This window comes from Salvelinus fontinalis, chromosome 6 (genome assembly GCF_029448725.1).
Source record: "Salvelinus fontinalis isolate EN_2023a chromosome 6, ASM2944872v1, whole genome shotgun sequence".
NCBI lineage: Eukaryota > Metazoa > Chordata > Actinopteri > Salmoniformes > Salmonidae > Salvelinus > Salvelinus fontinalis.
Window position 1 is genome coordinate 16,956,232 of NC_074670.1, and position 102,242 is coordinate 17,058,473.

Below are 102,242 nucleotides of genomic sequence, written 5' to 3' on the forward strand. Positions count from 1 at the left end.
ATCTGATGAAGATCATCAAAGGTGTAACGATAGTCTATATCGTCCTCCTCATCGGACGAGGAGAGGCGAGAAGGATCGGATCAATATGCAGAGTGGTTGGTTTCCATGGTAATTTAATAACACAAAAACAAATATGCGATACAAAAATAACAAAATGAAACTACCGTGACAGTCCCGTGTGGCAAAACACTAACAAGGAACAAACACCCACCAAACACATGTGAAACCCCGGCTGCCTAAGTATGATTCTCAATCAGGGACAACGATTGACAGCTGCCTCTGATTGAGAATCATACCAGGCCAAACACACAAAACCCCAACATAGAAAACAACACATAGACAACCCACCCAACTCACGCCCTGACCATACTAAATAAATACAAAACAAGGGAAAACAGGTCAGGAACGTGACAAAAGGTTAGTGATTAATTTTAGCTATATTTCTGCTTTTGTGACTGCTATCTTTGGCTGGAAAAATGGCTGTGCTTATTGTGGTTTGGTGTGACCTAACATAATCGTTTGTGGTGCTTTCGCTGAAAAGCATATTTGAAATCGGACACTTTGGTGGGATTAACAACAAGATTACCTTTGAAATGGTATAAAACGCATGTATGTCTGAGGAATTTTAATTATGAGATTTCTGTTTTTTGAATTTGGCGCCCTGCACTTTCACTGGCTGTTGTCATATCCCGTTAGCGGGATTGCAGCCATAAGTTTTAAATGCTCATTCATGCGCACACAGTTTTAGGATGGGTCTAATTAATACCGGGAAACATGGTATGGTGTGCGCCAAGTTTATAAATCTCTATCTGTAAATCTTTTAAATGATGTGTGGTTTAATGTAGTGAGGTTTGAAATTATGGATGTACAGTACCAGTCAAAAGTTTGGACACACCTACTCATTCAAAGGTTTTTCTTTATTTTTACTATTTTTCTACATTGTAGAATAATAGTGAAGACATCAACTATGAAATAACACATATGGAATCATTTAGTAACCGAAACAGTGTTAAACAAATCAAAATATATTTCATATTTGAGATTCTTCAAAGTAGCCACCCTTAGCCTTGTTGACAGCTTTGCACATTCTTGGCATTCTCTCAACCAGCTTCATGAGGTAGTCACCTGGAACGCATTTCAATTAACAGGTGTGCCTTGTTAAAAGTGAATTTGTGGAATTTCTTTCCTTCTTAGTGTGTTTGAGCCAATCAGTTGTGTTGTGAGAAGGCAGGTATACAAAAGATTGCCCTGTTTGGTAAAATACCAAGTCCATATTATGGCAAGAACAGCTCAAATAAGCAAAGAAAAATGACAGTCCATCAATGCTTCAAGAGCTTTGAAAGTTTCTTCAAGTGCTGTCGCAAAAACCATCAAGCGCTATGATGAAGTTGGCTCTCATGAGGACCGCCACAGGAAAGGAAGACCAAGAGTTACCTCTGCTGCAGAGGATAAGTTCAGTAGAGTTAACTGCACCTCAGATTGCAACCCAAATAAATGCTTCACAGAGTTTAACAGACACATCACAACATCAACTGTTCAGAGGAGACTGCATGAATCAGGCCTTCATGGTCGAATTGCTGCAAAGAAACCACTAGTAAAGAACAACAATAATAAGAAGAGACTTGCTTGGGCCAAGAAACACGAGCAATGGACATTAGAGCGGTGGAAATCTATCCACATTTGCACATTTGTGGCCTGCTGGAGGTCATTTTGCAGGGCTCTGGCAGTGCACCTCCTTGCACAAAGGCGGAGGTAGCGGTCCTGCTGCTGGGTTGTTGCCCTCCTACGGCCTCCTCCACGTCTCCTGATGTACTGGCCTGTCTCGTGGTAGCGCCTCCATGCTCTGGACACTACGCTGACAGATACAGCAAACCGTTTTGTCACAGCTCGCATTGATGTGCCATCCTGGATGAACTGCACTACCTGAGCCACTTGTGTGGGTTGTAGACTCCGTCTCATGCTACCACTAGAGTGAAAGCACCGCCAGAATTCAAAAATGACCAAAACATCAGCCAGGAAGCATAGGAACTGAGAAGTGGTCTGTGGTCACCACCTGCAGAACCATTCCTTTATTGGGGGTGTCTTGCTAATTGCCTATAATTTCCACCTTTTGTCTATTCCATTTGCACAACAGCATGTGAAATTTGTTGTCAATCAGTGTTGCTTCCTAATTGGACAGTTTGATTTCACAGAAGTGTGATTGACTTGGAGTTACATTGTGTTGTTTAAGTGTTCCCTTTATTTTTTTTAGCAGTGTATTTAGAATTCAAGGCACACTTAACCAGCATGGCTACCACAGCATTCTGTAGCAATACACCATCCCATCTGGTTTGCGCTTAGTGGGACTGTCATTTGTTTTTCAACAGGACAATGACCCAACACACCTCCAGGCTGTGTAAGGGCTATTTGACAAAGGAGGAAAGTGATGGAGGGCTGCATCAGATTACCTCCCCTCCAAAATCACCCAACCTCAACCCAATTGAGATGGTTTGGGATGAGTTGGACCGCAGAGTGAAGAAAAAGCAGCCAACAAGTGCTCAGCATATGTGGGAACTTCTTCAAGACTGTTGGAAAAGCATTCCAGGTGCAGCTGGTTGAGAATTTCAAGCGTTTGCAAAGCTGTCATCAAAGCAAAGGGTGGCTACTTTAAAGAATCTAAAATATATTTTGATTTGTTTAACACTTTTTTGGTTAATACATAATTCCACATGTGTTATTTCATAGTTTTGATGTCTTCACTATTATGTAGAAAATAGTTTTAAAAAATAAAGAAGAACCCTTGAATAAATAGGTGTCCAAACTTTTCACTGGTACTGTTTGTCCATTTTAAAGGGATTACAATTCATGAAATGTTGATGATGGTAGCATGATAAACTAAAGCAAATATACATTTTAATTAACTTTCTTACCTTTTTTTACCTTTTTTATACTCATTTAACCAAAATACACCAATATCTCATAATTGATAAGTAGATGCAAAAATGTCATTTTAGCCTGTGGTGCCTGACCTTAAAAGGATACTTCAGGATTTTGGCAACAAAGTCCTTTATCTACTTCCCCAGAGTCAGACTAACTAGCATAAGCACAACTGCTAATTAGCGTCAGCGATATGACTGGAAGTCTGTGGTAACAGCTATCATGCTTGTAGCGCTAACACTAGTTAGCATCGGGCTCGCGAAGCTCGCTCTAACTTCCTTCATACTGGATGCAAAGACAAAAATGGTATCCATGAGCTCATCTGACTCTGGGGAAGTAGATAAAGAAATACTTTGGGATGTTGGCAATGAAGCCCTTTAAGTGCAATATATTACCAATCTAGGGTTAGGGTTAAGGTAAGTTAGTACATTGCACTTACAGTTGAAATCTTAACTTTAACCCTAACCGTAAACCTATTTGAAATAAAACAGAAAAGTGTCCACATTATAACCTTTCCATCAAACAGAATGAACTTCATGTTCCCCCATGTCTGATAGGAATAGACAGATCAGCACATTTCACCTGAATCTGTTGGAGATCTGTTGACTTCAGCATTAGAGAGAGGCCAATACACCTGTCTCCCAGATCTCATGGTGGCATCAGATAGGATCTGACCTGAGGGCCTCTTACACAACCACCAACACATGTCCATTTCACCTGATCATCAAATTAAGATCCAATATCTGTATATAAATGACAAAACTAGAGACTTAAAGTAAAAAAGAAAAACTCCTCTCAGTCTCAACCCCTTGTTCTTGTTCTGCAAAATAGTTCCAAGGTTTTCATGTGTAGGGGAGACCGGAGTTGGTTGTCGCACTTATTAATCTCATGTATATTTCTCAGCACCAGTATATCTTACAAGACTCTTTTCAATATTAGGATAAAGACTAAGATCTTGTGTTAAAATGAGGGCCGTTTTTACCCTTTTTAACTCCAACTTGGAGTTATAAATCATCAAACACACTGTCCACTTGTGTCAACCAGCCCAATCGTGGGGTTGGTTGCCACAATGTTCGCAAGTAACTTATTCCTTTTGTATCAGGAAATGAAGAAAAATAACAAACAGTCTTAGAAATAGCTAAGCCTTTCTTTGATCGAACAAAATACAGCATTTTATGAAGAATGACAATAACATATGACATTTTTTGTAAATTTGTGTATGTATGCGTGCATGTGTGTGTATGCATGTATGTGCGTGTGTGTGTGTGACAGGGAAAATATGTGTGTCAGAGAGAGGCAATACTAATGCTAGTTAAGATATTACTTACCACATGGCTTGACCTAGGAATTGGTTTGAAACATAGCTCTCCCTTTTCTCTGTTCAACAAACATAATTATTTATGGGTACTCCCATAATTCAAGCATTTACAAAGAAAATAACAATATGTATTATTTTTTTACTTTCATCTATGAAAAACACATATATTCCCCTCACCTCAATGTTTTGTCATGCTAACACGAATTGGCCAGTTGTGACAACCAACCCGTGAGACAACCAACCCCTGGTCTCCCCTACTGAGCCAGTCCGAAACCACACACACACACACACACACACACACACACACACACACACACACACACACACACACACACACACACACACACACACACACACACACACACACACACACACACACACACACACACACACACACACACACACACACACACACACACACACACACTGCAATGGAACCTTGTTATTGTGCCTAAATAAAGGCATTATGACAATTGGAACCACTGGTCTATATGGCAGCACCCCGGTGTCTCACTGCAAGGCGCTGTAAATAGCTATTATCAAGACAACACAAGATGACTGGCTCAGTCAGAACTATTACCCAGGTCTGTCTGATATAAACCTGCATTGAAACCCTTTAACACGCTGTGGGTAACCAACATGTTACTCATGACCTATACATGGTACACAAACACCTGAATACACACACCAAACCATGGCATTTAGAAAGTGTTTTGGGTGTCTGGGTTGTTATGTATAATAGATGGACATCAAATATGTGGACATAAAAATACTGTATGACATTCAGTTTAGAATATGTGCTTTACTGTATAAGAGGTTTGGTTGGTAAGAAACCAAATGTACCATCTTTTTGTTAAAAGGAAAAACATACTCTGTCATAGATGGGTTAGCAGACAATGTCACGAAAACGATGTGCATGCTTCAATGGGGCAGAAGTCCGTGTTTTGTGGTGATTCTGGATGGCCAGATACCTAGCAACAATGACAAATTGAAATGGTTATATCATAACACTAGATATTTTAACATCAAAGTTAAGAAACTGCTCATCTCAACCTTGATTCAGTGTCATTTTGATTATGCTGTCGTATTATACTTAGATAACTGTTTGTTCACCCATAGCTTTTTCGCTGGTTAGCTGACGTTAGCTGTCTGGCTAGCGAGAGAAGGTAATCTCGATATAATTCGCTAGTCTTAGATATTTTAAATTGATTATTGTTGGCCCGCCTATGTCCTTTCAACTTGCTGCACACTAGCTGGGGAGACAACCCTACCAAACGGCCCAAAGTAGCCAATGCTATGGCAATATCTACACCTACTTGGTGTAATCTCCAGGTTTGCATAAATATTCAAATGCAGAAGAATATTATAGCTGTTATATGGATGGATGCAGCTCACGAGTCCTCGGTACAGCTCAAAACACCCATCATTCATGTTTTGAGCCCCACATTTTTAGCAAAAAATAAATACAAATAAATGTTTTCTTTTTGGGGGCTTGTGGGTGCATGTTATTTTGGCATTAATACGTGTCAAATATTTTATTTTTACCTTTATTTAACCAGGTAGGCCAGTTGAGAACAAGCTTTCATTTACAACTGCGACCTGGCCAAGATAAAGCAAAGCAGTGTGACACAGACAACAACACAGAGTTAGTTTGCAAATAATGTAAAAAATGATAATAATTAATAAAGCTGCATACAAACATTGTCTCTTTTTTGTTTTCTTGAGTAAGGCAGCTCCAAAATGCAGGTGTTCCAGCCTAGCTCAGTGCTTTCTGTGGTGGTGGGGCAAGCCTGCAGAATATACGGAGCGTTGCACCGTGATTGGCTCAGTGTTCTGTCACTCATGGGAACACTACGTCTAAGGGTAGACTTAGAAAATTCTAGCCTCTTGGGTGCTGCCATTGAGTTACATTAGAAGTGCCCATCCAAGAAGGCTCAAGGTAATTGGCTACAGATAAAATGACATCAAATCACGTTATATGTACAGTAGCTTTGATTGGACTGATCATGTCAACATCATACTTTCACAATCTTAGCTAGCAGTCATCATCATGAATCAATTTGACAATCTACTGGCAAATCCTTTTTAATCCTTGTTATAGGAAGAGAAATAATGAAGAGAAATTATAGATAAAACGTATCGGTGCTCATCGGCCATTGGACATAAACATTACACAACAAGTTGGAAATCTCAAATTCAACAATGATTGGTTTGGAAGGAATCAGTGACAGTGGCTGCATGGTCCCAAATCTGGGCTTAAAGGGCTCTTTTCCAAGTTTAAAATTATAAACATTCAACATCGGTTCAAACATTCAACATCTGTTCAAAAAATACGTTTTGAACAGTCATCCAACTCGGAATTGTAAATCCGGCCTCTTTCTAGAGCTATGACCTGAAGATCAATGACGTCATCATAATTCAACCTTGTTTTTTTTCCAAGTTCACAGTTGTTTTGAAAGCACCATAAATCCAGAGAATGGCAGACTTTGATGACAAATTTGCCCACGAAGGACCGCCGCGCCACCTTCCTGTTGAAGTGAGCACAGCACACCAAGGTGAATCCAAAAATATATTGTACGCTGCTGCATAAATGATGTAATATGCCAGGGAGATATGTATACTGTAGCTATTGAAAGTAATACTAAATGTATGTTGTGTAAGGAGCTGTTAGTAGCTCATGTTCCTCACCCTAACAATTTGGTCGATTTACCTCTCTTAATTTCGCCTGCTGTTCTGACTTGGTGGTGCACATGTAGCCTATAACCTGTTTTATAGAAATGTATTCATCGAATTTGAAAGAGCTTTCATTTTCTGCTTATATGCCCCATATATTTATCCTACGGTTCTGACTTGGTGTACAGGGAGAACACTATAAGAACGGCCCATGTTCTGAATTCTGTCGCTGTACGTTTCAAAAGTGCTAAACAAATAGTTATACTGACTACGTCCGTCTTAGCCCACTCATTAATCTCTTAATAGAAATTACAGATTGCCTCTTATCCGCTTGTTGTCCTCTTATGCCATAGTTTGTACATCTCAATTGTCATTAGAAACCACATTTGTTTAAGCCAGTCAGCCGTATCAGCTATGTTTTTTAAAAAGGCAGTAAATGAGGCTGAATGAACTGTTTCGCTGCCAGACAAGGCTCCGCTGATAGCCAGGTGTAACAGTGGTAAGATGTTGGGACAGCTTTTGTGGGCACCGTTTGTCACCGTTATAGTGCAATTAATGTATTGTTTAGTGTTGTGTTGTGTAGTGGCTTTTCTGGCATGCATCTCACTTTACATTTGTTTTATCCCACCAAGATTTACATGCTAAAATAGCCACTGCAATAACTCAAGCCATGCAACTCTTGCTGTCTTTGTCCCATTCTATTCAATCAGCGTGACTCTTCTGCATTGTAACCAGTAGTGGAAAAAGTAATCAATCGTCAAACTTGAGTAAAAGTCAAAATACCTTTATAGAAAATTACTCAAGTAAAAGTGAAAGTCACCTAGTAAAATAGTACTTGAGAAAAAGTCTACAAGTATTTTGTTTTAAATATACTTAAGTATCAAAAGTTAAAGTATAAATCATTTCAAATTCCTTATATGCAAACCAGACGGCATCATTTTTTTTTAAAAGCATGTGTTTTTAGTGAGTCCGCCAGATCAGAGGCAGGGATGTTCTCTTGATAAGTGAGAGAATTGGACAATTTTTCTGTCCTGCTAAGCATTCAAAATGTAACGAGTACTTTTGGATGTCAGGGAAAATGTATGGAGTAAAAATTACATTATTTTCTTTAGGAATGTGGTTAAGTAAAAGTAAAAGTTGTCAAAAATATAAATAGTTAAGTAAAGTACAGACACCCCCAAGAATGACTTAAGTAGTACTTTAAAGTATTTTTACTTAACACCACTGATTGTAACGGTGTATTGTCGATTATTCACTACTTGTTCTAATTCCTATTTTACATCAAATGCTCTCAGCCCTCAGATAAGGTTGTTTCACTCTACAGTATATTTATGTTTTCTCGATTCTGTCATATTCCTGGTTCCCTATGGTTAATTTGTGGTGGTTAATGTTTGGCTGATCGGGGGGGTTTTGTATTTATTTTTTTACCCACCTACACTAAACAACTTTTTACTATTAAAATGTTTCTTTATCATTCAAAGTATTTTAGAATATAAAATATATTTTGGGGGGCATGTAGGCATGTTTTATTTTATTTGTTTATTTTTTATTTAACCTTTATTTAACTAGGTTAGTCATTTAAGAACAAATTTAAAACCATTGACAGCCATTACAAATAACTATCACACAATAGGGAAGTGGGAGCTAAAGGTTCATGTTGAACGACAACAAAGACTTTATTGAAGAATCCCTACTGTTGACCAATCACCAATGAAAGGGCGTAAACTTCGGCTCCGGACTTCAGCTTGCCTTCAGACATTTTTTGGTGTGCCCGAACAGCTGAAAAAAACCTCACCAAAGTCCAAAACGACCAAAAACATCACAAAATGTCGCCATTATTTACAGTACCAGTCAAAAGTTTGGATACACCTACTCATTCGTGTTTTTCTTTATTTTTACTATTTTCTACATTGTAGAAACACTTGACATCAAAACGATGAAATAACACATATGGAACCATGGAACCAATATACTGTTAAACATATCAAAATATATTTTAAATTTGAGATTCTTCAAAGTAGCCACCCTAGCGGTAAGTCCTTGCCGTTAGTAGCCTATAATCAGTTGGAATACCAGGTCCGCATCTTACATCATGCTTCCCTGTTTTCAAAAACTGAATCTGCTTTATTTAGGATGCTTAACTTCACTAGGGTAGGGGGCAGCATTGGGAATTTTGGATGAAAAGTGTGCCCAAATTAAACTGCCTGCTACTAAGCCATAAAAGCTAGAATATGCATGTAATTAGTGGATTTGGATAGAAAAAACTCTGAAGTTTCTAAAACTGTGTGAATGATGTCTGTGAGTATAACAGAACTCATATGGCAGGCAAAAACCTGAGAAAAAATCCAACCAGGAAGTGGGAAATCTGAGTTTTGTAGTTTTTCAACTCATTGCCTATGGAATACACAGTGTCTATGGGGTCATATTGCACTTCCCGGGGCTTCCACTAGATGTCAACAATCTTTAGAACCTTGTTTGAGGCTTCTACTGTGAAGTGGGGGCAAATGAGAGGGGATTGAGTCAGAGGTCTGCCAGAGAGGCATGAGCTGACCACGCGCGTTCACGTGATAGTTAGCTTGCGTTCCATTGCAATTCTAAAGACAAAGGAATTCTCCGGTTGGAACATTATTGAAGATTTATGTTAAAAACATCCTAAAGATTGATTCTATACATCGTTTCACATTTTTCTACAGACTGTAACGGAACTTTTTGACTTTTTGTCTGCACCTAGTGATCGCGCCTCATGAATTTTGATTACTGGACTAAACCCGCAAACAAAAAGGAGCTATTTGGACATAAATGATGGACATTATCGAACGAAACAAACATTTATTGTGGAACTGGGATTCCTGGGAGTGCATTCTAATGAAGATCATCAAAGGTAAGTGAATATTTATAATGCTATTTCTGACTTCTGTTGACTACACAACATGGCGGATATCTGTTTGGGTTGTTTTGGTCTCTGAGCGCTGTACTCAGATTATTGCATGGTGTGCTTTTTCCGTAAAGTTTTTGGGAACTCTGACACAGCGGTTGCATTAAGGAGAAGTGGATCTAAAATTCCATGCATAACAGTTGTATCTTTTAGCAATGTTTATTATGAGTATTTCTGTAAATTGATGTGGCTCTCTGCAAAATCACTGGATGTTTTGGAACTACTGAACATAACGCGCCAATGTAAACTCAGATTTTTGGATATAAATATGAACTTTATCGAACAAAACATACATGTATTGTGTAAAATGAAGTCCTATGAGTGTCATCTGATGAAGATCATCAAAGGTTAGTGATTCATTTAATCTCTATTTCTGCTTTTTGTGACTCCTCTCTTTGGCTGGAAAAATGGCTGTGTTTTTCTGTGACTTGGCTCTGACCTAACATAATCTTTTGGTGTGCGTCATAAAGCCTTTTTGAAATCGGACACTGTTGCTGGATTTACAACAAGTGTATCTTTTAAATGGTGTAAAATACTTGTATGTTTGAGGAATTTTAATTATGGGATTTCTGCTGTTTTGAATTTGGCGTCCTGCAGTTTCACTGGCTGTTGACGAGGTGGGACGCTAGCATCCCACATACCCTAGTGAGGTTAAGACAGAAGCTTAAACTATATTAAACAAAACAAATTATTTGAACAACAGCACAGAAAGTGTGGTTTCAAATAAAACTGTTTTCTAAGTAGTGTGCCTACAACAAGATTCAACCTCATACCCTCACATCTATGAATGTTCCATAGTTCCCTACTCTACGTGCTAAGCTACCGATCAGGTGCAAGTACGGTGTCCAGAAGAAGTCAGTGTTTGAAAGCAGCTCGGAATCAACGAAAGAGCCCAAACCACCGAGAAATCAGTGGGATCTCGCATTTTGCGAGGTTTGAAAAAACACGTGACCAAACAAAGCTTCGGGTGTCTTTGATGAAGTACTTCTGATAAAGTGATACAAGCATCGGCACACCGCTTTGAAGGTAGCTGCTTAGCGATTTTGATGCATGCCTCAGAGCTCCAGTTTTAAACGTAACATCACTACTAACCAGTACCACCCATGACTATGTTTGCTAGTGACCGAGACGTGGTTGTTGCATTAAATCATTTTCAGTTCTGTGGCCTTCACCAAGTGAGATTCTAAGTGAATATGTTGTCATTGTTGAAGAAAATACATTACCTATTTCAAAAGGCCTTATTTTGAGGGCCTAGTTTTACCTTAATACAGTGGCCTGAAATTCACTTTATGCTGACTTGCAAAGTGATGTGTAATTCCTATTGAAATCCAGCCAGAGTGGTGATATACAACAATTGGAATATTTTAGTCACCCACAGCCTGCATTCAGAATGACTGCCAGTGCTAGGGTTGGGAAGACTAAGATATGAGACTGCCTTAAACATCTAAACTGAAACAACCCTTTCAGTAACGGGTGCAATAAGTCCAAGTAACAGATTGGAATAGTTTAGAAAAAATGTATGTTATTTATATTTGAGTAGCATAAGATGAATTAATCAATCAATGTACATAAAAAACATACATTTTGAAAAAAACGTTTTTTTTTTTAATGTATGGAAACCTGACACATCTGCAGGTTTCCATACATTTCAAGAACCTTTTAGAATTCTGAAGAACTGTAGATGCCATGTCAAGAACCGCACACTTAACTCAAAGGTTCTTTATAGGGCAAGAGTTCTCCAAGGAACCTTAAGAGCTAAAGAAGAACCATTTAAGAACCTGTATGTTTTTCAGTGTAGATTGAACTAGATCACAGCCAGTCAAAAGTAGTTTCCATAGACCTGACAGGTAAGGTGTCTATACGATCATACAGCTGAAACAGCAAATATATGTCCAGGTAGACAAGCTCAACTCAATATGAGGTTTTTGATTACACACCAGTATTGAGACATTTGAAAGGTAGATGACTTTCGAACCGGTTATCTGAACGGTTCACTGAGAATAAAGACCAAAAAGTGTTGACTGTCATGATGTTGACATTTTTTACATGGGGGTGATGCAGGGGCTGAAAATCAGCCATGGGGGAGATCTATGGACCATGGACCAGACTCAGGACATCTGCCAGGTAAACTGAGTGTGACGGTCAAGCGCAAGGCCAGAGCAGTCTTTAGCGTTCAAAACGTTTTAGCAAAATGTCAAGCAGCCTTGGTATACTGCAGTAAATGATTCCAATACAAGTATGGATCTTCCCTAAAGATAATGCTCAAGTTATGACTACTACTCCTTTCCACCATTTGGCCCCTCCCTCTCTCCTCCCTCCTCTCTCTGACATCTATCCTACTCTTGACCTCCTCCCCTCCTCTTGACCTCCTCTCCATATATAAAGATCACCACCTGTGAATCCCATAGTACCTGACTGTCAATTAGGAGTAAAGGACTAACCGTTTTCTTCTGTAAAAGGTAAGTGGGTCACTCCACCAATTCAGTGCCTTTTGAGAAGTATAACTTGATTTAAAAAAAGTGATTTTGCAAAATGTTAACATTCTGTCATAATAGTTTTTTTTGCCATTTCAAGTGATAAAATAAAAAATACTATAAAAAGTGCCAAATAAAGTAACAGGGTTGACGATTTCATCTTAAATCAGCCATGAATCCCCTTGTAACAGGCAGAATTGAAGCTTGTTGTTTGCAACAGGGAGTGGCAATTGAATACAAGCTTCACAATAAAAGTGTAATTGTTAAAAAAATTCTAGCCTGTCTATCTATGGGTAATAGTGTTGGTGTGTTGAGCTTGACCCGCTTAGTATTCCACCACAAAACAACATAAAATGGCCAAAAAGAGTAGAACCAGCTCACCTGCTTTTACACTATGATTTGACTATTAGATGTTAAATGCTTCTTTAGAAAAAAATATTTTAAAAGGAACAGTTTACCCATTTTGAATTGAGAGTTCAGTTCACACAACAGGGTTGACCTTAAAATGAGGGACAATCATTTTCAAAAATGACTTTGGCGAAAACTTAAGAGAAATGTTTGGGTTAAGTGGGTAGCAATCTTCCTAGAAGTCACATAGGGTGCACAGAGGGACATGTCAAAATACTGAATTTGGGCACTTTAGCAAGTCTTTATTCATCAAAAAAATCTGATATATTGAATTCTCCATATGGTATGAATTAAAGTGATAAGAGAAGGAGAGAATGGTCTTTCTAAGGCTGTGTCCCAGATGGCACCCTATTCCCTGTTAAAGAGCACCACTTTAGATCAGGGCCATAGGGCTCTGATCAGGAGTCGTGTATTACATAGGCTATGGGGTGACATTTGGGACACAATCTTGGATATGTGAGCGGTTGTTTTCTCGAAGTGTATCAGTTAATTTCGTGTGTTGCTCAGTTGGTAGGACATGGCGCTTGCAACGTCAGGGTTGCTGTGGGTTTGATTCCCACGGGGGGAATTCAGTACAAAATGTACGCACTGACTACTTTAATTCGCTCTGGATAAGAGCGTCTGCTAAAACCAATAAAATGTAACAAATATTTTTTAAATGTCAAGGGCACTTCATTTAATATATCAGGGTCTTAAAATGCAATATTGGTGCACAATTTCTACTTGAAATATCGAAGGGATGCAAAAGGCACTCTTTTTGTGGAACAATAAGTGTTAACCTTTTACATTTTACAGAACTGTTTAGAATAGGACAGAATAGAGAAAAACTACGTTATTGTGGACATCTTCCTTTGCCTGGATTAATGGGGAATATGGACCTCTGATTCAGGTTCTGGTCTGTGGAATGGTGCAGACCTGAATGATCTGTCAGTTAGTTTGCTGACAGATCACACATTCTAGATTTGATTTGAGTCCCTAGTACATAAGGAGAAGGATGTATTTCTTTCTGAGTTAAATCTGATGGTAGAACATCTCTGTTTCTGACACTCAATTTCTCTCACACACATGCACCTCTCTCTCCTTCCAGCCATTTCAAATTGACTAACCATATGAGAGGATGGCCCCGCCCTTGGCAAGATCTGCTCCAGGTGAGCTCAACCATTGGTGGAGCCAGCTTAGGTTCCGCCTCCAGAACAGGAAGGGGTGGAAAGAGATGCTGGATGAAACTTTTTTGCTGCAGAACAAAAGGTGAGTTTCCTATTGGTAAAAAATAACAGCGACTGTCAGGTATTGGTTGATATTATATTATTACAAGTGGGAAACTCTGAAAATACTAATTGTAACCTGGAAGCAACGAGTTGTGTGTTCACATGCTTTGAACGCTGATTGGCTAAACCCAAACCGGCTGCGCGCGTGCGCCATCGCGCATAAATGTATTTTGTCCCCCCACACCAAACGCAATCACGACACGCAGGTTCAAATTTCAAAACAAACTCTGAACCAATTATATTAATTTGGGGACAGGTCGAATAGCATTAAACATTTATGGCAATTTAGCTAGCTAGCCTGCACTTTCTAGCTAATTTGTCCTATTTAGCTAGCTTGCTGTTGCTAGCTAATTTGTCCAGGAATATAAACATTGAGTTGTTATTTTATCTGAAATGCAATCTACTCCACCAATTAATCCACACATAAAACGGTCAACCGAATAGTTTCTAGTCATCTCTCCTTCCAGGCCTTTTCTTCTCTTGACTTTATAAAGTCGTGGCCAAAAGTTTTGAGAATGACACAAATATTAATTGTCACAAAGTTTGCTTCTTCAGTATCTTTAGGTATTTTTGTCAGATGTTACTATGGAATACTGAAGTACAAGCATTTACAAGCATTTCATAAGTGTCAAAGGCTTTTATTGATAATTACATGAAGTTGATGCAAAGAGTCAATATTTGCCGTTTTGACCCTTCTTTTTCAAGACCTTTGCAATCCGCTCCGGCATGCTGTCAATTAACTTCTGGGCCACATCCTGACTGATGGCAGCCCATTCTTCCATAATCGAAGCTTGGAGTTTGTCAGAATTTGTGGGTTTTTGTTTGTCCACCCGCCTCTTGAGGATTGACCACAAGTTCTCAATGGGATTAAGGTCTGGGGAGTTTCCTGGCCATGGACCCAAAATATCAATGTTTTGTTCCCCGAGCACTTAGTTATCACTTTTGTCTTGTGGCAAGGTGCTCCATCAGGCTGGAAAAGGCATTGTTCGTCACCAAACTGTTCCTGGATGGTTGGGAGAAGTTGCTCTCGGAGGATGTGTTGGTATCATTCTTTATTCATGGCTGAGTTCTTAGGGAAAATTGTGAGTGAGCCCACTCCCTTGACTGAGAAGCAACCCCACACAAGAATGGTCTCAGGATGCTTTACTGTTGGCATGACACAGGACTGATGGTAATGCTCACCTTGTCTTCTCCGGACAAGCTTTTTTCCGGATACCCCAAACAATCGGAAAGGGGATTCATCAGAGAAAATGACTTTACCCCAGTCCTCAGCAGTTCAATCCCTGTACCCTTTGCAGAATATGAGTCTGTCCCTGATTTTTTTTTCCTGGAGAGAAGTGGCTTCTTTGCTGCCCTTCTTGACACCAGGCCATCCTCCAAAAGTCTTTGCCTCACTGTGCGTGCAGATGCACTCACACCTGCCTGCGGCCATTCCTGAGCAAGCGCTGTACTGGTGGTGCCCCGATCCCGCAGCTGAATCAACTTTAGGAGACGGTCCTGGCGCTTGCTGGACTTTCTTGGGCGCCCTGAAGCCTTCTTCACAACAATTGAACTGCTCTCCTTGAAGTTCTTGATGATCCGATAAATGGTTGATTTAGGTGCAATCTTACTGGCAGCAATATTCTTGCCTGTGAAGCCCTTTTTGTGCAAAACAATGATGGCGGCACATGTTTCCTTGCAGGTAACCATGATTGACAGAGGAAGAACAATGATTCCAAGCACCACCCTCCTTTTGAAGCTTCCAGTCTGTTATTTGAACTCAATCAGCATGACAGCGTGATCTCCAGCCTTGTCCTCGTCAACACTCACACCTGTGTTAACGACAGAATCACTGACATGATGTCAGCTGGTCCTTTTGTGGCAAGGCTGAAATGCAGTGGAAATGTTTTTGGGGGATTCAGTTCATTTGCATGGCAAAGAGGGACTTTGAAATTATTTGAAATTCATCTGATCACTCTTCTGTCAGGTTTTGGCCAGGACTGTTCAGGTTTTGGTCACTAGATGTCCCCATTGCACCTTTTTTGAACCTTTTGTTTTTTTCTTGCTCTTATTATTGTTTGCACCTGTAGGTCGTTCCCTTGTTTGGTATTTAAACCCTGTGTGTTCCTCAGTTCTTTGCTCAGTGTTTGTACGTTAGCACCCAGCCCTGCTGTTAACTTTTTCTCTTGTTGGAGTTTCCAGAGATTCTCTGGTATTGTTCTTGTTTATTTTGGATTAGTCTTTTGAGGTTTGTTTTTTTCCCTTGCTGTTCTTACCACTTTGTGGATTTTCTTTGTATTTTTGAAGATATCTATTTTTGTCTCTTGGCTTTTGTTTTGGACGTTGTGGATTTATATTTTTGCCGGAAGATCTTTCCTTTGATTAAACCACCGTCTCTAGTACTGCTGTGTCTGCCTCATCTTCTGGGTTCTGCCGATTTATTAGTGACTTTCTCACACCGGGTCCTGACATCTTCATAACATTATGGAGTATATGCAAATTGCCATCATACAAACTGAGGCAGCAGACTTTGTGAAAATTAATATTTGTGTCATTCTCAAAACTTTTGGCCACGACTGTATTGCGATTGGCAACTTTCATAAATTATGTTACCGTCACCAACCTATTTCGTCTTTCAGTCACCTACGTGGGTATACCCAATGAGGAGATGGCATGTGGGTACCTGCTTCTATAAACCAATGAGGTGATGGGAGAGGCAGGACTTGCAGCGCGAACTGCGTCACAAATAGAACTGACTTCTATTTTAGCCCATGGCAATGCAGACGCTCGATGGTGCGCGCAAGCAGTGTGTGGGTGCAATAATTGAATAATATAGATTTCTAAATTTATTTTGCAACACTCGCACACGCAATGCGAGCGGTGTAGTCAGCCTGTAATGGCAAACAAGCTGCGTCAACCATAAACTAAAAGTACAGCCATCATGCTCATAAACAAATTGTAGTGATCCAAAACCATATTAATTCTTGCAGATCAGAGGGATGCTAGCGTCCCATCTCGACAACTTCCGGTGAAATTGCAGAGCGCGATATTCAAATTACAGAAAAAGTAATATTTAACATTCATGAAAATACAAGTGTCATACATCAGTTAAAAGCTTAACTTGTTAATCCAGCCGCTGTGTCAGATTTCAAAAAGGCTTTACGACGAAAGCACGCCATGCGATTATCTGAGGACAGCGCCCAGCACACAAAAGCATTAAAAACATTTTCCAACCAGGCACATGCGCCACAAAAGTCAGAAATAGCGATAAAATAAATCACTTACCTTTGAAGATCTTCTGTTGGCACTCCAAAAGGTCCCAGCTACATCACAGATGGTCATTTTGTTCGATAAAGTCCGTCTTTATACCCTCAAAAACTCAGTTTAGCTGCCGCGCTTCATTCAATAATCCACCGGTTTCCCTCCTTCAAAATGCATACACAATGAATCCCAAACGTTACCAATAAACTTCTCCAAACAAGTCAAACAATATTTATAATCAAACCTCGGGTACCCTAATACATAAATAAACGATCAAATTTAAGACGGAGAATCGTTATTGTTATTACCGGAGATAAACAACAAAGTATACGCATTCACCAGAACACGTAACAAACACTACAGCCAAAATGGGAGCAACTTAGAAAAACTACAAATTCTAGCAAATTTTTCCAAAAACAAGCCTGAAATTCTTTCTAAAGACTGTTGACATCTAGTGGAAGCCCTAGGAACTACAATCTGGGAGGTATTCCCTTCATTTTAAAAATGACAGCCATAGGAATCAATCTTGGGCTGAAAATGTATTTTTTCTGGATGGTTTGACCCCGGGTTTTCGTCTGCCATATCAGTTCTGTTATACTCACAGACATTAATTTAACAGTTTTAGAAACTATAGAGTGTTTTCTATGCAAATCGACCAATTATATGCATATCCTAGCTTCTGGGCCTGAGTAATAGGCAGTTTACTTTGGTCATGCTTGTCATCCAAACGTCAAAATACTGCCCCCTAGCCCAAAGAGGTTATTAATCGTTTGTATTTTTTTTATTATGTTTTGTTGTTGCACTTAACTGCCAAAAATACTGCTATCGAGGTAATTTCCTTAGTATCCCACTTGGCAAATCAACGTTGTTTCCACTTCATTTCAACCCAAGAAATCTATGTGATCTATTTTGAATCAACATGGAAAACTTATTGGATTTGGAAAAAGTCATCAACATAAGGGCATTTTAACCTAAATCCAATGACAAGGCCACATTTTTTGTTGATTTCCTGTTGAATTCACAATAGCTGACAACACAACCAAATGTAAATCAAAATTAGACGTTGAACTGATGTCTGTGCTCAGTGGAATGTGACATCAGAGCTCAGCATGTGGGAGAAGTCTGCGCTCAGAGATGATAGACAGTTTCCCACTAGTAATTACCAGCTGGAGGAGCATTCAAGTGGATTTTTCCCAGTCATATGCTGATAATTACGACATGTTATGAATGCAGGATTTGAATTCAAACTTGCAAACACACTCTCTCTCCCATAGGACAAATGGCGTCCCTCTCTTTTTTGCCGCCAAAGAGAACAGTGCAGGTTGCATTAAGAAACTTCTGGACAGTGCATCCACTAACATCTTTGAGAGAGGTGCTCTGGGGGAGACCGCGCTGCATGTGGCAGTTATGAATGATAACATGGAAGCTGCTTTAGCTCTGATGGACGGAGCACCTGAACTCATCAATGAGCCCATGACCTCTGACCTCTTCCTTGGTACATAAACTCTCACACACAATGAACAAATACACTATGATATCATAAAACTCACACAGATATTTAATCACACAATCATATATTCTCTCTCTCTTACTCGCTCTCAATCAGGCATGACACCTCTCCACATTGCCGTGGTGAATCAGAACTTTAACCTGGTCCGCAGTCTGATTGGTCGAGGGGCGGATGTGGCCACGCCCAGAGTCACAGGCCTGTACTTCAGGAAGAGAAGAGGAGGGCTGCTCTACTATGGTAAGATGATTGTTTGTGGTCTGTAAGGAGTAGAGCAATGCATTTTGGGAAATGTGGTTATTTGATTCCGTGGGCTTCACTTTAGGTGAGCACATTCTGGCATTTGCGGCCTGTGTGGGGAATCAGGACATCATCTCCATGGTGATCAACGCAGGAGCCAGCACCAGGGCCCAGGACTCCATTGGTATGAAACATTCCTCTTTCTTCTCCTCGTTCTGCCCCTCCCCTCTCTATTCTCCCTTTTTCAGCAGTTTAATATCTCCCTCTCTCCCCCCTAGGTAACACAGTGCTCCACATCCTGGTCCTGCAGCCCAATAAGACTATAGCATGCCTGACGTTGGATCTGCTGTTGGCACGTGACGTTGAGCTGGACCAGGCTGTGCCACTGGACATGGTGCCCAACTACCATGGCTTAACGCCCTTCAAACTGGCTGCCAAAGAGGGCAACCTTGTGGTGAGCATGGATAGAGGGATAGAAAGTAAAAAATAAAAATAAAACAACATCTGTCCCTTCCAGGCATTCCAGCACCTGGTCAATCGGAGGCGAATCAACCAGTGGAACCTGGGACCCTTGACCTCTAACCTCTATGACCTCACAGAGATCGACTCCTTGGTCGCTGACGACGACTGCTCTGTGCTTGAGCTCATCGTGGGCAGCCAGAGGAGAGAGGTACAGTACAGTACACAAACATGATACATTGTAATATACAGTACAGGGAAACTGATGATGATCTCCTACTTCAGGCAAGGAGGATACTGGAAGTGACTCCTGTTAGGCAATTGGTCAGTCTCAAGTGGAACCTCTATGGAAAACACTACTTTAGGTAACAACACATACAGTGGATCATGTTCTGATGTTGTGTTTGAGATGCTGTCATTTGTTTATGTTTAATGTTGTAATGTTATTATTGTGTTGTGTACAGGTTGTTGCTGCTGCTGTACCTCCTGTACATTGGGACCTTCACACTGTGTTGTGTGTATCGCCCTCTAAAGGATGCTCCAGAGAATTACACTGTATCTGACATGGACAAAACCATCCGCGTGCAGAAAACTCTGAAGGTGGGGGAGACATGAAGGCATCTTCATATGACAGCCTGTGTGCAAACCTCAATCAGAGGTGTTCATATGAACCCTTTGTGATCCACGTGCCCTGTTCTCTGTCCCTGTCCCTGTAGGAGAGTTATGTGACCTATGGGGACCACTTGCGTCTGGCAGGAGAGATGATCAGTGTCCTGGGTGCCCTGGTTATGCTGCTACTGGAGGTAAAACATACATCACTCAATAGTTTTACATGTCACTTATATTTACACGGTAGATTAGATCACATTATTGGCTGTCAATATAATCTGTGTTATTCCCAATCCCTAAGATCCCAGATATGCTGAGAGTGGGGGCCAAGCATTACTTTGGACAGACGGCCCTGGGGGGGCCCTTCCATGTCATTCTGTAAGTCAACCTTGGTGCCTATGTAGCATGTATTACCTACCTAGTGATGTTGTTGCGTTTTGTCATGTCTATGTAGCATTTATAACTTGTGTAACAACCTATGTTTCCTCCCCAGTATTGCCTATGCGTTCCTGGTGGTGCTGCTGTGTGTGTTCAGGGTCAGTGGGGTGCAGGGGGAGACAGTTGTCATGGCTGTGTGTCTGGTGCTTGGCTGGAGCAACGTCATGTTCTTTGCCCGAGGCTTTCAGATGCTGGGGCCTTACGTCATCATGATACAGAAGGTATGTAAGGGAAGCAGACACACACATGTGCATGCACGCACACACACACAAACAAGCATTGGCGTGACGTTACTGTAGAACGTATGTTTTTTCTGTTTTGATTCCCATATTAAACTGTTGTGGTGTTTTGTCTCATTTCCTCCTAGATTATATTTGGAGACCTGACCAGGTTCATGTGGCTGAGCTTCATCGTGCTCATAGGGTTTTCCACCTGTAAGTACATTCTGTAAAAGAGACACTCAAAAACCATATTAATAGTACAAATGTATTAAACCAAATATAATTACTATTTTTATTTGCTGGTTATCCTCCCTCCCTCCCAGCCCTGTGGATGGTGTACATGACTCAGGACCCAGACTCTCTACCTGCGTACCGCTCCTTCCCCATCACTCTGTTCTCCCAGTTTGAGCTAAGTGTGGGTCTGATAGACCTGCCAGTGGACCACACCATCACAACGCCCCCTATTGTCCATGTGCTGCACTGCACCTGCTCTGTGGTCTCCTACATACTGCTGCTCAACCTACTCACAGCCATGATGAGTGATACACAATGGAGAGTTGCCCAGGAGAGGGACGAGCTCTGGAGGACACAGGTGTGCCACACACACACACACACAAATTTTGATACACACTCAGGCACACACACATAGTCTCTCCTACATCAAATCAAATGTTTACATACTCCATAAAAATAGCTTACAACCATGATGAAAGTGTATACAGCATCCCAATCAGTGCCATTCTAATGATCCTTATGTCCTTTGTCCCTGCTCACTGTGTGTAGGTGGTGGCCACTACCCTGATGTTGGAGAGGAGGTTGCCCCGCTGCCTGTGGCCCCGGCTGGGGGTGTGTGGACTGCTCTACGGCCTGGGGGAGCGGTGGTACCTCCGGTAAGACAACAACACTTCATCTAACTGGCCTATTACTGTACTCTCTGTCTTAGGTGTGGTGGTGTTAACAGTGTTTCCCCATCCCTTCATATTTTATTTATTTCACCTTTATTTAACCAGGTAGGCAAATTGAGAACACGTTCTCATTTACAATTGCGACCTGGCCAAGATAAAGCAAAGCAGTTCGACACATACAACAGGCATATACATATACATATATACATATACATATACAGGCTTTATATTATAATGACTCTTAATGTCTCCATTGCAGGGTTGAAGATCGCAACGACCCACTGGTGCAAAAGATGCGTCGCTACATCCAAGCCTTCTCTAAGGATGAGGACCAGAGCAAGGAGCGGGAGGAGACGGAGAACACTGACATGTCAAAAGGACCTGGAAGCCCTCTGATCAGACCCAAACACAGGGGTGAGATAGATGGAAACAGGAAGTCCCTGGCATGCTGGCAGATGATTCGCCACAGTGCTCTGGGTTTAGATGTGGAACAGGAAGAGCCTGAGGATGACCAGGAAATAAGATAGATCTGAGGTTTAAGACAGCAAAACAGATCATTATATTGTTATTATATAGTATACGTGTGATGCAAGCATGAATGCAGAGGCGTCATACCCATACGGGGCACACACACATTTTGACACACACATGCAAACACACTCAGGCACACACATATAGTCTCTCCTACATACTCCATAAAAATAGCTTAAAACCATGATGAAAGTGTATACAGCATCCCAATCAGTGCCCCCTCCCCCATATTCTTCCTAGTAAGTGGTTCCTTCCTAGGTGAACCACTGAGCAAAGATATGTGTGAAGACAGTATCATGAGTGAAGGAGGAGAGAGTGTCGAGTGACACACAGCGTTTCATCTGATTTTAGCTGCCAGTGATGGGCAGGACTGTTTGTAAATTAATTTGATCAAGCTATGTTGATTCCTTCTTGATGAATAAATAAAACAAGCATTAATGAAGTGCACCTTCAGAGGGGATGCTGATGATACTGACGAAGGCTCAAATGTTTGTCTATCTACCCACCCTTGAATGAAATAAATACTCAAAATTAACCTTGAATCTCTTTTTTGAGTGCGGACCAGCTAAACAATTTAAGAATTCTATTACGTTTTGCTACCGGAACCTATTCTGAGTGCCGTGGTCACAATAGGTTTCTCTGTCATACTAGCCACCTAGCAATTTTACAACGTTTGTTTTAGCTAGCCAGGTAGATGGGTTCCCAATCTCACAACCTCGTAACTGGCTACCTTGTCATTTCAGGCTATCTATTAAGTTAGAATGGCTTGTCTAACTGTCAGAGGATGCCATCTTTTCTAACAAGTCAGTTCATCAAATGTCTGCTCTGCTAGAGCTGCCCAGTCAATTGCAAGTGGTGTTTTTGTGAAGTGGGAACGTCTACGAGCAACAATGGCTCAGCTGCGAAGTGGTAGGCCACACAAGCTCACAGAACAGGACCGCTGAGTGCTGAAGCACGTAGCGTGTAAAAATCGTCTGTCCTCGCTTGCAACACTCACTACCGAGTTCCAAACGGCTTCTGGAAGCAACATCATCACAATAACTGTTTGTCGGGAGCATCCTGAAATGGGTTTCCATGGCCAAGCAGCCACACACAAGCCTAAGATCACCATACACAATGACAAACATCAGCTGGACTGGTGTAAAGCTCGCTGCCATTGGACTCTGGAGAAGTGGAAGCGCGTTTTCTGGAGTGATGAATTACGCGTCACCATCTGGCAGTCCGATTGACGAATATGGGTTTAGCGGATGCCAGGAGAATGCTACTTGCTCAAATGCAAAGTGCCAACTGTAAAGTTTGGTGGAGGATCAATAATGGTCTGTGGCTGTTTTTCATGGTTCGGGCTAGGCCCCTTAGTTCCAGCGAAGGGAAATCTTAATGTTACAGCATACAATGACATTCTAGATGATTCTGTGCTTCCAACTTTATGGCAACAATTTGGGGAAGGCCCTTTCCTGTTTCAGCATGACAATGTCCCGTGCACAAAGCGAGGTTCATACATAAATGTTTTGTCGAGATCGGTGTGGAAGAACTTGACTGGCCTGCACAGAACCCTGACCTCAACCCCATCGAACACCTTTGGGATGAATTGGAATGCCGACTGTGAGCCAGGCCTAATTGCCCAACATCAGTGCACGACCTCACTAAAGCTCTTGTGGCTGAATGGAAGTCCCTGCAGCAATGTTCCGGCTAGTGGAAAACCTTCCCAGAAGAGTGGAGACTGTTATAGCAGCAAAGGGGGGACCAACTCTATATTAATGCCCCTGATTTTGGAATGAGATGTTCGACGAGCAGGTGACCACATATTTTTGGTCATGTAGTGTACCAGTATAGCAGTTGTGATAAACTCCTAATGCATAAAAGTTCTTAAAGAATCAATGTGCATCATTAATTAAAATGACAATTGAACAGGTAAAGAGGCATAATAATTATGGCTCCAGATTGCAGGAAAGTGTCACGGCCGTTTAAAGGAGTGGACCAAGGCGCAGCGTTTTGAGCGTACATACTTCTTTATTTAACGATGTCACCAACAAAAACAATAAATATCCAAACGACACGTGCCGACAACGTAGTGCATCCAGGCAACTAAACATGGACAACTACCCACAAAACCAACATGGAAAATGGCAACCTAAATAGGCTCCCCAATCAGAGACAACGATAAACAGCTGTCTCTGATTGGGAACCCATTCAGGCCACCATAAACCTACATACCCCTAGACAATACAAAATCCCCATAGATAACCAAAAACCCTAGACAAGACAAAAAACCTAGACAATACAAAAACTAAACAAACCACACTTTTCACACCCTGACCTATCCAAATAATAAAGAAAGCAAATATAACTAAAGTCAGGGCGTGACAGTACCCCCCCAAAGGTGCGGTCTCCTGGCCGCAAACCTAAACCTATATGGGAGGGTCTGGGTGGGCATTTCACCGCGGTGGCGGCTCTGGTGCGGGACGTGGACCCGCACCCCCTCGCAGGGGGCCCCGGACAGGAGGGCGACTCTGGCAGCGCCGGACAGGAGGGTGACTCCGGCAGCGCCGGACAGGAGGGCGACACCGGCAGCGCCGGACAGGAGGGCGACTCCGGCAGCGCCGGACAGGAGGGCGACTCCGGCAGCGCCGGACAGGAGGGCGACTCCGGCAGCGCCGGGCCGGAGGGCGACACCGGCAGCTCCGGGCCGGAGGGCGTTGCTGGAGGGTCCGGACTGGAGGAAGACTCTGGAGGGAGGAGACGCAGAGACAGCGTGGTGCGTGGGGCTGCCACAGGGCCCACCAGGCTGGGGAGACCTACAGGCCTGGTGCGCAGAGGAGGCACCGGATGAACCGGGCTGTGGGGGAGCACTGGAGCTCTGGTGCGCAGCCTTGGCACCACTCCTCCAGGCTGAATGCCCACTTTAGCACGGCCCCTCCAGAGTGCAGGCACAGGTCGAACCGGGCTGTGGGGGAGCACTGGAGATCTGGTTCTCAACGCTCGCACCTCTCCATTAAGCTCAATGCCCACTTTCGCCCGGCACGGGCGAAGCGCAGGCATAGGATGAACTGAACCCAGGCAGCACCCCAAGACACAGTACGCAGAGCCGGCGCAGGATACTGTTAGTGGAATTAAATAATTCCTCTAATGTACTCATTAATTAAATTCAATCTGTCTATTTATAAGAATTTGTAAGATACTTATTAACATAAAATAGACAGGATACAGTCTTATTAAAATTAGATAATAGGGTTTATTCTCGGAGCACGCTGCCATTTGATCATAAACACAGGTTTATATACAAGATATGACGTCATAGGTTACAGAATTAAGTCTCATTGTCCTGAAAAATAGAAAACAGGTTCAAAAGTTCATTCCAACTTCACAGGGCACTCATATGACACACCATATAATCATTTATCCTGAAGGCTCACTATAATTTATTACCACTTTAGCAGACAACTCAAGTTAATGGAAGACCTAAAAAGTTTATCTAAACACCTTTAGGGCTAAGTTGGGTCAGTTCAACCATAGTTTAACGACCCTTTCTGCTTATTTTATGACCCACAACACAAATCTCTTTTCACCAGGCATGCAGAGTTCAATTTGTTATAGTTTTATCTAAAGCTAGAATTTGTTTTAACTATTTATTAACAAAATTCCTAACAGATACCCTGGGCCGAAACGGCGCACTGGAGACCAAACACGCTGAGCTGGCACATTCCGCCCTGACTGGATGCCCATTCTCGCATGGCACTTGCGGGGGGCTGACCTATAGCGCTCCGTGCTATGAGCGCGCACTGGCGACACCGTGCGCTTCACCGCATAACACAGTGCCTGACCAGTACCACGCTGTTTCCGGTAAGCACGGGGAGTTGGCTCAGGTCTATCGCCTGACTCCGCCAATCTCCCCGTGTGCCCCCCGGACAGATTCCGCCTCTCGTGCCTGCTGCGCTGCCTTGCCTCATATCGCTGCCTCTAGCTCTTCCTTCTGGCGGCAATATTCCCCAGCCTGTCTCCAGGGTCCCTGTCCGTCCAATATCTCCTCCCAAGTCCAGGAGTCCTGAACCATCTGCTCCTCGATACCACGCTGCTTGGTCATTTGGTGGTGGGTAGTTCTGTCACAGCCGTTTAAAAGAGTGGAACAAGGCACAGCGTTTTGAGCGTACATACTTCTTTATTTAACGATGTCACCAACAAAATAATAAATATCCAGACGACACGTGCCGCCAACGTAGTGCATCTAGGCAACTAAACATGGACAACTACCCACAAAACCAACATGGAAAATGGCAACCTAAATAGGCTCCCCAATCAGAGACAACGATAAACAGCTGTCTCTGATTGGGAACCCATTCAGTCCACCATAAACCTACATATCCCTAGACAATACAAAATCCCTATAGATAACCAAAAACCCTAGACAAGACAAAAACCCTAGACAATACAAAACTAAACAAACCACCCTTGTCACACCCTGACCTATCCAAATAATAAAGAAAGCAAATATAACTAAAGTCAGGGTGTGACAGAAAGAGCTGTTTCAGATGTAAAAAAAAAAAAAAAAAAAGATACATTCTCCGACTTCCGGAGGGGGGTTGACCCCCGCCCCCCTGCATCCTCGCGTACTTCTTGCCCCTTCTAAAATAATGGGTGCATGTACAGTACCAGTCAAAAGTTTGGACACACCTACTCATTCAAGGGTTTTTCTTTATTTTTACTATTTTCTACACTGTATAATAATAGTGAAGACATCACAAATATGAAATAACACATATGGAATCACGTAGTAAACAAAAAAAGTGTTAAACAAATCAAAGTATCTGTTTGAAATTATTATTTGAAATTACTCAAAGTATTCCCCCTTTGCCTTGATGACAGCTTTGCACACTCTTGGCATTCTCTCAACCAGCTTCATGTGTTAGTCACCTGGAAAGCATTTCAATTAACAGGTGTGCCTTGTTAAAAATGTATTTGTGGAATTTCTTTCCTTCTTAATGTGTATGAGACAATCAGTTGTGTTGTGACAAGATAGGGGTGGTAAACAGAAGATAGACTTATTTGGTAAAAGACAGAGTCCATATTATGGCAAGAACAGCTCAAATGAGCAAAGAGAAACGACAATCCATCATTAGTTTAAGACATGAAGGTTAGTCAATCCGGAAAATTTCAAGAACTTTGAAAGCTTCTTCAAATGCAATCGCAAAAACCATCATGCACTATGATGAAACTGCCTCTCATGAGGACCGCCACAAGAAAGGAAGACCAAGAGTTATCTCTGCTGAAGAGAATAAGTTAGTTAGAGTTACCAGCCACAGAAATTGCAGCCCAAATAAATGCTTCACAGAGTTCAAGTAACAGACACATCTCAACATCAACTGTTCAGAGGAGACTGCCTGAATCAGGCCTCGATGGTCGAATTGCTGCCAAGAAATCACCACTAAAGGACACCAATAAGAAGAAGAGACTTGCTTTGGCCAAGAAAAACTAACAATGGACATTAGACCGGAAGAAATCTGTCCTTGATCTGATGAGTCCAAATTTGAGATTATTGGTTTCAACCGCCGTGTCTTTGTGAAACGCAGAGTAGGTAAATGGATGAACTCCGCATGTGTGGTTCCCACCGTGAAGCATGGAGGAGGAGGTGTGATGGTGTGGGGGCTCTTTGCTGGTGACACAGTCTGTGATTTATTTAGAATTCAAAGAACACTTAACCAGCATGGCTACCACAGCATTCTGCAGCGATATGCCATTCCATCTGGTTTGCGCTTAGTGGGACTATCATTTGTTTTTCAACTGGACAATGACCCAACACACCTCCAGGCTGTGTGAGGGATATTTGACCAAGAAGGAGAGTGATGGAGTGCTGCATCAGATGACCTGGCCTCCACAATCACCCGACCTTAATGCAATTGAGATGGTTTGGGATGAGTTGGACCGCAGAGTGAAGGAAAAGCAGCCAACAAGTGCTCAGCATATGTCAAATCAAATCAAATGTATTTGTCACATACACATGGTTAGCAGATGTTAAAGCGAGTGCAGCGAAATGCTTGTGCTGCTAGTTCCGACCATGCAGTAATATCTAACAAGTACTATAACCTAACAATTTCACAACAACTACCTTATACACACAAGTGTAAAGGAATGAATAAGAATATGTACATAAAAATATATGAATAAGCGATGGCCAAACAGCATAGGCAAGATGCAGTAGATGGTATAGAGTACAGTATATACATATGAGATGAGTATTGTAAGGTATGTAAACATTATATAAAGTGGCATTGTTTAAAGTGGCTAGTGATACATTTATTACATCAATTTTTCATTATTAAAGTAGCTAGAGATGAGTCAGTATGTTGGCAGCAGCCACTCAATGTTAGTGATGGCTGTTTAACAGTCTGATGGCCTTGAGATAGAAGCTGTTTTTCAGTCTCTCGGTCCCCGCTTTGATGCACCTGTACTGACCTCGCCTTCTGGATGATAGGGGGGTGAACAGGCAGTGGCTCGGGTGGTTGTTGTCCTTGATGATCTTTTTGGCCTTTCTGTGACATCGGGGGGTGTAGGTGTCCTGGAGGGCAGGTAATTTGCCCCCGGGGGATGCGTTGTGCAGACCTCACTACCCTCTGGAGAGCCTTACGGTTGTGGGCGGAGCAGTTGCCGTACCAGGCGGTGATGCAGCCCGACAGGATGCTCTCGATTGTGCATCTGTAAAAGTTTGTGAGTGTTTTTGGTGACAAGCCGAATTTCTTCAGCCTCCTGAGGTTTAAGAGGCGCTGTTGTGTTGCTTTCACAACGCTGTCTGTGTGAGTGGACCATTTCAGTTTGTCCGTGATGTGTACGCCGAGGAACTTAAAACTTTCCACCTTCTTCACTACTGTCCCGTCAATGTGGATAGAGGGCTACTCCCTCTGCTGTTTCCTGAAGTCCACGATCATCTCCTTTGTTTTGTTGACATTGAGTGTGAGGTTATTTTCCTGACACCACACTTCGAGGGCCCTCACCTCCTCCCTGTAGGCTGTCTCGTCGTTGTTGGTAATCAAGCCTACCACTGTAGTGTTGTCTGCAAACTTGATGATTGAGTTGGGGGTGTGCATGGCCACGCAGTCATGGGTGAACAGGGAGTACAGGAGAGGGCTGAGAACGCACCCTTGTGGGGCCCCAGTGTTGAGGATCAGCGGGGTGGAGATGTTGTTACCTACCCTCACCACCTGTCAGAAAGTCCAGGACCCAGTTGCACAGGGCGGGGTCGAGACCCAGGGTCTCGAGCTTAATGACGAGTTTGGAGGGTACTATGGTGTTAAATGCTGAGCTGTAGTCGATGAACAGCATTCTTACATAAGTATTCCTCTTGTCCAGATTGGTTAGGGCAGTGTGATTGTGATTGAGTCGTCTGTGGGCCTATTGGGGCGGTAAGCAAATTGGAGTGGGTCTAGGGAGTCAGGTAGAGTGGAGGTGATATGGTCCTCGACTAGTCTCTCAAAGCACTTCATGATGACGGAAGTGAATGCTACGGGACGATAGTCATTTAGCTCAGTTACCTTCGCTTTCTTGGGAACAGGAACAATTGTGGCCCTCTTGAAGCATGTGGGAACAGCAGACTGGGATAAGGATTGATTGAATATGTCCGTAAACACACCAGCCAGCTGGTCTGCGCATGCTCTGAGGACTCGGCTGAGGACGCCGTCTGGGCCGGCAGCCTTGCGAGGGTTAACACGTTTAAATGTTTTACTCACGTTGGCTGCAGTGAAGGATAGCCCGCAGGTTTTGGTAGCGGGCCGTGTCAGTGGCACTGTGTTGTCCTCAAAGCGAGCAAAGAAGTTTTTTAGTTTGTCTGGGAGCAAGACATTGTGGTCCGCGACGGGGCTGGTTTTCCTTTTGTAGTCCATGATTGACTGTAGACCCTGCCACATACCTCCCGTGTCTGAGCCGTTGAATTGTGACTCTACTTTGTCTCTATACTGACGCTTAGCTTGTTTGATTGCCTTGCGGAGGGAATAGCTACAAACAATAGTTTGTATTCGGTCATGTTTCCGGTCACCTTGTCCTGATTAAAACCAGTGGTTCGCGTTTTCAGTTTTGCGCGAATGCTGCCATCAATCCACGGTTTCTGGTTGAGAAATGTTTTAAGACGCTGTGGGTACAACATCACCGATGCACTTGCTAATAAACTCGCTTACCGAATCAGCATATTCATCAATGTTATTGTCCGACGCTACGCGGAACATATCCCAGTCCAAGTGATCGAAGCAATCTTGAAGCGTGTAATCCAATTGTTCGGACCAGCGTTGAACAGACCTGAGCACGGGCGCTTCCTGTTTTATTTTCTGTCTATACGCTGGGAGCATCAAAATGGAGTCGTGGTCAGATTTTCCGAAAGGATGGCGGGGGAGGGCTTTATATGCTTCGCGGAAGTTAGAATAACAATGATCCAGGGTTTTGCCTGCCCGGGTTGCGCATTCGATATGCTGATAACATTTAGGGAGCCTTGTTTTCAGATTAGCCTTGTTAAAATCCCCAGCTACAATAAATGCAGCCTCAGGATATGTGGTTTCCAGTTTACATAGAGTCAAATTAAGTTATTTCAGGGCCGTCGATGTGTCTGATTGGGGCAGGATATACACGACTGTGATTATGATCGAAGAGAATTCTCTTGGTAGATAATGCGGTCAGCATTTGATTGTAAGGAAATCTAGGTCAGGTGAACAAAAGGAGTTCCTGTATTATTTTATGATCACACCATGTCTCGTTAATCATAAGGCATAGACCCCCCGCCCTTCTTCTTACCAGAGAGATGTTTGTTTCTGTCGGCGCGATGCGTGAAGAAGCCGGGTGGCTGTACCGAATCTGATGACGTATCCCGAGTGAGCCATGTTTCCGTGAAACAAAGAACGATACAATCTCTGATGTCTCTCTGGAAGGCAGCTCGGATTCCATCTACCTTGTTGTCAAGAGACTGGACATTGGCGAGTAGTATGCTCGGGAGCGGTGCACGATGTGCCCATCTACGGAGCCTGACCAGAAGACCGCATCCGTCTGCCCCTTCTGCGGCGCCGTTGTTTTGGGTCGCCGGCTGGGATCCTATCTATTGTCCTGGGTGGTGGACCGAACAGAGGATCCGCTTCGGGAAAGTCGTATTCCTGGTTGTAATGTTGGTGAGTTGACGTTGCTCTTATATCTTATAGTTCCTCCCGACTGTATGTAATAAAACCTAATATTTCCTAGGGTAACAATGTAATAAATAACACATAAAAAATTAAAATACTGCATAGTTTCCTAGGAATGCGAAGCGAGGCGGCCATCTCTGTCGGTGCCGGAAGCACTCATGTGGGAACTCCTTTAAGACAGTTGGAAAAGCATTCCAAGTGAAGCTGGTTGAGAGAATGCCAATAGTGTGCAAAGCTGTCATCAAGGCAAAGGGTGGCTACTCTGAAGAATCTAAAATATATTTTGATTTGTTAAACACTTTTTAGGTTACTACATGATTCCATACGTGTTATTTCATAGTGTTGATGTCTTCTCTACTATTCTACAATGTAGAAAATAGTCAAAATAAAGAAAAACCCTTGAATGAGTAGATGTGTCCAAACTTTTGACTGGTACTATATACAGTTGAAGTCGGAAGTTTACATACACTTAGATTGGAGTCATTAAAACTTGTTTTTCAACCACTCCACACATTTCTTGTTAACAAACTATAGTTTGGGCAAGTCGGTTAGGACATCTACTTTGTGCATGACACAAGTAATTTTTCTAACAATTGTTTACAGACAGATTATTTCACTTATAATTCACTGTTTCACATTTCCAATGGGTCAGAAGTTTACATACACTAAGTTGACTGGGCCTTCAAACAGCTTGGGAAATTCCAGAAAATTATGTCATGGCTTTCGAAGTTTCTGATAGGCTAATTGACATAATTTGAGTCAACTGGAGGTGGACCTGTGGATGTATTTCAAGGCCTACCTTCAAACTCAGTGCCTCTTTGCTTGACATCACGGGAAAATAAAAAGAAATCAGCCAAGACCTCAGAAAGAAATTGTAGACTTCCACAAGTCTGGTTCATCCTTGGGAGCAATTTCCAAACGCCTGAAGGTATCACGTTCATCTGTACAAACAATAGTCCGCAAGTATAAACACCATGGGACCACGCAGCCGTCATACCGCTCAGGAAGGAGACACGTTCTATCTCCTAGAGATGAACGTACTTTGGTGCGAAAAGTGCAAATCAATCCCAGAACAATAGCAAAGGACCTGGTGAAGATGCTGGAGGAAACAGGTACAAAGTATCTATATCCACAGTAAACGAGTCTTATATCAACATAACCTGAAAGGCCGCTCAGCAAGGAAGAAGCCACTGCTCCAAAACCGCCATAAAGAAGCCAGACTACGGTTTGCAACTGCACATGGGGACAAAGATCGTACTTTTTGTAGAAATGTCCTCTGGTCTGATGAAACAGAAATAATACTGTTTGGCCATAATGACCATCGTTATGTTTCGAGGAAAAATGGGGACGCTTGCAAGCCGAAGAATACCATCCCAACCGTGAAGCACCGGGTGGCAGCATCATGTTGTGGGGGTGCTTTGCTGCAAGAGGGACTGGTGCACTTCACAAAATAGATGGCATCATGAAGTAGGAAAATGATGTGGATATATTGAAGTAACATCTCAAGACATCAGTCAGGAAGTTAATTAAAGCTTGGTCGCAAATGGGTCTTGCAAATGGACAATGACACCAAGCATACTTCCAAAGTTGTGGCAAAATGGCTTAAGGACAACAAAGTCAAGGTATTGCAGTGGCCATCACAAAGCCGACCTCAATGCCATAGAAAATTTGTGAACTGAAAAAGCGTGTGCGAGCAAGGAGTCCTACAAACGTTTGACCCAAGTTAAACAATTTAAAGGCATTGCTACCAAATACTAATTGAGTGTATGTTAGCTTCTGACCCACTGGGAATGTGATGAAAGAAATTAAAGCTGAAATAAATCATTCACTCTACTATTATTCTGACATTTCACATTCTTAAAATAAAGTGGTGATCCTAACTGACCTAATACAGGGATGTTATACTAGGATTAAATGTCAGGAATTGTGAAAAAATGAGTTTAAATGTATTTGGCTAAGGTGTATGTAAACTTCCGACTTCAACTGTATATGCAGTATTACATGTCAAAAACAAAATATTTGTACATGGATATGACTGGGTTGAAATGTAGACTAGACTCATTTTCAATTTTCTTGGACCATGTAAGTTACTTTATCATTCCAAGTAAAGCACATGAACACTTTTTATGAAAGGTTTGACAAGACAGTATAATAACTGATTCTTTATTACAGGGACAAATTATATTCAACTTTTGTTTCTTTCAGGATTGTGAATCAATACTTAAAACCTAATGATTGGTTAATGCACATAATCATGTCGGTCATTATCACATTCAAAGGCATTAAGAAAACATATAGAAAACATCTCAGCAAAACAAGCAAATAAGTGCAATATAGAGTGTTAATCTTTAACATCAGTGCAAATTCTAACTGAAACTGGCAGGCCGACTTGATTGTTCTTCACAAGGCATAACTAACTGTAATGGGATTATATTTACCATCAATGGTCATACCTAGTTGTCTAATGAAAAATAATATAGACTTAGGTCATACAGTGTATAATAATGGTTTAAAAGGCAGTTGATAGAGATGTGTAATCATGGAATAAAAGGCTATGGAATAGGAGTGAATGATAGATGGAAGTCTAAAGAGAATCCGTATTGACAGGTTTCTTAGTTGGAATATGGCAGTGGCCACCAACCCTGCTGACCTACATGGTGTACAACACTTAAATGATTCAGCTAATCAAGGTGATTCATTGACTAGCTAAATCATGTGTCTTACTGCTGGGCTGGAACAAAAGCCTGTGCATCGTATAGCTCTCCAGGACCAGGGTTGGTGACTGCTGGCAGATGGTGAAGTCTGTCCTTTAGCGCCCCCTCTGGCAGATGGTGAAGTCTGTTCTTTAGCGCACCCTCTGGCAGATGTAGAAGCTGTACTGGTCACATGATGCGGAACTCCAGCTTCTCTCAGGAGGTTCCTTTCCTGTCAGTAACCCACAATCCCCTTGTCTGTTGGATCCTGACCAGTAACTACCAATGAAAAGAAAGGGAACAGCTCAGTACTGTCCATACTAAAACATTTCAATTGTTTTAATTTCTGGAAAACAAAGTCTGTTTGTCGTCTTGAAGTACAATAAACATCATCATCGGTTGTCTCACCTCTGTCCCAGTGCAGTGTTGTTGACCCAAACCCAGTTCCTGGTTCTCTGTCTCAGGCCGATCCAGTACATCAGGTTTCCCTTCTTCGTTAGAAAGGTCTGGGAGAATGATTTGTTTTTACACCGTTTTATTGGACTATTAGTAACCTTAGTCAATCCAAATTGTATGTGTGATTGTCACACAATCACTGTTGCTTTGCTATCATCATTGTATGGTCACTGATATACAAAGAAGAGAAACAAGAGGTAGAGAGGAGTAAAAATTGTAGTAGAACCACCTGCACTGTTTTGTTTGTTATGATGGCCAGATCTGCCCCTCTCTTCTTACACTCGTCCCTGCTCTCGTCCCAGTTCATTCTGTCTCTGGAGAGGAAGTAGCAGGAGCTCTCAAAGTGCAGCCAGCCTTCATCACACATGTGGCAGGCAGGGACTGGAGGAAAGGAGGAAATGACTCTTCAAGTTCAACATGTAGTTCAATTAATACATGTAGGTTCAATAATTATTATTAGCATGGTATGAAGTCAAAGAGAAAACATTGTAGCGGTACAATACATCTCAAAGCATTAGATCGATACATTGACAAAATGTAGAGTGATATAGTTTAATGGTTACATTAGACTAACACACTACAGTGGTGGACTCACCCTGGCTCTGTTGTTGGAAGTATTGTGCTTGGCATGTCTGCAGGCTGCACACCTCAGTGGACTGGAACCTCTCCTCTTTAGCCTCAATCCCTTTTTCAGTTCCATGACAGTCCTGAGGCTGGGATGGAACTAGAGAATAATGAAGAAAAAAAGAGAATGGAATCCTATTACACATTTGTTTAGTTCTTTCTTGCATAGAAGGCTATCTAAACCAACATGCTAGATATTCTATCAAAATACAAATGAGTCTTGCCTGTTTCTAAATCACTATTCTAGAATAGAATGTCTATGATACTCACATTTGACACAGAGGATGATGATGACGAGCAGTAGAACCAGACAGATGACAGACAGTAGTAAACACACTGCGCGGTACAGACCAACGTTCCCCAGGACCTGCAGGTCTAGACAAGGAAAGAATAGTCTTAAGGGCCATCCACACCAAAGACGATAACTATAACAATAACAATAACATTATACACTGAGTGTACAAAACATTAGGAGCACCTTCCTAATATTGATTTGGACCCCCCTTTTCCCCTTAGAACAGCCTGAATTTGTTGAGACGTGGACTCTACTAGGTGTTGAAAGCGTTCCACTGGGATGCTGGCCCATGTTGACTCCAACGCTTCCTACAGTTGTGTCAAGTTGGCTGGATGTCCTTTGGGTGCTGGACCATTCTTGACACACACAGGAAACGGTTGAGTGTAAAAAATCCAGCAGCGTTGCAGTTCTAGACACACTCAAACCAGGCCCCCTGGCACCTACTACCATACCCCGTTCAAAGGCACTTAAATATTTTGTCTTGCCCATTCACCCTCTGAATGGCACAATCCATGTCTCAATTGTCTCAAGGCTTAAAAGCTGACAGACATTTTTCACTGTTTCGCTGTGTTTTTGTCATCAATCTAGCAAGAGGTCAATATTTTATTAATGTAGTAGTGTTTCCCTCCCTAGAAAGGCATGACCTTTGGCTTTCAACTGGAATTGTTTATTTATGTTTGAGAAAATAACACTTCTCAACCCATATGATCTAATACACAATACAAGTATAATACAAATATGATAATATGATTTATTTATTTTTTGTGAATGAATAAGCCTTTTTATACTTTATAATATTTCCATATATAGTTATAATCTGCTTTAGGAACATCTACCCAAAATATTTCACCTTCTTTATTAGGTGAATGTGTGAACGTCTAAATCAACATTTGGGCCATTTAAACAGCTTGCATCCCTCCTATAGACAAGGGGAGAAGGGCCATGTAAAGGGCTCGATTTTGTCATTCTGAACACATGCAATGTATCTGCCTCCGACATAAAATGTTTGACTTCCTCACAAACTTACTTATTTATTTATTTTAAGTTTAAGGAAGTGTGTAGGTCGCCATCTTTATTGTAGAGCTATGAAAGTTATGTATTTAGATCCGCCTGCTCAAGACAAATTCAGAAATTGCTTTGCCATGTCTGTGCCATGAAGCAGTCAAGACGGATAACTGTTTTTCTAAGGACGGCCCCTTTGACCTAACGTTGCAGTGAAGTGATATAAATGGATGTAATGATGCAGCCAACCACCAGAGGGAGGCAAATACAAGTTTATTCGACAAAGGATGTTGACATAATCATAGGAAGCTCTAGATGGCTGTCTTTGACTTATAAAATGGTGGGAAATCAATAAAATAAGTAATGTAAAAATTCATATTTTTAAAGTAATTCTAGTGCCCGATTTGGAAAGAGCAGGTGTTCCTTAATGTTTTGTACACTGTGTATAAAAATGAATATATAATTTCAATAACTGCTAAAAAAGCCTTGAGTTTTGAATGCCTGTTTCATTCTGAAATAATAATAATCTAGCCTAGGCCTGATTAGGCAACCAATTTGATCAGTAATGGGTCTTTTCTCGACAGTTTACAAGGTTCCGAAAGGCACATTAGCAGGAAAGTCAGAGTGTGTATTTTGTCAGGATGTATTGGCATTAACATATACAGTACCAGTCAAAAGTTTGGACACACCTATTCATTCAAGGGTTTTTCTGTATTTTTTTTACTATTTTCTACATTGTAGAATAATAGTGAAGACATCAAAACGATTAAATAACACATCATGCAGTAACCAAAAAAGTAACCAAAAAAATAGCTACCCTTTGCCTTGATGACAGCTTTGCACACTCTTGGCATTCTCTCAACCAGCTTCATGAGGAATGCTTTTCCAACAGTCTTGAAGGAGATCCCACATATGCTGAGCACTTGTTGGGTGCTGTTCCTTTACTCTGCGGTCCAACTAATCCCAAACCATCTCAATTGGGTTGAGGCCGGGTGATTGTGGAGGTCAGGTCATCTGATGCAACACTCCATCACTCTCATTGGTGAAATAGCCCTTACAGCCTGGAGGTGTGTTTTGGGTCATTGTCCTGTTGAAAAAATAAATGATAGTCCCACTAAGCGCAAACCAGATTGGATGGCATATCGCTGCAGAATGCTGTGGTAGCCATGCTGGTTAAGTGTTCCTTGAATTATAAATAAATCACAGACAGTGTCACCAGCAATACACCCCCATACCATAAGACTTCACAGTGGGAAGCACACATGCGGAGATCATCAGTTCACCTACTCTGAGTCTCACAAAGACACAGCGGTTGGAACCACAAATTTGGACTCATTAGACCGAAGGATGTCCATTGCTCATGTTTCTTGGCCCAAGCAAGTCTCTTCTTCTAATTGGTGTCCTTTAATAGTGGTTTCCTTGCAGCAATTCGACAATGAAGGCCTGATTCATGCAGTCTCCTCTGAACAGTTGATGTTGTGATGTGTCTGTTGAACTCTGTGAAGCATTTATTTGGGCTGCAATCTGAGGTGCAATTCACTCTAATGAACTTATTCTCTGCAGCAGAGGTAACTCTGGGTCTTCCTTTCCTGTGGCGGTCCTCATGAGAGCCAACTTCATCATAGCGCTTGATGGTTTTTGCGACAGCACTTGAATAAACTTTCAAAGCTCTTGAAGTAATGATGGACTGTAATTTTTCTTTGCTTATTTGAGCTGTTCTTGCCATAATATGGACTTGGTCTTTTACCAAATAGGGCTATCTTCTGTATACCAGCCTTACCTAGTCACAACACAACTGATTAGTTCAAACGCATTCAGAAGGAAAGAAATTCCACAAATTCACTTTTAACAAGGCACACCTGTTAATTGAAATGCGTTCCAGGTGACTACTTCATGAAGTTGACTGAGAGAATGCCAAGAGTGTGCAAAGCTGTCATGAAGGTAAAGGGTGGCTACTTGGAAGTATCTCAAATATATGTAGATTTTTTTTAACCCTTTTTTGGTTACTACATGATTCCATGTGTTATTTCATAGTTGATGTCTTCACTATTATTCTACAATGTAGAAAATTGTAAAAATAAAGAAAAACCCTTGAATGAGTAGGTGTGTCCAAACTTTTGACTGGTACTGTACCATCGGAAAATATGGCCTTATACTGATATGCGCTGTTTGTCATGTATCATCCTTCTCCCAAGTCATTCTATATCAGCTATGGTGAAAAAAATACTCAATTATCATACTTGAGTAAAAATAATGATACCTTAATAGAAAATGACTAAACTAAAAGTGAAAGTCACCCAGTAAAATACTACTTGAGTAAAAGTTTTTATTTGGTTTTAAATATACTTAAGTATCAACAGTAAATGGAATTGCTCAAATATACTTAAGTATCAAAAGTAAAAGTATTAATAATTTCTAATCCCTTATATTATGCAAATCCGACGGCACCATTGTTTTATTTACGGATAGCCAGAGGCACACCAAGACTCAGACATTCATTTACAAATGAAGCGTTTGTGTTTAGGTAGTCCGCCAGATCAGAGGCAGTAGGGATGACCAGGGATGTTCCCTTGATAAGTGCCTGAATTTGACAATTTTCCTGTCAAAATGTAACGAGTACTTTTGAGTGTCAGGGAAAATGTATGAAGTAAAAAAGTACATTATTTTTCTTTAGGCAAGTTTACCGTGCCCTCCTCTCTGAGCAGCCTCACCCAGCTAGAACCAAGAGCTTTTTGATTGGTTGTTAGGGACTGGGTAAACATCGCTCTGAAAGTGACCCCAAACGATAGATAGATCTCGTTATCCACTCATTTTGTAGTTATAGTTGTAATGTGAACTCTCCTGTTCACTTGAATTAGAACGATTTCAATTGTTTGATGTTATAGTTCGTTATAGGTATCGTTCTTGGACGGCCCTGGCTTTGTTATATGGCCGGCACCATCAGACATTGTATAAGCAATCACTACGAGCAACAAATGAAATCCTGCTTACCTTTCTCTTGCTGTTCCTTCACTTCAACCGATAACTTTGTGTTTGCCTCATCTGGTAATTTGGCATTCCCTCCACTTCCTAAAATACGGCAAAATGTTATATACATTACTGTCGTTCCTGACCAACAGACTGCGACTGTAAAGTACTATGAAGGCTAAATGCACTGTGGCTTTAAAAAAAACTCCCTCTCCGTCTCTATAGCGACTTGCCCTTTTTAGATTTATAATTAATTCCTGTAATACAATGCTCAGTCTGTCACAAAATCCTTTGGCTGCTGCTGCTACTTTCTGTCTCTCTATCTCTGCGTGTGTAAAGACAGCGTTCTGAATAACTGTGTGGAGAGATATCAAGTCCTTGGAGAGATGTCCATTCAGCCTGGCTGTGTTTTTCAACAATAGATTGGGCCTCTGCTTGGAGGTCTGCTATTATCATGTCTCAGCCTTGATTGTGAGACAGACAAACAGGTCCTTTCTCTCCAGATGGGTTTCGTTATGTTACAAGCTAGATAATATTCTCCCCTAAAACTAGACATTTTCACCACTTTATTTCATGTTTCCATGTCAGAAATATAGAAATCGTGTTATATGGACATTTTGGAACATTGCCATTCTGTTTTTGTTATAACAACGTCACCTCACCTTAACATGTGCCATATAAGGGTTGGCAATGAATGACCTCAAAAGTCTAGACATGCAGATGCAAACTGCAAGTTGCACACCACACACAACATTAATAGTAGGCTAGACCAAGGAAATGTGTCGGTAATCAAAATTCGGAACTGGGAAAACTACTTTCACTGTTGCACTGACTATTCTTCTCTCTCTCACACACACATACACTCATTCAGTCTTTCTCTATTCCTCTTTTTCCTCTCTTGTCTATTAAAAGTAGAAATAATGTTTATTACTTTAATAGGACATTTTTAGACCTCCATTTATTTAGGATTAGTTCAGACATATGTAATAATAATAATGTAATAATCTTATAATTATAATAATATTTGGGGTTTAGGCGGTGTGTCTGTAAATCACTTTGTGACATCTGCTTATGTAAAAATGTATTTATAAAATATATTTCATTGATTAAATTTGATGAATAATATAATAACAGTGTTGTAGCCACTTGTACCTGGTCTGTATCTGGCAGAGGGCTGGCCAGGAGTAGCTTCAGCATAAATGTCCTCCGATGGACTCTTCAGTTTGGAATAGATTGTAGATTCAGCTTCCTCGACTGATAGACATGCAGACACACAGATAGGTTATGTGGAAGCTTAGGACCAAATTAATCTTCTCAGAACACAAAAAAAATAGCATATAGCCTAAGACGCTTTTTAAAAGGATTGAACCTAATACAGTAATAGAAATGAAAATATGCTGATGTATTCCGAGGAAGGTGGTGCAAATTTACCCCAGTAGCTCAAGTTTGGTGATGAAGATGTTCTCTTTCTTTACCTGAGGTCTCCAGCATTCTCTGACTCTCGTCCACTTCCACCACTCTTTCCTCCTCTCGGGAGATTTCTTGCATCTCCATGATTCTCTCGTTTTCTGTCTGGGTCTCTAACTTTCTATTTCCCTGGAAAGCCTATAAGCCTGTTCAGCAAAAACTCCAGAAAGTTACTTGTGTAGCAAGTCTCCCACACACAAACCAAATATGTCTATTTAAATTATCTCCCTTAGTCTCTGTAGCTAGTGTCACTTGAATACAAAATAAACAATGTACTAAAGTTATCCCTCCTTTCAAGTACAAGTTACACTTCCTCACTGATTTCTCTTTGGCTCACTCACTCTTTTTTATAAAAGACGTTTTGTCATTCCCACTGCCATTACTGAGTGTCAGCAATTTATTTGAATTGTGATTTATGGGACATGTGATTGACAAAATGAATCACACAGTAGATCGAAATGAAACATCTTAGAACTTCTGCAAAAGACAAATGTCTTACATTCACAACTTTTAAAAATAGAGGATGAGATGGGGACAGTTTGTGATATGACAATACACACTCGCACACAGTCTTGCTTGAATAAAAAGTTTTTTTTTTAAATGACAAACTGCAGAACTAGCAAACCATGCATTTTGGATTTTATTTTCCACAAAAGTCCATGATATTAACTTACAACAAAAAATACTATTTGCATTAAATACAGATGGCTGGCTGAGAAAGAAAGATAGAAATAAAAGAGCTTTCTCCTTAACACTCTTCTTTTACTGAAATCTCTTTTTCACTCCCCCCCTTTCCAACTACCCCGTTACTTTTCAAATTCAGAATGCCTTACCATGGTTGAGAGCATACTGACACAGAATATGATCACCCCAAAAATACTGACAAAACTTATACAAACTCTACCCACCAAACTCTCCTCCCCACCCTCTCTCCTCCCCACAGCCATCTCCTAAATACTTAAAGAATAAGTGGTGAAACATTACAAAGAGCTCTCTCCCATCTCCATCTCCTGTCTATCTCTCTCTCTTTCCTCCTTTTGTCCCGTCTCAGGCACCGTAGACACTCTCGTTACTGTAGGTCATGTATAGGAACAGGTCCTCTTCATGGTGCTCCTGTGAGGGACCGGGGAGGACAGGGACAGGGAGGGAAATAAGGATTTAAAATGGCAAAAGCAGAACTGTTGATAATAACTGAAGTATGTACACTGAATAAAACATGATATTTTAATTGTAATTGTTTATAACATAGGCAAAACCCACACAACACAATCTCAATGTAATGGAGTTGTGTCACTGACCGTGAGGAAATGCCTGGCATCTGGATCTCGCGTTAGGGGGTCATGGGGGTAGGATAAAAGGTTGTGTCAGTGTGCGTGTGTGTTTACCTCATAGACAGCAGAGAGAGGAGAACTGGATGGGGGAAGGGAGTTGTTGACGAAAAAGAAGAGAGCCTCCTCAGGCCTCATAGACACACGCTGTCGGATCAGGAAGCACAGTTGACCCACTGAGAGAGAAAAATAGAGAGATGGTCAGACAGGGACTTACAGAACAAAACTAAACACATTATCTAGACTTTCATTTCAAAAGAAGAGGAAGAGTGGCACAATAGTGGAGAAAATAAGGAAGGTGGAGAGAAGGAAGAGAGGGAAGAGGATAAGAACAAGGTCATGAGTTGGAAGAGAGGAAATAATTGTGAGAAAGACAGACATCTCATCAGTTTCACCTGTGAGGTCAGAGGGCACAAGGTACTTCTTCTTGTCCAGGTCAGGAGCTCTCGACCTGGTAGCCCTCTCCACAATGATCTGGTTTAGGAGGGAACACAGTACTTGGTCAGTAATTACACACTGCACCATCATGTCCCATTCAACTGGAGCCAAGAAACTTGGCATGCAAGGCTAACATCCATGTATTGAACCCTATATGACCTTAATAACACCTTACTAGCATCCTTTCCTTTAATCCTATGCCAGGATCACTTATCAGCTGATAAAAGGGATGAATAGGGTTTTAGGCCCTGAAAATGAATTCACAATCATATGAGTGTGATGTCCTGTCAGATCAGTGGCCAGTGGTCATAAGAGAAAGGAGCTAAGGAGAGGACGCTATCCAACACTACTGGCATTTATTCTGTTCACACTCACCGGTATCTTGTCGGGATGCTTGGCTCGCACCCTCTCACCCTCTGCCCTCCTCACCTCCAGTGGTACAGAGCGCTGGTACTGACTGTCCATCTACAGAGACACACAGGGACGGGTCAACAGTGGTTAACATTTGATAATACATCATATATGGATGCACCGTTATCATTGCAACACCACTGTATCTGTATATTGCTGTTACTCGCAGTTGTGCAAATAATAATGCAGGATAAAATATGTTAAGTGATACTCTTCAAACAACATCTATTCTTACGTGTATAGTTAATTTAAAAGTCAAATATAGCCTAACCAGCTGACTATGTGTAGAGCCACTTTTTTCCCCAAAAAAATTATTTCACCTTTATTTAACCAGGTAGGCTAGTTGAGAACAAGTTCTCATTTGCAACTGCGACCTGGCCAAGATAAAGCATAGCAATTCGACACATACAACAACACAGAGTTACACATGGAATAAACAAAACATAGTCAATACTACAGTAGAAAAATAAGTCTATTTACAATGTGAGCAAATGAGGAAAGATAAGGGAGGTGAAGGCAAAAAACGCCATGGTGGTGAAGTAAATACAACATAGCAAGTAAAACACTGGAATGGTAGATTTGCAGTGGAAGAACGTGCAAAATAGAAATAGAAATAACAGGGTGCAAAGGAGCAAAATAAATAAATAAATACAGTAGGGGAAGGGGTAGTTGTTTCGGCTAAATTATAGATGGGCTATGTACATGTGCAGTAATCTGTGAGCTGCTCTGACAGCTGGTGTTTAAAGCTAGTGAGGGAGATATGTGTTTCCAGCTTCAGAGATTTTTGCAGTTCGTTCCAGTCGTTGGCAGCAGAGAACTGGAAGGAAGGACGACCAAAGGAGGAATTGGCTTTGGGGGTGACCAGTGAGATATACCTGCTGGAGCGTGTGCTACGAGTGGGTGCTGCTATAGTGACCAGTTATCAGCTGTACCTTGATATCAAGGTACCAAGACCATGGTGACATAATGGATCAGGTACACAAAAGCAAACTTGTCAAGGAGAGTCAGATAGGCTATTGTATGCTGTCTTGACAACTCAATCATTTGAAATCATGTATTGTATGTAGAGGGGCCTACAATGTAAAGTTTTTTAATTTTTTATTTAAACTTTATAAATGGGATATGCATATATAGTCTTATATTTGCACTTGTTGGTAAACTAAATATTGAGATTAGATATGAAAATGTACAACATAGCCTATATTGCGTGAACACACTGGCTTGCTTTCTAGTGGATACATTAATTAACTATACAGCTTATTTACAAACATCGTGTGATAGCCAAGGTAACGTTAGCTAAAATGTATGATCATAATAGCTACAGGTTGAATTCTGCACAGCCCTGTTTATATCACAGCCAACTACTGTATCCTACTGTTGTGGTTTTTCAGACAATGGCAAGGTGGCCACGTCATTATTTACAGTTTTGGGCTTGGTCAGCTGAGCAGGCGAAGGTTAACATCAGCTACCTCCAGTAGCTAGTTTACGTTGCAAGCGGATGTTATGGCTAATCCTTATAGCTGAAAGAAAAACGTATTCACATGACATCCAAAAGAGAGCCAATACCAGCCAACAAATCGATCAAAGCAAATTAGCTATTTCTGATATTGTGCGAGATTGAGAAATATGCTGCACGATCTCGAAGCGAAGACAATGAATATTAAACAGTCAGACACTCACCTTCTTTGGAAACACGTAATAAAAACAAATACAAGTGAAAATTCCACACCGATCTTTCCCACCGACTCTTCACGTAACCAACGCTATCATATAATGAGCACGACGAACAGTTATTTTGGATGAAATTATTTAAACGAAATATATTCTTAAATAGCTGACTGTTCGAACAAGCTAGCTACTTCTTCTTGCACCAGAAACAACAACAAATACAGTAACGCCCAATTTGAGTTATTTAGACCAATGAACGTCCTTTGCGCTGACGGACAAAGTTTTTAATCAATCGGGCAGAGTTAGGGGGCGGTGTTTATGTTTGTTTACAATGCCCTCATTGGAGTAATGGTCCCGCCCTCCGACTCGGTTTTTGCTTGAATTACGTTGTAGTCAACCAATTAAATTGTTGGAAAACTGGGCCATGAGCTGTTTCCTCTACGTGCCAGACGTTGCATACGTGCCAGACGTTGCATACCATTTGTCCTGTAAAAAGTACGCTTTAAGTCAGGGCTGTAAACGTAGTTGTGTTCAGTCTATCTAAGTCCTTTGACCAGGGTCTGCTATTGATTTTAGGCCTAAAGTCTATGGCGTAGCCAAGTTCTCCTGCTGTTCACTATTTGTTATCAAAAACAAAAGTCAGAAAATGAAAAAGTATTTCACATAGGCCATTTATTTCCAAAGCATACTTCTCAGTTTCCTCAACACAGACAGAACAGCTTATTTTGATAATTGCACTTATTTTTAAAAGTCATTTATAAAATCTTTGTAATATACACAAATAATACATTGCCCTGAATATATAGAAACATTTTGTTCAAAGACAAAAACCTCTATTGCAAAACACTGCCATGGTGTATCATACCATGTCTTATTTTTGTGTTTTATTTTTTACCCCTTTTTCATGATATCCCATTGGTAGTTACAGTCTTGTCCCATCGCTGCAACTCCTGTACGGACTCGGGAGAGGCGAAGGTCGAGAGCCATGTGTCTTCCGAAACTGCTTCTTGACACACTGCTGGCTTAACCCAGAAGCCAGCCACACCAATGTGTAGGAGGAAACACCGCACAATTGGCGACCAAAGTCAGCGTGCATGCGCCCGACCTGCCACAAGGAGGCACTAGAGCGCGATGGGACAAGGACATCCCGGCCAGCTAAAACCCTCCCCTAACCCGGAGGACGCTGGGCCAATTGGGTGCCGCCTCCTGGGTCTCCCGGTCGCGGCCGGCTGCAACACAGCCTGGGAATCGAACCCAGGTCTGTCGTGAAGCCTCTAGCACTGCGATGCAGTGTCTTAGACTGCTGCGCCACTCGGGAGGCCCGAGTGTTAACACTGTCTTTTTAAAGTCCCCAAGTAAAGTAGTTATGGAGAAACTTCTGTACTTCTCCGGGGCTACAGGTCCTCAATCCACTGATGTTCTTAGATGGCTGATTTCCAAATGATCCTGTAACAGTCCATCGACATTCATTGCCAGGGTTTGATTTACAAGGCTACCCTAGACACTCCCAGGCACCTCCAAACCCCTCCAATCATTTACGTTGACACTCCTGTAAGTGTTAAAGGTATTCATGTCAGTCCAGTGCCTCTCTCTAAGGCACCCCCTCTAACGCCATTCATCCCCTTGCCATTCATCCCCAATAAGCAGGGTGAGGCCGGGAGGGACAACTCCAGTCTGAAACACTATGTTTCATCCACTGTCCAAATCCATATGTCCCCAGTAACACAGTGACTAGGATTCCCCCAGCGTAGTCAGGCAGTGGTTGGTTTGTCAAACTGCAGCCGTGGCTGTGGTAATTTTTAGAGCGTCCAACAGGTTGCGCTGTCGGACCCTGAGGCTGGCTATGGTTTCCAAGTGGGACTCAGGAGTCCATCCTCTGTGTCTGTCTGACAGCCTGGTCCCCTCCACCCAACCTGAGGAATGATAGATAGAGGGAGAGGGAGAGAGCAAGAGAGGGAAACAGGGAGGGGGAGAGGAAAGAGGAGGGAGAGAAGGGAAAGAGTTTTAACAAAAAGCAACTAAAAAAGCAACACATTTTTAGCACTCAATAACACTGAGGTATGGAGATGTTGTGTATTCCCACAACCAATCAGGAAGTGGGTGGTACTGTCCTCCTTACCGTCGCTGCTCTGCTGGTGGACGAGAATGACCTCTGCCTTCTCCAGGGACAGCTCGTCTGGTTGGTGGGCAACGAAGGCTCGGACGCACTGCATCTGTGTGAAGTCTGTGAGTGGGAGAGCGGGTCAGAGAACAAATACAGCAGGGTCATGAGGGTCAAGATGTCCCCATTGTCTGGCCATGCTAGGCTGGATGGCAATATAGCAACTTTCAACCCACCTTGAGCTGTAGAGTAGTCAATAACAGGATGGGGCCTGGAGACAGCTGAGATCCAACGCAGTTTATCACCTCTGAAAGATCACAAGAAAACACTTTTTACACACAATCACACACACCTGTGGATTAAACTACTCTCATTCTTTGTAACACACACACAGGCACACACCCACACAACCCTCTCTGTCTTACTGTGTGTCGGTGCTAAGTAGCAGGGCTTTCTTGTTAAGGTGGAGGCGGAAAAGGTTCTTCTCTAGAGAGTGCAGTTTGACCCGACAGTTCTCAGCTCTCAGTTCTGACACTGGAGCATGGTCTATCACCGTGAACCTGCCCCCTCTAGAACGAGGGAGAAGGAGAGGAGAGGAGAGGAGTGGAGAGTTAATAATGCCCAATGATGAGAACATTGAAAAACTTGTCAATAAAAAGTGATATCAGTCTAGATTTCCTAATGCTTGGTTTGCTTTGGTTGTGTGAGTGTGTTTGTCTGAGGGGACTCACTCTTTGTTCAGCGACAGCAGCAGGTAGTCATTGAAAAGGTGAAGGTAGACACTCCTCTCTGTCTCCTTCAGAGAGAAATCCATCATCTCAGTCACAGGTCCCTCTCTCACCAGCCTACGAGACTGACTGACCAGGGGGAGAGTCTACAACACACACACATAGGTTAAACTCGGTTAAAGCTTGCTGCTGTACTTGTATTGTAACTTGTTATTGTGATCAGTTCAACACTGATATGTTCAAGGGACAGCATGTAAAGCAGGGGATCATGGGAGATGTAGTTTATTACTCACCCTGCATTCAAAGTCCACTCTGGCACTGAGAGAGACCAGCGACTCAATGCTCTTCATTTGAGTAATACTGTCATTGCTCTCCTGGATCAACTGAAGGACCGAGGGAGAGAGGGAGAGAAGAGAGATGGTTAACAGTTATCTTTTGGCTACATTATGTAACAGTGCACAACCAGAAGGAGGAGGGGGGTGTAATATACCCTCTCCAGTAGCTTCATAGCTTTGATGGCCTGGACCTCCTCCTCTGTGCCTTGGGCTGTTCTCTTCACAATGTTCTGAGGCAAAAATACAGAGAGAAATGGAGAGAATGAGAGAGATTGAGACGAAGAGGATTATAAGGAGTCGCATACTTAGATTGTGCACTTAAAACATACACACAGTCACACAAACACACCTGCACAAGGAGTTTGATTCGTGTGATCCTCTGGAAGGGGAGGATGAGGAAGGAGCGAAGAGGAAGACGCTGACACACTGGACCGCGTTCCAACTTCTCCACTACCCGCCTGAACCCATGGTTCTCATCCCTGCAGGGCAGACAGAGAGAGAGAAAGAAGGTGCTGTTTGTAAGTCAACGTAAACACGTATAAACGTGCAGTAATACAAAGAGTGTCAGAAAGAGTCTGGCCAGTCAGTGAACCCTGGGGGAGGACTCACATGAGTCTCTGGTAAGTGGCATCCTGATATGATTGGTTGGTGAGGTAGGGCACGTAGACCTTCTTGAAGCGTTGACAGTGGCGAGCGATGATGTCACACACAGTGAAGTGCATCATATCAGATTCTACCCTCTCTTCCAGCTTCGACAGAAAACTACGAGAACAACAAATACAGAGAAGGACTATGAGGTAAACGTTGACAGAAAAAAGATAAAGAGGGGCATAGAGAGGCCCTGTGACATTCAGCCTGTGGGTTTGCTAGTTTGAGGAGCAAACAAATAAGTCCCAGTCCTCTCACCTGTGGCTGATGGCTCGGACATCAGCCAGCCTGGAGAACAGCCAGCTCCTGTCCTGAGTAGTCAACAGCTCCCCGAGCTGCTTAGACTTGACAAAGTGATCCACCACAATATCCAGACTACGACAGTACGACGCTTCCGAAGTTACAACCTCAAACTGCACCTGACAGGAAGAAGAAAGGAAGAGGAGAGGGGGGAGAGGGGGGATTACAGGCACTGTTCCAAATACCCAGAGGACCCATAGATCCAGGCTCCAAAAAATCTACATTAGCTACTAGGCCCCTGGCAAATGTCATCATCGACATCGCTGGTTGAAGGGTCAACTGTTTGTTTTTGTTTACCTCCTGCAGGCGTCTCTGGTTGTCAGTCAGCTCCCCAAACTCAGCACTGTTCCTGACCTCAGGGATCTCCTGCCACAAGCTGGGGGACTGGGTGAGGGAGATGGAGAGGCGGGGAGAGGAAGTCCTGGCCGGGGGGGCCTGGGGCGGCTGTGGTACGGGCAGGAACTTGGCACTGGTGCCACTGGAGGTAGAGCCAGAGTGGGATAGAGAGTGGGGGTGGATGACTGGGGGGAGACGGGGTAAGGGCCTGCGGGCCGGAGGGAGCGAGGGGGCCAGGGAGGAGGGTACGGGGGACAGGTGGACAGGGAGCTCCTCGTAGATGGAGAGGGCGTCAGAGCAAGACTGACTGAAGATCTCCCTGTTCTGAGCTGTCTCACTGTACTCCTGGTAGAGCTGGGAATCTGAGAGGGGGTGAGGGAGAGGAGGAAGGGAGGAAAGGAGGGAAAGGGAAGAGAGAGAAAGGAGTAGAGGTGGAGGGGAGGCAAAGAGATGTGACGAGAGAGATGAGTAGAGTAAGAGAGAGAGAAGTTAGACAGGGACAGAATAGGTATAGATGAAAAGGTATAGGTATAGAGAGACAGAGAAGTGGGTTAGCCAGAGTGTATGGATTGCATTTTACACTTCTTGGAATGCTATGCTGTAGCAGCAACAGTTGGTTTCAATTGGCGTTAAGAGATATGAATACCTGCACAAACCTGCCTGTGGCCCTTGAGCGCAAGCACACACACACACACACACACACACACACACACACACACACACACACACACACACACACACACACACACACACACACACACACACACCCCATTTCATAAAATTTCACCCTGACTCATAGGCCTGCAAACCTGCTGCCATTTTGGTATGTTTAAATGATTGGGTCGGAAAGCAGAACTGAAAATGAAATCCTACAGTTTATAGGTTCCATGGAATAAACCTACAACATGTTTGAGCTGGAAAACAATCTGGGAAAATACAGAAAGGGATCAAGCACACACTGTATACATGAGTAAGCCATTCACAGGAAGAAGTCTGTCTTGGGACTCACAGTACACTGCTATACAGTCATATCTAGTCTCAGATTCAATCTGTCTGTGGACATGTTTGTTTAACAGCACCTTTACTGGCAAATGATATCTGTCTGTGGAAGTATCTTGTTTAACAGCACCCTTACTGGCGGATGATATCTGTCTGTGGAAGTATCTTGTTTAACAGCACCCTTACTGGCAGATGATATCTGTCTGTGGAAGTATCTTGTTTAACAGCACCCTTACTGGCAGATGATATCTGTCTGTGGAAGTATCTTGTTTAACAGCACCCTTACTGGCAGATGATATCTGTCTGTGGAAGTATCTTGTTTAACAGCACCCTTACTGGCAGATGATATCTGTCTGTGGAAGTATCTTGTTTAACAGCACCCTTACTGGCAGATGATATCTGTCTGTGGAAGTATCTTGTTTAACAGTACCCTTACTAGCAGATGATATCTGTCTGTGGAAGTATCTTGTTTAACAGCACCCTTACTGGCAGATGATATCTGTCTGTGGAAGTATCTTGTTTAACAGCACCCTTACTGGCAGATGATATCTGTCTGTGGAAGTATCTTGTTTAACAGCACCCTTACTGGCAGATGATATCTGTCTGTGTAAGTATCTTGTTTGATTTTACTGACTTTTTCATTTCAAATTACAAGGAGCGTAGTCAACCTAGAATACCTTCACAGATTCCATACCTACATAGCCATAAACACAAGACTAGCTCTCTCTGCTCATTGTAGCATAAAGGTGCTATTGAACTAACATTATTATCATATTATTACATATAAAATACATTTCAGAGAAGTGGATGTGTGAAAGTGGATGTGAGTGCCTCAGGGATGAAGGAGAGAAAAGAGAGGCAGAGCAGTAGAGGTAGTGCAGTAGAGGTATAGCAGTAGAGGCAGAACAGTAGAGGTAGAGCAGCAGAGACAGAGCAGCAGAGACAGAGCAGTAGAGGTAGAGCAGTAGAGGTAGAGCAGTAGAGGCAGAGCAGTAGAGGTAGAGCAGTAGAGGTAGAGCAGCAGACAGAGCAGCAGAGACAGAGCAGTAGAGGTAGAGCAGTAGACGTAGCGCATTAGACGTAGCGCAGTAGAGGTAGAGGCAGAGCAGTAGAGGTAGAGCAGTAGAGGTAGAGCAGTAGAGGTAGAGCAGTAGAGGTAGAGCAATAGAGGTAAAGCAATGGAGGTAGAGCAGTAGAGGTAGAGCAGTAGACGTAGCGCAGTAGAGGTAGAGGAGGAGCAGTAGAGGTAGAGCAGTAGACGTAGCGCAGTAGAGGTAGAGGCAGAGCAGTAGAGGTAGAGCAGTAGACGTAGCGCAGTAGAGGTAGAGGCAGAGCAGTAGAGGTAGAGCAGTAGACGTAGCGCAGTAGAGGTAGAGGCAGAGCAGTAGAGGTAGAGCAGTAGAGGTAGAGCAGTAGAGGTAGAGCAAATAGAGGTAGAGCAGTAGAGGTAGAGCAGTAGAGGTAGAGCAGTAGAGGTAGAGCAATAGCGGTAGAGCAGTAGAGCAATAGAGATAGAGCAATAGAGGTAGAGCAGTAGAGGTAGAGCAGTAGACGTAGCGCAGTAGAGGTAGAGGCAGAGCAGTAGAGGTAGAGCAGTAGAGGTAGAGGTAGAGCAGTAGAGGTAGAGCAGAGATACTCACTGTAAAATTTGGAGTTCCTCCTATCCATTCTGATGGTATCCGTGACATTCCTGGACAGAGGGAGAGACAGGAGTCAGGAGAGGGAATCGTTCACACTTCATCTACAGAAGTAGTGTGGTATATTTTGTGACGACCCTCCCACTCTGTCTGCCGTATTCTTTCTCTTTGCTCTTGTTTTTCTTATTAGGATGTCGGCGGGCGGAGCTGAGAGGGTCGTCAGCGACATGGGACACAACTGGGCCCGGGTGTGTCCCGGGATAAATACACCTCTTCCCCATTCATTGAGGAGACTCTCTCCATGCAGACACACGGTTAGATTTTGGTTGTGGACGGTTTGTTTTGGCACCTTTCAACACCCCTCATTATCACATTTATGCACGCAACCACTCACTTACACTACTGATTACTGATTACACACACCATTGTTAATTGTAATTATGTTACCTCAGTTAATAAATATATTTTTGTTATTCCTAATCTCCACGTTCTCTCCTTTTTGTTACGGACTTTGAGCTGGTTTGTGACAAGTTGGTGCTCGTCCGGGATCTGGAAGGTATTGTGTTTGGGAGAAAACGTGGAGGTCATGTTTGAAAACTCTGTAGGGGCTTTGTTTGCATCTTTTGATTACAGCTTTTGAGTTGTAACGTTTGGTAGGCCCAGTATTGGTTGCCTTTGTTTGTTTGGTAAACTTGCCACTGCGATGGATAGTTGGTCGTGTGCTGCATTGGAGAGAGTACTTTGGTTAGTTTCCAAGCCCCTGCCCAGGCTGGAGACTTTTGCTCTACTCGCTGTTGGGACATGGGTCCGAAGAGGTCAGTACAATCAGCTGTGTACCTCAGTGGGAGATTTAGTGACACCTGCTACCCGGAGCTAAAGCCTTTTTTCTCCACCTGTTAGGCTTAGTGACGTGTTTCACTTTGGAATACGTTGGGCATGGTTATTTTGTTTGTTATTTGTGTCAGTCTGTGGACTGAGCACTTGTCTTGGGGGCACACTCGTGGCTTGGGGGAATCTGCCAGTGTGCTGGGTGTTTAATTATAAAAATAAATGTTATTGTTATTTTTTCCTTGCCAGCGGGCTACAGTGCATAATTACCCGCATGAATACTAGGGTTGAGTTATTGTAGGTTTTGGGGAAGCTCCATATATATCTCATCTCTCTTCTGTGGTGCCCAGTGTGATTGTCATTTCTCTTCTTGTGGTCCGGTCTGGTGTGCTCAGCAGAGGGGAAGAGCGAGATTTTTTATTTACTTGTGACTATGGCGTCTAATGTAGACGAGTTCATTCGCTTTCCATCAGAGGAACTGTTATAATTATGTTCTAAAGAACAGCTATTGAAGATTGGTGAACACTACAAGGTTGAAACTAGTGATAAACGTCTAAAAATCTGTTAGGTTGATATTGAAGGCCAATCTGATGGAGAGTGGTATTCTTGAAGTTAACACTGAGGCTCCTCTGCTGAGGACTCGCCGTCTCCCCGGTTCGTTTCAATGGCCGCTCCATCTGCTAGTCCAAGTAGTCTTCTTTTTGAACAGCAGAAATAATTGCTTCTGTTACAGCTAGTATGATCGGGTAAAGTATGAAAAGGAATTGGAATTTAAAAAGGATTTGGAGAGTGCTAAAATCAAGCTGCAACAAGAGCGGCTAGAGTTGATTAGGGAAGGAAAGCTCTCAGGGTAGAGTTTGCTCTGGGAAGGTGACCCATATTTACCCAGGGGTCGCTCCTCTTTCGGTCGTGCCCCGGACACATTTGGTCTCGTTAGAAACTTACGGTTGTTGCCAAAATTGAATGAGAAGGACCCAGAGACGGTCTTTTCCTTGGAGCTTGTTGCTGATGCTCTATCTCGTGCGCCTTGTTCCTGAATGTCTGCGTGACCGACCATTGTTTATTTTGTTTGGTATTGTCCTGTTCTGTCGCTCCTGTCTGTTCTCTTCTGGTCTCGTTTTCTTCTTACCTCTTAAAGGTTGCTTCCTGTGCACAAAGGTTGTTGAGGTCTGGGGAGGATGAGGTTGGCTGGGGCAGATGGAAGTGTGAACAAGTACCCCCATGTATTTGGGACGCAGCCTGGGTCAATTTGGGATGGAGGCTGGGTCAATTTGTATGTGTGACTGGTATGGTGTTCCGGGGTCCTTGTTGGTCCCCGGGGGGGTGACGACCCTCCCACTCTGACGTATTCTTTCTCTTTGCTCTTGTTTTCCTTATTAGGATGTCGGCGGGCGGAGCTGGGAGGGTTGTCAGCGACACACCTGGGCCCGGGAGTGGTCCCGGGATAAATACACCTCTTCCCCGTTCATTGAGGAGACTCCATGCAGACACACTGTTAGATTTTGTTTGTGGCATTTTTGTGGCCGTTTTGTTTGTTTGCTTTGGCACCTTTCAACACCACTCATCACATTTATGCACGCAACCACTCACTTACACTACTGATTACACACACCATTGTTAATTGTATTTACGTTACCTCAGTTAATAAATATATTTTTGTTATCTCTAATCTTCACGTTGTCTCCCTTTTTGTTACAGACTTTGAGCCAGTTCGTGACAATTTTAAATCGGGCACTACCTAACACAGCCTAGTGTTAGGGTTAAATGGCAGGCAACAAATCTAACTGTACTCTATACATAAAATAAAATATGACCATGTAATGAAACTGTCACTGTGGTAGCCCAGTGCACTAACATGACATATGCCCCCTCCCTCCCCCTGCTATCTTCTACTCACCTCAGGTCCACGTCTCCCCAGTTGACGCTCACCTCCTCATCTGGAAGCAGAACATATTGGTTCCAGTGTAGTCCAGAGACATAGAGCAACATAACCCAATAATGTAATATGCTGTGGCTGAGAACAGCTCAGCCCAATATGGCCTACAGAACAGGCAGAACTTTTTTGGGTTGGGTTGTTTGCAAAACTCCCCTGGCTGTGCTCTAAACTGAACTGAAGACAGAGCTGGGATAGAATGGATAGAAGAGTCATGGAGGAGGAATGAGTTCTGGTTCCAGACAGTCTAACCCTGCCTATTTATTGCGAGATTCTGGGATTGCTACTCTGTCCCCACCTACACTGTCCTCCTCCCTTTCCCCCGCCCCCTTCCCCCATTTCAGTGACTCAGCTGATGGCAGTTTCTTGTAAGTCTCCGCATAAAATCACTTCAATGAACTGATGATGAAATTCACACCAAGATTATAAGGAAATTTAAACAGCAGAACAGAAGTCCACAGTTGTAAGGTTGGGTTAGTTAGCATCAGAGGTTGGATCTCATTAAGATTTTTGTGAGATCCCACATGAAAAAATACTAGTTTACTATAGAATATTACAATACTTACTATAGAATGTTGTAGTATACTGTAGAATACTATGGTAAATACTACAGCAATGTCCACAAAAACACTAGTCAGCAAAAACACTCCAGTAAATACTACAGCATATTACAATTCGCAAAAACCCTACATTAATTACTTTTGTATATACTACAGTTATTTTACTACAGTATTTATACTATAGTTAATTGTAAATACTACAGTATACTACAGTAAATATTCCAGTATTCTGCAAAAACACTACAGTAAAGTCTGCAAAAACCCTACAGTGAATACTTAAGCAAAAAGGCCCAATTGGGTGTGGTATATGGCTAATATACCACGGCTAAGGGCTGTTCTTATGCAGGACGCATCGAGGAGTGCCTGGATACAGCCCTTAGCCGTGGTATATTGGCCATATACCACAAACCCCTGAGGTACCTTATTGCTATTATAAACTGGTTACCAACGTAAATAGAACAGTAAAAAGTAATTTTTTGTCATACCAGTGTTAGATAGTCTTGTATACCACGTCTTTCAGACAATCCGCATTCAGAGCTCGAACTACCTGGTTTATAATATAGTATTTATACCATAGTATACTACAGTATTTTTTCATGTGAGTATCAATAACTAAGAATGAACATTTGTATAACTGTCTTCAAATGAAAAAGGTTGAACTCTTCTGTCTGGCGTTCTAAACGGTTTGGTTAGGTTGACATGATTGAGATGATCATGAAATGAGTTGAGTATTAAGATCATAATTAGGATATTCTAATGTTAATCTGTGTTAGGTGTTGAGCTGCTTTTCTCTTGATTTATTCCTCCTTCTCTTTCTGTCTGTCTCACCTGACGCCTGGAATATTCTTGTTCTGCGATCCCTCACATCTTCTCTTCCTTCTTCTTCTTCCTCGTTTCTTCTTTCTGTTGTCTTGTGGAACCCCCGCCTCCGAAACCGAACATCGGTGCCCAAATCTTGGAAACTACAAGTGCTCTTCACCCCCCCTTCTCCCGTTTTATTACTCTCTTCCTTGCCCTCCCTCATCCTCTCCTCTTCCCCTCCTACCCTCTTCTCCTCCTCCCTTTCCACTTTCCTCTCCTCAGTCGCGTCTCCCACTTTCCCCCTGTCCTCGGTCCCATCTTCTATCCTCCTTTCCTGCTTCTCCTCTACCACACTATTCTCTTCCCCCTCTCCCACAGTCCTCTCTTTCTCCCCTTCTTCCTCCGTCTTTTCCTCTATGGGGGTGATAGGTTGTTCTGAATCAGGGTTGTATATAAGGCTGGGGCAGCTGGTTGGTTTGTACAGGGTGTTGCTCACAGAGAGAAACAGATCTTCCTCTTTCTGGGCATTCACTTCTTTCTCTGCATCCAGTATATGAACCTCGTTCCCAACTTCAACCCCTTTCTCTATCTCACCCTCAACCTCTGTCACCATCTCTACCTGGATATGTATATGACTGTCTGTTTGTCTGTCCGCACACACATTGTTACCCTCCACCTCCTCTCCCTGTCTGTCTGTAGGTGTGTCACCATGAGTATTGTGTAGGGTCAGGGCAGCATGCATGTCTATGGGTTTGTCATCACCAAGCATAGCTGTGAAAGCCTCAGCATGCATGTCTGTTAGTTTCTCCCCTGTACCTCTCTCATCCTCCACTTTCCCTGGCTCTGCCTTCCGTTCAGCCAGCCTCGCCTCCACCGACTTCCTCCCACGCTTCGTCCTCTTCTGAACCGTGGCGTAGACGGTTGAGGCTCCTCCCCCCTCTAGCGTCTCATCCTTTTCTTCCTCTAGCTCCTCTTCTACCCTCTCGGTACCTCTCGCAGTCTGGCTGACCTCTTGACCTCCCTGTGACTCTGGCTGGGGGTTGCCAAGGGCGTGTTCCTCCGAGCTGCCAAGGATCTCGCTCAATACGTTCTTGGCCCACTTCATGTGTGAGGCCTGGGAGTGGCGCTTGGCCTCCTCTTCTGTGCTCCAGGCTCCCCTTATACAGATGGCCACAGCTTCCTCTGGGCTCATCACTCCAGGGTTATTCTGGTCAGAGGTGGCTTGGTCAACTACAGGGATCCCATGGTGGTGGTACTCTCCACTGTGATGTGAAGATGGACCTATCTCTGGTTCTGTCCTCCTACTGTCTGTTGGGTCCCTCTCTCTTGTTTCTGTGTACTCTTTATGTCTTTCTCTCCACTCTTTGAGGAGATTTTCGGTCTCAGAGTTTCTCCGCTCTATCTCAGCGTATGGGTTCTCATCCATGACCTTCAGTCGTTCTCCGCTCTCTCGTTCTAGGGTGGTGTGACTGACGTCCACTATGGAGCTCTCTTCTGTGTCTGTTCTCTCCCCCTTTGGCACGTGGGTTTCATCCCTCACTATTTTTCTCTCATCCTCTGCCCCTTGGTCTCCATCTCTGGAAGGGTGCTCATGAGGGAGGTGTGTGATGTCACCACTGTCCCTATGACCATATCCAGGATTTTGATTGGTCCGCTCTGATTCCATGTCACCCAGGACTGCTGTCTGATTGGGTTTTGACCTGGACAGTGTTTGTCCAATCACACAGAATACATAGGTGGGTTGCTTCTTCCCCTTTCCGTCATTCACCTCTCCCTCCACTGCATCATCTTTTTGCTCTGTCTGCTCTTCTGTTCTTTCTCTCTCTCTTTCATGTCTTCTCCTTCCACCTCTCTCCATCTCTCCCTCGCTCCCCTGAAAGCTAACAGGTTGCCTGGTAACATGATTAGTGAACCCAACCTCCAAGAATTCTTTGCAGTCCTCAAACTCCTCTTCTCCACCACTGCACACAGTGATAAAGCCGTCCTCAGAGGAAGGGATTATATCCCTCTGTCCTTCCCACTCTGCATATCTATCACTTTCTTCTTCCTCCTCTCTGTCACCCTCTGTGTTATCTGTCACATTCTCTATCTCCGTCTCCCTGTCCCTCTGCCAGAGTTCCTCTCTCTCTCCATCGCTGTAAGTCTGGTGTTCCTCTCCTCTGCTATAACTCCTCCAGGCTTCTGTCTCATCATCTTCATATACATTTAACCCTCTCTCCAAATACATCTCCCTCCCTCCCTCCCTCACAGTTTCTCTTTCTTCGTCTATGGACATTCTTTGTTCCACCGACCTATCCTCTTGTCCTTCTCCCTCTGCCTTCCTCTCTTTTTTTCTGCCTGTCCTTTGTTCCACGGATCTGTCCTCTTCTTCACTTCTATCTCTCCATCTGTTAATGTGCCTATCTCTTTCTCGCTCTCTAACCTCATCCTCTAAAGAGGAGTCTTTGTTATATCTGACCTTCTGTGGTTCTAACCACATCCTCCGCTGCTCAGGGCACTTTGGTATCGTCTCCTCCTCTCCATCTTCTCTCCCCCTCACTCTATCTGGTCTCTCTCTTTCACCACACTCTCTCTGCCCCCTGTCCACATCCTTCTCTCCCTCTGACTCCTCTTCATTACTTTCTCTTCCTCTTTTCCATTTTCTTTCCCTCTCTGTATCACTGCTCCATTCTCCGCTGCTCTGGGCTCGTGGTGGCACCCTTGGGGCTGTCTCACTCGGCGATCGGCTAGCTCCGTCTGCTCCTCCCTCCCTTTTGGGATCTGTCTCTCTGTCCCTCTTCTCCCTGCACCTCCTCTCTTCATCCTTCCCCTTGGAATATCTCTCCCTCTCTCTGAATCTCTCTCTGTCCATCCGCTTCCCTCTCTCTCCTGTTACATTGGGCTGTGTTTTCTCCCCATCTTTCTCCAGATCCCTCCTTTCCCTTGGTCCGTCCTCTCGCCTGCCCCCTTCTCTCACCCCATCCCTCTCCACTTCCCTCGCTTTTCTCCTGTTCCTCTCTCTGTATCTGTCCATCTCCCTCTCTCCATCAATGTCCCTGCCCCTGCCCCCGTCCCTCACTCTCTGTCTATAAGCATCTTTCCTTCCATCCCTCTCTCTGTACATCTCCCCCCCTCTCCATTTCTGTCCATCTTTCTCTTTCTCTCTCACTCTATCCCATGATGCGTTCCCCTCAGTGTCCCCCTCACTTTTACTGTGCAGATGTTTCAGTTCTCTTCTGTTGTCATCTCTCACTCTCTCTTTCCACGTCTCTCCACCACTGTCTCCCTCACTCCTGGTGTCCCTCTGGCCCTCTGTATTTCCTTCCCACCTTCCATCCCTGCCCTCTCTATCCGAATAGTTCTGTGAATCTCCCTCTTTTCCTCTAACTTCCCTTTCTCCCTGCCAGAGTTTTGGCCTCTCTCGCTCTCCATCCATATACCTTTCTCTTTTGCTCCGTAGGTCATTGCCCTTTGAGTCCCTCTCTCTTCTCCTCTCTCTGAAATCTGGCTCCGCTTCCCTTGCTCTCTCCCTCCGTCTCAATGTCTTATCCTCCATGGGCCTCCCTCCATTTTTCTCCCCGTCCTCCTGTGCCCTGATTCTCTCCTTCTCCCTCTCCCTCTCTCTGTACCTTTGGAAGTCCCTCTCTGCATCTCGATACCGCTGTATCTTTGCTGCTGTCTCTCGTTCTCTCTCCCAGTCATCCATCTCTGTTCCCTTCTGTCTCTCCAATTGTCTCGTTCCTTCTTTCCCCACATCTTCCTCCACAAATGCACTCATTCTTCTGTCTCTCTCTTTGCTATGTTTTATAATTGTAGGAAACGTGTCTCCTTTCTTTTTCTCCTTTTCTCTGTCTCTGTCGTTCCTGATCTCCAGTTTTGAAGTAGGTCTTCCATTGGCATGTCTCTCTCCCGCTCTCCCCCTTTCTCTCTCTCTCCATTCCCTTTCCTCCTCCCTCCCTCTGGATATGGGGGCACATTCCTTCTCTCTGTTCCTCTCTCTTGGTCCTGGTTCCATCTCTTTTCTTCTATTTTTTGTCTTGTCCTTAAATCTCTCCATTTCTCTTTCTCTCCTCCATTCCTCCTCTCGGATCCTCTCCCTCTCTCTGTTTGTCCGGGCCATAGTTCCAGGTCTGGGACTTGTTTCACGGCAGATCTGGCTGATTGGCTGAGGGTTCAAGTAGGAAGCACTTTGATTGGATGGATCAAATGTGTCAAAGGGAGTCAGACTGGGGCGTTTGGTCCCCATGGTAACATACTTTTTTCAGAACCTGAAAGATGGTAATATTCTCTCATTAACTTATAATTCATCACAATCTGGACATTCTGCAAGGATACTGCCACAACCAATATAATCACTTGAAGTAGCAACACTTTCAATCACGAAATGGAGATAAAAGAATATTGAGATCAATGAAAATGGAAGGTTAACAACAGCATTACATGCTGACCAGACCGGACACGTCGCGTGCGCGAGCGGCGCAAAATACATTTAGAAATCCATGTTATTCAATTATTGCGCCAACGAGCGTCTGCGATGCCAAGGGCGAAAATACAACTCCTTTCTATTTCTGATGCAGATCGGGCTGAAAGTCCTGCCTCTCCCATCTCCTCATTGGTTTATAGAAGCAGGTACCCACGTGCCATCTCCTCATTGGTTATACCCACGTGGGTGATTGAAAGACGAACTGTTTTGCCGGTTGTCGTGGTAATACTATGAAAGTGTAGATGGATCACCATATAAGTTCAAAGATGAAAAAAGCCTGGAAGGAGGAGAGATGACTAGAAACGATTCGGTTGGCCGTTTTATGTGTGATTAATTGTCGGAGTAGAGGACCTTGTGCATTTCAAGTAAAATAACAACTCAGTGTTTATATCCCAGGACAAATTAGCTAGCAACCGCAAGCTAGCTAAATAGGACAAATTAGCTAGCAAGTGTAAGCTAATTAGCTAAATTGCCATTCATGTTTAATGCTTTTCGACCTGTCCCCAAATTAATGTCATTGGTTCAGAGTTTGTTTTGATATTTTTACCTACGTGTCGTGATTGCGTTTGGTGTAGGGGGACAAAATAAATGTATGCACGATGGCGCACGCGCGCAGCCGGTTTGGGTTCCGTGTTAGGCCTATTGTGGCCCCTGAACACTGAAGCTGAATAGTGGCCTAGTGTCTTTACCAGCCCTGACCAATGCTTCACTATTCATTAATTCAAATTGGAAGTTAAAAAAAAAATGTCAATACAAAATGGTGAAAATACTGTAACTATAATACAACACAAGTCCAATGTGTTATAACTGTGGGTGTTATGATGATAAGAATCACAGGCAACAATGTGTTTATGCGATCAGTTTGAGACCACAGCATCACAACCTTTAGTCAGACAACACTTAATAGCCAACCCACAATAGCCAACCCTGTAATTCAATACACTTGAACTCAATGGGTTCTACTGCTAACTGCTTGAGTTAATTTAAAGGGAAAATCTACTCAAAAACTATATTTTCCCTTTAAGCTTGGAGCGCCAAGTATCTATACAACAACAGAGCCAACAGCAAAGTGTTATAGATAATGACAGTTACAGCCCCGCAGATTATGTGACACCTGGGAACACTGATTTATTGAACGCAGCACAGTCCACATAACATCGCTCAACACACCAACTAACCCTAAAACAGGACTCACTTACACACAATGAAAACACATGTAACACATAAACCACTAGACAAATTAGCCATGAATCAATGTTAGAACTGTAGAATGACTGGTAGATCAATAGAGAAACACAGTAAAGAGATCTAAGGGACTCACCTGAGTTTAGTACGCTAGAGATGTCCAGTCTCCCTTCTCTCTGCAGCTCTCAGTTAGTTCAGTAGTGTGAACTAACAAGGATTGCACAACACAAACAATCCTTCCTCTCCAGATCTGCTGGGGGGGGTGAGTTCTATTTCAACATTAATCCAATCCTGACCCTCTCTCTCTCAGCATGTTTTCTTCTCAATCTGTCTGTCAACCTCTCCCCTCTGCTCTTCTCTCTCTCTCTCCTCCTTCTCTCTTGCTGTTTCACCCCTCCTCTTCCCTCCTTCCTTGCTCAAATTCCCAAACAAGTCTGAACAGATTGACACTTATCTTCCCCTTCCTCTTTTTCTCTCTGTCTTGTCTTCACAGCCGCTGTTAATGAACAGAAGAATCTGGACAAACTAAACAAAAGCCCACGGACTTTATCCCACTAATCAATCTGTTCTCCTTCCTCCAACACTGATGAGATCAGTTACTGTTGATCCCGAGATGAAGCTCGCTGACTCACTATATCTCTCTCTCCTGCTCCATTCCTCTCTCACCAAATACAGGAAGTACACCTCCTGGGTGACTCTCCCTTGTCTGTGATTGGTTGATGCAGGATAGCCGGGTGTGTCTGCATAGCACACTTAAGGTAGGTAAGGGTTGTAGATTCTAGAATCAAGGAAGGGGGAGGGGAGGCAAAGAGGAGTGAGAACACACTCACACTGCGACTCAGCAAACAAACCACCAACACAGCCCACAGCAGGCTTATAAAAACGTCCCTAACATTCCCTGGAGAAGTAGTAAAGTGGGAAAGAACTCCAAGTTCCACAGAAAAGGAAAGCTAGTTCTTCAGATCACAGTAACGGGATTGGGCAATGACAGAAAAGGAAGAGGGACTTATATATATGTCAGCTGTGCTGTCAGTGCTGCTAGGGCCAGGAGTTTACCCAGACCACATGACATGATTAGGAAACCTTGGGGCCCAAGTCATTACAAATACCAATGATTTAAGTATGTAAACAGTCTTTTTATTATCCATGAGGAATTACTGGAATCTATAAGATCACTAAATAATGTAAATCCATAAGATAACATGTCAGATAGATGTATTGTAATGCTCCTTTCCGCTGGTATTTTCTGGGCTGCGGTTCGATGAGGGTGGGGTGTCAGAGTGGAGGGAAGCTACACCCCCTCAGGATGGGAGACAGCAATCAATGGCAATTGAATGATGAAAATATTAATCAAGTCTGTTGCAAAATATTTGTGGAGAATAAACTGTATTTTCACATCTGCCTGTTCCACCTCTAGATAATCCTATTGTACCCTCATCCCAAGATCAAACATACCTGGAGTGCATGCACTCTGTTTAAACCAATAAATGAAGTGGTGGGCCACCTCTAATCCTTTCATGTAAATGCATGAAGGAGGATGCTAATTAGGTTACAGTGACAATCAGAGAAAACAGGTTTGGGCGATGTCACCATCACCACTCCACACAGTGATCAGTGAAGAAACGTTGTTGATCCTGGAACATACTTTTGTCTATATCATTGTGAGCTTGATGTAGTTATTTCACTGTCAGCTGTGTTGAGGTTCCTCTGAAGAGTGGAAAGAATGGTCATCATCTTGAATTTAGTGACACATTCAGCCATGATAAACATCCTTGTGACTTCCCCCTACATCAAACATCTCTCCTGTTTTAAACTGTGTGTATGCTATCAGACCTCTGATCTGTGTGATGATGCACATGACTGGTCCATTCAGGCCTTAAACATATTATTTATAAAATGCCTAATGACTTGTAAGTAAATAAAGACGGACAAAATGATTGTATTTTATATCCTATATCATCCTATACACCCCCCCCCCCTCCCCCCCCACCCCCACACACACAATTTTAAGCTTCTGCTACTCTGTTTATTATCTATGCATAGTCACTTTAACTCTACATGTACATATTACCTCGACTAACCGGTGCCCCCGCACATTGACTGTACAAATGCCCCCGTATATAACCTCGCTATTGTTATTTTACTGCTGCTCTTTAATTATTTGTTACTTTAGTTTTTTACTTAACAGTTATTTTTCTTAAAACTGCATTGTTGGTTAAGGGCTTGTAAGTATTTCACTGTAAGGTGAACAACACCTGTTGTATTCGGCACATTTGACAAATAAAATTTGATTTGAAGCTGTGCATTGCTGTAGCCATCACTGCCGTTTCACAGATTTACACTGGCTAAAGTAATGGGAAAACACGAGAGAATGGCGAGCGTTTCAATTCCAATTCCACACTTATCAAGAACTTCCCAACTACAAATTCCCAAATCAGCTGACAGGGTTGTGAAACCGTCAAAGGAGGAACATGACCACTACTGTGCTGCTTCACAGCAAGGGAAACGAGGAATCAGGAGAAAGAGAGCATGTTGTTTGAAATGGAAAAGCGTTGCGGTAGCTTTGATAAAGAAGATCATCAAGACAAAACAGCTGGTTTACAAGTGGGATGCACTGTTGAGTGCTACATCCAGAGGGGTTTGTGCTGAATGTACAGAGATTGTGACAGCCGGTAACTGATGTCTTGAGATGTTGCTTCAATATATCCACATCATTTTCCTTTCCTCATGATGCCATCTATTTTGTGAAGTGCACCAGTCCCTCCTGCAGCAAAGCACCCCCACAACATGATGCTGCCACCCCCGTGCTTCACGGTTGGGATAGTGTTCGTCGGCTTGCAAACCTCCCCCTTTTTCTTCCAAACATAACGATGGTCATTATGGCCAAACAGTTCTATTTTTGTTTCATCAGACCAGAGGACATTTCTCCAAAAAGTACGATCTTTGTCCCCATGTGCAGTTGCGAACCGTAGTCTGGCTTTTTTATGGCGGTTTTGGAGCAGTGGCTTCTTCCTTGCTGAGCGGCCTTTCAGGTTATGTCGATATAGGACTCGTTTTACTATGGATATAGATACTGTTACGCACGCCTCTGAAGAGGGAACGCAACACCCTGCTACAACTCAACTCCCCGCGAAGTGAAAGAGGTATGAACTGTAGGTGTGAGAAAGGACGACAAAAGGCAGAATTGACCACTTATTAGGATTTATTTCCTTTACACAGTAATATGGGGAAAAGGGGCTGGACAGAACCAAAGCAAAGAAAGTAAATATCAAAGCTCCCCCTCTCCTATCTAACCTGCCTACCCACTACTTAACTAACTTAGCACCCCCTGGTGCACTAACCAAAATACAGGGGGTGGTCCGCCCAGGTCTTACCTAGTGTGCCTAGACAGTGAATATACTACGGGTCATTGTATGCCCACGGGCCTCTTGCCTAAGCCCTCCCTAGGTGCCTTCCTCTTCCCCCCTGGGAACAAATGAAACAGAATATCAAACAATATCTGAAACAAACTAAGAAACAAAGGACATCAAATAAGCTCTATCTGAGTAACAATCTCACACAGAACATACCAACTGCTCCCAGCAACAACTAACACAGTACATAGCAACGGCCAACATGCTATAACCATCAACCTCCTCTCTCAGCAATGATCCATGCCTGCCTATCATCTCTCTCTCCTGAACAACAGAACACTGGCTTTGATAGCTTCAGAAGGCATTGGTAATTGGAGACAGCTGCGTCTTGACGAGGGGGCGGGGTCAGCTCTTCAATCATCAATTGGGGCCGACCAATCAGCTGCTTGGGGAGAATTTCAGGATGCCATCTCCTGAAACACACACACTCAAATACAAACGTAACAGATACTTTTGTACCTGTTTCCTCCAGCATCTTCACATGGTGCGTTGCTGTTGTTCTGGGATTGATTTTCACTTTTCGCACCAAAGTACGTTCATCTCAAGGAGACAGAACGCGTCTACTTCCTGAGCGGTATGTCGGCTGCGTGGTCCCATGGTGTTTATACTTTATACTATTGTTTGTTTATACTCTTGTTTGTACAGATGAACGTGGTACCTTGTTCAATTCTTTTTATTTAATCGCGCTGTTTAGGAGTGCAAAAGCAATTGAGTTATTGCACACACGCACTTCAGTGGGCGTTCCCTAACGTAAATATGCAGATGTATACTAGAACTCGCCAATAGGATATCGCTAGCGCGTGCTTGGCTCTGCCCGCCTCCTTGCTTGTTCTGCACACTAAGACTCATTTGATACCATTTGAAACGACAAGCTATGGTCTATCTTGGTTTAGTTAAGTCTTTGCTCGTCACATGCGTTTCCTTGTTTAGTTCCACTTCCGCATCTCACAAAGTAACGCTAGACGCGGTATAATGATTTTATAGCATAAATCGTTTACTTTAAAGTACATTTTATAGCGGAATGTTAACGAACATTATTTCGTAATTGTGCGTGATCGAAATTGATTACCAGGTGTTAGTCTGTTGCATTTGCAAGACAAAACAGAGGACACAGTGTCCAATTTAGCTTGCTTTTGCTAGCTACTTGATCAGCTAGGTTGTAGCCATTTCAACCTAACCCAACCTACACTTCGGAATAGCTGGCGACATCTTTTCGGAATGAAGGTATGTCTAAAAGTTGTTCGTGTTACAGTATCAGCCACGGCTAGGGGTGGATTCAGGATGCGTAAGTTAACGTTCTACAAATTTTCAAATGTTGCATGACAGCTGCTTGTTAATTACGGCTTTATCATCTATTTCGCAATGATTTACGGCATCTACCACGGTGTTCAGTTTATCTTCGACAGTTTTGCCTTGAGTGCTCACGGAACGTTGCAGAAACCATCCTGAATGCACCTTAGGTCAGGGATGTGCAAGTCAAGATGGCGGGATAGTTTCATTTCCTCCTGCAAACAGATGTGATGCCGCGTTTAAAACAACAGTGAACTCGGAAATGTCCAACTTCTGAGCGTTCGAGACAGCTGGGAACTGAGGGGAAGAAACGAGCTCTGATCGTTATTTTTTTTAAACTGTCCTCCTAATTCCAACTCGGGAACTACAACTGGGGCCTTTTTCTAGAGCTCCGACTTTCCGAGTTGTAGATCACTGATGTCATGATTTGACTTGGTATTTTTCCGAGTTCCCAGTTCTCTTGAACGCACCATTTTTGAAAGCAGCTTTGCTGCGTCATTTTACCAGTCAGAGTTTATATGGTCTGACTCGCTGTAGTAGTTATATCTTGGTAGGCCTACTTGCTCATGAGATGTGTCTCTGTCTTAGGAATCATAGAAATAGTGACAGTGCACAAAACAATAGGACACCTTCCAAATATTGAGTTGCACCCCCCTTCTCAGAACAGCCTCAATTCATTGGGGGCATGACTCTACAAGATGTCGAAAGCGTTCCACAGGGATGCTGGCCCATGTTGACTCCAGTGCTTCCCGCAGTTGTGTGAAGTTGGCTGGATGTCCTTTTGGGTGATGGACCATTCATGATACATGTAAGGAATTGTAATAGAGACTGAAAACTAGTAATAACTACATTTCAACATAAGCCATATTTTATACAAAAATACACATACTCCTCATTTCTCTGGACATATGCTGGACTTATTAAGACACCGACTACAGACACACATAATTCCCCTCCCCCATAATAACCACAGAACACTCCCAACACATGCTTGGGGCTCAGGACAAAGAACTGTCTCAGGAACCAATGGAACGTGGACACCAGGCCTGTTCAGGACTACCCAAGACCCAGATCGACCAATCGGAAGGCCAGGCTCGCAGATCTACCTACTTTGCTTATTGTCTATATAATACTGTACTAGTCTTGAAACTTTCTCTTTCCGGACGATTTCATACAAATCAGAAAGAGCCGTGCCGCACGCTTTGCCTAATATCTTTACACTTGAATAAATCTACCTTATTATACAATTATCCACCTCGTCCTATTGTCTCCTCTTGTTCTCCTGTCAACAGTAAACGTTTTACTAACATACACACAGAACTGTTGAGCGTGGAAAAACCCAGCAGCGTTGCAGTTGTTGACACACTCAAACCGGTACTACCATACCCCCTTCAAAGGCACTTAAATCTTGTCTTGCCCATTCACTCTCTGAATGGCACAATCCATGTGCTTAAAAATCCTTCATTAACCTGTCTTATCCCCTCCATCTATATTGATTTGAAGTGGATTTAACAGGTGACATCAATAAGGGACATCAATATCATAGCGTTCACCTCGTCAGTATGTAATGGGAAGAGCACATGTTCCTAATGTTTTGTACAATCATTGTAAATATCACAAGGCAGGTGTTTTTTCTCAATAGTCCTACAACGTTAAAAGTGCAGCACTTGTTTAATGCTTTTATCAGTGTCTGTCAAATGAATTGGTTAGGCAATGAATCAGTCATGCAGTGAAACCCCAAATAAGCCTTACTAAGTATAATATTTTAATTGTGTACCATTATATATTTCCCCCAGGTGTCCATGTCACCCCCACACACAGCAACGTCTGTGCGGCTGTTAGTTCTGGCTGTTCAGCTGGTCTTGTTGGTGTGTGGAGGCCAGGCCAGTGACGACACCAAGCGGTGTAAGCTGTTCTCTGAGTCCCCGGCAGAACGGAAGGTCCTCAGTCTTCTAGAACCGCTCACTAACAAGACGTAAGGAATGACCATTTTAGAAATGATATAAATATCTGTGGTATATCCTATTGCTTTACCAGGTGAGGGGTATCAAAGCAAGTGTTTATCAGCAAAAAAGTAAGACCACGCACACTGACGTCCATTGCTTGTGGAGATGAAATTATACTTTGTCAGCTGTCACAGAAATTAGCTTTGCATGATGGTATAAAAGGGTTATTGTTCAGCAGTCATGAGGCCACATTGAGCTTGGTAACTCCACATTGAGCTTGGTAACTCCCTTAGTTTTCATTTTCCAGAGTGTTACTTTTAGTGTACATCACTCATGTAACATCACACGTAACACTTATACAAGGTAACGTTACCTCGTTTTTTTTTCACGGTTCCCTTGGTTACAGTTTCTCTGTGGATACGACAAGCAATATGGAGAGCTACACATACCAGTTCCAGGTGTGTGGGGATGTGGGGAAAACGGTAGGAGCGGGACTCGTTCAGATCGACCATACCGAGAAAAAACTTGAGACCGTGCTTGGCCTGTACACTGCAACACAGGCTATCGGAGGAAGTAAGAATGTCCAGGTTCTATATCTTTTCTTTTGAAAAAGTCATGTGGCGGTCGTATCAGTATGTTATATTATAGTATCTCTGTAAGTCAGCTCTAGCATGACCAGATATAGTGATGCCCTTTCTCTCTCGCTCGCTCTTTCTCTCGTTCTCTGCTACCCATCACCCCCTACAGGTGACTGGGTGATGTTGATCTACAGCAACGGCACAAAGTATGACACCCACTGTTCCAAGGAGATGAGGAAGGCCATCGTCATGATCTCCTGCAACAGAGGAGTGGAAATGGTGTGAGAGAGGGAGGGAGGGTTTGGTCCGTATTCTTCAATGTCTATAAATCACTGTGGTGTGGTGATTTGTCATGCCTCTCTCCCTCTCTCCCTGATGCACACCTCTCTACATCCCCTCTTGCTCAAACCTCTGTCTTCCTCTATTTCTCTCACTCTCCCCATGTATCTCTTAGGGGAAGCTGGAAGTGGTGTTGGAGGAGAGGGAGAGGAACACGGACTGTTTCTATCTGTTTGAACTGGACTCCAGTGCGGTCTGTCCTGCTCTGCCATCCCAGCTCAGTGCAGGTTCCATAATACTCATAATGTTAGTACTAAGATTATGCATCCTTCCTGATTACACACATTCCAGTGACTACAGAAATACTCAGACTTTTCCCAAACAAAGCTGCAAGATCAAGCAAAACGGATCATATTTACATATTTATTGGTATTCATTATAATAATGGTCTTTTATTTCCTCAATGCTTAACACAGCAGAACACCAAAATAATTATCACTGTGAATCATTGTGATGTTTGTTCATATGTCAGTTAATGGGATGGGTTTCCAACTGGGGATTTGACATTTGTTTTATTCATTCCTCTGTCCCAGTGGGTTCGTCCTCTTGTCAGTGTACCTCATTTGTGGATTCCTCTACCAGCGGTTGATTGTTGGGGCCAAAGGGTTGCAGCAGTTCCCCAACTATGTCTTCTGGACGCAGGTTGGCAACCTGGCAGCGGTGAGTGTTTGTAGAAGTCACATCACTGTCTCACGTCAGGTGGCGTCACTACTACGTGAAGCTCGTCCCTCAACTGATCTGTCTTATAGGACGTGGACCTAATCGAAAAAAATCTAGATTTTGTTCATCCGCCTAACACTAGAAGCTAATTCTGAAAATCACTCCTCTCTTGGTAGCGATGAAATGCTGGCTACTATGGCAAATCCTGCTCGGTCAGCTGAGCAAACTTGCTCCGGCTAGCAGCCCAGTGCAAGCTTGTTTGAATGGCCATACAGTATCTAGTTTGCCAGCTTGTTGATGAACTACGGCAGCAAAGTTCTGGGACTGTTCTCAGAAATCAGCATGTATCTGATTCGGACAGACGGCACTGTGCCTCGCTACTTTGGAACATTTGGCCAACTCGATAATGTCGCAGATAGCAGTCATCTGTGCTGTAGAACTCGCCGCGCTAATCACGGCAGAACAGATATCATGAAAACGAATTTGTCCATTAGCTGGAACTTCACTGCGCTAGCTAGAGGGAGTATTCAGCATGGAATGTGTGAACTGGTGTTGTAAGCATTCCTGCCTTTCATTTCAAATGGATTGATTTGAGACTGGTTCAGTAAGCAGACACGAGCTAGCTAGCAAATGTCTGTGCACATTTCATAAATACTGATTCTACCACCACAAAATACTTAGCTAATGAAGATTTGCTCATGAAAAAACATCAATATTAGCTACAGGTTTATTGTTTTTGGACAGATTAACTCTGACTCTTTTGAGGATGAAAGGGGGGTTTAGTGGACGATGTCACCTTGGTAACATGTTTTAGCTTCTTTCTAGCTATGCCATGAGTGTTTGCGAGTTATCAGATAACGCAACGGCTGTCTGCACTGAACTATCTGACGTGAGACTATGGACGTCACATATCTCTCTGGTACAATCCCAAACCCTATCCCCTACGAGTGTTTAGGTTGGAAGATGTTTAGGTTGATTTGGGATTCAGTGTCTGTTGGAGGATATATGGGTTGATTTTGGGATTCATGGTCTATGTTGAAGGAGGGTATATGGGTTGATTTGTGGATTTAGGGTCTGTTAAAGAAGGGTATATGGGTTGATTCGGGGTCGGTTGAAGGAGGGTATATGGGTTGATTTGGGATTCAGGGTCTATGTTGAAAGCCACAATTATGCGTTACTTCAGGGCACTTAGCTGTTCTTTTGAGGGCTGGGATTGGCTGGTCAGTCATAACTCTCACTCTCTCTCCCTCACCCTCAGGATGGCTGTAATGTCGTGTGTAGGACACAGGGCCCTGAAGAGGAACCTCCCACATACAGGGGTGTGTCCACAGAGCCAGAGGAGGAGCCAGAAGAGAGGGATGACCACTTGCTTCCCATGTGATCTGATGTCAGTAGTGGGAGGGATCTATCCCACGTGATGCTTTTGACGCTTCGGATAGATATTGCCCTTAGGCACAGATCTAGGATCATCACTTATTCTCTCCAAGTCCGGAGAAACATAAAACTGACCTCAGTTCAGTGTCTAGCCGCAACGTCATCCTAGTTCATTTTGACAGTTTCAGGGATGAGTTTAGAGGTGGGCACACCAGTTTATGGAAGGCTGGAGGATTTGTGACATCTATGACTCCTAAACACTTAGTTTGTTATATTAGATGGTAAGTCACCTGCCCTGGTTTGCATGGCCCAGGCGTCATTATTTGGAGGTGACAACAAAAACCTGGATACTCTTTTTTTCCCTTTCATGACCTGGAGTGGCCACCTCTGGATGTTGAGTGACGTCTCAAACGGACTCTGTTACATCTGGTTCAGCTGGCACAATACAAGGTGTTGTTACTAGTTAATGCAGCCACAGTCATGAACCCCACCTATTTCTACAATTTCTTTTAAACCTAACTGACCTTAACCAAACTGATGACCTGATGCCTAACCCTGACCTTTAAATTGAGACCAAAAGCACAATTTTTGTTTTCATGAATTTTCACGATAGAGCCAATTTTGACTTTGACTGTGTTATCTAGTGGAAACCGTAAGGCCTTTCTACATGACTGACGTGTTAGTGCTGACAATGCAACCATAGGAACAGTTTCTAACACTCCCATCCAGTTTGTTTCGGTAGCTGATGGCTGTGTACTGACTCATAGGTCACACTTTATTTGAAGGTCTGCTTATACATTGCTTAGAATAATTTTTACATAGTAATATCACAGTAAGTGATAAAGCAGGCTTTTGTAAATATCACGATTTATATGCTTACAGGTCATTGTAATAAATGGATTACATTTAAAACGGTTAGATATGTTTACTATTGTTAAGAAAGAAATAAACACAATATCACTTAGCCTACATTTTACGAATGGGTAAAAATATTGAATAACGGCCTTCAAATTAAGTTGGACTACAGTACAGAGCCATTTCAACCAATGCACTGCTAGACATACACATTTACTCTGTTGCTATTTTAGAGTAGGATGCTGACTGGGCCTTGACCAAAATGTACTTCTGACCCGATATATCTTTTCCTTAGCTATTTGAAGAGTAGGGTTGGAACCAATTACATTTTAATTCTGTTGACAAAATTGAAATGGCATTGACCCCAAACCATGGTACTGAGTAGTAGCCTACTATTATGCTGTGTTCATTACCAAGTGGGAAGGTGGTAATTACCAGTTGGGAAGTCGTAAATACCATTTGGATATGTTTTACGTTCTTTGAATTTGTTGGGAAACGCTGATTGGCTAATGGCCAACAAGTGGCATCAACTGTAAATTAAAAGTACAGCTTTCACGCTTGTCAACAAATTAGTGTTCAAAAACCATATTAACATATTGCTTTTTATAAATAATACTTAGTTGCATTTAACAGCCAGAAATGCTGTTATCGAGGTAATTTTCTTATCGGTGACGTCAGAGGTCACCATGAGGGAGAAGTCAGAGCTCAGGGATGATAGACAAGTTCCCCACTAGTAATTACCAGTTGGAACGGTGTTCAAGTGGGTTTTTCCCAGTCATATGTGGTAAATGCCACCTTCTCACTTGGTTATGAACGCAGTATTAATGATACTGAGGACATTGATGACGATTTTGTAATATAATGCTGTGATTGAACAGGTCCTTCAGAAGGCACTTTGTGTGTAACACCAGTAAAATGGAGGAACTTAAGTAATTTATATAATCATGAAAAATACACATGTACTATCTGTGACATGTGGGTGAATGTTTTTTAAAATTTAGTTTTTGCTTCTTTGTGGTGTTTTAAGAACAAAAAAACTTAGCCCATGGCACTCGCTTAGTTCAATCAAGACCTGAAAGATGGCATTAGTTAGACCTGACCCAGGACAACAGGCCCCGATGAGATGTGGCGAAATGGATCAGAACTTAACCAGGTCTGGGTTCAATGGATTTGGTCAGTTCTGACTTTGGCTTTAGTTTGTGGTGCTATTTGTACTTGCAGAAGAGTAAAAGAGAATTTGCTTAGTTTGTTTTGCGCTTTTTCATCAAATTAAATATGAATTAAGTGTTTTATTACAGTTCTGATTCTCATGTATGACAAGTTTTAGTGTGCTGGCGTGTTTGCAGGGGCAATTAACACCCTAAGCAAAACAATGTAAAACATAATAAATATATTTTTTAACTGCTCTCTGTATGTACTGAAAAATATGATTTATATTTAAGCAATAAGGCCTGAGGGGGTGTGATTTTATGTCCAATATATCACTGCTAAGGGCTGTTCTAATGCACGGCACAACGCAGAGTGCCTGAATACAGCCCTTAGCTGTGGTATGTTGGTCAAATACTGCACCACAAAAATCCCAAGGTGCCTTATTGCTATTATAAACTAGTTACCAATGTAATTAGAACAGTAAAAAGTGTATTTTTTTTTTTGTCATACCAGTAGTATACGGTCTGATATACCACAGCTTTCAGCCAATCAGCATTCTGGGCTTGAACCACCCAGTATATAAACATGATCTAGATAATCTTAATTTATTATTTTCTTTCCAGTTTAATAAGTCATAGACTAGACATAATCATACTACCTAATTAATAATAAAAATCACAGTTATTGAGGTTTAGTTTCCCTCTGGAAGATGAGGTTGAGGAGGGCTAAGTAGCAAGCCAACACCTCCACCTGGAGTAGGGCCCTCAGCTTGTCTATCTCAGCCTGGACAGAGGGCTCTATCTGCAGGTAACTCCAGTGGAAGTCCCTGGGAGGGTCCCCTCCCTGGTGGTAGTGTCTCACAATCATCACTGCTCTCTTCATCTGAGAACACTTTTCTACCTCCCCCTCCCTATTCAGAATGTACATGTAGGTCTGGACCTGGTAGCTGTACTGGTTACTGTTGGGAATTGTAGTGACCAGTTTCCCGACCATGTTGGCAACCATGCTTTTGCATTCGATCACGAGCTGTTCACGGTTCTTCTTTTCAGCGGCTTTTCCGTTTTTTTTTTCAGAATTGTCCGTCTGGATTTGGGCCAGGAAGTCCAACCTTCCGCTGAGGAATCCATACTCCACCTTGTTGCCTTTGGTGTATGATGCTGTCCTGGTTCCACCTGACCTGCCCTCTCCCAGCTCATGAAAGAACTTGAGCATTTCCAACTCGTCTGCTTCATTCTGGAAGAACATATTGAACCTCCGAGGCCCGGGTGACACTCCGTTCCTCCAAAACACTGACTCGTCACAATACTCTTTGCTCTCAATGTCTTTCACATTCACTCTGGTTCCTTTAGTCACTATCGAAGACACCCCCCCCACCCACACACCTCCAACCTAGCCCAACTCCTGGTGGCACTGGTGTACATAGCTGGTGTTGGGACAGCCGTATCACCCATGTACCTATTCCTCAGCCTGAAACCTCGGCCTGTGTTGGTCTTGTTCCCCCTCCAGTGTTTCCTACGCTGTTCTTCATCATCCTCTTGGTCAAAGAAGAGGAGTTTTGTGATTTGAAGGACCTGGCTGTCCCTTTTCATGGCCAGAAAGTGTTTAACCTCCCGGCAGCCCAGTCGAGGAACGGCTTTGAACCGGATGTTAAAGTGTTCCAGGTCTGGGATGATGGCCTGGGCATCCTGGATGCTGCTCTCCATGTTAGCCAGCTCAATCACCTGTGGGGTCAGGACACCTTCAGGGAACCTGACGCTCAGTGATTTCATCAGCTGGAGGTAGTCCTGCTGGGTTAGATGTGAGTCTTCTCCTGGTCTTCCACCAACCACAGCGCTATCTCCTGCTTCAACATCTCCACTCTGTCCTACCTCATTCTCACTCCCTCCTCCCAATCCATCTCTCCCTCCACCTCTTACACCCAAACCTCCATTACTTCTCCCACCCACCCCTCTGTTCACTCTTCCTCTCTTGTCTATCTTCAGTTCTACATCTCCCTGGCCTAGACCGTCTGTATTTGCAGTCACCCTTCCTCCTCTCCCTCGTCTCCCTGGACCTCTGTCCCTTACTTTGAGTTCTTCTCCATTTTCTATCCCTTCGACCTTTCCATTCTCTCTAACATTTTCTTTTCCATTTGTTCCATTTGTGACACTTATAACTGATTTGATTACTAGCTCTGTTCTTGCGCCTGCATCTTCCCCCTCTCTGTATTTACTCCATGCTGCTCCTACTCTGCCTCCCCCCTTTCCAACACCGGTCTTTGCACCTTCTCCTCCAATATTTTCCTGACCTAGAGCACATTTTTCTGCCCTATTCCCCCTCTTCCCCTTAACTGGATATCTTAATTCCTCACTTCCTTTGGCACTACCTCCTTTTCCCCTTGTCTGTCGCTCCTTCACTCCTCTGTTTCCCATTCTTCCTCCTCTGCCAAAGCTACGATCTAATGTGGAAGCCTGTCATGTTGGCCAGAGTTACAGTCAGAAACTCTAGCCTCTGTAGTGGATGGAAATGGAAAATAAAAAGAAAGACCAGTTTGATGAAGTGACTCACAATCAGACAAACCTCAAAGTAGAGAAGATTGGGATCTGCCAGCCCACTATTTCACAATATCCTCTCTCACTCTTGTCAGTTTCTTTTCTCCATGACAGTGGTGTAATCATTGGCATATGCCTAAAACAGGCAACTCCCAATGTAAAGTGGTGTGGACCTATTGATACAAAAAAAAGAAATTTCATCCTTTCTGATAAAAATGCCTCTATCAGCAACAATGACTACAAATAAAAGAAACACAAAACATACATCAATCTTTTTCCAGAGCAGTTAAAGATATTGAATGGGCCCCAAAGCAGTTACAAATGTATTACATATCGTAGAAATTGGAATTTGTAACGTCACATGATTTGCAGGAAAAAATAATTTTGCAGGACGTAAAATACCATTCGAAAGGGATGACGTTATTCTCGGGGACCTGTTTTTGCTCGTGAGCTCTACTTTCAAAACTACTGGCTGAAATTATAAAGATTACACATTTTTCCCTTTTATGTTGTATAAAACAGCAAAGTAGACCTTCTTAATCACTGAAATAGGTAGGCAAAACAATAAACTTTACTGACACACAAGTATAAAAAGGAGTGATTTTCAAAAGTATTGGGACAGTGATCATTTTTCTATTTGGCTCCAGCACTTTGGATTTGAAATGATACAATAAAGTGCAGACTGTCAGGTTTAATTTGAGGGTATTTTCATCTATATTGGTGAACCGTTTAGAAATTACCACACTTTTGTACATAGTCCCCCCTTTTAGGAGACCTAAAGTATTGGGACAAATTCATTTATGTGTATTAAAGTAGTCAAAGGTTTAGTATTTGGTCCCATATTCCTAGCACGCAATGATTACATCAAGCTTGTGACTCTACAAACTTGTTAGATGCATTTTCTGTTTGTTTTGGTTGTGTTTCTGATCATTTTATGCCCAATAGAAATGAATGCTAAATAATGTATTGTGTCATTTTGGAGTCACTTTTATTGTAAATAATAATAGGATATGTCTCTAAACACTTCTACATTAATGTGGATACTACCATGATTTCGGATAGTCCTGTATGAATTTTGAATAATGATGATTTAGAAAGTTACAGACGCACAAATATCAACCCCCCCCCCCCCCCCCACCACCAAAAAAAAATGCTAACCTCCCCTCTTATTGTCATGGTGTGAGATGTTAGCATGTCTTGGGGGTATGCTATTTGTGCGTCTAACTTTTTGACTCATTATTCACGATTCATTCAAGACTATCCGTAGTCTCGATTCATTCAAGACTATCCGGCCAAAAGAATAATGAAATTAATGCCATAAAAATGTTTCAGCTTATTTCTATCATAGGTAAAGAATCCAAGCAGTACATCTCTCCACAATAGTGTAAGATCTTCATAAATGTGTTCAATGATAAATCTACTGATGTTTTGCCACAGTTTTCTTACATGAATACAATGCCAAAAAAGATGCAACACTGTTTCTGGGTGGTCATTACAAAAGGAGCAATTTGAGTTGATGTTTTCCTCAAACTTCTTCATATAGTGGTTGGCAGGATAATATTTATGAATAATTTTAAAGGAAACTTCATTTTGTTAACAATTAGGTATGTGTGTGGCAACATCCAAACTTTTTCCCAACAGATATTATCAATAAATCCATTCCAATAAGGCGTGACAGAAGGTTTAGATAGATACAACATCCTGCTGAAACAAGGTTCGTATCGCTCTGTTGTTGAATGGACCAAAAAAGAAACAAATCTTTCCTACTGATGAGTCAACAGGGTCAACGGAAGGTAGGTTCTGAGGGTCAGGTCTTGACACGTTCCTGAATAACAGAGCAATCCCTGAGGGAATGGCGTCTAAAACAATTGGAAAATCTTTAGGTGTTACAGGGACCTTGTAAAGTGATAAGAATCCCTTATAACTGAGTAAAAGACCCTCTGCATTTACCAGTTGGCTCACCAATAGGATATTATTTCGGTACCAATATTCTAAAAACAAATAACTATTTTTATACAATATATCCTGATTATTCCATATATAATATCTGTGTGGAGAAAAATTATGCTTATAAATTAAGGACCATGACAAGAAAACCTGCTGATGAAAAGCAGAAAGTTTCACTGGAACTTTGCCAATACTATAATTGCAAACCAACATGAAGTTAAGGCCACCAAAAGTAGAGAAGACATGATGAGAAATAAAATTCCACATAGAAGTGGGTCTTCTTAGGAATTGTTTTATCCAATTTATCTTAAAAAGTATTATTTAAGGTAGTAAAGTCCAGAAAATTCAGCCCACCATTCTCATAAGTGTTCATTACAACATTTTTCCTAATGTAATGGGTACGGTTTCTCCACAGAAAGTTGAAAAGCATCTGGTCTATCTCCTTGCTTATTTTACTGTCAAGATATAAAGATAGAGCGCCATATGTTAGTCTAGAGATACCTTCAGCCTTGGTTATTAGGACTCTTCCTTTTAGAGATAAGTCCCTCTGTAGCCATTGATTTAGCTTCTTCTGGGGTTTTTTAATAAGAGGGTTAAAATTTAGTTAGCCTCTAGACATCTGATCTTTTGTAATGGTTATGCCTAAATATGTAAGTTATTTTCCTGGAAAACGATAATATGAAGGTGTCACAATCTTTGACAGCCATGAGTTCACATTTATTAATGTTAAGATATAGACCAGACGCTTTGGAAAAGGATTGTATCACATTGATCGATATGGGAATTTGGTTAGCATCTTTCAGAAAAAGTGTAGTATCGTCAGCCAGCTGGCTTATAATAATTTATTTACCAGCTATGGAAATACCTTGTACAGGACTATTATTTAAAGAATTTGTAAGAAGTTGGGTGATCAATAAAAACAGGTACGGAGAGATAGGACAACCTTGCCTAATTCCTCTCTTTAACTCAAATCTAGGTGAGGTGCCATATTTCAATTTGATAGAGCTGTTACCATTTGTATAGAGTGTCTTAATAGCCTTACAGAAAAAATCCCCAAAGCCAAGTCTCTCAAGGGAATGGAAGAGGAACTGATGCTTTACTATGTCAAATGCTTTATAAAAATCTAAAAATAATATGAAGCTATCCTCAGTTATTAGGTCTGAGTAATCAAGTATGTCTAATACTAGTCTGATATTGTTAGAAATATGTCTGTTCCTCTTAAAGCCAGACTGAGTTTCATCAATAATTGCATCCAGGACTTCTTTAATTCTTTTTGCAAGTGGTAAGCCTAATATCTTATAGTTATTATTAAGAAGACAAATTGGATGCCAGTTATCGATGAGCAGCACTTATTTTTTAGGCTTAGGTATTGTGTTATTAACCCCTGACTCATTGTAGGAGGGAGAACATTGTTTTTAATACTCTCTAAAAAGACTTCAAATAGGAAGGGAGCTACTTGTTCAGAAAATAATTTGTAAAATTCTGATGTAATTCCATCAACACCTGGTGATTTATTGTTCTTTAGATGTTTGACAGACTCTATAATCTCTTAAACTTTGATGGGATAGATGCACATTTGTGGCCTGCTGGAGGTCATTTTGCAGGGCTCTGGCAGTGCACCTGCTTGCACAAAGGCGGAGGTAGCGGTCCTGCTGCTGGGTTGTTACCCTCCTACGGCCTCCTCCACGTCTCCTGATGTACTGGCCTGTCTCCTGGTAGCGCCTCCATGCTCTGGACACTACGCTGACAGACACAACAAACCTTTTTGCCACAGCTCGCATTGATGTGCCATCCTGGATGAGCTGCACTACCTGAGCCACTTGTGTGGGTTGTAGACTCCGTCTCATGCTACCACTAGAGTGAAAGCACCGCCAGCATTCAAAAGTGACCAAAACATCAGCCAGGAAGCATAGGAACTGAGAAGTGGTGTGTGGTCACCCCCTGCAGAACCATTCCTTTTTTGGGGGTGTCTTACTAATTGCCTATAATTTCCACCTTTTGTCTATTCCATTTGCACAACAGCATGTGAAATTTATTGTCAATCAGTGTTGCTTCCTAAGTGGACAGTTTGATTTCACAGAAGTGTGATTGACTTGGAGTTACATTGTGTTGTTTAAGTGTTCCCTTTATTTTTTTGAGCAGTGTATATTATCCAGTTAATTTTGTAACTCGATCAGTTCCATCTTCTCCTCCCTGAGAGGGCTGCTGGGGACCTCTGAGTAAGGGACGTTATCTTAATGATCACCTTTTCCTCCTCAGCTCTTCTGGTCTTAGCAAGATTACTACCACATTTTCTAAGGTATTTGGATACCTAAAATTTAAAGAGCTCGCAGTTCTTGCAATAATTGGATTGGCCTACTGTTCTGTCTCTGATGCATCTCAATGACGTAATTTTTGGCGCCGGAAAGGAACGGTAAAGAAAGAGAAGGGGCGGGATTTTTCTCATCTGCCTCATCGTTGTTTGCTTCACACAATAATCTGAAAAACATCACCAAAGATTCCTTCCAAAAGCAAATGCGTTAAAACGTTTACGGATAAAAGCTGGATTTTATATTAAAAAAGTAAAAATAAAGGTCCAGGAGATTGAGGTAAGAGAAAGATTTCACAAAGTCTTGCGGTTAACTTATTATCTATCTCTAGCTTAATAGCTAGCTATGCTAACGTTAGCCATATGCACTGTTGCTGCAATGATCTCGCCTAGTTTTTGTTCGAATTCAACATTGCCAGTCATTGAAAGTAAATCATATAGCTAGCTGATATCAAAACGCAATTGGCTGTCCTTAATTTTGAATGTCTATTTTAACGTTTTAAACGTCCTTGTTCCCTTCTGGCTGCATCCCTCTCGGTCATCGATCATGTTGTTGACAGCCAGCCGGCCTCCTACCGCTAATGACAATTTCACCCATTGCATTCGCCAGCTAAGAATAGCAACTGCAAAAACATACAGCAATATATAGCTTTAGCAGTTATGGCCAGTTAATTTATAGACTAGATTATAACGTGATAACTAGGTAGGGGTCTATTGAGGTCAAATGTGTGATACTGAGAATATAGATTTCTAGGTAATACAATTACTTTGCAATTGTTATGGTATATATTTTCATATAAGATTGAAAAAAATAATGATTCGACAGTACTGTAAGAAATTTGTGCATGATTTGATTGACATTTGTGTTTTGTGCAGAGAGCATGGATGCAGGTGATGACCAGAACACGGGCTCTACCAATGGGAATGCTTCGTCTGCTGGGAACACCCGCCCTCCCCAGATAGCCCACATGTCTCTGTATGAGAGGCAAGCTGTGCAGGTGAATTTATTTTAAAAAGCCTGCTGCGTGAATCATTATCTTTGATAATAGGGTGACTGTCTGCACTGAATGTGGGGCGGCAGGGTAGCCTAGTGGTTAGAGCGTTGGGCTAGTAACCGAAAGGTTGCAAGTTCAAATCCTCGAGCTGACAAGGTACAAATCTGTCGTTCTGCCCCTGAACAAGGCAGTTAACCCACTGCTCCTAGGCCGTCATTGAAAATAAGAATGTGTTCTTAACTGACTTGCCTAGTTAAATAAAGGTAAACAATGGTGAACAACTATCCTTGCCTAGGAATGGCCAGTCAAGAAGACCATGTGCATACTGGAGGGTTGCTGGTAACAAATCCTAGATGCCATTGCCTGCAGTTGTGCCCTGGAGCAAGGCACTTAAGCCCCCACAACAACAGCTCCCCGGGCGCCCAGTGTCGCAGCCCCCCGCACCTCTCCAAAAAATACATGTGTGTCTTTCGTAGTGGTTGGGTTAAAAGCGGAAGTCAAATTTCCCTTGGACCTTGTGTGTATTTGAACAATGAAGTGATGTTAATCTTAATCAATATGATGTTGATCTTAATGAATATGATGTTGAGGATGATGGTGGTGATTTGTACTCTCTAGGCCCTTCAGGCGCTGCAGAGACAGCCGAACGCAGCCCAGTACTTCCAGCAGCTCATGCTGCAGCAGCAAATCAACAGTGCCCAGCAGCTTCACAACCTGGCTGCTGTGCAACAGGTAATAATAACACAATAATAACGGGTAGCACAACAGCTAATAACACAATGAAAGGTCACAGAACAGGTAATAACACACTAACAGGTAACACAACAGCTAATAACACAATGAAAGGTCACAGAACAGGTAATAACACAATAATAACATGTAACACAACAGGTAATAACACAATAACAGGTAGCACAACAGTTAATAACAAAATGAAAGGTAATAGAACAGGTAATAACACAATAACGTAACAGAACAGGTAATAACACAATAATAACATGTAACACAATAGGTAATAACACAATAACAGGTAGCGCAACAGTTAGTAACACAATGAAAGGTCACAGAACAGGTAATAACACAATAACTTAACACAACAGGTAATTACACAATAACTGGTAGCACAACAGTTAATAACACTATTATACAGCCACCACTAACATTGAGTGGCTGCTGCCAACATACTGACTCAACTCCAGCCACTTTTTAACAATGGAAAAAATTGATGGAAAAATGTATCACTGGCCACTTTAAACAATGCCACTTCATATAATGTATACATACCCTACATTACTCATTTCATATGTATATACTGTACTCTATACCATCTACTGCATCTTGCCATCTTGAGGTAATACATGTATCACTAGCCACTTTAAACAATGCCACTTTTATATGTTTACATACCCTACATTACTCATCTCATATGTATATACTGTACTCTATACCATCTACTGCATCTTGCCATCTTGAGGTAATACATGTATCACTAGCCACTTTAAACAATGCCACTTTTATATGTTTACATACCCTACATTACTCATCTCATATGTATATACTGTACTCGATACCATCTACTGCATCTTGCTTATGCCGTTCTGTACCATTACTCATTCATATATTTTTATGTACATATTCTTAATTTCTTTACACTTGTGTGTATAAGGTAGTTGTTGTGAAATTGATAGATAAGATTACTCGTTGGATATTACTGCATTGTCGGAACTAGAAGCACAAGCATTTCGCTACACTCGCATTAACATCTGCTAACCATGTGTATGTGACAAATAAAATTAGATTTGATTTATACCATGGCATTGTTGAATACTTGTTTCTGATGGGCTTGAATGGCATTCTAGAGCATGCATTATTTCCCTATAACACACAGTAGAATTCAATGGCTGTAGTTCGTTCTTGCATGTTCTGTTTGAGCTGCTTTTGAAAGAAAAAGTTCAATTGAAAGCATTGGTATTGTTGAATTCGATGTTCATAGTAGCAAGCTAGGTATGACGTTTTGGTTAGCTAAACTAGCAAGTCTGTTTGTTTACTAAGACAACTGTAGCTATCTAGTAAACTTGCTAGCTACTTCAGTGGATGTTGAACACATTTCTACCGGCAAATGAACACATGTCTAGCAGTAAATGTGTTCAATTATAGCCATGGTATAAAAGGGATAATCAGCTCAGGATTTTGCGTTCTCTGGAAAATAATGCAACCCCGTGGAAGGTCACTTCGCTAGCGCATCGTGGAACACACCTTCCACGTCATTCATTATTTTCCATAGAACGCATCACCCGTCAATAGTTATCCCTTACATAACAGGTAATAACACTAAGCAGAGGAATGCACTGCACTGTCACAACGTTCAAAGTTTTTACTTTCTCTTGACCTCTTTCATTTTGTGTTTCTCTTTCAGGCCACCCTCGCTGCTAGTCGCCAGTCCAACTCTCCCAACCACAGTGTGTCCCAAGCAACCACCACTGTAAGTTTCACAGTCAATATTTCAACTAAAATATGGCAAACGTTGTTATCCTTAATTGCAGTTTCTTAGCTTTCTTTGAGATTCCTCACATATGGCAGCGTCAACATTTTCCCTCTTGTCACAGGTCAATCTGAGCACTGCCTCTGGGGGAGGGACCATGACCAATACCCGCCCCCTCGGCCCTGCCACATCAGTGACATCATCAGCTCTCAGCCAATCAGTGCTGCTGGGTGGGAACTCAGCTGGACAGGGCCAGATGTACCTGAGAGTGAGTTGAACGAGGGGAATACTTTTTTTTGTCAATTGAGAAGGAGCCTCTTTATATTCAATAACCTCTGACCTATGAGCCCACAGGTCAACCGCTCCCTCAGGGCACCCCTCGCAGCCTCCCAGCTCATCTTCATGCCTGGTGGCACAGCAACGGCTGCTGTAGCGACAGTTGCACAGCAACAGCCTCAGCAACAACAGCAGCAACAGGAAGTCCATCCCACCTCCAATGCCCAATCCGACAATGACCAGGTAGTAACCACTTCCTGTTGTGAGAAGCGATTTTTTTTTTCAGTCAACTTTTATCTGCAATTAAGATTTTGCACAGATAATATTGTTTCTAATTGTTTGCCTTATTTTCTCTCTCCCTCTACTTACTCTCTCAGGTGCAGAACCTGGCTCTACACTGTATCTCCACTCCCAGAGTGGCCGCAGTGAAGACTGAATTTCCAGACAGGAGAGACGCAGGTGAAAGGACTTATCTTTGCCTCCAATATGCAGACACAATTCTTTATCAATTTGTGTGCCACTAAGATGCAAAGAACTGTCTGTCTCTCATTCCAACTTTAAACATGCTTTAAACTCTCTCTCTCCCTCTATCAGCCAACTATTCTTTTAGTCAACAACAACAACAGCATCCTCAGCAGCAACAGCAGCAGTTCTCTCAGAACACCCAGCAGCAGATACAACCCCAGCAGCAACAGCAACAAATGGCCAACAAACTGACTAGCTACACTCATCCCACTGCTCTCCCCAGTATAAATGTCAAGACTGGAAACCAGCTGAATATGGCCCCAACCGCTGCCACCTCAGTTCCCGCCTCCTCCTCCCCCTCTCTCACGCTCCCTCTCTCCCAGCTCCTCCTCTCCCCCTCAGGCCTTTGTCAGGCCCGGGCGGTAACCACGGTTACCCCTGCTGCCACGGTAACGCACATCCTAGTCCCCACCTCCAACGTTCCTACTTCCTCCCAGGGCTACCCCATAGGTTCAGTCGCCCCCAAAACTAACGTCAACACCCAGACCTTGGTGGTGCAGCCACTGCAGCAGTCCAACACTAACATGGACAAGGTGAGCCACAGCTCTGGCCCTGTGCACATACAGCCCAAAACCTCACAGGGTCACCGCTTACCTGTGCAGCTGCCCCCACGCCACCCTCCACCTATCCTCCCGGCCCCGCCCAACACGGGGGGCCATCACCCGCCCCATGTCCCAGTCCAGCTGGTGGGAGCCAGGCAGGGCTCAGTAGGAAACTCCCAGGCTTTGGCACAGGCCCGAAGCTGCTGCCCCCAGGACAACGGCACCGCTATAGCCTCTACTGGAGGGAACACCACGGTAACCCTCTTAGAAACTAAAAGAGTTGGGATGTGTGTGTGTGTGTGTGTGTGTTAATCAAAACTTGTCTCTTCCTGTTGCATCAGGCAAAGCCTGCCATTGGCTCACTGAAGAGGAAGTCGGAAACTGATGCAACCAATGAGATGGCAGTCGAACTTTCCCAACTTTGCTGTCCACCAATGAGAGATTCTGCCCCTCTATCTCCTGCCCCCACGTTGGACTCAGGTAAGATGTCTGAAGACATAATGTATGTTCTTGTTTAGTTGAATCCTATCTAAGTTTGGCGATTAATGATACAAGGATTTAAGGTTAAATTGTAAAACTTAGATTCATGTTTGTTTTTTGAATGAATAGTGTAAAAACTCTGACATTTCACCCACACTCTTTTCTACCCTGGTTCCCTCACTTCCTCTCTCTCCTTTTCTCCAGCTCCTAAAGTGGTGCCAGCCTTCTCCTCACCCCCCACCCTGTCTCTGCCTCTGCCCCTGTCTCGGGGGGTGGGGGGTCAGGGAGACAGAGCCCCTCTGCCCCAGGCGGTGGTCAAACCTCAGGTCCTCACCCACCTCATAGAGGGTTTTGTCATCCAGGAGGGAGCTGAGCCTTTCCCTGTGAGTTCACATACCTGGCTAGCACCTAGCTACCTGCTTACCATGGATCAGGAGAGGATATGTGGTTTTGTTTGCACAGAACTTTGCTTTAGGGCCAGAACATATCCTTCCCTAACACCCAAACTTGACATTGATTGACAGGTGACTGGGCCAGTGAAGGAGCCTCTAGCCATGGGTGTTCAACAGGCTGACAATGGAGGCCCTGCAGGTTAGTGGGTGGTATATCTTCTACCTTCCTTAAAGAATACACTCCATACCAGCTGACTGATGCACCAGCCTTTATTTTGATTTGATTCTGCCTCTAATCCAGTTGCCTGGGAGATGTTGCAATACTATAGCTTGATTCTGCCTCTGATCCAGTTGTCTGGGAGATGTTGCAGTACTATAGCTTGATTCTGCCTCTGATCCAGTTGTCTGGGAGATGTTGCAGTACTATAGCTTGATTCTGCCTCTAATCCAGTTGCCTGGGAGATGTTGCAATACTATAGCTTGATTCTGCCTCTGATCCAGTTGTCTGGGAGATGTTGCAGTACTATAGCTTGATTCTGCCTCTGATCCAGTTGTCTGGGAGATGTTGCAGTACTATAGCTTGATTCTGCCTCTAATCCAGTTGTCTGGGAGATGTTGCAGTACTATAGCTTGATTCTGCCTCTGATCCAGTTGTCTGGGATATGTTGCAGTACTATAGCTTGATTCTGCCTCTAATCCAGTTGTCTGGGAGATGTTGCAGTACTATAGCTTGATTCTGCCTCTGATCCAGTTGTCTGGGAGATGTTGCAGTACTATAGCTTGATTCTGCCTCTAATCCAGTTGTCTGTGAGATGTTGCAGTACTATAGCTTGATTCTGCCTCTGATCCAGTTGTCTGGGAGATGTTGCAGTACTATAGCTTGATTCTGCCTCTGATCCAGTTGTCTGTGAGATGTTGCAGTACTATAGCTTGATTCTGCCTCTGATTCAGTTGTCTGGGAGATGTTGCAGTACTATAGCTTGATTCTGCCTCTGATTCAGTTGTCTGGGAGATGTTGCAGTACTATAGCTTGATTCTGCCTCTGATTCAGTTGTCTGGGAGATGTTGCAGTACTATAGCTTGATTCTGCCTCTGATCCAGTTGTCTGGGAGATGTTGCAGTACTATAAGCTTGATTCTGCCTCTGATCCAGTTGTCTGGGATATGTTGCAGTACTATAGCTTGATTCTGCCTCTGATCCAGTTGTCTGGGAGATGTTGCAGTACTATAGCTTGATTCTGCCTCTGATCCAGTTGTCTGGGAGATGTTGCAGTACTATAGCTTGATTCTGCCTCTGATCCAGTTGTCTGGGATATGTTGCAGTACTATAGCTTGATTCTGTACAGTAGTTGTCATCCCTAGCTTAGGAGGCTGGTGGGAGGACCTATAAGAGAACGGAATCATTGTAATGTGTTTGACAACTTTACATTTATTCCATTCCAGCCATTACAATGAGCCCGTCCTCCTATAGCTCCTCCCACCAGCCTCCTCTGACCCCTAGTCATCTCTGCACTAACAGTCTGACTCTCTCCTCACCAGTGTTGAAGTGTGAGTACTGTGAGAGCTTGGCTCCAGCTAGCCAGTTCAGGGGCTCCAAGAGGTTCTGCTCCAAGACCTGTGCTAAGAGGTACCCTAGCCACCTCACCTGTCTTCTCACTATATCACACACCTCTCTGACCAGAACAGATCTACACTTTAAAGTCAGCACTGTTGACATCACATTTTTGTCCTGGGTGCAGCCAACAGTATTGACTCCTTGTTATTACTTGCTTTGTCCACTCTCCTCCAGATATAATGTGAGCTGCAGTCACCACTTCCAGGTCAGTAGGGGGCGAGCTTCTGCACGGCCGCCTGGTCCTCCCGTTCCCCCAGACAGCATCGTCAGACGCAGGGGTCCTCGCAGGAGTAGCTCGGAGATCGCCTGCGCTAAAATAGCCGGCAGACATTTGCCTGTCAAGGAGGTAAAGGGGATGTTTCTGATCCATGAAAGAGTCAATGCAATAGAAATGTTGTTGTTGTTTACTCTCCTCCTGTTTCAAGTTTGAATGTCACATACACAAGTACAGTGAAATTAATTTCTAACCAGCTCTAACCCACCCAACACTGCAGTAATCAATAACAATGTAATACTAAAAATAACAAGGTAGAACTGAAACACACCAGATAGAAGAACATGATAAAGTAAGTAAGCATACTATACTGAACAAAAATATAAACGCAACATGTAAAGTGTTGGTCCCATGTTTCATGAGCTGAAATAAAAGATCCCAGAAACTTTCCATACCCTCAAAAAGCTTATTTCTCTCAAATTCTTTGCACACATTTGTTTATATTCCTGTTAGTGAGCATTTCTCCTTTGCCAAGATAATCCATCCACCTGACAGGTGTGGCATGTCAAGAAGCTGATTAAACAGCATGATCATTACACAGGTGCACTTTGTGCTGGGGACAATAAAAGGCCACTCTAAAATGTTCCGTTTTGTCACACAACACAATAGATGTCACAAGTTTTGAGGGAGCATGCAATTGGCATGCTGATTGCAGAAATGTCCACCAGAACTGTTTCCAGATAATTTCATATTCATTTCTCTACCATAAACCACCTCCAACTTTGTTTTAGAGAATTTGGCAGTACGTCCAACCGGCCTCACAACCGCAGACCACATGGTGTCGTGTGGGCGAGCGGTTAGCTGATGTCAACATTGTGACCAGAGTGCCCCATGGTGGGGTTATGGTGTGGGCAGGCATAAGCTACGGACAACGAACACAATTACATTTTATTGATGGCAATTTGAATTCACAAAAATACAGTGATGAGATCCTGGGGCCATTTTTTTTTTTTTTTTGCTATCTGTGACCAAAAGATGCATATCTGTACTCCCAGTAGGGAAATCCATAGATTAGGGCCTAATGAAGTTATTTCAATTGACTGATTTCCTCATATGAACTGTAACTCAGTAAAATCAATTAAATTGTTGCATGTTGCGTTTATAGTTTTCTTCAGTGTGTATGTATAATATACATACATACATACATACATACATACAGGGTCAGTTCCAGTACCATATTTAAACTGCAGGCCTACATGTATGACGCTCTTCTCTCTATGATTGGCTGTAGTGTCGTTCTGAGTCAAGTCGCTCGGAGGACGTGTCCAGCTGTGACGGAGAGGAGGAGGAGGAAGATTCCCCATCACTTTCCCCTAGCTCCTCCCTCTCCTACCCTAGGCCCGCCCACTGTGATCCCCATTTGGACGACTCCGCTCAAGGCAGCCTCCCATTGGACGAGGCCAACTTCCTGTCTGGGAGCCCCGCCCATTGGGGTGTGGAGGAGGTCTGCAGGTTCATCTCTTCACTACAAGGTCAGTACTCATTCATTAACAGTCAATGAAGTAAACAATGCATAAAGAGTCTTCATAGGGGAATCTGTAAAAATGGAACCCATGGCCAACTGGTCAATTAGAACAGGGTTTCCCAAACTCGATCCTGGGGGCACGTTTTGGGGTTTTCCCTAGCACTACACAGCTGATTCAAATAATTAAAGCTTGATGATGAGTTGCTTATTTGAATCAGCTTCGTAGTGCTTGGGCAAAAACCTAAATGTGTATCCAGGGGGGCCCCAGGACCCTAGTTTAGGTAACCTTGAATTAGATCAAAGAAACCAAGAGTTCTGGTTTGCCCATAACCCATGCCAAAGTGTATTTTAGGTTGATGTTCATTCCTAGCGAGCAGTCCCTTTTCATAGCGTATTCACTCTCTCTCCTCCCCTCCCAGGTTGTGAGGAGCTGGCTGCCCAGTTCCTGTCCCAGGAGATTGACGGACAGGCCCTGCTGCTACTCAGAGAAGAACACCTCATCTCCACCATGAACATCAAACTAGGACCCGCCCTCAAGATCTGTGCCTTCATCAACAGCCTACGAGACTGACGGGGGAAGGAGGGAGGGAGGAGGAAGAGGGGTTCCAATGAACTTCAAACTGGGACCCACACTAAAGACTTGTATTAGTGACATTCAAGCCTGAGACCAAGACTGAAAGGGGGGGGGGAATAGGGGTTGATTTTTATCATAAACATCAATAATTTTAGAGACTAGATGAAGAGAAGGGGGTTAAATATAGGTAAGAGGGGAAATAATTAGAATATGCTTTGACTTTCCTGGACATTGAATGTGCAAAACATCTGTTAGTTATGAGTGAGAGGTGAGCATGAGCATCTGATAGTCTGTCTTTAGAGTTCATGTTTGTGAGGTAAACTGACAAAGCATGGGTGAGTTCATGTATTTGTGTGTCTGTCAGTAGAAACATATACATACTCATGTGACACTACAAACGTGGTCACCTACAGTAACCGTGGCTAGCTAGCTAGGACAGTTCAAGTTGCCTTTTTCTACATTTCAACGGTGCTATAACCATAGTGTTATTATTGAAAATGGTCCATTTCACTTTTCTTTTTACAAAGTGGATTTGTAATGTTAATGTAGATGCCAGGCTCTAATCAAGTGTATGAAAGGACATTAAAGAGCTTTAACAAATCGTTTTTTTATTTCACCAGATATGACTCTTATAGCTTTGATCTTTTGTACTACAATCAAAGTTATTATTTTGGTGTGGAAGGACATTTTTCATGGAGGGGATGTAGTGAGTATTAGTAACTGACTGAACTACCTGAATATGGGTATTTGTCCTGAGAGGGGAGATACTCTGTGTATGCAGTACTACCAATAAACACCTGTTACTGGAACTCTGCTCAGAGTGTTGTTTGTATATGGCTGCTACAGACTCTCAGGGCTATTTGACTCTGGTCCTGGAGGGCTGATACACTTCTGTTTTTTGTTTCTACTTGGTAGTTAATTGCACTCACCTGGTGTCCCAGGTCTGAACCAGTCCCTTATTAGGAGAGGATGAAAACCAGAAGTGTTTTAGCCCTCCGGGACTGGAATTACACTGAACTAAAATACAAATGCAACATGTAAAATCTTGGTCCCATGATTCATGAGCTGAAATAAAAGATCCCAGAAATGTTCAATACGCACATAAAGCTTATTTCTCTCAAATTGTGTACACACATTTGTTTACATCCCTGTTAGTGAGCATTTCTCCTTTGCCAAGATAATCCATCCACCTGACAGGTGTGGCATATCAAGAAGCTGATTAAACAGCATGATCATTACACAGGTTTGCCTTGCGCTGGCAAAACTCCAAAAGGTGCAGTTTTGTCACACAACAAAATGCCACAGACATCTCAAGTTTTGAAGGGAGTATGCAATTGGCATGCTGACTGCAGGAATATCCACCAGAGCTGTTAGCAAATAATATGTTAATTGCTTTGCCATAAACAGCCTCCAATGTCGCTTTAGAGAATTTGGCAGTACGTCCAACCGGCCTCACAGCCATAGTCCATGTGTAATGGCATTGTGTGGGTGAGCAGTTTGCTAATGTCAACATTGTGAACAGACTGTTCCATGGTGGCTGTGGGGTTATGGTATGAGCAGGCATAAACTATGGACAAAGAACACAATTGCATTTTATCGATTGGCAATTTGAATGCACAAAAATACAGCAATAAGATCCTGAGGCCCATCGTGAGGCCCATTTTTTAAAAGGTATTTGTAACCAATAAATGCATGTCTGTATTCCCTGTCAATTGAAATCCATAAATTAGGGCCTAATGAATTTATTTAAATTGACTGATTTCCTCATATGAACTGTTTCTGTTCAGTATAACTAGCCCTGACTCTATAGTGGCATTTTAATGACTTGTAGGGTTCTCACTGCGCAATGATACGATCGTTCAAGGCCAAACTCCTGTAACACCTGGCTTGTAGAAAAGCATTAAGTAGAAGTAGAAAAAAATGACAAGAGAATTCAAAAGACAAAAACATTTGGGAGCCCTCCTGACCAATTCAGATGAGAAAAAGCATCAGTGTGAAAGGTTTTAATTGACATTGGTAAACTTCTACATTGATTCACATTGTGGAGTGTGTGCAAATAATGTGAGTTCAGTTTGTGCTTATTTACAGTAGAACATCAACCACTGAACTCTGACCTTCCATATAGCTTGTACCAAATGTCCCACTCAGGCCATTTACCATAGAACAAACATTTTCACAGTTCCGGTCTGCTTAAGGGGTGGCACCATGGCATTAGCAGCTGGGTCTGGTCTTCTTAATTTCATTGACTGTTTATGAACCAGAAAAAAGGAGTGAGTGAGATTTTGCTTCCTCTTCCGGGAGGTTTCATGATCACATGACCTGACCAGAACAAACTCGAGGCGCAACCAGGGTCCCGAGTTTTTCCTGTTCACCTTACGTGGTCAGGAGAATTAAACTCTGGCCCTACTTATGAGACAGATGTATTTAAATCTAGAATCATTAGTTGCTACATACATTTTTGGACTTAAAATGATAAATGACGTGTAACAAAACAACTTATAAACACCTTATAAATCTCTAATGAAGCCTGGTGTCTGCACCCATGTGTTCTTTCAGTCCCCCAAATCACAACAAAAATAATGATTTCTAGTCATATATTATTACTCCTATTACACAATCATTTTGAAGACAAGATTTGTAAACCTTAATAAACAGCAGGGATGGGCAACTCCAGTCCTCGGGAGCCGGAGTGGTGTCACACTTTTCCCCATCCCTAGCAAACACAGGTGATTCAACTAAATGCATTTTCAACTGAAGATCATGATTAGTTGATTATTGGAGTCAGGTACGTTAGCTGGGGCTAGGACACAAGTGTGGCACCAATCAGGCCCCTGAGGACTGGAGTTGCCCATCCCTGATATACAGTATATACACTACCGTTCAAAAGTTTGGGGTCACTTAGAAATGTCCTTGTTTTTTAAAGAAAAGCATTTTTTTTGTCCATTAAAATAACATCAAATTGATCAGAAATACAGTGTAGACATTGTTAATATTGTAAATGACTATTGTAGCTAGAAACGGATGATTTCTAGTGGAATATCTATACAGGCATACAGAGGCCCATTATCAGCAACCATCCCTCCTGTGTTCCAATGGCACGTTGTGTTCGTGACCCCAAACCTTTGAACAGTAGTGTACATCAGTGGACCCTGCTGAGGAGAGGACGGCTCATAATAATGGCTAGAATGGAGTGGAAGGGCTGGAATTGAGTTAATGGAATGGTATCCAACACATGAAATTGATACCATTCCATTACCTCCATTCTGGCCATTATTATGAGCCGTCCTCCCCTCAGCAGCCTCTACTGGTATACACAATCAACTACAAACTGAGGTTGACTCAACGATTGTGTCTGTTCAACTATACCTATCTTAAGTCTATGGTACAAAGACATGAATAAGGGCAGAAGGAAATGAATATTCTGGAATGAATGGAGGCAAACATATATAAATATCCACCGTCGTCCCTCAGCATAGTGCATTTCGTTGGCCGGCACAGCCGCCACTCAGAAAACAGTGTAGCTGTTGGACTCTCCATATCCAGCCTCTTGCAGGTACTGCTCGATGTTGATTGGCTCAGGCACCTTGAGGACTTTGTCGTTGGCACTCTTCTCTCCTGACTGGAGCTTGCGGTCGACCTCAGCCAATGTGGCGCGATCCTGCTCCTTCCATTGGCAGCAGGCCTTTATGATGGAGTACCTGTGAGAAGGGTGGGCGTGGTTAAGGGGGAATAGAGGTATATCTCAGTCATAAAGACAGAGGATAGAAGACATTGTATCTGTCTGTCCCATTATGGCGTCTGTGAGAGCATGGGCATGAACTCGTCCATTTTCTTCTTCTACTACTTCTATGAGTTGGTAAACAAACTGAAAGGGTGCAGACTGCCACCTGGAGCGTGTTGTTTGAACAGGTATAAAGCCAAGGTTTGGGATTTACTGCCACCTGCAGTTATGGAATGTTTGCTCACAAGCACTGGTAAAAGTATAATTAATTTCTTCCTGGTACGGGACTTCCTATAAGCGCGTGCATAAATAATTTTATGTGCTTAATCATTACTTACATATAGAATCCCTATTCATTTAATAGGATCTCTGTGGGCCTAGTCGTAAAAATGTGTCAATTAACTTTTACAATGTATTACCTTTTATTGTGGCATAAACACAACCAGTCATGATGTTTTCCTCTGATTGTCAAACAATCACTTCAAAGGGCTCCTTTACTAGGCTATCTATGCACGTGAATCTGTTACACAAAACACCACAAAGTGTAATGACATAAGGCAAGAACTTATGTGTCCACTGCTGTCTGTTCTCATCTCGGTGTCGGACACTCATCTTTGCCTTGCCAAATTATTGTGTTCTCGTCGAACCACATCACATTTTGGCTATACCACCCGTTTTCAAGTCAGTTCGCTCATTTTTCATGCCTCTGACATTCGGTAATGATAAAAAGAGGTGGAAGAGCCTACCTTTTTCTTACATTTTGTTTTAATTATTGCGATATGCTCATTCGTGTTTTACCGGTACGGTGTACCCCAACTATTTATTTTGCCAGGACGCCGTACCGCCTTACCCTGCTCATAAGTATATTTCATTGGCCGATCCCTCCTGATCACCTGGATGGAATTATGTGACCCTTCCTTAACCCATAGGAAGTCCCACCCAGTTGACTACTTCAAAATGGTGAAATTCCTCAATGGTGCTGCCCATACTAAAACAGGCTTTTAGGAACTAGAGTCCTCTATCTATCTCTTTGATCTCAGTCTAAAGAAGCTCCCTCTCCTGGCAATAACACAGTAATAATAGTGCTGTATAATGGATAGTTACAGTGAGTTGGAGCAGTTGGCTGGCTTTCTCAGTGTTTTCCCTCTCTGGTGAAACTGTAGAAGCTCGTTGACGGAGATATCTGAAAACGGAGCATCACCTGAAAGAGGGAGAAAGAGAGAAAGAGGGGAGAGAAGGAAAGGTTAATGACACAAATTAGAGATTGTAGCTCAGAGAAAGAGATTATATCAGAATGAATAAGAGTGGTTGTTATGTGTATCATTGGCCAAAAGGGGCACTCAAAGTCAGAAGAAAAGATTTCATGTAACTCACCCAAGGTCGCCATTTCAAACAACAAGATGCCAAATGACCAGCTAGTGAGAGAAAGACAAACATGTATCAGTGTATTTTGCATATCTTGAAAATTGATTGAAATGTCAGCATAGACTAAGTAGAGTAACTCACACGTCACTGCTATGATTGGCAGGCCTCCTAGCCAATAGCTCGGGGGCCTGCCATTTCTTCATGCCAGGAACTTCAGTCTGAGTAGCTCCCTGGGTATTCCTGGTGTAGACCCCGCCCAGTCCCCACAGCTTGGCCGTCAGCTCCCGGCTGACCAATACGCTGTGAGCACGGACGTTGCCATGAAGAAGGTCTCGGCTGTGGAGGAACTCCTGATTGGATGACAGGGGATAACGTGAGGTCAAAGATCAGAGGTTAAAGCTCTGGGACAGTGTCATATCTCAACATTTGTCAATTATTCCCTTTCATTCAATTAGTTTCTAAAGTCCACAGTGACTTTGTCCTCTTGTTTCCTTTCCCTCTTCTGTACAGAATACACAGGACAGGTGCAGTACACTGACATACAGGAAACCTACCATGGTACATAATACACAGGACAGGTGCAGTACATGGACATACAGGAAACCTACCATGGTACATAATACACAGGACAGGTGCAGTACACTGACATACAGGAAACCTACCATGGTACATAATACACAGGACAGGTGCAGTACACTGACATACAGGAAACCTACCATGGTACATAATACCTGTGTATTAATGCCTGTGTATTATGTACCATGGTAGGTTTCCTGTATGTCAGTGTACTGCACCTGACATACAGGTAGGTTTCCTGACATACAGGTAGGTTTCCTGACATACAGGTAGGTTTCCTGACATACAGGTAGGTTTCCTGACATACAGGAAACCTACCATGGCATTCAGCTGACCAAATCAATGCAGAGAAGGAAAATACATAAGCAGAGGAAGCCACTGTGGAAAATACATAAGCACAGGAAGCCACTGTGGAAAATACAAAAGCACAGGAAGCCACTGTGGAAATTACATAAGCGCAGAAAACCGTGGAAAATACATAAGCACAGGAAGCCACTGTGGAAATTACATAAGCACAGGAAACCACTGTGGAAAATACAAAAGCACAGGAAGCCACTGTGGAAATTACATAAGCGCAGAAAACTGTGGAAAATACATAAGCACAGGAAGCCACTGTGGAAATTACATAAGCACAGGAAACCACTGTGGAAAATACATAAGCGCAGAAAACCGTGGAAAATACATAAGCACAGGAAGCCACTGTGGAAAATACATAAGTACAGGAAGCCACTGTGGAAATTACATAAGCACAGGAAGCCACTGTGGAAAATACATAAGCACAGGAAGCCACTGTGGAAATTACATAAGCACAGGAAGCCACTGTGGAAAATACATAAGCACAGGAAGCCACTGTGGAAAATACGTAAGCACAGGAAACCACTGTGGAAAATACATAAGCACAGGAAGCCACTGTGTAAAATACATAAGCACAGGAAACCACTGTGGAAAATACATAAGCACAGGAAACCACTGTGGAAAATACATAAGCACAGGAAACCACTATGGACTTTTGAGACACAGCACACACATCTTTCAAGATCCTTTCTGATCCTAATTATGGAAAAGCAAACAAGGTAAAGAGATGTTAGTAGTAGACAATGAGGAGGTCAGGATGGGGCATGTTCATGGTTTGAACATGGGGCAGGTTCATGGTTTGATGGTTTGAACATGGGGCATGTTCATGGTTTGATGATGGGGGATGTTCATGGTTTGAACATGGTGCAGGTTCATGGTTTAAACATGTTGATTTCTGTGGCAGAAACACATTAAGCCAACATATTACCATAGTCTACTCACCAGAGCAGAGGCTACCTGTTTGGCCATGGTAAATATACGTCTCTCTGTGATCTCACATGGAGGGTCCCCGCCCACACCATCCTGACATAACACACAAAGAGAATCAATTTATACCCCAAAACATCCTTATAACAAACAGCTCCTAATTTTACTATAAATAATGGGCTAGTAGAGACAATGTCTCATGGGTAATGTGGTTCCTACCTGTCTGCACCGCCACAGGAAGCTGAGCAAATCTCTGTTCTCTAGCTCCTCAACAACAGTAACTAGGGGCACACGCAGAGAAACCACGCCCAGGAGCTCCGGCAGGAAGGGGTGTGGCCCCAGCTGGGACAAGAAGGAAGCAAAGCCCAGGAAGTTGTGCCTCTCTGTGGCGCTCGCAGAGTCTGAGGGAGAGTAGGAGGAGAGGAAGATTAAATTACCTGCCAACATGCTGTGTGAAAACGGCCTTCCAAAGCCTTTGATAATCAACTGCTATGGCTGAACATATTTTGTCTGTATCTCAAAGCCTTGAAGCAGACTTGCTGTACCAGCTGGTAATTACATTTCTGAAAGGGAGGTCAGAGAAACAGGTTGTAGAGAGACCAGTTTTACAAAGTAAACAGTTGCTGTAATTATGGTGGTGATTGTATAACAATCCACAAGCACCAGCCACACCTATTGAAACTAGGGAAGAAACTGCCTAATGACGCTGAGCCCCCATTCAATGGTAGGGGAAAGGCTCTTTACAGTGGCTGTTTCCTCACTTTTTGACCATGTTGGAAAATATTGAAGTAACATGCTTTGACCAGAAATTCTACTTTACACTGATGTCAACCCTAACTTTAACCCTTACCCTAACCCTAAGTAGTTCTGACTATATTACCACTTTGGTATGCTAATGTAACGGATGTGAAATGGCTAGCTAGTTAGCGGGTGCGCGCTAGTAGCATTTCAATCAGTTAAGTCACTTGCTCTGAGACATTAAGTAGGGTTGCCCCTTGCCCTGCAAGGGCCGCGGCCTTTGTGGAGCGATGGGTAACGAAGCTTCGTGGGCAACCGTTGTTGATGTGTGCAGAGGTTCCCTGGTTCGCGCCCGTGTCGGGGCGAGGGGACGACGTAAAGTTACATCTGTTACACTAATACACTGCTTATAAGCCATTATTTAAATAGCTTGTTTCAGTAGTAGCTGTTTTTCATCTCCTCCCACTCCTCTCACCGTTGAGCACTCGGAGCACAGCGTTCCTGTTGTCCATGCGGGCCCTGTAGAGGGAGACAGCCTTATCAGAGCGCAGGGAGAAGGCTGCGGGCAGCGAGGCCACTAGGTTGAAGGACTCTGGCAGCCTCTGGCGAGGCAGCTCCCTGGGCTGGACCATAGGGGTGAAGGAACGTGTCAACGCCTGGGGCAGGGGGCTGGACGGGGAGGATGTGGTAAAGGTCTTGGGTGGGGGGATAGGGGGGAGAGAGGGAGTCCTCACAGAGAAGGAGAGACAATTTGAGGAGGGGTGGGAGTGAGTTGGGGAGAAGGTAGAGTAGGAGGGTGCATCGAGAGCAATAGTCTCATGTTCCAGGGGGTTGATACCCAGGGGAGCTACGGAGTGGGAGGGGAGGATGAATAGAGAGAGAAGGAGGGGAAGGACAGAGAGGGAAGAGAGAGGAAGAGGTTATTGCCTGAAGTTTAGAAGTAGATAGCTACATTATAATAACAGGTTTGATTCTGTTCATTACTAGCCTGTGCAAATAGAATAAGAGCCTATGTTGTTGACATAGACAGAAACATACACACTCATTACCTCAAATTACCTACAGTATTTCACTATGAAAACAGTCTTTCAAAGTCACATCCTTGAACACAAATATACACACATACACACACTCACCATCAATGCCGTGCAGTTGTCTTCTGGAGCGCTGTGATCTGGACGTGGCCATAGTGTTCTGTGGTCGGATGCGGTCCACCTTCTCAGGACAGTACCGTAGCAGGATGATGAAGACCAGCATGACCAGGAAGCTAGCCAATAGGAGGATGGGCACGATGATCACTTCTTGCTCGTACACACTGATATCTGAGGAACAGACGTGAGCATTAAGACAACGAAGAGAGATAACTGTGCGTGTGTGTGTGTGTGTGTGTGTGTGTGTGTGTGTGTGTGTGTGTGTGTGTGTGTGTGTGCGCGCGCATGGTGTGTGTGTGTGTGTGCGCGTGGTGTGTGTGTGTGTGTGTGTGTGTAACACTTACTACAGATGGTGTCTCCCGGTTTACAGCGGGAGTCTGCTTCTGACATTGAAGACATTCTAACAACAAAGCAAGGCAAAGTGGGTAAAACCTGAGGCCTTGTAGGTTACAACATTGTACAGTACAGGTCAAAAGTTTAAACACCTACTCATTCAAGGGTTTTTCTTTATTTGACTATTTTCTACATTGTAGAATAATAGTGAAGACATCAAAACTATGAAATAAAACAAAAAAGGGTTAAACAAATCAAAATATATTTTAGATTCTTCAAAGTAGCCACCCTTTGCCTTGATGACAGCTTTGCACACCCTTGGCATTCCCTCAACCAGCTTCAAGAACAACAGTCCATCATCACTTTAAGACATGAAGGTCAGTCAATCCAGAAAAGATCAAGAACTTTGAAAGTTTCTTCAAGCTCACTGGTCACCATAGCAGCACCCACCCGTAGCAAGCGCTCCATCAGGTATATTTCACTGGTCATCCCCAAAGCCAATTCTTCCTATGGCCGCCTCTCCTTCCAGTTCTCTGCTGCCAATGACTGGAACGAACTGCAAAAATCTCTGAAGCTGGAGACTCTTACCTCCCTCACTAGCTTTAAGCACCAGCTGTCAGAGCAGCTCACAGATCACTGCACCTGTACATAGCTCATCTGTAAATAGCCCATCCAATCTACCTCATCCCCATACTGTATTTATTTGTTTATCTCGCTCCTTTGCACCCCAGTATCTCAGCTTGCACATTCATCTTCTGCACATCTACCATTCCAGTGTTTAATTGCTATATTGTAATTACTTTGCCACCATGGCCTATTTATTGCCTTACCTCTCTTATCCTACCTCATTTGCACATGCTGTATATAGATTTTTCAACTGTATTGTTGATTGTGTGTTTGTTTATTTCATGTGTAACTCTGTGTTGTTGTATGTGTCGAACTGCTTTGCTTTATCTTGGCCAGGCCGCAGTTGCAAATGAGAACTTGTTCTCAACTAGCCTACCTGGTTAAATAAAGGTGAAATAAATAAAAAATAAAAAGTGCAGTCGCAAAAACCATCTATAGCTATGAGGAAACTGGCTCTCATGAGGACCGCCACAGGAAAGGAAGACCCAGAGTTACCTCTGATGCAGAGGACAAGTTCCTTAGAGTTAACTGCACCTCTGATTGTAGCCCAAATAAATGCTTCACAAAGTTCAAGTAACAGACACATCTCAACATCAACTATTCAGAGGAGACTGTGTGAATCAGGCCTTCATGGTTGAATTTCTGCAAAGAAACCACTACTAAAGGACACCAAAAAGAAGAAGAGACTTGCTTGGACCAAGAAACGCGAGCAATGGACATTATACCGGCGGAAATCGGTCCTTTGAGATTTTTGGTTCTAACCGCTGTGTTTCTGTGAGATGCAGAGTAGGTAAACGGATGATCTCCGCATGTGTGGTTCCCACCATGAAGCATGGAGGAGGAGATGTGATGGTGCTTCGCTGGTGACACTGTCAGTGATTTATTTAGAATACATGGCATACTTAACCAGCATGGCTACCACAGCATTCTGCAGCAATACATCATCCCATCTGGTTTGCACTTAGAGGGACTATCATTTGTTTTTCAACAGGACAATGACCCAACACACCTCCAGGCTGTGTAAGGGCTATTTGACCAAGAAAGAGAGTGATGGAGTGCTGCATCATAAAACCTGGCCTCCACAATCACCCGACCTCAACCCAATTGAGATGGTTTGGGATGAGTTGGACCGCAGAGTGAAGGAAAAGCAGCCAACAAGTGCTCAGCATGTGGGAACCCCTTCAAGACTGTTGGAAAAGCATTCCTCATTAAGCTGGTTGAGAGAATGCCTAGAGTGTTCAAAGCTATCATCAAGGCAAAGGGAGGCTACTTAAAAGAATCTCAAATATAAAATATATTTTGATTTGTTTAACAGTTTTTTGGCTACTACATGATTCCATATGTGTTATTTCATAGTTTGATGTCTTCACTTTTATTCTATAATGTAGAAAACTGTTTAAAAAAATAAAAACCTTGAATGAGTGGCGTGCCCAAAATTTTGACTGGTACTGTATGTCAAGAGATGACATTCAATCAGGTTTAAAACAAGGTTTCAGTGGCAGACAGTTCAGTGCCTAGGGGAAGATTATTCACGTAACACATCCTCTGTTTATTTTTTTCCCATGAGGAAAGGTTACACTTACACACATAACCTGCTTAAACATTAAAACACAAGAACGGATGAATCACATGAATGATGAACAACATCATCCTCACATGATGACCAGTAATAGTGAGTTTCAGATCCTCTGCTTATAGTGGACTAACTAGATCAGATCATGTGATGTGAATTAAGATTGAGATTATGATCACTTTATTCGTCAGGTGTACACAAAGTCCAACTGAAATTGGACTTCTGTTTTATCCCAACCCCTCCTCCGAAAGACACACGAGACAGATGTTTCACCTTGCAGGAACCTAGCAAGGAACATCAGAGATTCTCACAATCAATCTGAGGTGTGCCTAGATACTAATACAACTTGTGATTATCATAGACACACACAGTCACCTCCAATTTATTCAGAAATTGTACTAACTTAAAGGAAACCAATTGTACTAACTAACTTAAAGGAAACCAATTCTCTCTCTTTGTCCTGTCAAGTCTTTCTATTCTCCTCTCTCAACTTCCCCTCCCCGTTTCACTCTCACATACACAGCTCATTGTAGCTGTGAATGCAAAATGATATGCCCAAGCTTCACAACAAAAGGGCACAACCTGGTATGAAGCATCACATTGCAGCACCAATGCACATCTGTACACCTATGTGGCACAGCATCTGGGGCTTCTGCCTGGTTTGGCATTAACACATTACTACCGTTTTACTGCAGGCCAACTATGAAAATGTGTCTCCCAGTTACACAAGGAAACTAAATCTCCCTAATCACCTGTGTGTCAGTGCAGTGATTTCTTAACTTGTCCGGCTGCATTTTTTCAACCAGGTAAAGCACAATGACACACTCAGCAGAGGAACACACACAATCGCTCTCTATCGCGTATATACAGTAATGGAACCAAGATCTAGTTCAGACAAATCATTATAAAACAATCACATAAACAAAGTAAACACAGTGTAGTCATCTTACCTCTCTCCCTGTGTGTGTGTGTGCCTCAGACCTTGAGAAAGAAACCTTAACAATCCAGTGATATAATCCTTTGACCTTTCCGTCACAGAAACCAACACATTTCATACATTTTCCCTGTTGTGTGTCAGTGTGTGTAGTCCAGGGTTAGTGTCGCGGTCTCTCTCCCATTCTCGCGCCTCTCGTGGGGATTGTGAGGCTCCAGGGATTACTGTTGTGTGGCTCTGTGTTTGTCTAAGTCACACGTTCTGCGGTGTCTCAACCCCGCCCTGCACTACATCCATCTTTCTCTCCCACCGTTTCTCACTCCATTTCCTCCCTCTCTCCCTCATCCAGGGAGTCTATCGTAATGTTAAACCTGTTTAGTGGACTTCTTTCTCTCCCTCTGTAGAAGTTATTTCCCTCCTTATTCTGTCTTAACCTGTCAAACT

General features: G+C 42.9%; 7 protein-coding genes across 9 annotated transcripts; 3 read left to right on the plus strand and 4 right to left on the minus strand.

The window, feature by feature from the left end:
- Positions 1-12,257: 12,257 nt before the first annotated feature.
- LOC129857189 (transient receptor potential cation channel subfamily V member 6-like) lies at positions 12,258-22,665 on the plus strand. Its single transcript, XM_055925200.1, has 16 exons — positions 12,258-12,301; positions 13,812-13,972; positions 18,507-18,727; positions 18,839-18,979; positions 19,065-19,163; positions 19,258-19,433; positions 19,497-19,649; positions 19,724-19,803; positions 19,903-20,038; positions 20,155-20,241; positions 20,349-20,425; positions 20,541-20,706; positions 20,853-20,919; positions 21,030-21,298; positions 21,490-21,596; positions 21,871-22,665. The coding sequence occupies exons 2-16, from the start codon at positions 13,842-13,844 to the stop codon at positions 22,136-22,138; spliced, it is 2,178 nt and encodes a 725-aa protein (XP_055781175.1). The 5' UTR covers positions 12,258-12,301; positions 13,812-13,841; the 3' UTR covers positions 22,139-22,665.
- Positions 22,666-33,435: 10,770 nt separating this feature from the next.
- Positions 33,436-41,110, minus strand: si:dkey-26c10.5 (uncharacterized protein LOC563797 homolog). Its single transcript, XM_055925201.1, has 8 exons — positions 40,801-41,110; positions 40,478-40,579; positions 39,350-39,427; positions 35,332-35,436; positions 35,033-35,161; positions 34,667-34,818; positions 34,390-34,487; positions 33,436-34,260 (listed from the first exon to the last, which is right to left on the minus strand). Exons 1-8 carry the CDS (start codon positions 40,877-40,879, stop codon positions 34,134-34,136), a joined length of 870 nt encoding a protein of 289 aa, XP_055781176.1. The 5' UTR covers positions 40,880-41,110; the 3' UTR covers positions 33,436-34,133.
- A 304-nt stretch (positions 41,111-41,414) lies between these two features.
- On the minus strand, positions 41,415-44,861 carry LOC129857191 (gamma-aminobutyric acid receptor-associated protein-like 1). Its single transcript, XM_055925202.1, has 5 exons — positions 44,650-44,861; positions 42,934-43,023; positions 42,516-42,594; positions 42,178-42,296; positions 41,415-41,905 (listed from the first exon to the last, which is right to left on the minus strand). Exons 2-5 carry the CDS (start codon positions 43,021-43,023, stop codon positions 41,840-41,842), a joined length of 354 nt encoding a protein of 117 aa, XP_055781177.1. The 5' UTR covers positions 44,650-44,861; the 3' UTR covers positions 41,415-41,839.
- Positions 44,862-45,292: 431 nt separating this feature from the next.
- LOC129857192 (trichohyalin-like) lies at positions 45,293-62,196 on the minus strand. Of its 2 annotated transcripts, none has more exons than XM_055925203.1 (15): positions 61,627-62,196; positions 55,871-60,090; positions 54,447-54,486; positions 51,725-51,774; positions 49,047-49,447; positions 48,708-48,868; positions 48,411-48,563; positions 48,151-48,280; positions 47,957-48,031; positions 47,760-47,849; positions 47,470-47,612; positions 47,164-47,307; positions 46,975-47,045; positions 46,757-46,861; positions 45,293-46,550 (listed from the first exon to the last, which is right to left on the minus strand). In XM_055925203.1, exons 2-15 carry the CDS (start codon positions 60,066-60,068, stop codon positions 46,408-46,410), a joined length of 5,904 nt encoding a protein of 1,967 aa, XP_055781178.1. In that variant the 5' UTR covers positions 60,069-60,090; positions 61,627-62,196; the 3' UTR covers positions 45,293-46,407. The 2 variants fall into 2 exon arrangements, with proteins under 2 accessions (XP_055781178.1, XP_055781179.1); XM_055925204.1 differs by having other exon boundaries at positions 56,660-60,090; positions 61,627-62,185.
- A 3,178-nt stretch (positions 62,197-65,374) lies between these two features.
- On the plus strand, positions 65,375-77,098 carry LOC129857193 (cation-dependent mannose-6-phosphate receptor-like). 2 transcript variants are annotated; one of them, XM_055925207.1, is made up of 8 exons: positions 65,375-65,477; positions 67,990-68,168; positions 68,546-68,712; positions 68,887-68,996; positions 69,172-69,302; positions 69,590-69,716; positions 70,975-71,103; positions 74,168-77,098. In XM_055925207.1, exons 2-7 carry the CDS (start codon positions 67,996-67,998, stop codon positions 71,095-71,097), a joined length of 831 nt encoding a protein of 276 aa, XP_055781182.1. In that variant the 5' UTR covers positions 65,375-65,477; positions 67,990-67,995; the 3' UTR covers positions 71,098-71,103; positions 74,168-77,098. The 2 variants fall into 2 exon arrangements, with proteins under 2 accessions (XP_055781182.1, XP_055781180.1); XM_055925205.1 differs by lacking the exon at positions 65,375-65,477 and adding an exon at positions 65,735-66,127.
- A 2,883-nt stretch (positions 77,099-79,981) lies between these two features.
- Positions 79,982-90,308, plus strand: LOC129857194 (polyhomeotic-like protein 1). The gene is made up of 15 exons (XM_055925208.1): positions 79,982-80,160; positions 80,757-80,878; positions 81,494-81,607; positions 83,292-83,357; positions 83,482-83,625; positions 83,712-83,876; positions 84,011-84,092; positions 84,228-84,955; positions 85,042-85,180; positions 85,385-85,563; positions 85,705-85,771; positions 87,111-87,198; positions 87,361-87,532; positions 88,692-88,932; positions 89,345-90,308. The coding sequence occupies exons 2-15, from the start codon at positions 80,762-80,764 to the stop codon at positions 89,494-89,496; spliced, it is 2,454 nt and encodes an 817-aa protein (XP_055781183.1). The 5' UTR covers positions 79,982-80,160; positions 80,757-80,761; the 3' UTR covers positions 89,497-90,308.
- A 1,771-nt stretch (positions 90,309-92,079) lies between these two features.
- Positions 92,080-98,879, minus strand: LOC129857195 (tyrosine-protein kinase STYK1-like). Its single transcript, XM_055925209.1, has 9 exons — positions 98,676-98,879; positions 98,317-98,502; positions 97,656-98,027; positions 96,662-96,843; positions 96,458-96,538; positions 94,727-94,935; positions 94,595-94,635; positions 94,325-94,421; positions 92,080-93,197 (listed from the first exon to the last, which is right to left on the minus strand). The coding sequence occupies exons 1-9, from the start codon at positions 98,728-98,730 to the stop codon at positions 93,005-93,007; spliced, it is 1,416 nt and encodes a 471-aa protein (XP_055781184.1). The 5' UTR covers positions 98,731-98,879; the 3' UTR covers positions 92,080-93,004.
- Positions 98,880-102,242: the final 3,363 nt, after the last annotated feature.

Bases quoted from the DNA above. Each gene is read 5' to 3' on its own strand.
- LOC129857193 (XM_055925205.1), top strand. The intron at 68,997-69,171 runs GTGTGAGAGAGG...TGTATCTCTTAG, and splicing joins GCAACAGAGGAGTGGAAATG to GGGAAGCTGGAAGTGGTGTT. The intron at 69,717-70,974 runs GTGAGTGTTTGT...CCTCACCCTCAG, and splicing joins AGGTTGGCAACCTGGCAGCG to GATGGCTGTAATGTCGTGTG.
- LOC129857189 (XM_055925200.1), top strand. From the start codon at position 13,842: ATGGCCCCGCCCTTGGCAAGATCTGCTCCAGGTGAGCTCAACCATTGG. The intron at 19,164-19,257 runs GTATGAAACATT...TCTCCCCCCTAG, and splicing joins CAGGGCCCAGGACTCCATTG to GTAACACAGTGCTCCACATC. The intron at 20,039-20,154 runs GTGGGGGAGACA...CTGTCCCTGTAG, and splicing joins GCGTGCAGAAAACTCTGAAG to GAGAGTTATGTGACCTATGG.
- si:dkey-26c10.5 (XM_055925201.1), bottom strand. From the start codon at position 40,879: ATGGAGATGCAAGAAATCTCCCGAGAGGAGGAAAGAGTGGTGGAAGTG. The intron at 34,819-35,032 runs GTGAGTCCACCA...CCTTTCCTCCAG, and splicing joins CTTCCAACAACAGAGCCAGG to TCCCTGCCTGCCACATGTGT. The intron at 34,488-34,666 runs GTGGTTCTACTA...TCATTCTCCCAG, and splicing joins TAACAAACAAAACAGTGCAG to ACCTTTCTAACGAAGAAGGG.
- LOC129857191 (XM_055925202.1), bottom strand. From the start codon at position 43,023: ATGGACAGTCAGTACCAGCGCTCTGTACCACTGGAGGTGAGGAGGGCA. The intron at 42,595-42,933 runs GTGAGTGTGAAC...CTCCTAAACCAG, and splicing joins AGCATCCCGACAAGATACCG to ATCATTGTGGAGAGGGCTAC. The intron at 42,297-42,515 runs GTGAAACTGATG...TTTCTCTCTCAG, and splicing joins TGTGCCCTCTGACCTCACAG to TGGGTCAACTGTGCTTCCTG.
- LOC129857192 (XM_055925203.1), bottom strand. From the start codon at position 60,068: ATGGGGACCAAACGCCCCAGTCTGACTCCCTTTGACACATTTGATCCA. The intron at 51,775-54,446 runs GTGAGTAGAAGA...CCCTCTGTCCAG, and splicing joins TGGGGAGACGTGGACCTGAG to GAATGTCACGGATACCATCA. The intron at 48,869-49,046 runs GTAAACAAAAAC...TCTTCCTGTCAG, and splicing joins ACCAGAGACGCCTGCAGGAG to GTGCAGTTTGAGGTTGTAAC.
- LOC129857195 (XM_055925209.1), bottom strand. From the start codon at position 98,730: ATGTCTTCAATGTCAGAAGCAGACTCCCGCTGTAAACCGGGAGACACC. The intron at 98,503-98,675 runs GTAAGTGTTACA...TCTGTTCCTCAG, and splicing joins ACCGGGAGACACCATCTGTA to ATATCAGTGTGTACGAGCAA. The intron at 96,844-97,655 runs GTGAGAGGAGTG...ACTCTCCCTCAG, and splicing joins TGTGCTCCGAGTGCTCAACG to ACTCTGCGAGCGCCACAGAG.
- LOC129857194 (XM_055925208.1), top strand. From the start codon at position 80,762: ATGGATGCAGGTGATGACCAGAACACGGGCTCTACCAATGGGAATGCT. The intron at 84,093-84,227 runs GTGAAAGGACTT...TCCCTCTATCAG, and splicing joins TCCAGACAGGAGAGACGCAG to CCAACTATTCTTTTAGTCAA. The intron at 85,772-87,110 runs GTTAGTGGGTGG...TCTCCTCACCAG, and splicing joins TGACAATGGAGGCCCTGCAG to TGTTGAAGTGTGAGTACTGT.